At 51.8% G+C, this 138,392-nt stretch overlaps 6 protein-coding genes across 9 annotated transcripts in view; 2 read left to right on the top strand and 4 right to left on the bottom strand.

Annotated features, from left to right (window-relative positions):
* Positions 1-1,136, top strand: part of RPS25 (ribosomal protein S25) — a 2,704-nt gene extending 1,568 nt beyond the window's left edge. Inside the window, exons 4-5 of the mRNA XM_003820028.7 lie at positions 909-1,007; positions 1,090-1,136. Of these exons, the coding sequence (XP_003820076.1) occupies positions 909-1,003 (95 nt within the window). The 3' untranslated portion in view covers positions 1,004-1,007; positions 1,090-1,136. The remainder of the gene's footprint in view (positions 1-908; positions 1,008-1,089) is intronic.
* On the bottom strand, positions 1,103-18,658 carry CENATAC (centrosomal AT-AC splicing factor). The gene is made up of 11 exons (XM_003820026.7): positions 18,396-18,658; positions 18,120-18,283; positions 17,601-17,699; positions 5,862-5,928; positions 5,409-5,471; positions 4,685-4,749; positions 4,434-4,539; positions 3,426-3,456; positions 1,768-1,857; positions 1,412-1,544; positions 1,103-1,313 (listed from the first exon to the last, which is right to left on the bottom strand). The coding sequence occupies exons 1-11, from the start codon at positions 18,513-18,515 to the stop codon at positions 1,253-1,255; spliced, it is 999 nt and encodes a 332-aa protein (XP_003820074.1). The 5' UTR covers positions 18,516-18,658; the 3' UTR covers positions 1,103-1,252.
* A 16,783-nt stretch (positions 18,659-35,441) lies between these two features.
* FOXR1 (forkhead box R1) lies at positions 35,442-45,160 on the bottom strand. Its single transcript, XM_034933847.4, has 6 exons — positions 44,730-45,160; positions 37,879-37,953; positions 37,528-37,775; positions 37,064-37,290; positions 36,001-36,239; positions 35,442-35,521 (listed from the first exon to the last, which is right to left on the bottom strand). Exons 1-6 carry the CDS (start codon positions 44,788-44,790, stop codon positions 35,493-35,495), a joined length of 879 nt encoding a protein of 292 aa, XP_034789738.2. The 5' UTR covers positions 44,791-45,160; the 3' UTR covers positions 35,442-35,492.
* A 12,088-nt stretch (positions 45,161-57,248) lies between these two features.
* On the bottom strand, positions 57,249-84,826 carry UPK2 (uroplakin 2). The gene is made up of 5 exons (XM_063608329.1): positions 84,682-84,826; positions 60,036-60,167; positions 59,704-59,842; positions 59,381-59,451; positions 57,249-58,924 (listed from the first exon to the last, which is right to left on the bottom strand). The coding sequence occupies exons 1-5, from the start codon at positions 84,824-84,826 to the stop codon at positions 58,788-58,790; spliced, it is 624 nt and encodes a 207-aa protein (XP_063464399.1). The 3' UTR covers positions 57,249-58,787.
* A 4,416-nt stretch (positions 84,827-89,242) lies between these two features.
* On the top strand, positions 89,243-119,217 carry BCL9L (BCL9 like). 4 transcript variants are annotated; one of them, XM_003820030.6, is made up of 10 exons: positions 89,249-90,074; positions 96,474-96,527; positions 105,358-105,459; positions 106,719-107,104; positions 107,772-107,891; positions 111,921-112,137; positions 112,299-112,383; positions 112,465-114,754; positions 115,155-115,436; positions 115,845-119,217. In XM_003820030.6, the coding sequence occupies exons 3-10, from the start codon at positions 105,434-105,436 to the stop codon at positions 116,936-116,938; spliced, it is 4,500 nt and encodes a 1,499-aa protein (XP_003820078.4). In that variant the 5' UTR covers positions 89,249-90,074; positions 96,474-96,527; positions 105,358-105,433; the 3' UTR covers positions 116,939-119,217. The 4 variants fall into 4 exon arrangements, with proteins under 4 accessions (XP_054950933.1, XP_003820078.4, XP_034789734.1 ...); XM_055094958.2 differs by lacking the exon at positions 115,155-115,436 and having other exon boundaries at positions 89,243-90,074; XM_034933842.4 differs by lacking the exon at positions 105,358-105,459 and having other exon boundaries at positions 89,928-90,074.
* Positions 119,082-132,746, bottom strand: CXCR5 (C-X-C motif chemokine receptor 5). The gene is made up of 2 exons (XM_055094959.3): positions 131,346-132,746; positions 119,082-121,757 (listed from the first exon to the last, which is right to left on the bottom strand). The coding sequence occupies exons 1-2, from the start codon at positions 131,394-131,396 to the stop codon at positions 120,690-120,692; spliced, it is 1,119 nt and encodes a 372-aa protein (XP_054950934.2). The 5' UTR covers positions 131,397-132,746; the 3' UTR covers positions 119,082-120,689.
* Positions 132,747-138,392: the final 5,646 nt, after the last annotated feature.

Genomic DNA, 138,392 nt, shown 5'->3' with positions numbered 1-138,392 from the left:
CAGGAGTTAAAGACCAGCCTGGCCAATATGGTGAAAACCTGCTCTACTGAAAGTTAGCTGGACGTGGGGGCACACGTCTGTAATCCCAGCTACTCAGGATGCTGAGGCATGAGGATCCCTTGAACCCAGGAGATGGAGGTGGCAGTGAGCCGAGATGACACCACTGCACTCCAGCCTTAGTGACAGCAAAAGACTGTCTCAGAAAGGGGGGGGTGTGTGGAAGATAATGGGCCCCTAATTTAAAGGAAAAGTAAGGATAGATGATTGTTAAAAACTAGGATTCTCTGTTACCGAACGTCAGATTAAGCAATTCTGGAGCCAGGTGCAGTGGTACCCTTGTATTTCTAGCTACTTGGGAGGCCAAAGCAGGAGGATCATTTGAGCCAAGGAGTTTTAAGACCATTCTGGGCACCTCTGAGAGAACTCTTTTTGTTTTCCTTTTCTTTAAATAGAGATGCGGTTTTGCCATGTTGCCCAGGCTGGTCTCCTGGGCTCAAGAGATCCACTTGTCCAAAGTGCTGGGATTACAAGCATGAGCCACTGCACCCGGCCAAAACAAACCTTACTAGAGTCTCACTCTGTTGCCCAGGTTGGAGTGCGGAGGGGCAGTCTTGGCTCAATGCAACCACCAATTCCTGGGTTCAGGTGGTCCTCACCTCAGCTTCCCAAGTAGCTGGGATTACAAGCATGTGCCACCATGCCCAGCTAATTTTTGTATTTTTGGTAGAGATGAGGTTTCACCATGTTGGCCAGGCTGGTGTGCAACTCCTTACCTCAAGCTATCTGCCCGCCTCCACCTCCCAAAGCAGTGGGATTATAAGCATGAGCCACCGCGCCCAGCCAAAAACCTTACTAGTTTCTATTGTAGCATCTATTAAGCATCTCATCGTGCTATTCTCTCTCCCTAGGACTTATCAAACTGGTTTCAAAGCACAGAGCTCAAGTAATTTACACCAGAAATACCAAGGGTGGAGATGCTCCAGCTGCTGGTGAAGATGCATGAATAGGTGAGTAGGAATGCGTGGGCTCATGGTGTAGGAGGTAGATACAAAGCTTTATGGTTCTGATTCTTTTAATTTTTTTTTACAGGTCCAACCAGCTGTACATTTGGAAAAATAAAACTTTATTAAATCAAATGAATGAGTATGTCTGTTTCCTAAGAAAGACAATGATAAAGAATTTGGTGGAAGGTATAATAGTAGGGGTTTGTTGACTTTGCTTTTAGCCTCATGGTAGTTGGTAGAGAGCATGATTAGCTTTTTTCTGTATGTGACTGCTTCTTCATTGCTGCAGCTTCAGTTTTGAATTGATGTCTGAAAGGAAATAAAGGGTTAACACGATGATGAAGGGTGACATCTCCAAAAAGGAGGTTGGATGGGTAGGTTGGAGACCCGGCACTGAACACACATACCTGGACTGCCAGCGGCGTCCATTATTCCAGACGCGGCCAAAAGAGGGCAGCCAGCCTGCACTGGTCCTGGAGCTGTGATCAAAGTTGGCCCCAACTCGGTCTGGGGGGAGTTTTTTCAACTTCTGTTTTTCCTCTGTGCAATGATAGGGAAACTTTTATTTTTCTTTACTGAAGAATATAGAGATGGGGTCTCACTATGTTGTCCAGGCTGTTTTCAAACTTCTGGGCTCAAGTGACCCTCCCACCTCAGCCTCCCAAAATGCTAGGATTACAGCCATGAGCCACCACACACAGGCAAGGAAACCATTTTTGAGTGTGAAGATTTAGACGATCCTCTCTTGAATTAGTTTACTTACTTTCTTTAAGAAATTCTTCATAGGATGGTCCTATTTCTTGGTTCCCAGCAATGTATTCTTCATCTTGGATCATCCAGGGAGGTGTGGCACCTGAAAAAAAAAATTAAGGCCTTTTTTTTTTTTTTTTTAAGTCTTCAGGCTATTGTGAAACATGTCCTAGCTGTTAGCTTACCTCTCCTCATTAAGAGCTAGAAATGTCTAAAAGCAAAGCCCAGGAATTCTGGAGCTTTAGAAGGCCCTAGGCTAATTTAAAGCGACATACCCCATATGTGATAGTCATTTTAAAATGGCTTTGAGGCACAACTGACATAAATGATACACACTTAAATTTGGTGACTTTTGAGCGAAGCCATTACAATCTAGACCCCAAACATCCCCCTGTAAGTATCACTGCCCCCATTAAAATACTTTCCTGTCCAGGCAATCGGTGATCTTTCAGTTGCTTTATTGGTTTGTATTTTTTAGGATTTTCTGTGTGTGGACATTGAGGTGGGGTCTGGCCTTTTGTTTTTTTGAGAGGAGGCTCGCTCTAGCCCAGGCTGGACACAATCTCAGCTCACTGCAACCTCCGCCTCCCAGGTCTCGGTTCAAACAATTCTGCCTCAGCCTCCCAAGTAGCTGGGATTACAGGCGCGCGCTGCGATGCCCAGCTAATTTTTGAGTTTTTAGTAGAGATGGGGTTTCACCATGTTGGCCAGACTGGTCTTGAACTCCTGACCTCATGATCCGCCTGCCTTGGCCTCCCAAAGTGCCGGGATTACAGGCATGAGCCACCACGCCGGCCAGGTCTGGACTTCTGAGATTCATCTGTGTCGTACGTATCAATAATTCTCTCTTCATCCTGGAATACTATTCCATTGTTAATCCATTTGCCTGTTGATAGACATCTGAATTGTTTCCAATTTGGAGCTGCTACAAGTGAAGCTGCTCTGAAGATTTGTGTACAAGTCTATGTAGACAGGCTTTCTTTTCTCTAGTTAGGGGTGGAACGGTTGGATAATATGGTAGGTGTATCCCGAAATGTTTTCCAAAGTGACTGTACCAGTTTACATTCTAAGAGCAGTGTATGAGGGTTTGGTTTTTCTACATTGCCAAACACTTGGCATGATCAGTCTTTAATTTCTGCCATTCCAATACATATATAGTGGTATTTCACTGTGGTTTTAATTTGCATTTCTCTAATGACTGTTGAACATTATTCATATGCTTTTATTGGGTTGTTTCCTTATCAAGTTGACAGTTCTTCATATATTCTGGATATAAGGCTTTTACCAGATACATATGCTTTATCTTGGCCAACTTTATTTAAAAAAAAAAAAAAAAAAAAAGTCCGGGCACGGTGGCTCACGCCTGTAATCCCAGCACTTTGGGAGGCCCAAATGGGCGGATCATGAGGTCAGGAGATCGAGGCCAACATGGTGAAACCCCATCTCTACTAAAAATATAAAAATTAGCTGGGTGTGGTGGTGCACACCTGTAACCCCAGCTACTTGGGAGGCTGAGGCAGAAGAATCACTTGAACCTGAGAGGCAGAGGTTGCAGCGAGCTGAGATTGCGCCACTGCACTCCAGCCTGGCGACAGAACAAGACTCCATCTCAAAAAAAAAAAAAAAAAAAAAAATCTCCCAGGGTTTTAAAAACACTGCCCTGGACCTTACCTGAGTGGATGTTACCAACTCCTGGTATATCCTGTAGTTGGAAATGGGAAAAAAAGTGCTAGTTAAAGTCTAGGCATGATTAAAAAAAAAAATCCTAGAAACGATAGACAAAGCACACTTTAAAAGAGGTGGGTGTGACTGCTGCCACAATGCTAATTCTGCACCCCAGCTGATGTTAAACTTTGAAAGCACAGTAAGTCACTCTAAGACAGCCCTGTCCTCAGGAAGCTCACAGTCATAACAGTGGAGATGTCTGTAAGTAGAGTGGCTATTACATGCCAGGGGAGCAAAACCTTGCCCTCACAGCATACATATAATTGGGGAAGAGCATTAAGCACAAGTTACGTAAATTACATTTGCAACTTTACATGGTGCTACATCCACTTGAAATAGAGATAACCTGTTCAGATAAGCCTTTTATGAAAAAGTGACATTTGAGCTAACAGTTGAAGGTAAACTAGGTGATGAGGGAAGGAAAGCATGTTTTAGACAATGGCAACTGTAAAAGCCCGAAGCAACACAATACAGCTGAAGTGTAGAGTAAAATCGTAAGTGGTACAATGATTTTCTGTTTGTGAGGCAGGATTGAAGGGGGAGTAGAAATTGCCCAAAGGCTGAATGGAGGCAGACAGGTTAAAACTGACCGCTTGTTGACAGGATATGGGAGATGGAAAAGGAAAGGATCTGCATCTAGTGATTGGAAATACAGGAGTGGTGGGGGTTAGTTTCAGATGCCTGTGGGATATTTAATGTCCTGTGTTGAGTTGGAACTATGAGTTCTACAGAGGGCAAGATTTAGGAGTTGGCACTCCTAAGTGTCAATACATGTGAATAGGATCGCTTTGGAGGGTGAGAAGAGGTCTGAGAACACTACTAGGGAACAGTGAAGGAAGAAGGAAAAGCCTGCAGTGGAGGCAGCAGTGGCTTGAATAGGTAGAAAATCAGGAGAAAGGGGTCCTGAGACCTGAGGGACCATTGGCCCTCTTCTGGCTTGCTTATCCTTTGTACCTGATGGCCAATGAATGTCAGAGATGGTCCTGTCTCCATCCAGTCAAGCTCTGGAGCTGGTGGCAGGTCCAAATTTGAGGGCTGCTGTAAGCTGGAAGCTACTTGGCTGAAAAACATGAGCCAGGCTGCCAGATGAGGTCCTTGAGCCATGAGGGTGGTAAAGATTAGATCTGTTTCCATTTCCCAGCCAAAAGGTTGCAGAATGTTCTAAGATGTCAAATTCCCAACAAGAGATTCCCTAATAGTCTTACCTGTTCATCCCTTTCCAGCTTCTAGGTGCTGAAGAGCCCTCTTCTGGGTCTGGCACTGCCTGAGGCTGAGTTTGATTCAGGAAAAATAAATGTGTCTGGGATGCTTAAGAGCCTGCCTAGGCCATGCCTCCACCCTCCAGACCCCAGTATCACAGGAAGGAAACAAATTAGCATATGGAAGGTACTGCCCATCTTTTACAGACTCTTCCCTCCCTCCCTCCCAGTCCTGTCCACATATTCACTGACTAGGCCTGCCCCCTGGCACACAGGTAAGGGAATTCAAGCCAAGCAGATGAGACTATGCAGTCAAGAGTTCTCTTAGAAGCACTGGTTCATGGCCGGGCACAGTGGCTCATGCCTGTAATCCCAGCAGGCTGAGGCGGGTGGATCACCTGAGGTCAGGAGTTCAAGACCAGCCTGGCCAACATGGTGAAACACCATCTCTATTAAAAATATAAAAATTAGCCAGGCGTGGTGGCGGCACCTGTAATCCCAGCTACTCGGGAGCCTGAGGCAGGAGAATCGCTTGAACCTGAACCTGGGAGGTGGAGGTTGCAGTGAGCCGAGATCGTGCCACTGCACTCCAGCCTGGGTGACACAGCGAAACTCTGTCTCCAAAAAAAAAAAGAAGAAGAAGAAGCACTAGTCCACGGAATGCTGGACCTGGGAATGCCAGGGATCAGTGGATTTGGATACTGGTCTGGATCCTCCGAGGGAAACCAACCTCTAAGACAGACCGAACCACCTCCTGTCGGCTCTGCTCCACCTCACGGATCTGAGCTGCCATCTGTGGGAGAGAGGCTGCTTAGACAGGTACAGGATCATGGGGGCCAGTTTCTTCAGAGGCCTTTCCTTTAACTTGGGCCCTCCACCCCCAGGCGTGGACCAGTACTGGTCTGTGGCCTGTCAGGAAGCAGGCTGCAACAGCACTGCCGCCTGAGCTCCTGTCGGATCAGTGGTGGTGTTACATTCTCATAGGAGCACAAACACTACTGTGAACTGGGCATGCAAGGTATCTAGGTTGCGTGCTCCTTATGAGAATCTGATGCCTGATGATCTGAGGTGGAGCAGTCTCATTCTGAAACCATCCCCTGCCTGGATCCATCTGTGGAAAAACCGTCTTCCACGAAACCAGCCCCTGGTGCAAAAAGGGTGAGGGACTGCTACTTTAACTCACCTCCTTGATCACTTCATCCTCCTTTTCTTCATAGGAATCCAAACCTTTCACCATGGATTTCTTGAATCTAAAAAGAAAAGGGGCAAAACCGCCCAGAACCCATTCCCCACCAGTTAAAACGAAAAGCTCCTCAGTAGATATTTTTTTAATTTTGAAAAATTTCAAATTCAGAAACAAAACAGTATAGTAAGCATCTATGTACCTCTCACCCAGAGTCCTTGTAAACATTTTGCCATACTGGCTCCACTTCTTTTGTACAGACACATGTCCTTTTTGCCAAAACAAATATAGGTTTAGACGTCAAACCCTATTTTCAACACACATCTCCCAAGAGGAGGAGCATTCTATACAACCATGATACCATTACCACATTAAAAAAATTCTTCCTTTTAGTGTTCAAATATTTGGCTGGTTAGTATAGACATGGTTTATATGTCTTCAGACTTGAGTGTAGGCATACAGGCTATATTCACATTTCCCTCGTCTCAAAAACGTGCATTATGCCTTCTCTACTCTCACCTCCAATCCCAAAGTCCAACAAAAGATCACATGGAATCCAGCTATTAGGTCTCTAGTCTTCCCCTAGTCTGGAACAGTCTTACTGTTTCCATTACTTCACATCCTCAGAAGAATCCAGGCCAAATCTTGCATACTGTCCTAAATTTCTTTGTCTTTTTTTTTGAGACGGGCTCGCTCTGTTGCCTAGGCTGGAGTGCAGTGGCACAACCTCAGCTCGCTGCAACCTCTGCTCAAGAGGCTCCCAGGCTCAAGAGATCCTCCTGCCTTAGCTTCCTGAGTAGGTGGGACTACAGGACTGCACCACTATGCCTGGCTAATTTTTGTGTTTTTTGTAGAAACAGGGTTTTGCCATGTCACCCATGCTGGTCTCGAACTCCTGGGCTCAAGCAATTCTCCTGCCTTGGCCTCCCAAAGAATTGGGATTACAGGCATCAGCCACTATGCCTGGCCTTAAATCAGTAATTTGTACTGTCACCTCCCTATTCAAATGCCTCCATTCCTTACTTGTATCTTCCTTTTGCCATAGTGAAAACCCTGGTTCTCAAAACCCTGGTTCTCAACACAAAGTTTCAGTATAATACCAATACCACTATCAACAGTGTTCCCTGAGAGCCTTGAATATATCCAAGGAGACAATGGCTTGAGCCACACCTTACCAAAGTGTGGCTGAAAGGCTTGTTTAATCCTCCTGGAACACGAGGATAGGAGGTCTGCCAGAAGCTGCTATGAGGCCATCTCGCACTTCCCTCCCCATCTCCCCTAGGAGGTTGTCATCAAATGGTTTCTCATCAACTCCCAGGTTCTGATGAGGTATGGGGCTTTCTGTTCCACCCCTCTCAGATTAAAATTGCAGAATATTAAGCCACTTAGTTTTAAAACATCATTTAAGCCAGGCGCAGTGTGGCCCATGCCTGTAATCCCAGCACTTTGGGAGGCCGAGACGGGTGGATCAAGAGGCCAGGAGTTCAAGACCAGCCTGGCCAACATAGTGAAACCCTGTCTCTACAAAAATACAAAAAATTAGCCAGATGTGGTGGCAGGTGCCTGTAATCCCAGCTACTTGGGAGGCTGAGACAGGAGAATTGCTTGAACCTCGGAGGTGGAGGTTGCAGTGAGCCGAGATCGGGCCACTGCACTCCAGGCCAGTGACAGAGCAAGACTCTGTCTCAAAAATAATAATAAGTTGTAGGGAAAAGAAAGAGAGATCAGACTGTCACTGTGTCTATGTAGGAAAGAAAGACATAAGAGACTCCATTTTGAAAAAGACCTGTACTTTAAACAGTTGCTTTGCTGAGATGTTGTTGATTTGTAGCTTTGTCCCAGCCACTTTGACCCAGCCACTTTGACCCAACTTGGAGCTCACAAAAACATGTGTTGTATAAAATCAAGGTTTAAGGGACCTAGGGCTGTGTAGGACGTGCCTTGTTAACAAAATACTTACAAGCAGTACATCTGGTAAAGGTCATTGCCATTCTCTAGTCTCAATAAACCAGGGGCACAATGCACTGTGGAAAGCCGCAGGGACCCCTGCCCTTGAAAGCGGGGTATTGTCCAAGGTTTCTCCCCATGTGATAGTCTGAAATATGGCCTCGTGGGATGAGAAAGACCTGACTGTCTCCCAGCCCAACCCCCGTAAAGGGTCTGTGCTGAGGTGGATTAGTAAAAGAGGAAAGCCTCTTGCAGGTGAGATGGAGGAAGGCCACTGTCTCCTGCTTGCCCCTGGGAACTGAATGTCTCGGTGTAAAACCCGATTGTACATTTGTTCAACTCTGAGATGGGAGAAAAGCTGCCCTGTGGCGGGAGGCGAGACATGTTTACAGTAATACTGCCTTGTAGTCTTTACTCCACTGAGATGTCGGGGTGGAGAGACATAAGTCTGGCCTACGTGCACGTCCAGGCATAGTACTTTCCCTTGAACTTAATCATGATATAGATTCTTTTGCTCACATGTAATTTGTTGACCTTCTCCTTATTATCACCCTGCTGTCCTACTACATTCCTTTTTGCTGAAATAATGAAAAATAATAATCAATAAAAACTGAGGGAACTCAGAGGCCGGTGCCAGTGCAGGTCCTTGGTGTGCTGAGCGCCAGTCCCCTGGACCCACTGTTGTTTCTTTATACTTTGTCTCTGTGTCTTATTTCTTTTCTCCGTCTCTCATCCCACCCGACTAGAAATACCCACAGGTGTGGAGGGGCAGGCCACCCCTTCAATAAGTAAAATTTAAAAACAACAAAAAAGCCACTTAGCTACTACAGTCTAGATTTGATTCCCCAGCAACAGAATATCCCACAACTCACACTGGGGTCATCCAGTCCTTTTTGTTTCAGTGTTGTCCTTTTTGGTGTATGAAACAAGGACCTGAGAAGCTGGCTCTTTGGTCTTCCTTTTCTTTTCACTGTCTATGTAAGAAACCATCTAAATCTAAAAGTGCCTCCTCCTATCTTTACCAGTCAAATCAACCAAACCTTGGAATTGCCTTCTGTGTGTATGTTTGACAATTTACAAGGTTCAAAAGTAAAAATTAGGCTGGGCACAGTGGCTCATGCCTGTAATCTCAACACTTTGGGATGCCAAAGTGGAAGGACTGCTTGAGCCCAGGAGTTTGAGACCAGCTCAGGCAACATAGCGACCCTGTCTCTACAAAAAATACAGAAATAGCCAGGTGTGATGGTGCACACTTATAGCCCTAGATACTTGGAAGGCTGGGGTAGGAGGATTGCTTGAGCCTGGGAGGTTGAGGCTGTAGTGAGCTGTCATTGTATCATGGCACTCCAGCTTGGACAACAAAGCAAGACTCCATCTCAAAATAAATAAATAAATAAATGAATAAAAAGGCCAGATTAGGTGGTTCACATCTGTAATCCCAGCACTTTGGGAGGCCGAGGTGGGCGGATCATGAGGTCAGGAGTTTGAGACCAGCCTGACCAACATGCTGAAATCCCATCTCTATTGAAAGTACAAAAATGAGCCGGGCGTGGTGGCGCGTGCCTGTAATCCCAGCTACTTAGCAGGCTGAGGCAGGAGAATCACTTGAACCTGGGAGGCGGAGGTTGCAGTGAGCCAAGATCATGTCATTGCACTCCAGCCTGGGTGACAGAGCGAGACTCTGTCTCCAAAAAAAAGAAACGAAAAGAAAACTATATTTAGGTTGCCGGTATCTCCTGGCCACTGGCTGCCACTACAGTTCATTTATCTGGAACCTGGGCTCCTGAAGATGCAGCTCTGGAGCAGAGAGATGATGTTGTCAGGGTGTATTACTCCATTTTCACACTGTTGATAAAGACATACCCAAGACTGGGTAATTTACAAAGAAAAAGAGGTTTAACAGACACAGTTCCATGTGGCCGGGGAGGCCTTACAATCACAGCAGAAGGTGAAAGGCATGTCTCATGGTGGCAGGCGAGAGAGAATGAAAACCAAGTGAAAGGGGAAACCCCTTATAAAATCATCAGATCATGTGAGACTTATTACCATGAGAACAGCATGGGGGAAAACGCCCCCATGATTCAGTTATCTCCCACTGGGTCCCTCCCACAACGTGGGAATTATGGGAGCTACAGTCAAAAAAATTTGGGTGGGGACACAGCTAAACCATATCACAGAGGTTGATGACTGACCCAGTCACATTAGAAATAGGTGGACTAAGCCAGGCGCAGTGGCTCACGCCTGTAATCCCAGCACTTTGGGAGGCCGAGGCGGGTGGATCACGAGGTCAAGAGATCGAGACCATCCGGGCCAACACGGTGAAACCCCATCTCTACTAAAAATACAAAAATTAGGCCGGGCACGGTGGCTTACGCCTGTAATCCCAGACTTTGGGAGGCCGAGGCAGGCGGATCACGAGGTCAGGAGATCAAGACCATCCTGGCTAACAAGGTGAAACCCCGTCTCTACTAAAAATACAAAAAATTAGCCAGGCATGGTGGCGGGCGCCTGTAGTCCCAGCTACTCAGGAGGCTGAGGCAGGAGAATGGCGTGAACCCGGGAGGCGGAGCTTGCAGTGAGCCGAGATCGTACCACTGCACTCCAGCTTGGGTGACAGAACAAGACTCCGTCTCAAAGAAAAAAAAATAAAAGGTTGGGCGTGGTGGCCTGTGCCTATAGTCCCAGCTACTCAAGAGAATTGCTTGAACCTGGGAGGCAGAGGTTGCAGTCAACTGAGATCACGCCACTGCACTCCAGCCTGGCGACAGAGCAAGATTCCATCTCAAAAAATATATATATATATATATCCTGCCTACTCTGAAGGCCAAGGCAGGAGGATTGCTTGAGCCCTCAGGAGTTTGAGGCTGCAGTGAGCCATGATTGTACCGCTGCACTCCAGTCTGGGTGACAGAGCAAGACCCCATCTCAAAAAAAAAAAAAAAAAAAAAAGCATCTCAAATTATTTAACCAAATGGACTATGCACATAATAATAATGGACTGTACAGACTGCCAGGTTTCTTTCCTATACTTTGTGCGATTATCACCAGGAAGTTTCTCTCTGGGTCTCATAATCCACAACACCTGAGTGTATCACATGAGTGTGCAGGACAATGAAGACACAGTGGAACACAACTAGACTTTCTGTAGACTAACCTGGAAGGCAGGTCTCTAATTTCCAAACCAGAAGTTCCTGGAAACTGAGTTCAAGGAAATAGAAGAAACTGATTTAAAAAAAAAAATTACAGTGTGGTTGAAGTCCAGAAATTTCTAGGCAGCTGGCTGGGCACAGTGGCTCGTCTGTAGTCCCAGCACTTTGGGAGGCTGGGGTGGGAGGATTGCCTGAGACCAGGAGTTTGAGACCAGAGGAAAAGAAAATGACAATGTGGAATTGTAAAAAAAAAAATTTTTTTTTTTTTTTTTGAGACGGGGTCTCACTCTATGTCGCCAGGCTGGAGTGCAGTGGCACGATCTCAGCTCACTGCAAGCTCCACCTCCTGGGTTCATGCCATTCTCCTGCCTCAGCCTCCCAAGTAGCTGGGACTACACACACCCACCACCTCGTCTGGCTAATTTTTTGTATATTTAGTAGAGATGGGGTTTCACCGTGTTAGCCAGGATGGTCTCGATCTCCTGACCTCGTGATCTGCTGGCCTTGGCCTCCCAAAGTGCTGGGATTACAGGCATGAGCCATCGTGCCCGGCCAAAAATTTTTATTTATTTGAGGACCAGAGAGAAGTTTTGTGCTTTAGCAGACTCCTCCATGTTTTCTTCTTTTCACCCTGTTCAAAGTCTCCAGGTACTGGCTTTTTTTTTTCTTGCTGTTTTTGAGACAGGGTCTTTTGCTCCGTTGCCCAGGCTAGAGTGCAAGTGGCGTGATCACAGCTCACTCCTGCCTCAACCTTGTGAGCTTAAGCAATCCTCCTGCCTCAGCCTCCCCAGTAGCTAGCACTATAGGCAAATGTCACCATGCTTGGCTAATATAATTTTTTTTTTTTAGAGATGGGGTTTCACTATGTTGTTCAGGCTGGTCTTAAACTCCTGGGCTCAAATGATCCTCTGTCTCAGCCTCCAAAAGTGCTGGAATTACAGTCATGAGCCACTGCAACTGAATTGCCTTTTTTTTTTTTTTTTTTTTAAGAGACATTCTTGCTATGCTGCCCAGCTGGAGTGTAGTGGTGGGATCACAGCTCACTGCAGGTTCAACCTCCTGGGCTCAAGTGATCCCTCAGGCTCAGGTGATCCCCCTGCCTTAGCCTCCAGAGTAAGCAGGACTATAGGCTAGCCTCCAGAGTAGGTAGGACTATATGCCCAGCTAATCCAGATACCCTTTTTATTAAAAATCTGAAAATCAGGCCGGGACCAGTGGCTCACACCTGTAATTGCAGCACTTTGGGAGGACAAGGTGGGTGGATCATGAGGTCAGGAGTTCGAGACCAGCATGGCCAATATGGTGAAACCCCATCTCTACTAAAAATACAAAAATTAGCTGGGCATAGTGGCGCATGCCTATAGTCCCAGCTACTCGGGAGGCTGAGGCAGAAGAATCACTTGAACCCAGGAGGCGGAGGTTGCAGTAAGCTGAGATCGTGCCACTGCACTCCAGCCTGGGCAACAGAGCAAGACTCTGTCTCAAAAAAAAAAAAAATCTGAAAATCATTATGGTATGTCATCTACCCTTATTATAGTGCTAAAATGATTTTTGATAAAATAGTTCCTAACTCAACTAGAAAACTATAAAGAATGAAAGAATGAGCAGAGTACTCATGATGCCTTTGAGTAAAATCGAAACATCATAGAGCGTGATCTAATTTCCAAATCAATAGGCAGTATTGTAACATTAAAGGAAAACTATTCCAATCACTTAGAAATACTTGCTAAGTACTGCTTTTTACAGTTATGACAACTGTTTGTATGCATATGAACCAAGCAACCAAATATCTATAACCATGGAAATATCTGATTAGAAATATTTCTAATTTGGGCCGGGCTCGGTGGCTCACACCTATAATCCCAGCACTTTGGGAGGCCAAGGCAGGCAGATCACCTGAGGTCGGGAGTTCGAGACCAGCCTGACCAATATGGTAAAACCCCGTCTCTACTACAATTACAAAAATTAGCCAGGTGTGGTGGCATGCACCTGTAGTTCCAGCTACTCGGAAGGCTGAGGCAGGAGAATCGCTTGAACTCAGGAGGTGGAGGTTGCAGTGAGCCAAGATCATGCCACTCCAGCCTGGGCAACAGAACAAGACTCTGTCTCCCAAAAAAAAAAAAAAAAGAGAAATATTTCTAATTATTGGCCAGGTGCAGTGGCGCACGCCTGTAATCCCAGCACTTTGGGAAGCCAAGGTGGGTGGATCACTTGAGGTCAGGAGTTCGAGACCAGTTTGGCCAACATGGTGAGACCCTGTCTCTACGAAAAATACAAAAATCAGCCCCTTTTCACAAGATGGCACCAAAAGCTAAGAAGGAAGCTCCTGCCCCTCCTAAAGCCAAAGCAAGGCTCTGAAAGCCAAGAAGGCAGTGTTGAAAGGTGTCCACAGCCACAAAAAAAAGAAGATCCGCATATCACTAGCCTTCTGGCGGTCCAAGACATTGCGACTCCAGAGGCAGTGCAAATATCTTCGGAAGAGCACCCCCAGGAGAAACAAGCTTGACCACTATGCATCATCAAGTTTCCTCTGACCACTGAGTCTCCCATGAAGAAGACAGAAGACAACAACACACTTGTGTTCACTGTGAATGTTAAAGCCAACAAGCACCAGAAGAAGCTCTATGACACTGATGTGGCCAAGGTCAACACCCTGATTCAGCCTGATGGAGAGAAGGAGGAACATGTTCGACTGGCTCCTGATTACAATGCTTTGGATGTTGCCAACAAAATAGGGATCATCTCAACTGAGTCCAGTTGGCTAATTCTAAATATATGTATATCTTTTCACCATTAAAAAAAAAAATTATCAAGGCATGGTGGCGCATGCCTGTAATACCAGCTACTCAGGAGGCTGAGGCAGGAGAATTGCTTGAACCCCTGAGGCGGAGGTTGCAGTGAGCTGAGATCGCGCAGCTGCCCTCCAGCCTGGACAACAGAGCGAGACTCCATCTCAAAAAAAACCCGCAATATTTCTATTGGATTCTGAATACAAAATTTCGCTATGGGAGAAATCTTACTTCTTATGCCTGTTACAGTATAATTCCCAAATGTACCATCAGAAAAAAAAAAAAAAGCCAACAACTTATTTTTAAAAGTATACATAGAAATCTTGTTTCTAGGCCTGGTGTGGTGGCTCATGCCTGTTATCCTAGCACTTTGGGAAGCCGAGTCAGGTGGATCACTTGAGGTCAGGAGTTCAAGACCAGCCTGGCCAACATGGTGAAACCCATCTCTACTAAAATACAAAAATTAGCCAGGCGTAGTGGCGCAAGCCTGTAATTCCACCTACTCTGGAAGCTGAGATGGGAGAACTGCTTGAACCTGGGAGGTGGAGGTTGCAGTGAGCTGAGATTGTGCCACTGCACTCCAGCCTGGGCAACAGAGTGAGACTGTCCAAAAAAAAAAAAAAAAATCTTTTTTCTATTCCTATCAACTGTAAACATTTTTACTGACCCACAAACTGGGTCACACCAACTGGTTACACTAACTGATATGTGATCAGTTTCTTTTTTTTTTTTTTTTTTGAGACAGAGTTTTGCTCTTGTTGCCCAGGCTGCAGTACAATGGCATGATCTTGGCTCAGTGCAATCTCTGCCTCCTGGGCTCAAGCGATTTTCCTGCCTCACCCTCCCGAGTAGCTGGGATTACAGGCACAAACCAACACGCCCAGCTATTTTTTGTATTTTTAGTAGGGATGGGGTTTCACCATGTTGACCAGGCTGGTCTCGAACTCCTGACCTCAAATGATCCTCCCACCTCGGCCTCCCAAAGTGCTGGGATTACAGGTGTCAGCCACTGAGCATGGCCATGTGATCAATTTCATTAACTTCTCTAAAAAAAAAATTCATATTTCTTTTTAGAGATGGGGTCTTGATACATTGCCCAGGATGGCCTCAAACTCCTGGGCTCAAGCTATCCTCTTACCTCAGCCTCCTGAGTAGCTAGGACTACAGGTATGCACCACCACATCTGGCAGTTTCATTAGTTTCTTGATTATCCTTTAGGCATTCCTTTTTGAGAAAATAAGCAAATACAGTTGACTCTTGCACAGCACAGGTTTGAACTGCATGAGTTCACTTGAAAATTTTTTTGGAGATTTGCAACAATTTGAAAAAACTTGCCGATGAACCACATAGCCTAGAAATATGGAAAAAATTAAAAAGGTATGTCATGAATGCATAAAATATATGTAGATACTAGTCTTTTATGATTTACTACCATAAAATACACAAATCCAGGCTGAAACGGGAGAATCGCTTGAACCTGGGAGGCAGAGGTTGCAGTGAGCCGAGATCGCACCACTGTACTCCACCCTGGGTGACAAAGCAAAACTCCCTCTCCAAACAAAAAAAAGTTAAAATTTATCAAAACTTACACACAGAAACACAGACTGTACATGGTGACATTCGCGGTCAAGAGAAATGAAAATAAATGTAAAGATGCAATATTACATAACTGCATAAAATTATAATCCAAACTACAACTGTCACAATTTTGTAGCCACCTACTGCAGTGAACTCAAGTGTTGTATCTGCTTAAAACACAGTAATGCTGATCATCTTGTAAGCAGTTGTCTCACCAGTAAATTGCATATTACAGTAAAAGTGATCACTTATGGTTCCTGCATATTTTTCAGTAATGTCATACCATTAACCTCAAATAGTAACGTGGGACCTATAGGAGGTGCCACTAGTGATGCCTGAAGCACTCCAAAGAAGCAGAGAAAAGTCATGACATTACAAGAAAAAGCTGAATTGTTTGATATGTACTGTAGATTAGGATCTACAGCTGCAGTTGCCCAGCATTTCAAGATAAATGAATCCATGCACATTGACAAAATCCATGTGGAAAAAAAAGGGTGAGGGGTAAGCATGGTGGCTCACTTTGGAAGGCTGAGGCAGGCGGATTGCTTGAGCCCGAAGTTCGAGACCAGCCTGGGCAACATAGCAAAACCCCATCTCAATTTAAAAAAAAGAATTTTTTTTTTTCCTTTTGAGACAGAGTTTCGATCTTTTGCCCAGGCTGGAGTGAAGTGGTGCGATCTCGGCTCACTGCAACCTCTGCCTCGCCAGGTTCAAGCGATTCTCCTGTCTCAACCTCCTGAGTAGCTGGGATTATAGGCACCCACCACCACACCCAGCTAATTTTTGTATTTTTAGTAGAGACAGGGTTTTGCCGTGTTGGCCAGGCTGGTCTCAAACTCCTGACTTCACATGAGCCACCATGCCTGGACAAAAAAAATTTTTTTTTAAAGGCAAAGAAAAAAATAACTAAATCCAGCCTAAGGAACACTGTAAAAAAAAAAAAAAAAAAAAAGGAAATTCATGAAGCTATCACTGCACCTATGCCAGGAGGCATGAAAACCCTGCATGCTTTGCACAATACCTTTTTATCTTCATATTGAAAACACAGCTTTTATGTGGGTACAGGGTTGCTATTAGAAAGGCCTACCTACAGCTTCTAATAGGATTCAAGAAAAAGCAAAATCATTACATGACAACTTAAAGCGAAAGGAAGGTGAAGGATCTAAAGCTGGATAATTTAATGCCGGCAAAGGATGGTTTGATAATTTTAGAAAGAAGGTTGGCTTAAAATATGTCAAAATAGCAGAAGGGGTAGCTTCTGCCAACCAAGAGGCAGCAGATGAATTCCCAGATACCATTAAGAAAATCATTGAGACCAGGCATGGTGGCTCACGTCTGTAATCCCAGCACTTTGGGAGGCCAAGGCGGGCGAGTCACCTCAAGTCAGGAGTTAGTGACCAACTTGGCCAACATGGTGAAATCCCATCTCTACTAAAAATACAAAAATTGGCCGGGCGCGGTGGCTCACGCCTGTAATCCCAGCACTTTAGGAGGCCAAGGCGGGCGGATCAGGAGGTCAGGAGATCGAGACCATCCTGGCTAACACGGTGAAACCCCGTCTCTACTAAAAATACAAAAAATTAGCCGGGCGTGGTGGCAGGCGCCTGTAGTCCCAGCTACTCAGGAGTCTGAGGCAGGAGAATGGCGCGAACCCAGGAGGCAGAGCTTGCAGTGAGCGGAGATCGCGCCACTGCACTCCAGCCTGGGCAACAGAGCGAAAAAGAAAAAGAAAAAAAGAAAAAAACGTAAAAATACAAAAATTAGCCAGGTGTGGTGGTTTGCGCCTGTAATCCCAGCTACTTGGGAGGCTGAGGCAGGAGAATCATTTGAATCCAGGAGGCTGAAGTTGCAGTGGGCTGAGATTGTGCCATTGCACTCCAGCCTGGGCGAAAAGAGCAAAACTCTGTCTCAAAAGAAAAGATAAAATAAAATAGAGTCCAAAACTATTAAAAGTAGGTACTGGCTGAGCAGCAGTTTCTTACAAACTATAAACAGCCTCTTCTAACGTTAGTATTCTCGGTGCCTCATATTTAAGTAGTTGATAACAGTCAACTTTTAGTATTGTTCTCTATTTGCTAAATCCTATCCCCCAACTAAACCTCAAGAACTGTCACATTTTTGTGTCCAATATAGTACCTAGAATAAGAAGTGCTATGAAGACAGCAGATACTTCGGAAGTCCCTCCTGAACTTTCCAGTTAATAGAGTAAGCTCCCATACCTGACAAAGATCCAGAGAATTCACTCTGCTACTTCACGTTCCATACCAGTGACTCACCGCGCATAATCCTGGGGAGTGACCAGAAACTTCTCTTTCATCTGGACTTCAGCTTTGTTCTCCCACCAGAATTTGTTGGTTGCTTTCTTGTGCTCTGGGCTGAAAATGGAGAGGATAAGTAATCTCAGCTATAGATTATAAAATATTACTCAGATATTAAGCATTAGGTTTGTAATGCAAACTGACATCTGGGTTTCTGCCTGGGGCACGGCTGAGAGAGGAACACTGTTACCACCATCTCTTCAAGATCTCGTGTCTCTTCTTCCCATAAAATTGTGAGAATCTGAGGGGAGGTTAGGGGCGGTAACCAAGCGGGCTCTCGCAGCCAGACCACCAGCACCACTTGGGACCGTGGCAGCATACGACCCCTACCCTAACAAGGCTGGCAAAACCTGTGAAGTGACTCAATCCATCCTTCTTGATCAAATCACAAAAGCGTCCTTTTTCTCACCCACCCCAAACCCTCCTCCCGTATATGTATGCGTCTGTCCTGGAGCAGGCTCCTAGCTCGGCTCTCACCTGGCCAGATGCTCCAGCAGCCCCCCGTACAGCACCGTCAGGTTTCCATGGCTCAGGTGTTCCCGCACCTCACAGCCGCAGCACAGGCACCAGCAGCATCGCTCGTGTTCGGGCACATAGCGCTCCACCTGAGCGGCGCGGATGGCCTTGCGGGCCGCCTCCACCTGCGGCAGAGAGGCCAAGTAGAACCCCAAGGGGGACCCCCAAATCACACCCGCTCTGGCCTTCACTGACCTGCCCCGCACTCCCATCCCATCTCTAGCCTTGCCTCCGCACCTGGGGCAGGAGCCTCTCCAAAGCCTCCTTCAGCTGCCGCTGGTGCTTGCGGCTGTAAACGTGCCCGCGACCACAGAAGAAGGTCTGGCGGCACAGAGGGCAGCGCTGCGCCGGCGCCATAGCCCGGGTACCCGGTATCACCACCACCAGCGGCCGATCCTACGCCATCCGGCGGCCTCTGACCCCTGACCCCTCGGGGTGGGGCTAACCCGGCGGCTCCCACGGCCCTCAGCGCCCGGCAGGCGCCACTGCAAGCCCTTCTGCGGCTGCGCAGACTCCGCCCAGGCCTCTAGTCCCGCCCAGGCACCAACATCCCAGAGCTGGGCGGGTTAAGGAGGAGGATGGCGCCGTCCCGCAGATGTGCGGGGACGCGCGCCCGCCGCAACGTGAGGCTCATAGGCCACACGCAACTCTGAGCATTGGCCAGGACCTGTAGTAGCCAATAGGACACTTAATAACTGATGTATAGGTGCGCACTGTGTGTCCAGAGCTTTACGTTAACCACCTCACTGTGTCATCTCGCTGAGGTTGTGTGGTTTACTATTACTGTTATTAGCGCATTTTTAAGCGGGAAACCTGAGGCATGAGGAGGTAAGGAGCTTTGAGGAGGGTTGCACGGGTGTTAAGTAGCGCGGTCAGCACCTGATCCCCGTCACTCATCAGTACGGCGGTTGGAGGGGAATGCCTGCTGGAGGGGACCACGAACTAAACTCAATCGCCCCCACAGGGTGTGCTCGCCGTGGTTCCTATAAAGCTGTAAGGGAGGCTACACAGCGTGCAGCGTTGTTGCTGAGGGATCGCACACTTCCCGTAGATTTTCTTGCTAATTCTGGTGCACTAACGTGGATGGGCTGCTGTCTGTAGGGCCTGCACAGGGTCAGCGCTATAGAATTCAGGCCCGGCGTAGCTACTTCCAACCCTTCAGATCTTCACTTCCTGTTGGAACTGTCCTCTAGACTGTAGCCTCTGCCAGAAATAATTCATTTTGAATACCCTTGTAACACCCAATTCCTTGATCTCCTATCATTCCCCTGGCAGGGTCAGTCCTCGACCTTGTCCCCCCAGATTGCTTCGTCTCTGAATCCAGACTCTGAAGTTCGGCTCTGCCTACCACCTTAAGTTATCCGATGTGGCCTTACCGTCAGCCTAGTCTTTGACTACAGGAAGACCTCTCTTCCTGAAGAAGACGCCTCTTTTCATCCATTCACTCTGGAAATGATTCAACATCTGCCTGCTGCTGATGCTTTACTCTCCACCAGGGGTTTTCGAAGTGTGCTTCCCCATTCCCCCTGGGCCTATAGCATCAGCATCAGGGAACTTGTCAGTAACGCACATTCTTGGGCCCCAACCCAGAACTACTGAATCAGAAACTTGGGGTGAGGGCCTGTCGTGGTGGCTCACGCCTGTAATCCCAACACTTTGGGAAGCAGAGGAGGGTGGATCACCTGAGGTCAGGAGTTGAGGACCAGCCTGGCTAACATGGTGAAACCCTGTCTCTACTAAAAATAGAAAAATTAGCCAGATGTGGTGGCGTGTGCCCATAATCCTAGCTACTCGGGAGACTGAGGCAGGAGACTCGCTTGAACCCAAGAGGCGGAGGTTGCAGTGAGCCAAGATTGCACCACTGCACTCTAGCCTGGGCGACAGAGTGAGACTCCGTCTCAAAAAAAAAAAGAACTCAGGGTGAGGCCCAGCCGGCTGTGGTTTTATGAGCTTTTCAGGGGATACTGATGCGGGATCAAATTTGAGAAGCACTGGTCTAGGTCTTAGATCCTCTTGCTTCAGTTTCGTCATTGGATCTCAGGAATGTTCAGCTACACTCTCAAGGCAACTTCTTACTTCACTTGACCTTCCAAGACCTCTCGTTCTGTCAAACCCCAATTTTGGATCAACCCAGGCATGCTTCCCTCATGTGTTCCAAAGCTGGTCAGAGTAGTCTACACCACTATCTGCTTCAACTTCTAGTAACGTCTAAGCCTTCAGCAGTTTTGCTTATGAAACTGCTTCACTGAAGTTCTCCACCACCAAGTAGTCAGCTGGCATCGGAATTCGGCTTGTGTCAAATGGAACTCAACATCTTCCTCTTCAGGACATCCCCTATTTTCATCCTCCCAGTGAATGACACCACCAAGTTAAAGCCTGGAGGCTGAGTGTAGTGGTTCATGCCTGTAATCCCAGCAGTCTAGGAAACCGAGGTGGGCAGATGGCTTGCGCCCAGGTGTTTGAGAGCAGCCTGGCCAACATGGCGAAACCCTGTCTCTACAAAAAAGTACTGCCGGGCGCGGTGGCTCACGCCTGTAATCCCAGCACTTTGGGAGGCTAAGCAGGCAGATCACCTCAGGTCAGGAGTTCAAGACCAGGCTGGGCCAACATGGCAAAACCCCATCTCTACTAAAAATACAAAAATTAGCCTGGTGTGGTGGCACGTGTCTGTAGTCCCAGCTACTCGAGAGTCTGAGGCAGGGGAACTGCTTGAACCCAGGAGGCGGGGGTTGCACTGAGCCTGTTGCGCCACTGCACTCCAGCCTGGGTGGCAGAGCAAGACTCTTATCTCAGAAACAACCAAACACAAAACAAAAATTAGCTGGGCCTGGTGACATGTGCCTATAGTCCCAGCTACTTGGGGGGCTGAGGCAGGAGGATTGCTTGAGCCTGGGAGGTTGAGGCTGCAGCAATGAGCTGTGTTTGTGCCACTGCACTCTAGCCTGGACAACAAAATGAGACCTCGTCTCAAAAAGAAAAAAAAAAAGCCGGGTGCAGTGGCTGACGCCTGTAATCCCAGCACTTTGGGAGGCCGAGGCGGGCGGATCAGAAGGTCAGGAGATCGAGACCATCCTGGCTAACACGGTGAAACCCTATCTTTACTAAAAATACAAAAACTTAGTCGGGTGTGGTGGCACGCACCTGTAGTACCAACTACTCAGGAGGCTTAGGCTGGAGAATCGCTTGAACCCAGGAGGTGGAGGTTGCAGTGAGCCGAGATTGCGCCACTGCACTCCAGCCTGCCAGCCTGGGCAACAGAGCGAGATTCTATCTCAAAAAACAAAAACAAAAAAACCCAGAATAACTCACCCCAAACTTCCAGGTTTTTTTTTTTTTTTTTGAGACGGAGTCTTGCTGTCGCCCAGGCTGGAGTGCAGTGGTTAGATCTCGGCTCACTGCCACCTCCGCTTCCTGGGTTCAAGTGATTCTTCTGTCTCAGCCTCCTGAGTAGCTGGGATTACAGGTGTGTGCCACCATGCCTGGCTAAATTTTGTATTTTTAGTAGAGATAGGGTTTCACCATGTTGGTCAGGCTGGTCTCAAACTCCTGACCTCAGGTGATCCACCCGCCTCGGCCTCCCAAAGTGCCAGGATTACAGGCGTAAAACTCCCATGCTGGGCTGGTCAAAGTGCTGGGATTACAGGCATAAGACAATGCACCTGGAACTTGGCTTGTGTCAAATGGAACTCAACATCTTCCCTTTTACTAAACCCCACCCAACACCCACTGCGCACAAGTTGTCTTATTCACTGGACTTCTAATATGTTTAAGGGGTCTGTCCCCATTTATTTTTTGAAACAGGGTCTTTCTGTGTTGCCCAGGCTGGAGTGCAGTGGTTGTTCACAGGTGCCAACCTACTATTGATCAGCATGGGAGCTTTGGGGTTTTAAAAAAATTTTTTAAGCCAGTCATATTTAGCAGTGGGGGGTTGTATACCAACTTTAGTGACACTAATGTTATTAAATTCTAATAACCCACTACCATCAGACCAGCCCAGCTTGGGAGTTTTGACCTGCTCCATTTCCGACCTGGGCTGTTTCACCCCTCCATAGACAACCTGGATAGTCCCCTGTCCTGGGAGGTCACCATATTGAAGCTGAACTTAGTGTGGACACCCAAACTGCATAATGCATTACAGTCTAGAACTCCTGGGCTCAAGGGATCCTCCCACCTCAGCCTCCTGAGTAGCTAGGACCACAGGGTGCACCACCGCGCCCAGCTGTCTTCCTTTTTTTTTCTGAGACCGAGCCTCACTCAGCTGTCCAAGCTAGAGTGCAGTGGTGTGATCTCCATTCACTGCAACCACTGTCTCCTGGGTTCAAGCGATTCTCCCGTCTCAGCCTCCTGAGTAGCTGGGATTATAGGAACCCACCATCATGCCCGGCTAATTTTTGTATTTTAGTAGAGATGAGGTTTTACTATGTTGGCCAAGCTAGTCTTGAACTCCCGACCTCAGGTGATCTGCCCACCTTGGCCTCCCAAAGTGCTAGGATTACAGGCATGAGCCACCACCCCCAGCCCCCTACCCTTAAAAAAAATTATATATATATATATATATAATAGAGAGGGTTGCGCTATGTTGCCCAGGCTGGTCTTGAACTCCTGGGCTCAAGGGATCCTCCTGCCTTGGCCTCCAAAAGTGCTGGGATTACAGGCATGGGCCACCGCACCCTCTTACATTTTTTTAAAACTCAGAGCATACCTCATTTCAATTTTCCTCCTCTCTTGCTTGGGTTCATGTAAAATCTTTCTAACTGGTTTCCAAGTGTCTGCTCTATTATGCTCCGTATATCCTCCATACTCTAGTCTGCTCCTACGAACTTCAGCATCTTCGGCCCCTCTGCCTGGAATTTACATCTTTCCAATCCTGCCTCACAAATTTTCTATTATATAAGGCTCTGAAATATGAACTAGAAGTAATTTCCATGAAGCTGATGACTTTATCTGGCATATGGTAAGCTCTGAATCAATGTTTATTGAAAGAATGAAATGTCACCCCTTTGTGAAGCCTTCCAGAGTTGTCCCTGAAGAATTAATTTCTCAACTCCAAGGTCCTTTGCTCATCCTGTCATCATTTTTGTCTAGTAGTCAGTTGAAAACCAATAATTGAAAAGCTCCTTGGCCAGGCACGGTGGCTCACGCCTGTAATCCCAGCACTCTGGGAGGCTGAGGCAGGCGGATCACAAGGTCAGGAGATCGAGACCATCCTGGCTAACACGGTGAAACCCCGTCTCTACTAAAAATGCAAAAAATTAGCCAGGCATGGTGGTGGACACCTGTAGTCCCAGCTACTCAGGAGGTGAGGCAAGAGAATGGGGTGAACCCGGGAGGCAGAGTTTGCAGTGAGCCAAGATCGCGCCACTGCATTCCAGCCTGGATGACAGAGCGAGACTCTGTCTCAAAAAAAAAAAAAAAAAAAGGCTCCTCAAGTGCAGGGATTGTGTTCTATTCATGCCTGACTCTTAATTAACAGATGGCGGCTCTCTATGTACACTTGTCCAATTAAGTAGAAAACATCAAAACCCAGGCACCCTGAGGTTAAGATGCCCTTTAGTGGTGGGAGTTAGTGCATGGAAGGAGCCCAGGAAGCATGCAGCTAACAGCCTGCTAATTAGTAGTATCAAGCTACCAAATGGACTCATGGGTAGCTTTCCTTAAAAATTGTAAAAAAATGGGGCCGGGCATGGTGGCTCACGCCTGTAATCCCAGCACTTTGGGAGGCCAAGGTAGGTGAATCACTTGAGATCAGGAGTTCGAAACCAGCCTAGCCAACATGTGGCCAACATAGCGAAACCTGGTCTCTACTAAAAATACAAAAAGCCAGGTGTGTTGGTGCTCACCTGTAGTCTCAGCTACTCAGGAGGTTGAGGCAAGAGAATCGCTTGAACCCAGAGGCAGAGGTTGCAATGAGCTGAGATTGCACCATTGCACTCCAGCCTGAGTGACAGAGTGGGACTTCATCTCAAAAAAAAAAAAAAAATTGTACAAAATTTCCTTTATTAAAAATTGTAGCTCCCTCTCCCTCTCCCCCTCCCCCTCCCTCTCCCTCTCCACGGTCTCCCTCTGATGCCACCAAAGTTGTGAAAGCCGAGGCTGGACTGTACTGCCGCCATCTCGGCTCACTGCAACCTCCCTGCCTGATTCTCCTGCCTCAGCCTGCAGAGTGCCTGGGATTGCAGGCGCCTGCTGCCACGCCTGACTGGTGTTTGCATTTTTTGGTGGAGACGGGGTTTCGCCGTGTTGGCCGGGCTGGTCTCCAGCTCCTGACCGCGAGTGATCTGCCTGCCTCCGCCTCCTGAGATGCCGGGATTGCAGACGGAGTCTCGCTCACTCAGTGCTCAATGTTGCCCAGGCTGGAGTGCAGTGACGTGATCTTGGCTCGCTACAACCTCCACCTCCCAGCCGCCTGCCTTGGCCTCCCAAAGTGCCGAGATTGCAGCCTCTGCCCGGCCGCCACCCCGTCTGGGAAGTGAGGAGCGTCTCTGCCTGGCCGCCCATCATCTGGGATGTGAGGAGCCCCTCTGCCCGGCTGCCCAGTCTGGGAAGTGAGGAGCGCCTCTTCCCGGCTGCCATCCCGTCTAGGAAGTGAGGAGCGTCTCTGCCCGGCCGCCCATCGTCTGAGATGTGGGGAGTGCCTCTGCCCCGCCGCCCCGTCTGGGATGTGAGGAGCGCCTCTGCCCGGCCGCGACCCCATCTGGGAACTGAGGAGTGTCTCTGCCCGACCGCCACCCAGTCTGGGAGGTGAGGAGCGTCTCTGCCCAGCCGCCCCGTCTGAGAAGTGAGGAGCCCCTCCGCCTGGCAGCCACCCCGTCTGGGAAGTGAGGAGCCCCTCCGCCCGGCAGCCGCCCCGTCCGGGAAGTGAGGAGCGTCTCCGCCCGGCAGCCGCCCCGTCCAGGAGGTGGGGGGCAGCCCCCGCCCGGCCAGCCGCCCCGTCCGGGAGGGAGGTGGGGGGCACCTCTGCCCGGCCACCACCCCGTCTGGGAGGTGGGGGGCGCCTCTGCCCGGCCACCCCGTCTGGGAAGTGAGGAGCCCCTCTGCCCGGCCGCCACCCCGTCTGGGAGGTGTACCCGACAGCTCATTGGGAACGGGCCATGATGATGATGGCGGTTTTGTTGAATAGAAAAGGGGGAAATGTGGGGAAAAGAGAGAGATCAGATTGTTACTGTGTCTGTGTAGAAAGAAGTAGACATGGGAGACTCCATTTTGTTCTGTACTAAGAAAAATTCTTCTGCCTTGGGATGCTGTTAATCTATAACCTTACCCCCAACCCCGTGCTCTCTGAAACATGTGCTGTATCCACTCAGGGTTAAATGGATTAAGGGCGGTGCAAGATGTGCTTTGTTAAACAGATGCTTGAAGGCAGCATGCTCGTTAAGAGTCATCACCACTCCCTAATCTCAAGTACCCAGGGACACAAACACGGTGGAAGGCCGCAGGGTCCTCTGCCTAGGAAAACCAGAGACGCTTGTTCACATGTTTATCTGCTGACCTTCCCTCCACTATTGTCCTATGACCCTGCCAAATCCCCCTCTCCGAGAAACACCCAAGAATGATCAATAAATACTAAAAGAACAAAAAAAAAAAACAAACACAAAACAAACAAAACCAACAACAACAACAACAACAAAAATTGTAGCCCAGGTGCGGTAGTTCATGCCTGTAATCCCAGCACTTTGGGAGGCCAAGGTAGGTGAATCACTTGAGATCAGGAGTTCGAAACCAGCCTAGCCAACATGTGGCCAACATAGCGAAACCTGGTCTCTACTAAAAATACAAAAAGCCAGGTGTGTTGGTGCTCACCTGTAGTCCCAGCTACTCAGGAGGTTGAGGCACGAGAATCACTTGAAACCAGGAGGCTGAGGTTGCAGTGAGCTGAGATCATGCCACCGCACCCAAGCCTGGGTGACAGAGCTAGACTGTCTCAAAAAACAGACAAACAAAAACTATAGGCTGGACACGGTGGCTCATGCCTGTAATCCCAACAGGCAGATTGCTTGAGCTCAGGAGTTTGAGACCAGCCTGGGCAACATGGCAAAACCTCTTCTCTACTAAAAATATAAAAAATTAGCCAGGCAGGATTGTGTGTGTCTGTGGTCCCAGCTACCAGGGAGGCTGAGATAGGACGATTACTTGAGCCCAGGAGGCAGAGGTTGCAGTGAGCTGAGATCTTACCACTGCATTCCAGCCTAGGTAATAGAGCAAGACTCAGTGTCAAAAAAAAAAGAAAAATTGTAAAAAGCAATTTCTTGTAAAAAACAAAAACTGTACAGAGGCTACAAACAATTGCCCCATTTATGTTGCCTACCCAGTCCTCAAAGATGGCCATTGCTCTTTGACACCTATATTGATCAAGATGTTTTCTCTGTTTAGACTTCGTATATATGTGAACATAATTTCTGCCATATTTGGAGTAATTTTGAACACACTGTTCTCCTACTCTTTTTTAATTCCTCAAAGTGTATTTTGGTTATCTTTTTTTTTTCTTTTGAGATGGAGTTTCACTCTTGTTGCCCAGGCTGGAGTGCAATGGTGCCATCTCAGCTCACAACAACCTCCGCCTCCCGGGTTTGAGCGATTCTCCTGCCTCAGCCTCCCGAGTAGCTGGGATTACAGGCATGCACCACCACGCCTGGCTAATTTTGTATTTTTAGTAGAAGCAGGGTTTCTCCATGTTGGTCAGGCTGGTCTTGAACTCTCGAACTCAAGTGATCCACCTGCCTCGGCCTCCCAAAGTGCTGGGATTGCAGGCGTGAGTCACCGTGCCTGGCCTTGTGGATATCTTTCTATGTCAGTACATAGAACTTGATATTAAGTGCTATCTATATACTGATGACTCTCAGTGTATTTACATTTTCAGCTCAGACTTCTCTTCTGAACTCCAGACTTATAACTATCTACTTGACATTGACATAACCACCCTGATGTCTCACAGATTCCTTTTTTTTTTTTTTTGAGATGGAGTTTTGCTCTTGTTGCCTAGGCTGGAGTGCAATGGCGTGAGCTCAGCTCACCACAACCTCCGCCTCCTGGGTTCAAGCTCAAGCAATTCTCCTGCCTCAGCCTCCCAAGTAGCTGGGATTACAGGCATGTGCCACCACACCCAGCTAATTTTGTATTTTTTTTTTTTTTTAGTAGAGACGGGGTTTCTCCATGTTGGTCAGGCTGGTCTCGAACTCCCCACCTCAGGTGATCCACCCACCTCGGCCTCCCAAAGTGCTAGAATTACAGGCGTGAGCCACTGTGCCCGGCCCCACGCCCCCCCCCTTTTTTTTTTTTGAGATGGAGTCTTGCTCTGTCACCCAGGCTGGAGTGCAGCGGTGTGATCTCAGCTCAGGGCAACTTCTGCCTCCTGGGTTCACGCAATTCTCTTGTCTCAGTCTCCTGTGTAGCTGGGATTACAGGCGCGTGCCACCACGTCTGGCTAATTTTTTTTTTCTTTTTCTTTTTTTGAGACAGTGTCTAGCTCTGTCACCCAGGCTGGAGTGCAGTGGCGCGATCTCGGCTCACTGCAACCTCTGCCTCCTGGGTTCAAACGATTCTCCTGCCTCAGCCTCCCAAGTATCTGGGATTACAGGCGCCCGCCACCACGCCCAGCTAATTTTTGTATTTTTAGTAGAGACAGGGTTTCACCCTGTTGGCCAGTCTGGTCTCAAACTCCTGACCTCATGATCCGCCCGCCTTAGCCTCCCAAAGTGCTGGGATTACAAGCGTGAGCCACCGTACCTGGCTAATTTTTGCATTTTTAGTAGAGACGGGGTTTCACCATGTTGGCCAGGCTGGTCTCAAACTCCTGAACTCGAGTGATCCTCCCACCTCAGCCTCCCAAAGTGCTGGGATTATAGGTGTGAGCCACCGCCCCTGGCCTCACAGATTCCTTTTTTTTTTTTTTTTTAACTGGAGACAGGATCTTGCTCTGTCACTACTCAGGCTGGAGTGCAGTGGCACAATTATGACTCACTGCAGGCTTGATCCCCCTGGGCTCAAGCAATCCTCCCACCTCAACCTCCCAAGTAGCTGGGACCACAGGCACACGCCACCACGCCCAGCTTATTTATTTTTTGTAGAGAGGAGGTCTCACCAGGTTGCCCAGGCTGGTTTCCAACTCCTGGGCTCAAGTGATCCACCCACCTCTGCCTCCCCAAGTACTGGGATTACAGGTGTGAGCCATCGTGCCCGGACTTGTCTCACAGATACTAAACACAGAACACTCAAACCTGCTACTCCTGCAGGCTTCCTCTCCTCACCATTCACCTACTTGCTCAAACCAAAAACCTCAGAGTCATTCTTGCCTTTTCCTTCTTTTTTTTTTTTTTTTTTTGAGACAGAGTCCCGCTCTGTCACCCAGGCTGGAGTGCAGTGGCGCGATCTTGGCTCACTGCAGGCTCCACCTCCCAGGTTCACGCCATTCTCCTGCCTCAGCCTCCAGAGTAGCTGGGAATACAGGTGTCTGCCACCACACCGGCTAATTTTTTGTACTTTTAGTAGAGATGGGGTTTCACTGTGTTAGCCAGGATGGTCTCGATCTCCTGACCTCGTGATCCGGCTGCCTCAGCCTCCCAAAGTGCTAGGATTACAGGCGTGAGCCACCACGCCCGGCCATTCTTGCCTTTTCTTCTCCTGCAGTCACTACTATTGACTTGTTTTTTCAACCTCCACGATGCATCATCAAATTGTTCTTCTCCCCGTCTCCATCTCTACTGTCACTACTACTCCAACCGGCCTGATTTACCGCAGTCACCTCCTAATGGGTGTTCCTGCTTCCATGTTGGCTTCTCCCCACAACAAGCCACTTTCAATGAATGGCTAATTGTGATTAACAACGACAACAACAAACAGTTATGTAAGTTACTTCAATTACTTTCCACCATACTGGAAAAAAATCCAAATGCCCTGTCATAGCCTAGGAAAGCCTACCCTGCCCCTCTCCCAGTTTTACCTTGGATCTTTCTGCCCTTGTTTAGTGTATTCTCTCTTCCATGGTCTTATCCCCGTTTGCTCAAAAGGCCAAGGTATGTCTCTACCTCCAGGGCTTTGTCCATTCTAATGCCTCTATTAGAATGCTTTTCCTCTGGCCTGGGGCAGTGGCTTACGCTTGTAATCCCAACACTTTGGGAAGCCATGGCAGGGAGATCACGAGGTCAGGAGTTCGAGACCAGCCTGGCCAACATGGTAAAACCCTGTCTCTACTAAAGGTACAAAAAGTTAGCCGGGTGTGGTGGTGTGTCCCTGTAATCCCAGCTACTCGGGAGGCTGAGGCAGGAGAAGCTTGAACCCGGGAGGCAGAGGTTGCAGTGGGCCAAGATTGTGCCATTGCACTCCAGCCTGGGTGACGGCACGAGACTCTGTCTCAAAAAAAAAAAAAAAAAAAAGAATGCTTTTCCTTTCTGTTCTTCAGCCTGGCTAACTTCTCCTCATGCTACAGGTCTCAGTTAAAATGTCACTTTCTTAGAAAGGTCCTCTCTGATCTCCCCTCCAATCTAAATTAGATGCCAATATTGCTTTCTCTCAAAATAACTCCATCTTTTTTTTTTTTTTTTTTTTGAGAAGGAGTCTCACTCTGTTGCCCAGGCTGGAGTGCAATGGCACGATCTCTTCTCACTGCAACCTCCGCCTCTCAGGTTCAAGTGATTCTCCCGCCTCAGCCTCCCGAGTAGCTGGGATTATAAGCACCCACCATCATGTCCAGCTAATTTTTGTATTTTTGTAGAGACAGGGTTTCACCATGTTGGCCAGGCTTGGTCTTGAACTCCTGACCTCATGTGATCTTGCTTTGGCCTCCCAAAGTGCTGGGATTACAGGCATGAGCCACCGTGCTTGGCCAATAACCCAATCTTTACTCAATATTACCATTGTGCATTATTGCACATAATTAGTGTATTGGTTTAGTATCTTTACATCTAGACTGAAAACTGTGAGGAACCATTTGGGTTTCTTTGCTGTATCCCTAACACCTGGCAAGGGCCTGGTATAGTGAAAATGCTTAACAAATAATTGTTGAAGTCTAGGCACGGTGGCTCACACCTGTAATCCCAACACTTTGAGAGGCTGACGTGGGTGGATCACTTGACCTCAGGGAGGGTACAAGACCAGCCTGGGCAACATGGTGAAACCCCATCTCTACTAAAAATACAAAAATTAGCAGGACGTGATGGCATGTGCCTGTGGTCCCAGCTACTCAGGAGACTGAGGCAGCAGAATTGCTTGAACCTGGGAGGTGGAGGTTGCAGTGAGCCGGGATTGCGATCCTGCCTAAAAAAAGAAAAATAACAAAATAATTGATAAGTGAAAACTAGGTGCAAGTATAGGAGTTGAGAGCAAAGTGGGCAAAGGCAGATTTTTTCTTAGTAAACGCTGTATTGTTTTGTACTTTCTTTCTGATCTGCTGCATTTTGGGATCCACTTGCAACTTAAACCTGATGTTGGCCAGGTGTGGTGGCTCACACCTGTAATCTAGTACTGTGGGAGGCCGAGGCGAGTGGATTGCCAGAGCTCAGGAGTTTGAGACCAGCCTGGGCCACATGATGAAACTTCGTCTTTAGTAAAATACAAAAATTAGCCAGATATGGTGGTGCACGCCTGCAGTCCCAGCTGCTTGGGAGGCTGAGGCAGGAGAATCGCTTGAACCTGGGAGGCGGAAGTTGCAATGGGATGAGATTGCTCCATTGCACTCCAGCCTGGGCAACAGGGTGAGACTCCATCTCAAAAAACAAAAACAAAGCAAAAAAACCCCTGATGTTAACAAGAATGTGCACAGCGATAAGGCTGTATACGAAGTGCAGATGACGTGGACAAATTGAGGCCAAATCAGATGAAAGCAGAGCTCAGGACTCAGGACCCCTCCTTCCTGGGAGCTGAATAGACTCGGGTGGCAGGAAAGAGGCTCTGGCTGCCGGATAGCTCTGGGTGGGCCCAGAGCAAATGACCTGACCTGGTCCCCCTCACCCACTCCTGCAGTGGCTATCACTTAGAAATCAGCATCCAGGCTGGGTGCGGTGGCCACGCCTGCAATCCCAGCGCTTTAGGAGGCCGAGGCAGGTGGATCACCTGAGGTCAGGAGTTTGAGACCAGCCTGAACAATACGGTGAAACCCCATCTCTACTAAAAATACAAAAAATTAGCCGATGTGGTGGCGGGCGTCTGTAATCCCAGCTACTCGGGAGGCTGAGGCAGGAGAACTGCTTGAACCCAGGAGGTGGAGGATTGCTTGAGCCCAGGAGTTCAAGGCTGCACATGAACTGTGATTGTGCCACTGAAGGGCCCTATCTCAAAGACAAAACGAAAAATAAATAAAAATTTAAATGAGGAGGCGGGAGCTACATCAGATTGGAGTTACCAGCAAGGAAAGCAGGGAGGAAAAATGAAAAAGTGAGACTACCTCAACCCTGGTCAGTTGCAGAGACCTGGGAGCCCTCTGGACAAGGGAGCCACTCTCTCAAGAGTGAAGCACCACCCACTGCCACTTCAAGACAGGAGTGATGCCCAGCCCAGGTGGGCAGTGGTGGCCTTGAAGGCAGAGCTTTGTTTCTGTGCAGGCCTGTTGGGCAGGAGGGAAGAGTGGAGAGGGAGTGAGATCTGGCATCGCCTCTAAGCACTGAGTGTCTGTGGGATCCCTAAACAGCCCTGAACCTCACTCATTCCTTCCTTGTCCTCAGGCTTCTCCCTATTCCCCACAGATCTAAGGCTGCCAGCTGTCCCTGCCCTGAGGCTGTCCCCTGCAACCAGGGAGGCCACAGCCCCCCAGCTGGGACCTGCAGCCTCAAGGACTCTTATTCCACAAGTGGCTTTTCCTGAGGGTGTGCTGGAGACAAACAGCATGGCGAAGGGTAATGAAACTCAGGCCCTATTTTTCTTTTGAGACGAAGTCTCCCTCTGTCACTCAGGCTGGAGTGCAGTGGCGTGATCTCTGCTCACTGCAACCTCCACCTCCTGGGTTCAAGTGATCTTCCTGCCTCAGTCCCCGAGTAGCTGGGATTACAGGCTTGTGCCCCACGCCTGGCTAATGTATTTTTAGTAGAGACGGGGTTTCGCCATGTTGACCAGGCTGGTCTCCAACTCCTGACCTCAGGTGATCCGCCTGCCTTGGCATCCCAAAGTGCCAGGATGACAGGCATGAACCACTGTGCCCGGCCTGAGAGAGGAAGATTTTTCTACAGAAGTATTTCAGCTAATAAGCTAAGAAAATAGAAAATTAGGGCCAGGGACAGTGGCTTACACCTGTCATCCCAGCACTTTGGGAGCCCAGGAGTTTAAGACCAGCCTTGGCAACATAGGGAGACCTCATCTCTAAAAGAAATAAAAATTTTAAAAAGTTAGAAAATTAGGAATATGATTCCTAATACATTTTTGAAAATTTTGGATGTGATTTTTTTTTTTTTTTTGAGACGGAGTCTTGCTCTGTCGCCCAGGCTGGAGTGCAGTGGCACGATCTCAGCTCACTGTAAGCTCCGCCTCCCAGGTTCATGCCATTCTCCTGCCTCAGCCTCCCGAGCAGCTGGGACTACAGGCGCCCGCCACCACGCCCAGCTAATTTTTTATATTTTTAGTAGAGACAGGGTTTCACCGTGTTAGCCAGGATGGTCTCGATCTCCTGACCTTGTGATCCGCTCGCCTCGGCCTCCCAAAGTGCTGGGATTACAGGCTTGAGCCACCGCACCCGGCCTGGATATGATGATTGTATCATGTTCAGTCTTTTTAGAGAAAAGAAATGATGTCTAGAAATTGATTCAAAATAATCCAGGGAGGCCAAGGCAGGTGGATCACTTGAGGTCAGGAGTTCAAGACCAGCTTGGGCAACATGGTGAACCCCTCTATTAAAAATACAGAAATTAGCTGGGTGTGGTGGCGCTCAGCTGTAATTCCAACTACATGGTAGGCTGAGGCAGGAGAATTGCTTGAACCCGGGAGGCAGAGGTTGCAGTGAGCCGAGATCGTGCCACTGCATTCCAGTCTGGGTGACAGAGTGAGACTCCGTCTCAAAAACACACACACACACACACACACACACACACACACACACACACACACACACACACAAACACACACACAATAATCCAGGAAAGGGGAATGAATGTGTTAATAACATTGCCTGTGGGGAGATGAAGCTGGATGACAGACAGGTGGGGTTCATTAGACTGACTTTGTATGTGTTTGAAATCTTCAGTCAACAAAATATCAGTTGGCTAGTGCCTGTAATCCCAGCACTTTGGGAGGCTGAGGCAGGCAGATCACAACGTCAGGGGATCGAGACCAACCTGGCCAACATGGTGAAACCCCGTATCTACTAAAAATAGAAAAATTAGCAGGGCCTGGTGGCATGTGCCTGTAATCCGAGCTACTTGGGAGGCTGAGACAGGAGAATCACTTGAACCCGGGAGGCGGAGGTTGCAGTGAACCGAGATCGTGCCACTGCACTCCAGCCTGGGCAACAGAGCAAGACTCCATCTCAAAAAAAAAAAAAAATCAAACCAAACCAGGTGGATTGCTTGAGCCCAGCAGTTCAAGACCAACCTGGGAAACAGAGTGAGACTCCATCTCTACAAAAAATTTAAAAAATTAGCCGGGTGTGGCCGGGTGAGGTGGCTCACACCTGTAATGCCAGCACTTTGGGAGGTAGAGGCACGTGGATCACCTGAGGTCGGAAGTTTGAGACCAGCTTGACCAACATGGAGAAACCCCATCTCTACTAAAAATACAAAATTAGGTGGGTGTGGTGGTGCATGCCTGTAATCCCAGCTACCTGGGAGGCTGCAGCAGGAGAATGGCTTGAACCCAGGAGGTGGAGGTTGCAGTGAGCAGAGATCGCGCCATTGCATTCCAGCCCGGGCAACAAGAGCAAAACTCTGTCTCAAAAAAAAAAAAAAAAAAAAAAAATTAGCCTGGTGTGGTGGTACACACCTGTAGTCCCAGCTCCTTGGGAGGCTGAGGTGGGAGAATTGCCTGAGCCCAAGGAGTTCGAGGCTATAGTCAGCTCACACCTTTAATCCAGCACTTTGGGAGGCTGAGCAATTGGACATCTACAAGCCAGAAATGAACCTTGACCATACAGAAATTAACTCAAGAGGCCAGGTGTGGTGGCTTACGCCTGTAATCCCAGCACTTTGGGAGGCCAAGGCGGGTGGATCACCTGAGGTCAGGAGTTGGAAACCAGCCTGGCCAAGATGGCAAAACCCTGTCTCTACTAAAAATACAAAAATTAGCTGGGCCTGGTGGTGCATGCCTGTAATCCCAGCTACTAGGGAAGCTGAGGCAGGAAGATCGCTTGAACCTGGGAGGCGGAGGTTGCAGTGAGCCAAGATTGTGCCACTGCACTCCAGCCTGGGCAACAGGGCGAGACTCTGTCTCAAAAAAAAAAAAGTCACCTGCCGGGTGTGGTGGCTCACACCTGTAATCCCAGCACTTTGGGAGGCCAAGGCGGGTGGATCACCTGAGGTCGAAAATTCGAGATCAGCCTGACCAACATGGAGAAACCCCATCTCTACTAAAAAATACACAAAATTAGCCGGGCTTTGTGGTGCATGCCTGTAATCCCAGCCACTTGGGAGGCTGAGGCAGGAGAATCGCTTAAACCCAGGAGGTGGAGGTTGCGGTAGGCCGAGATTGCACCATTGCATTCCAGCCTGGGCAGCAAGAGTGAAACTGTCACACACACACACACAAGTCATCTGTAAGCTTTAAAAACAAAACAAAACATGGCACCTCCCCAAAGCACCTTTCTATGCTCCCTTAGCACATGCCCTCACCGCTATTGCAGCTAACACAATGCAGCGCAGTTCTCCCTGGCACCTGTATTCTATCCTGAGCTTGGTACACAGTAGCCACTTAAGGAGTATCAATTGAATGAATGTGTGGTGCTTACAGAATTGGCTGCTACAAACGGGCATCTCCCAGAATAATTTTTACAGATGGAGTCTTGCTGTTGCCCAGGCTAAAGTGCAGTGGTGTGATCATGGCCGACTGCAGCCTTGACCTCCTGTGCTCAAGGGATCCTCCTGCCTCAGCCTCCCAAAGTGCTGGATTACAGGTGTGAGCCACTGCATCCAGCCAAGATTATCTTCATAATCCAGAAAAATGGAAATTGCTCCAAGATGCTTTAGAAGGCTATGCATTTTCCTCCTTTGAGGAAAGAAAATTACGGACTCCCTTTGCTGCACGGCAGGCACCTGCCCCATTGCCTCAGGAGCATCTGTAAGCTGAAGGCATCCCATCTCCAACCTTGGAGTTGATCTCCACCTCCACCCTTAACCCCATCCTTAGAGACCCCACCTCCACAGACACACACAGAAGGCTACTGAGGGTAATTTTAATAAAGCATTAGCTGGCTGTTGCTTCTTGGGGTTAAAGATCAAAGAGGAAGGGCATCACATCTGTAAGAAAAGGAGAGAGTTCAGGAGTTTATACTTCACAATTGCTGTTTCCTAGGCCTGGGATGCTCTCTCATAGCAGGTGATCTGCTTCTTTCACTCAAGGCTCAAATGCTGCCTCTTCTATGAAGCCTCCCTGCACTGCTCCAGGGAAAGTAGAAGTACTCTTTGTACATAACCTCTATTAACTGTGCTTCTCATGTTGTGTGCTCACTATTGCCTAGGCTGCTGGGCTTGGTAAGGCCAGTTGCCCCTTAGTTGTTTGCCCATGGATTCCTGGCACATCACGCCCCACACTGGTGGGGGAGGCCTCACCTCAGGCAGGCATCACCTGAGGGTCTCAGATCACTGTTAATCTCCCTGTTTCCTATAGAAGATGCATTCCCCCACCCCCACGGTGTGACCCAGGCTTCCACACTTGGCCTTGGGTCAGGATTCTCAGGTCTCTTCCCCTTGGGCCCACGCACAACAAGTCTTCACACCTGGCTGGCTCATGCACTGTTGGATACTTTCTAGCCGAGTGGAAGCCAAGGCGCGGGCCTCCTCCGCAAAGCGGCGGTGTCCCTCCTCGGTCAACTTCCAGAGGCAAGATCGAGGCCGTGTGCTGGCCCCGCCCTGCATGCTGACAGGCACTTTCTCAAAGCTGTCTCGAAAACAGAGATTGTGACGGACAGTATTCTTCCAGCCTTCCGGGGCCGTCCGGAAAAAGGGGAAGTGCTTTCTATGGACAGGGAGGAGAGGTAAGGAAAGGCATGTTATGTCTGGGGAATGCCCTTCTCTGGAGCATGTTCTACCCAGGGGCCAGGGGCTTTAGCCCTTCTCTCCAGGGGGATAGTAGCAAGTTGGCCTGGAGTTGCTCTTTGCTAACTGAGCACGTGGCAAAGCATCCACGTGGTGCGTGGCTCACCTGAACCCTCCCTCCCTCTGAGGGCCCAGGGCTTGGACCACAGCATGAACAAAGCAGAATCAGGCCAAGCAGCTCCCGTAGGAGGAATCTTGGTTGAGGACGGACACCACTTGAAAATTCCTGTCCGGAGACATTAGGCACTTCTCCTAACACTGGGAAAGGGCCCGAGAAACTCCCTTCCTCACCCTCCTGTGAGCAGGACTATCTGAGCTAAATGGAAAATCCTTCTCAACTGGGTTCCCTGCACCCCTGGGGGTGCAGGGAGCTGTGCCAGGCAGTCCAGTCCTAGCAGAAGCAGGTGGGAACTGTTGGGGGAACCTGACTTTAGACTGGCTGATCTTCAGAGGATGGTGGGGAAACTGTTACCTGACCCAAGTGAATGTATGTTTTAAAGGAGAACTATACCCAAAGAACACTGAAAACTAGTTAAAAAGAAAAAAAAAAAAACTAAAGCCATAAAATGTGGGCACAATGTGGGCACAAATGCACCTGGGAAAAGGGAACTGGGAACATACTCGTCCTCTCAGACCCAGATAGGGAAACCAGGTCAGCAACCCAGGGCCTGGGATGGATTGGAAGGTATCAGCCCGGGGCCCTGGCCCCCACTTCCCCCTCCTCGCAGGGCCCCCGGCACATACCGAGTGAAACTGTAGATCTGTTGCACGTTGAGGCCACAGGGGGAACTGTTTCTTAATGCCAGGGCAATTAGGTGGAAGTAATTGAGAGGGGGCCGGGACCAGAGCCTCCCCGCCTGGCTGCTGGCTTGCCGAAGCCTCCGACTCTGGAGGGGGGCCCTTTTGTGAGGGGATGGGAGAGCCACAGAGGAGCTGTCTTCCTGGTCCTCAGCCTCCTCCTCTTCTGTGAGCTAGAGGAGCACAGAGTAGGAACTGGTCCTGACTCCTCAGCCTCTACTCCAGGGTGCAGTGGCAGGAAGGGGGGGTGGTCTAAGGCCACCATTTGGGCTTCTCCCCAACCCAAGCATGTAGGTAATTTCTGAACCCATTCACCTTTTGCTATGGCTAAGAGAGCAGAACTGTAATGGCTCTTCCCCATGCCCCTCGCCTACTGCCCAAGTCCCACTCCCATCCCCAAAAATGCATACCTCCCAGGTGCTGGGGGAAAAGGCAAACCGCTTCCGAGGGGGAGACCGCTTGCTGGAGGACTGGGACAGTGATTCCACCCCTGCGGCCTCTGAGCAGCTGGCATCTTCCTCCTTCTGGGGTGGCTGAGAGGAGGGGAGTGTGCTTGTCAGGTCCTCCCTCTTCCTACGTCCTGAGACCTCCAGCTTTCCAGGGGGATACACGATGTTGGGGTTTACCCACATCCAGAGGTTGGGCTCATAATCTGGACCTGTGCAGAACAAAAGGAGATTGTGTGCCACAGCCCACTGGCTTTGGGTGCCCCTGGTCTCCAGCCCAGGCCACAGAAACAGGTCAGAGAACTCAATACGTACCATCCTTATCAGGGTTGGGTTTTTTCTCTAGGGGTAATTTTGGTGGCTTAACAATTCGGAGTTTATATCTGGCAACTGGCAAAAAGAAAGACAGAGAGAGTCAAAACATCCTAGAATATCCCTTTGCGACCCTAGGATCCTAGGCCTTAAGGCTTCTCTGGGAGAAGGTTGTGGGCCCTGCCTTGGGAGTTAACATCACATTCTACTTCTACTGGTTTTCCCTTTACCTCTCTGACCTTCTCATTCCCCTCTGCATTCTTTTCTTCTCACTCTACTTATACTATCCCTGAATGATCTCATGCATGCCTGTGGCTTCAGTTAACATCTATAAAAAATGTAGAGCTCTCAAATCTTCACCTCTGGCCTAGCATTCTGTGCTAGCCCTTAAGGAGAACTGCCTACTGGATGTCTTTACTTGGGTAGCCCACAGGCACTTCAAACGCGCTTCTAAAACTGAATTCCATCTTCTTGCTCTTCCTCCTGTATTCTTGTGTTTTTTTTGAGACAGGGTCTTGCTCTGTTGCACAGGCTGGAGTGCAGTGGTGTGCTCAAGAGATTCTCCCACCTCAGTCTCCCAGGTAGCTGGAACTACAGGTACACGCCACTGCGCCCCACTAATTTTTGTAATTTTTTTTTTCAGATGGAGTCTCGCTCTGTCGCCCAGGCTGGAGTGTAGTGGCGCGATCTTGGCTCACTGCAACCTCTGCCTCCCAGGTTCAAGTGATTCTCCTGCCTCAGCCTCCCAAGAAGCTGGGACTACAAGCGCACGCCACCACACCCGGCTAATTTTTGTATTTTTTAGTAGAGACGTGGTTTCACCATATTGGCCAGGCTGGTGTCGAACTCCTGACTCGTGATCTGCCTGCCTCAGCCTCCCAAAGTGCTGGGATTACAGGCTTGAGCCACCGCGCCCAGCCCAATTTTTGTATTTTTTGTATAGATGAGGGTCTATGTTGCCTGGGCTGGTCTCGAACCCCTGGATTCAAGCAATCCTCCTGCTTCGGGCTCCCAAAATGTTGGGATTACAGGCGTGAGCTACCATGCCTGGCCTTCCTGTATTCTTTGTCTTATCAAGTGGCACCACCATTAACTGGTTGTTCAGGACAAAAACTATTTTTGCCCCCTCACTGTCCCTATGAGTGTCATTATATTACAGATGAATCTAGGCTTTTGTTTGAGAAATTATATACTTATCGGAGAGCTCAGTAATTAGAGAGGATGCCTATTATGTTGCTAATATTCAACATAGTATTCAAAAAAGGAAAAAGTAGCAAAAGATAGAAAAATTGGGTTTTTTTGGAGACAGGGTCTTGCTTGGTTGACCATGCTGGAGTGCAGTGGTGTGACACCGGCTCACTGCAATCTCCACCTCCCAACTCAAGCAATCTTCCCATCTCAGCTCTTAAATAAAGAACTTAAAAGACTTGAACAAAGACTTATAATACATACTATTAAGATGCCAGTTACCCTCAAAATGAATCTGTAAGTTTTATGCACATATTATAGCACAAAAATTAAAGTTTGGCCAGGTGTGGTGGCCCACACCTGTAATCCCAGCACTTTGGGAGGCCGAGGCAGGTGGATCACTTGAGGTCAGGAGTTCGAGACCATCCTGGCCAACAAGGCGAAACCCCATCTCTACTAAAAGTACAAAAAATTAGCCGGGCATGGTGGTGTGTACCTGTAGTCCCAGCTACTTGGGAGGCTGAGGCAGGAGAATCACTTGAACCTGGGAGGCAGAAGTTGCAGTGAGCTGAGATCGTGCCACTACACTCCAGCCTAGGTGACACAGCAAGACTCTGTCTCAAAAAAAGTTCTAACATAGTAAAAATCACCATAAGCAAAAAACAAATAGACAAACAAACAAAATAGACAGCAAAACTTCAATCCAAATTTCTCAGTTCTCTGATACATAGCTCCTACAAATCAATATGTAAAAGGTCAACACAAACTTAGAAATGGACAAATGATATGAATCAGCATTCACAAGGAGGGGATAACTGAATGGCTAACGAGATGATCAGCATTATTAATAATAAGAAAAACACTGTAAGATAATGAGATAATCAAATTGACTGGAATTATAAAGATAATACCAAGTGTTGAGAAACATGCAAAGAGACAGAATCTCTTATTATACTGCAGTTCTGTGTATCAACTGGAGCAGCCCTTGTTAAGAGCAATCAGGCAGGACCACAATTTACTCTACCTTACTGTCTGCTCCTGGATGTATATATTCAAGTTAATACAGGAACTTATATACTAATCAATCTCCATTGTTACTATCATCTACTGACCTCCTGGTTTAGCTGTCACTCTCCAACACTACTCCTGCCTTAAATCTTGGCTGCTGGCCAGGTGCAGCGGCTCACGCCTGTAATCCCAGTACTTTAAGAGGCTTAGGCAGGCGGATTGCTTGGGCCCAGGAGTTTGAAATCAGCCTGGGCAACAGGGTGAAACCCCATCTCTATAAAAAATACAAAGATAATAATCTAGCCGAGTGTGGTGGTGTGAGCCTGTAGTCCCAGCTACTCAGGAGGCTGAAGTGGGAGGATGGCTTGAGCAGGAAAAGGGAGGTTGCAGTGAGCCAAGCTTACGCTATTGCACTCCAGCTTGGGCAACAAAGCCAGACCTTGTTTCAAAAAACAAAAACATGATCTTTGCTATTTATTGAACTCTTCTCCAGCGAGTTTGACTTCTACTCTACTGTGGACACTCCCTCAGGCATAACCTAAACCAACAACTGCAACCTCTCCGTAACCTCATTTATGCACCACATAAAAACGCACCACCTCGTGTCTTTCTGGCTAACTCCCTCAACCCCAACTATGATCCCACTGAGGTCACCAGTCCACTGAATTATGGTTTTGGCGCACTCGTTTGGCAGAGGTGGATTTAGTCAGGGTTGTGGTTTGGCCAACAAAGTGCTCCAAAGCCACAGATGATCCAGGGAACCTGCGTAATATCTGACCATGGGATTCAAGTTAGTTGAATAAGGGTGGACATATCAAGTGATTGAAACAGTGAAAAGGTGATAGGATCAATGGACTGGTGATCTCATTGCGACCCAAGGATAGCACCTCTGTATGTCTGTGTCTCGCTTTGGCACAGATCCCCCATGCTTTTTCAAGGACGTTGTTCCACAAATCTTCCCCTCTCTTTCCTGTGTCACTAATTTTTTGTCTTTGTTGGGTCATTCTCATCAGCATGCAAACATGCTGTTAATTCTCCCATTTTAGGGACCAGGTGCAGTGGCTCATGCTTGTAATCCCAGCCTGCTTTGGAAAGCTGAGGCAGGAGGATCACTTGAGCCGAGGAGTTCAAGGCTGTTCAAGGCTGCTCAAGGCTGCAGTGAGCTGTGCTGGTGCCACTGCAGTCCAGCCTGGGCACCAGATAGATACCCTGTCTCTAAAAAAAAAAAAAAAAGAAGAAAGAAAAAGAAAAAGATTATCCCATCTTATTTCCTGTTGAGGCATAACACATTGCCTCTACTTCCCCTCCTTCCACTCTTAAACCCCCTTCAGTCAGGTTTTTCGTTCTACCACTTACTAAAACCACTAACCAGGGACCTCCGCTTTGTTAAGTCCAATCATCACTTACATTCCACTCATCCAACCCCTCCCTCCTTGAAAGGCTTTTTCCACTTGGTTTCCAGGACACCACAGACGCCCTAGTTTTGATTCTCAATAGTCTTTTTTGCTAGTTATCTCTCTTCTCTCCAATCTCTTTACAATGGACTGCCCCCAGGGCTCATTCTTGTTCCTCCTCTATTCTTACTCCTTAAGTTCCACCCATATACCAAAAGACCCAAAATTTACATCTGCAGTCCCCACTTCTCTCCAGAACTCCAGGCTCATGTATCCAACTGCAGACTCAATGCTTCTACTTGGATGTCTAAGGATCTCCAGCTCAGCATATCCAGAACAGAATTCCTGATCTTCCTTCCTAAACCTGTCTCCCACTCAGTACAAGGCAACTCTATCCTTCCACTAGGTCAAAACACTTTGAAGGCTCATACTCAATTGTCTGTCTTATACTCCATATCCAATCCATCAGCATAGCCAGCTGGTTCTCCCTGCTACTACCCTGGCCCAATCTACCATCATCTCTTGTCTGGATTACTACTTCAGCCTCCTAGTCTCTGTACATCCACAGTCTACTCTCAACACAACAGCCAGAGTGATCTTTTCAAATATAGATCATGCAGGACTAGCCACATAATTTGTAGGGTCCAGTAAAGAAAACATGAGGCTCCTCGTTGAAAAATTATTAAAAATTTCAAGACAGTGACAGCAGTGTATTAAACCAAACACAGGCACCTAGGCAACTGCACGGGTCACACACTCATGAAGCAGACCCTGAGAGCATGTCACTCCTCTGCTCAATTTGGGAGGTAGGAGGATTGCTCGAGTCCAGGAGTTCAAGACCAGCCTGGGCAACATAGGGAGATCCCCATCTCTACAAATAGTAAAAAAGTTAGCCAGTGTGGTGGCCTGTGCCTGTGGTTGCAGCTTTGGGGACTGAGGTGGGAGCATTGCTTGAGCCTGGAGGTAATTGTGCCACTGCACTCTAGCCTGAGCAAGAGCAAGAGCCCATCTCAAACAAAACCTTACAATCAATCCTCTGACTCAAAGTCAACCCTAAAGTCCTTAGAGGACAGGCATTCCTGCTCTCAACCACACCCTTCGGAGCTCTTTATTTACTGTCATCCAGCCTTACTGACCTTACCACTTTCCCTTCAAGTATCCTCTGGGCTCACTCCACCCCTCCTATCAACTATTTGCTCAAATATTATGTTCCTAATTGAGTTCAACCCCACAATCTTATTTAAAACTGTAGCTGTGGCCTGGCGCGGTGGCTCACACCTGTAATCCCAGCACTTTAGGAGGCTGAGGGAAGCGGATCACTTGAGGCCAGGAGTTTGAGACCAGCCTGGCTGGCCAACATGGTGAAACCCTGTCTCTACTAAAAATATAAAAATTAGCTGGGTGTGGTGATGCATGCCTGTAATCCCAGCTACTGGTGAGGCTGAAGCACAAGAATCGCTTGAACCTGGGTGGCAGAGGGTGCAGTGAGCTGAGATTGCGCTACTGTACTCCAGCCTGGGCGACAGAGTGAGACTCCATGACCAAAAAAAAAAAAAAAAGAAGGCCGGGTGCGGTGGCTCACACCTGTAATTCTAGCACTTTGGGAGGCTGAGACGGCGGATCATGGTCAGGAATTCAAGACTAGCCTGGCCAACACAGGGAAACCCCATCTTTACTAAAAATACAAAAATTAGCTGGGCATGGTAGCGCGTGCCTGTAGTCCCAGCTACTCGGGAGGCTGAGGCAGGAGAATCACTTGAACCTGGGGGGCAGAGGAGATCGCACCACTGCAGCGTGGGCAACAGAGCCAGACTCCATCTCAAAAAACAACAAAAACAAAAAAAACTGTAGCTGCCACCACACCCTTCCCCTATTCCTGAGTCTCCTTCTCCTGTTCTTTCCCCATTGCAGATTATCACTTTATAGCATACTATATGATCTACCCATTTATTATACTTCTGTGGATTATCTGTCTGCCCCCAGTAGAAAGTAAGGTTCCTTGTCTGTTCTATTCACTGTGTATCATGAGTGTCTAAAACAGTGCCAGGTCAGTTGGAGGTGCTCAATACATATTTCTTGAATGAAGAAACAAGAAAGAATGTTCATTAGCATTAATTATGGTGGCAAAGAGTTGGAAGCAATCTAGGGGTAAAGAAAATTAAAATGTAAAAGGTGGGACACCCAGCTGATAGAATACTAACAACAATCAGAAATAATGAACCAGGTCTGAATTTAGCAACCTAAAACAACAGCTCTCAAAAACAATGAGTGGAGAAAACAGACGTTAAATGGATTAGGGTTGGTAATGGGAGCAGCAGAGGTAATGGAAGGAGGGGTGGAGACTTAAGGGGCAAAAGGAAGAGTTAAGGTCGGGGGCGGTGGCTCAGGCCTGTAATCCCAGCACTTTTGGGAGGCCGACATGGACAACATGGTGAAACTCTGCCTCTACTAAAAATAAAAAAAATTCACAGGACGTGGTGGCGCACCCCTGCAATCCAGGCTACTCAGGAGGCTGAGGCGGGAGAATCGTTTGAACCCGGGAGGCGGAGGTTGCAGTGAGCCGAGATCGTGCCACTGCACTCCAGCCTGGGCGACAGAGCAAGACTCCGTCTCAAAAAAAAAAAAATTTAGAAAAAAAAAAAAAAAAAGAGTTAATCCAAGGGCCTTGCAGGCGAAAAGGTACCATGAATGTGGGGAGTAATTATGTCAACTCTCCACACTTGACGTCCAAAGAAGAAAAAGAAAACCTAAAAGATCGCGATGGTCAACTAAGCATTTGGCAAGTACGGAGCACTTCTAGGTGTCAGGCAATATGTTAAGAGGTGAGAATACAGCCATGGATAAAACGATGAGGCCTGTTTTTTTAAGAGACGGAAAAGTAACTGAAATATACAGTGTAGCAAATGGCGACCAGCGCCAAGGAGAAGACCCAGAAGAGGCCTTGGAATGTTCTGGGAGCCTGGCGGGTGACGTAGAGTGGAAAGCCTCCGTTTTTAGGTGAGACCAGCTGTCCTCCAGGAGCTTCCAATTGAGTCAGGCGCGAACCCCCCCAGCCCCCAAACCACTCCCGAGTAGAGTTCGCGAGTGGGGGTGGAGCGGGGGCGATGGAGCTAAGCCGCGGAGTGGGGGGGGGGCTCGGCCCCCCAAGCCTCCCCGGGAGGTGGGGGCGAAGGCTGGGGAGCCGCTCTGCCCCGGGGTCCCGCGAGCCCCTAGGCCACCCCTCCGCCACGCCCAGCCCCCCACCTCACCCCACCCGCTACTCACGTTTCTGCTCCGCTAAGGAGAGGTGAGATGTGGTGAAGGCCAGAAAGAGCTCGTTCCCCATGTCCCAGTCCAGCAGTCCCGGGACCTGGCCATGGAGGCTGGCCCAGAAGTCGAGGTGTTGGAGCTTCACGTCCACCTTCGGGGCTGGCAGAGGCGCGGCGGCGCGGAGTGGGGACGCGGAGTGGGAGCGCGGCGGCTGAGGAGCGACCCTCACAGGCGCCTTCTCAAATGCGCCGGCTCCGATTGAGTTAGCTTGGCGGCAGCTCAGGTGTGGAGCGGTGCATTTGACGCCTTTAATCTCTTCAGGACCGCGCCGAGGAACGCTTAAGAAGACCCTCCTTGACTCTACCCTTACATGCCGGGGGTCGAGGACCTGGGGATCCGGAAGGGACCCCAGATCATCTTACGCATCCTCGTTTGCCGAAGCCCCTTGCCCCTTATTTCATTGAAAAGGCGCCATGGTCACGTGATCGTATTTATTTATTTTTATAGTTTTGCTGTAACATTGATCCTTTCTACCATAATAGTATTAGTAGTTACTTTCTAGAAGTTATGAAAGGTTTATGGTTTATCCACGATCACATCTGTAGTAGATGGCGGAGATGGAATTACATTGGATGGTGATTTGATTAAAAAAATTTTTTTTTGTCTTTTGGCCGGATGCGGTGGTTCACGCATGTAATCCCAGCACTCTGGGAGGCCTAGGTGGACGGATCACCTGAGGTCAGAAGTTTGAGACCAGCCTGACCGATGATGAGACCCCGTTTCTACTAAAAATACAAAAAAATTAGCAGTGCGTGGTGGCTCACGCCTGTAATCCCAGCTACTAGGAAGGCTGAGGCAGGAGAATCGCTTAAACCCGGGAGGTGGAGGTTGCAGTGAGCCGAGATGGTGCCACTGCACTCCAGCCTGGGGGACAATAAAATTAAAATAAAAATTTTGTTTTTAATAATTTCAGATTTGCAGAAAAATCCCAAGAATGCTACAAAAAATTGCTGTATACTTTTTCACCCAGACTGACCAATTACACCAATTATTAACATTTTATCACATTTATATTTTTATTTCCATATATACTTCATATACATTATGTTTTGCTTAACAATTTGAGAGTAATTTGCAGACATCGTGTCCCTTTACCCAAAAATATTTCTGTAGTTCCTAAAAACAAGGATATTGTTTTATGTATCCAGAAAATCAGAAATCAGAAAATTTAAGATTGATTCAATGTTATATTTAATATACAGTTCTTATTCAGATTTTACCAATTGTCCCAACAATGTCATTTATGTAAATTTTTTTTTCTGGCCGTTATCCCTTTTAGCACTATGCAATACATTTAATATCCATGTCTGTTTACTCTCCATTAATCTGGAACAATTTCTTTCTCTTTTTTTTTAAAGCCAAATTTAGCAATAGGGGGTTGTATACCAACTTTAGTGACACTAATGTTATTAATAATAAGTTCTGATAACCCACTACCATCAGACAAGCCATCTTTACTTTTTTGTTTTTTTGAGACAGGGTTTCACTTTGTCACCCAGGCTGGAGTGCAGTGGTACAATCGGCTCACTGAAGCCTCAACTTCCCAGACTCCAGCAATCCTCCCACCTCAGCCTCCCGGGTAGCTAGGACCACAGTTGTGCAACACCATGCCCAGCTAATTTTTGGTAGAGTCAGGGTTTGCCATGTTGCCCAGGCTGGGTCTCAAACTCCTGACCTCAAGTGATCCAACTGCCTCAGCCTCTCAACATGCTGTGATTACAGGCATGAGCCACGGCACCCAGGCTCTCTGTCTTTATAATCTTTCATAATATTGACATTTTTGAAGAGCACTGGCCATTTATTTTGTAGAATGGCCCTCAGTTTGGATTTGACTAATGTTTCCTCTTAATTAGAGTATGCATTTTTGGCAAGAATACTACAGTAGTGATGTTTCTTCTTTTTTTAACTTTTAGGTTCAAGTGTACATGTGCAGGTTTGCTACATATGACTCATGTCACGGGGGTTTGTTGTACAGATTATTTCATCACCTAGGTACTAAACCTAGTACGCAAGAGTTATTTTTTTCTGCTCCTCTCCCTCCTCCCATCCTCCACCCTCAAGTAGGCCCCAGTGTCTGTGTGGTTCCCCTGTTTGAGTTCATGAGTTCTTATCTTTTAGCTTCCACTTACAAGTGAGAACATGTGGCATTTGGTTTTCTGTTCTTGCATTAGTTTGCTAAGGATAATGGCCTCCAGCTTCATCCAGGTTCCCACAGAAGACATGATCTCATTCTTTTTTATGGCTGCATAGTATTCCATGATGTATATGTACCGTGCTGTATATGTACCCCTTCTCTCTTTCTTTTTCTTCCTTTCTTTTTCTTTCTTTCTTTCCTTCCTTCCTTCCTTCCCTCCCTCCTTCCTTCCCTCTTCCCTTCCCTCCTCCCTTCTCTTCCCTCCCCTCCCTTCCCCTCCCCTCCCCTCCCTTCCCCTCCCCTCCCCTTCCCTTCCCTTCCTTTGCTCTTGTTGCCCAGGCTGGAGTACAATGGCGCGACCTCAGCTCCCGGGTTCAAGCGATTCTCTTGCCTCCACCTCCCTAGTAGCTGGGATTACAGGCAGCCCCAACAATGCCCAGCTAATTTTTGTATTTTTAGTAGAGACGAAGTTTCACCATGTTGGCCAGGCTGGTATCGAACTCCTGACCTCAACTGGTCCACCTGCCTTGGCCTTCCAAAGTGCTGGGATTACAGGCGTGAGCCACCGCGCCTGGCTATGCATATGTCTTTATGGTAGAATGATTTATATTCCTTTGGGTATACACCCGAAAATGGGATTACTGGGTTGAATGGTAATCACCAAACTGCATTCCACAATGGCTGAACTAATTTACATTCCCACCAGTGGTGTATAAGGCTTTCCTTTTGTCCACAACTTTGCCAGCATGTGTTATTTTCTGACTTTGAATAATAGCCATTCTGACTGGGCGCAGTGGCTCATGCCTGTAATCCCAACACTTTGGGAGGCCGAGGCGGGTGGATCACCTGAGGTCGGGAGTTCGAGACCAGCATGGCCAACATGGTGAAACCCCGTCTTTACTAAAAGTACAAAAATTAGCTGGGCATGGTGATGCACGTCTGTAATCGCAGCTAATCAGGAGGCTGAGGCAGGAGAACCTCTTGAACCCCGGAAGCATAGGTTGCAGTGAGCCGAGATCGTGCCACTGCACTCTAGCCTGGGCAACAGAGAGAGACTCCGTCTCAAAAAAAAAAAAAAAAAAGCCATTCTGACTGGTGTGAGATGGTATCTCATTGTGGTTTTGATCTGCATTTCTCTAATGATTGGTGGTGATGAGCATTTTTTCATGTACATGTATATCTTCTTTTGAAAAACATCTGTTGGCTGGTCACAGTGGCTCGTGCCTGTAATCCCAGCACTTTGGGAGGCTGAGGCGGGTGGATCGCTTGAGCTCAGGAATTCAAGACCAACCTGAGCAACATGGCAAAACCCCATCTCTGCAAAAGCTACAAAAATTAGCTGGGCATGGTGGCGTGTACCTGTTGTCCCAGCTACTGGGGAGGCTGAGGTGGGAGGATTACTTGAGCCTGGGAGGCGGAGGCTGCACTAAGCTGAGATTACACCACTGCACTCCAGCCTGGGTGACAGAGTGAGACCCTCATCTAAGAAAAAAAGAGAAAGAAAGAAAAGAAAAGTGTTTCATCCTTTGTCCACTTTTTAATGGGCTTGTTTTTTTCATTGTGAATTTGTTTAAGGTCCTTGTAGATTCTGGATATCAGACCTGTGTCAGATGTGTATTTTCTCCCATTCTTTAGGTTGACTGTTTATTCTGTTGATAGTTTATTTTGCTGTGCAGAAGCTCTTAAATTGAATTAGATCCCATTTGTCAAATTTTGCCTTTGTTGCAATTGCTTTTGATGTCTTTGTTAGGAAAGCTCAATGTTAGATTATTTGAATGCTAGTCAATAATGTTCATTGGCAATTTTTATTTTATTTTGTATTTTATTTTATTTTATTTTTTTTGAGACGGATCTCGCTATGTCGCCCAGGCTGGAGTGCAGTGGTGCGATCTCGGCTTACTGCAAGCTCCGCCTCCCGGGTTCACGCCATTCTCCTGCCTCAGCCTCCTGAGTAGCTAGGACTGCAGGCGCCCGCCACCACGCCCGGCTAATTTTTTGTATTTTTAGTAGAGATGGGGTTTCACCGCGTTAGCCAGGATGGTCTTGATCTCCTGACCTCGTGATCTGCCTGCCTCGGCCTCCCAAAGTGCTGGGATTACAGGCGTGAGCCACCGCGCCCGGCCTAGTGATTTTTGTAAATTGATTTTGTATCCTGAAACTTTGCTGAAGTTGTTTACCAGCTGAGGGAGCTTTTGGGCCAAAGAAGTGATGTTTCTTTCTTAGTGCATGGCATCAAGAAGCAGATGGTGTCAGTTTGTCTCGTTATTAGTGATGTTTAACTTCAATCACTTGATTTAGTGGTATCTATCAGATTTCTCTACTGTAAAGTTATCTTTCTTCCCTTTTGTAATTACTAAGTAATTTGTGGGGAGATATTCTGAAATTATCTAAAATCCTGTTCCTTATTAAACTTGGACTCAATAACTTTCATTTATGATTCTTGACTGAATCAATCATTAGTATGATGGTTATAAAATGATAATTTTTCTAAATCTATCATTCCTTCTCCATTTATTTAGTCAGCATTCTATTGTAAAGAAGAGCTTTTTCTCCTCCCGTATTTGTTAGAATGTACTCGACAGGCACGGTGGGTCACTCCTGTAATCTCAGCATTTTGGAAGGCTGAGTTGGGAGGATGGCTTAAGCACATGAGTTTTGGACCAGCCTGGGCAACATGACAAGACACTGTCTTGACAAAAAATTTAGAAATTAGCTGGTCATCAAGGCTGCAGTGGGCTGTGATCATGCTACTGCACTCCATCCTGGGCAACAGAACGAGACTCTGTGTCAAAAAGTAAAAAATAAGAATAGACTCAATGGATTTTTTTTTTTTTTTGAGACGGAATCTCGCTCTTTCGCCAGGCTGGAGGGCAGGGGGCAATCTCGGCTCACTGCAAGCTCCGTCTCCCGGGTTCAATGCCATTCTCCTGCCTCAGCCTCCCGAGTAGCTGGGACTACAGGCGCCCGCCATCGTGCCTAGCTAATTTTTTGTATTTTTAGTAGAGACGGGGTTTCACTGTGTTAACCAGGATGGTCTTGATCTCCTGACCTCGTGATCCGCCCACCTCACCTTCCCAAAGTGCTGGGATTACAGGCGTGAGCTACTGCACCAGGCCTTTTTTTTGTTTTGTTTTGTTTTGTTTTTTGAGAAGGAGTTTTCGCCCTTGTTGCCCAGGCTGGAGTGCAATGGAGCAATCTTGGCTTACTGCAACCTCCACCTCCCAGGTTTAAGTGATTCTCCTGCTTCAGCCTTCCACGTAGCTGGGATTACAGGCATGTGCCACCACGCCCAGCTAATTTTTTTTTTTCTCATAGAGACGGAGTTTCACCATGTTGGGCAGGCTGGTCTCGAACTCCTGACCTCAAGTGATCCACCTGGCTCAGCCTCCCAAAGTGCTGGGATTACAGACGTGAGCCATCGCGCCTGGCCCAACTCAATGGATTCTTATTTTGTTGAGTAGATTATAATTCATTACTGTTATTCTTTTAGTCCTAAAACTGTCCCAGACTTGCCCAGGGGGTGAGGCATCCTCCTCTGGTTCCTTGGTGTGGCATCTTGGGTTCCCCTAGCAGAGACCATCCACCCTGTACTGTGTTGCTTGTTGCCTGTGTCCTAGACCAGAAACTTTGCATAGTATTTTAGGATTTGGTACATAGGAGACCCTCAATAGATGTTGATTTAACTAAAGTGAAATCAGCAGTTTCCTCTCCCACTCTGCAGATGCTTGTGATTGGAAACAGCTTCTTTTTTATTTTTTAAAATTTGCTTTATTTTGAGACAGTCATCTCCTTTCTTGCCTAGGCTGGTTTCAAACTCAAACTTGAGCCCAAGTGTTAGAGACCAGCCTGAGCAACATAGCAAGACCTCATCTCTAATGATCATAAAAAAAAAAAAAAGTTTGGCTAGGCATGGTGGCTCACACCTGTAATCCTAGCACTTTGGGAAGCAGGGGTGGGCAGATCACCTGAGGCCAGGAGTTCAAGACCAGCCTGGCCAACATGGTGAAACCCCGTCTCTACTAAAAATATAAAAATTAATTGGCTGGGAGCGGTGGCTCACGCCTGTAATCCCAACACTTTGGGAGGCTGAGGTGGGTGGATCATGAGGTCAGGAGTTCGAGACCAGCCTGGCCAAGATGGTGAAACCCTGACTCTACTAAAAATACAAAAATTAGCCAGGCATGGTGGCACGTGCCTGTAATCCCAGCTACTCGGGAGGCTTAGGCAGGAGAATTGCTTGAACCTGGGAGGCGGAGATTGCAGTGAGCTGATATTGCACGACTGCACTCTAGCCTGGGCGACAGAGCAAGACTCCATCTCAAAAAAGAAAAAAAAATTAGCTAGGTGTGGTGGCACGCATCTGTAGTCCGAACTACTTGGAAGGCTGATGCAGGAGAATCCCTTGAATTCAGGAGGTATAGGTTGCAGTGAGCTGAGATCGCATCATTGCACTCCAGCCTGCACAACAGAGCGAGACTCTGTCTCAACAACAAAAAAGTTTGCTGGGAGTCTACCTTTAATTGCAATAACAATAATTTTTTTTTTTTTGAGGTAGAGTTCCACTCTGTCGCCCAGGTTGGAATGCAGTGATATGATCTTGGCTCACCGCAATCTCTACCTCCTGTATTCAAGCGATTCTCCTGCCTCAGCCTCCTGAGTAGCTGGGATCACAGGCACCCGCCACCATGCCTGGCTAATTTTTTGTGTGTCTATATATATATTTTTTTGAGATGGAGTCTCGCTCTGTCGCCCAGGCTGGAGTGCAGTGGTGTGATCTCGGCTCACTGCAACCTCCACCTCCTGGGTTTAAGCGATTCTTCTGCCTCAGACTCCCGAGTAGCTTGGATTACGGGTGCCCGCCACTGCCACACCCAGCTAATTTTTGTATTTTTATATTTTATTTATTTTTTATTGTTTTAGATGGAGTTTCGCTCTTGTTGCCCAGGCTGGAGTGCGGTGGCACAATCTCAGCTTACTGCAACCTCTGCCTTGTGGGTTGAAGCGATTCTCCTGCCTCAGCCTCCCGAGTAGCTGAGATTGCAGGCGTGTGCTACCACACCCAGCTAATTTTTGTATTTTGGGTAGAGATGGGGTTTCACCACACTGGCCAGGCTGGTCTTGAACTCCTGACCTCAGGTGATCTGCCTGCCTCAGCCTCCCAAAGTGCTGGGATTACAGGCTTGAGCCACCGTGCCCGGCCTATTATTTATTTATTTATTTATTTATTTATTTATTATTATTTTTTGAGTTGGAGCCTCGCTCCGTTGCCCAGGTTGGAGTGCAATGCCGTGCTCTTCGGCTTATTGCAACCTCTGCCTCCGGAGTTCAAGCGATTCTCCTGCCTCAGTCTCCCGAGTAGCTGGGATTACAGGGGCCTGCCACCACGCCTGGCTAATTTTTGTATTTTTAGTAGAGACGGGGTTTCATCATGTTGGCCAGGCTGGTCTTGAACTCCTGACCTCAAATTATCTGCCCGCCTCGGACTCCCAGAGTGCTAGGATTACAGGTGTGAGCCACTGCGCCTGGCTGGTACTATACTTTTTTTTTTCCCCTTCTGCCATCGAAGTTGTTGTATTTTTAGTAGAGACGGAGTTTTACCATGTTGGCCAGGCTGGTCTTGAACTCCTGACCTCAGGTGATCCACCTGCTTCAGCCTCCCAAAGTGCTAGGATTACAGGTGTGAGCTACCACACCTGGCCAACAATAATAAGTTTAATGATAATTTTTCTACCCTAATTATACAAATATATGTTTGGTATGGGTACCAAGGCTCAAGCCTGTAATCCCAGCACTTTGGGAGGCAAAGGTAGGAAGATCTCCAGAGCAAGACCTTCTCTCTATTGTTTTATTTTATTTTTTTTGAGACAGTCTTACTCTGTCACCCAGGCTAGAGTGCAGTGGCGTGATCATGGCTCACTGCAGCCTCAACCTCCAGGGCTTAAGCAATCCTCCCACCTCAGCCTCCTGAGTAGCCGGGACTACCTGAGCACCACCATGCCTGGCTAAATTTTGATTTATTTATTTTTTTAATTTTTATTTTTTGAGACAGAGTGTCACTCTTGTTGCTCAGGCTGGAGCGCAATGGTGCGATCTCGGCTCACCGCAACCTCTGCCTCCCAGGTTCAAGCAATTCTCCTGCCTCAGCCTCCCAAGTAGCTGGGATTACGGGCATGCACCACCATGCCTGGCTAATTTTGTATTTTTAGTAGAGACAGGGTTTCTCCATGTTGAGGCTGGTCTTGAACTCCTGACCTCAGGTGATCCGCCCGCCTTGGCCTCCCAAAGTGCTGGGATGACAGGCGTGAGCCACCGTGCCCAGCCAATTTTGATTTATTTTTGTAGAGATGAGCTCTTACTATGTTGCCTAGGCTGGTCTCAAACTCCTGGACTCCTGCAATCCTCCTGCCTCTGCCTCCCAAAGTGCTGGGATTACATGCATGAGCCACTGTGCATGAATCCTGTCTCTAAAGAAAAAAAAATAATGTGCACAGAACTTGAATTGACATTTATCCAAAGAAAAAATATACAAATAATCAATAAGCACATGAAGAGATGTATACATCGTTAGAGAAATGCAAATCAAAACCACAGTGAGATACCACTTCATACTTCATAGGATGGCTTCATAGGATGGCTGTTAGAAAAAACAAACAGGCTGGGTATGGCGGCTCACACCTGTAATCCCAGCACTTTGGGAGGCCAAGGCGGGTGGATCCCTTGAGGTTAGGAGTTCCAGACCAACCTGGCCAACATAGCAAAACCCAGTCTCTGCTAAAAGTACAAAAATTAGCTGGGAGTTGTGGTGGACACCTGTGATCCCAGCTGAGGCAGGAGAATCACTTGAACCCAAGAGGCAGAGGTTGTAGTGAGCTGAGATCATGCCACTGCACTCCAGCCTGGGTGACAAGAGTGAAACTCTGTCTCAAAAAAAAAAAAAGAAAAAAATTAAAAACAAAAAAAAAGAAAAGTTTGGCAGTCCCTCAAAAAAATTACGCATAGGATTACCATATAATTCAGCAATTCTATTTCTGATTATATACCTAAAAGGACTGAAAGCAGAGACTTGAACCAATATTTGCATCCCATGTTCACAGCAACATTATTCACAATAGCCAATAGCCAAAGAGTGGAAATAACGCAAGTGTTCATCAACAGATGAACAGATAAACCAAATACAGGATATCCATATGATGGAATATTATTCAGCCATAAAAAGGAATAATGCTGCTAGGTGCAGTGGCTCACACCTGTAATCCCAGCACTTTGGGAGGCCAAGGTGGACAGATCACTTGAGGCCAGGAGTTTAGACCAGCTTAGCCAACATGGTGAAACCCCGTCTGTACTAAAAATACAAAAATTAACCGGGCATGGTGGTGCACACCTGTAATCCCAGCTATTCTGGAATCAGCCTTTTTTTGAGGCTCGGTCTCAAAAAATCAAAAACAAAAACAAAAACGAATGAAATTCTGATACATGCTAGGACATGGATGAACCTTGAAGACATTATCCTTAGTGAAATAAGCCAGACACAACAGGATAAATTTTGTATAATTCCTCTTATATGAGGTACCTACAGTGACCCAAATTCATAGTAAAATGGTAGTTTCCAGGGGCTGAAGGGATTAGTAGTAGAGGGTTATTGTTTAATGGGTATAGAGTTTCTATTTGGGATGATGAAAAATTTGGGAATGGACACTGGTGATAGTTGTGCAATGTCAATATACTTAATGCCACTGAAATGTCCATTTAAAACCGGTTAAATTAATAGTACTTTTTTTTTTTTTTTTTTTTTGAGACAGAGTCTTGCTCTGTCTCCTAGGCTGGAGTGCAATGGCATGATCTCGGCTCAGCTCACTGCAACCTCCACCTCCCAGGCTTAAGCAATTATCATGCCTCAGCCTCGCAAGTAGCTGGGACTACAGGCGCGCACCACCACGCCCAGCTAATTTTTTGTATTTTAGTAGAGATGGAGTTTCACCATGTTGCCCAGGGTGTTCTCGAACTCCTGAGGTGAGGCAATCTGCCCGCCTCACAAAGTGCTAAGATTACAGCTGTGAGCCACTGCATCTGGCCAAAGTAGTACATTTTATGTTATGTATATTTTGTCACAATTTTAAATAATGTGTAGGTGGGTGTGGTGGCTCATATCTGTAATCCCAGTGATGGCCGTGGCTGCTGGCATCATGCCAGCTGCAGCAGGTAACCGTGGCTGGGTCTGCATACTCCGCGGAGCCAGTGGGAGCCCTGCCCCTTCTGAGTTGGGAAGGGAGCTCCCCGAGCCGCTGCAGCCACCCAAACGCAGCTGCAGACCTAGGCCTCCTGCTCTATGGAGCAGGCAGGAGCCCTGCCCAGGAGGCTACAGCTGCCCAAACCGCAGCTGTGGATCCTTGCCTTCCTGTGCTTTTGGGGGAGCCCGGAACAGGCAGGATCTGCCTTCCTGGGTGCGGCCGCAGACCTCGGCCTCCTGCTCCAGGAAGCAGGCAGGAGCCAGGGAAAAGCAGGAGCCCTGCCCCTTCTGAGTTGGCAGGGTGGGAGGTCCTGGGTGCAGTTGCGGCCCCCCTCCCAGACACAGGACCCTGGTGTCTCTGCACCCTCAGGGGCCCCAGGAAGAACCCCCCACCCTGACCCCCCATCCCTGCAGGCTTATGGGTGTCTGCTCCCATTGCCTGGCCTCTCTCTGCTCCCAGCACCTGCTCTGATCTCAGAAAGGAGCGGGGTTGGGGCCAAGCCCAGGGGTCATGAATGGCAGTGGGAGGCAGACAGAGTCCTGGGTGGGAAGGGGTGGGGCCCTCAGTAAGTCCCCACCCTCAGGCCAGGGAGGGCCTGAAAGCTGGGGGCTGGGCTGCCAGTCCCACTGACCGGAGTGGGGACTTGTGATGCCTCTTATGGGCTTGCCCACGGCTGCCTATGGACTTTTCTCCCCTCTGATGTCCATAAAAGCCCTGGGCTCAGCCAGAGCAGGGCAGAGGATGGCCAGAGGATGAAGAGGGCAGAGAGACAATGGGACTTGACGACCAGCTGCAGAAAGGAGTACCCTTTCTGCTAATAGCAGGTGACAATGGGACAACCAGCTGCGGAGGGTGTACCCTCTCTGCTGAGAGCCGTAGAGACGACCTGCTGGTGGAGAGGAGCTACCCTCTCTTCTGAGAGCTTCAGAGACCTGCAGAGACATCAGAATGACTTGTCTGCAGAGAGGAGCCACCCTCTCCAGGGCCTCCTCTCTGCTAGGAGCTGAGCACTCCTCCAAGCTGTTCTAACTCTAAATAAAACTCTTTGGCCTGGCGCGGTGGCTCACAACTGAATCCCAGCACTTTGGGAGGCCAAGGTGGTTGGAGCACCTGAGATCGGGAGTTTGAGACCAGCCTGACCAACATGGAGAAACCCCGTTTCTACTAAAAATACAAAATTAGCCGGGCATGATGGCACATGCCTGTAATCCCACCTACTCAGGAGGCTGAGGCAGGAGAATTGCTTGAACCTGGGAGGCAGAGGTTGTGGTGAGCTGAGATGGCACCACTGCATTCCAGCCTGGGCAAGAAGAGCGAAACTCCGTCTCAAAACAAACAAACAAACAAAAAAACCCTTTTCTTCACCCTTCACTTGTCTGCATACTTCATTCTTCCTGGATGCATGACAAGAACTCAGGCAAAGATGTCATGGCCACAGAGGTTTCCAGCCAGAAAAGTTGACACCCCAGAGATCCCGTAACACCAGCACTTTGAGAGGCTAAGGCAAGAGTGTCACTTGAGCCCAGGAGTTTGAGACCAGCCTAGGCAACATAGTGAGATGCCAACTCTACAAAAACATTTAAACGTTAGCTGGGTATGGTGGTACACACGTGTATTTCTAGCTATGCAGAGACCTGAGGCGGAAGGATTGTTTGAGCCCAGGATTTTGAGGCTGCAGTGAGCTAAAATTGAGACACTGCACTCCAGCCTGGGTGTCAGAGCGACAGAGCGATGGGGTTTTGCCTTGTTGTCCAGGCTGGTCTCCTGGGCTCAAACAACCCTCCTGCCTCGGCCTCCCAAAGTACTAGGATTACAGGTATGAGCCACTGTGCCCGGCTTGCTTGCTTGCTTGCTTTCTCTCTCTCTTTTTCTTTCTCTCTCTCTTTATCTCTCTCTTTCTTCCTTTCTTCCTTCCTTTCCTTCCTCTTTCTTTTGGGCACTTTCCTAGCTCTGTCCTTCTCTTTAGAGGCTGGTTCATTCATTTGTGCATTTGTTTGTTCACTTATTCAGCAAGCATTTATTGAGTATCTGCTGTGTCCCAGGCACTGTGGAGCAAAGATACCATATGCCCTTGGGAGCAAAGCAACTGCTTACAGTCTGATGGGAGAGACAACCAAATAATCACACAAACCCATGGTTATAAACCATGGTAATGCTATGAAAGACAGGAGAGTGGAACCCAACCAAATAGGAGAAAATGGAGGTCAGAGAAGGCTTCCCTGGAGAAGGGACAGTAAGCTAACTATGAAAACTGGAATGGAGGTGTTGGGGGGTAGTGCCAAGATCAGTGTGGCTATATGGAATAGTTGTGCAAAGGCCCTGAGGCAAGAGGGAGCCTGGGAAATTGGAGGGAATCTGGTAAGAGCTGAGGAACAGTTACGGGATCAGGCCTGGCCTTGAAGGTCTTTACCCTAAGTACAATGCAAAGATCACTGATCCTTAAAAAGAATATGTTATATACTGCAGAGGACAAAAGTGAAGGAAGGTGGCCACTCCTGCCTTTTTCCCTCAGTACTAGGCTGTTCCACTCTTGGCCCACTCCAACCAGGGTTCTTCTGCTTTCGTTCTCACCTCCTAGAATACTTTTAGCCTGTTCTTCTCTCCTCCTGACCCCAATGCCCCATTCTTGGGTCTCAGCCTGGTGGCCTCGTCTTTGTCTTTTTTTTTTGAGACAGGGTCTCACTCCATCACCCAGGCTGGAGTGCAGTGGTGTGATCTTGGCTCACTGCAACCTCCACCTCCTGGGTTCAAGCGATTCTCATGCGTCAGCCACTGGGATGAGAGCTGGGATGTAGCTGGGGTTATAGGCACCTGCCCGAACACCTGGCTTTTTTTTTTTTTTTTTTTTTTTTTAGTAGAGATGGGGTTTCATCATGTTGGCCAGGCTGGTCTCAAACTCCTGACCTCAAGCCAACTGACTGCCTTGGCCTCCCAAAGTGGTGGGATTACAGGCATGAGCCACTGCACCTGGCCTGTCTTTTCCCAGACAGATCCTCTCCTCTTTTCCCTAGCACTTCCCTTGCTCTGCCTGCCCCCCACCCCCACCCCCAGGCCTCCAGGCCTCCACATGGGGCACCAGCCCCAGCTTCTGCCCTGACCTGCACCCCTGGTTGAGTGGCCCACTGTGTACTGTGGATGCTGCCAAACCCACAGCCCTGGTGTGTCTCTGAGAACTCTGACTGCTGAGCTCTTACTGGCCCCTGCCTGCCTCATGGGAAAAGCAACTCTGGGCTGTGGGGCAGGGAGGGGACCAGGAGCACCTGCAGCTTGGACATAGATTCCACAGGTTTGAGCCAAGGTAGAGCCCACTAAAGGGAAACACATGTGGCAGATGCAGCCTCAGCCTTTATTATAGGGACTTAGTTCACTGAAGGATGGGGGAATTGTTATGGGGGTGTTTAAAGTGGTAAAATGGGAGGAAAGTCAACTCTGACAGGAGTGGGGTGAGAGGAATAACGGAGTGTTGGAAGGTGAGGCACTGGGGGCAAGGAGAGGGACAGAGGGAGGAGAGGGCTCTAGGGGAGAGGAGGGCAGGAGGAGGAGGCGAGGGCACCAAGGGAGCCATAGGCCTGGGGCCTGGGAGCAGGTGGGCTGGGGAGCTGGACGGTGCCCTGGGCTTCCTGGAGAAGCTGCTGCTCCGGGCAGACCTCCTCACTTGCGGGAGCCCAGTGCCAGGGCAATGATGAAGCCCAGCACCAGCAGGAACATGGCGACAGAGAGCAGCACTGTGATGACCACCATGCCCCCTGTGCGGGCCATACCCAGCCCAATGGATTCCACCTTCCTTCCTGTCAAAAGAGAGAGAGGGGAGACCACTGTGGGCGGGAGAGACCCCCAGCCTGCCTGAGGCTCACGGCCTCACACTCATCCAGCCAACAGACTGCCCAACCAGCCAGCCAGCCAGCCAGCCAGCCAGCCAGCCAACCAGCCAACCAACCAACCAACCAACCAACCAACCAACCAACCAGCTGATGGATCCAAACACCCATCACATAGACATTTATGAAGCATCTCCTATGTCAGCCGCTGAGGAAAAGTTAAGAGGACACAGTCCCTGCCCACGAGGAACCTTTAGCTGAGTGTGCAGTAGCCATGCCGAAGGTTCCGTGCTAGGATAGAGGTAAGCAGGGGCCCCGAGGGCGCACGAGGAGGCACAGGCAACCCAGACTGGGGATGAGGCAGGAATGGTCAGGGAAGCGTTTGTGGCCGCTGAGATGGGAAAGGGAGGCGGGAGTGTTACTTACGAGGGAGTGTGGACATTGGGATCTCTCTGCTGGACTCAGTGGCTGTCCCCTTCTTCACTAGGTAGGAAATGCTTTTGTGGTTTGGGAGAGAGTAGAGAACCCTCAGTGAGTATCTGGGACTTACAGGAAGAGGGGCTCCAGCCTGGGCCACCTACCCTCACAGCTGTGTCTCCCCTATGTGCACTCCTCCAAGAGGCCCAGCTTTCACCCCCTTTTGCTGTGCCCTCACCCTCTCCTCATGCCCACCAGATCTCCCCCACACTAGCTTCTCTCTCTTCCTGCACCCCCTTCCCTAGGTGCCTCAGGCTGGACCCAGTACCTACTAGAATTTGGTTCCTGGCACGAGGTTTGTCACCTGGTATGCACTGAGCCGAGTGACTGTGAAGCCAGCACCACTGTCCACCACACTCACCAGTTCCCTGCGCCCACGGCACGGAGGCACCACAAAGCTGGACGTCACCACTGGGCAGAAGTTGGGGGAGGGGAAGACTGGGTCAAGTTTCTGGAGGCCCCAAGGAGAAGGGGCAGCTTTTAGAGTGTGGGTACCCCAGGAGACGGGTGGACAGGAAGGCATGAATGGGGAAAGGGGTGCAGAGGGTGTCGCAGGAAGGGGTCTTTGGGGACTAGAGGGATGCCTTGGGAGAAGGTAGCAGACCTTTGCTGTCATTGGCTCTCCGGACCATCAGTGTGGCATTGCCTCCTGTGAGGTGACAGGGGGGCAAGGCAACCAGCAGGCTCTCCGTTAGCGCCGGGGACAGCAGACCAGAGAGGCTGGAGATGTTGAAGTCTGATGGGAGGCAGGAGGGAGCTCCGATGGGGACTGACCCCTCCTGGCCAACAGATCTGGCCCGGTCCCACTGGAGCCATCTCCCTTTCCACTCTGTGAACCCTGGGCAGAACAGCCAGGCCTGTGCCGGTATGACCACCAGGTGGCAGGCTTGGGCTGCAGAAGCTGCACCCTCCACCAAGCGGTCCCCAGAGCCAGATCCTGGATGCCAGGAGTCAGGCAGCGCCCAACCTCACCCCTCCCCGCAGCCTCGGATCCTTGCCCACACCTCTCTGCCTCCTAGGTCTGGAGGAGGATCAGGAGTGTGCCCTGAGCCCAGTGTCTGATACCCAGTCACTGCCATCACCAGCCCTGACTCCCAACTGTCCAGACCTTTCTTTGAGAGCCCTGGAAGGTGCAGTGCTCCCTGTCCAGGCCCCCAGCCCCCTTCCCACCCCTGCAGAGATGGAAGAGACCTGCAGCCCCTGGGGACAGCACAGCCAGCAGAATCAGGATCAAGGGCAAGGTCCAGATGGGCAGAAGGGGTGCCATGCTGGGCTGGGAGGTGGAATAGGTGCTGGCAGGCTGGGGTTCCTGAGGCGAGTGAGGCCCTGCCCCTGGGGTGGCTGATTTTGTCCTGGGGGTGGGAGGGGCTGGAGGGGAATCCAGTCCAACCTGCCCCTTGGGCCCTATAGCCTCAAAGGGGTGGGGAGAGCAGACAGGTTTTTCAGGATGGGGAGCTGGCCCTCAGGCCAGGAGGGGGGATGCCCTGGCTGGGTCTTGATGGTGTAACTAAGGTGGGGAAAGAAATCACCCCTTCTTCTGGGACTCCCGTGCATAAGGCAGTGTTCCTGTGTGCACGGGCATCTGGAGACTGGCCAGTCCTTGGAGGACTGCTCCCCCGATGTGGTGGGGGTCTTTCCCCCACCCCTCAGAAGGGTGATGAGTTTGGAAGTTGCCCTGATATGTAGGAAGAGAATACTCCAAGGGGCTACTGAAAGGGCCTTGAGTGGGTAAGAATGGGAGAGAAACATTCTGGTGGGGAGGGGCAGCAGACCGAGGGTTTCAATTCTTGGAGTGCACTGAGGCTTAGGTACTGCTGCTCTGGGAGAGGCAGGGGCTGTGGGGGCCAGGGAGCACATGTGGTTTCAGATTCCTCTGGAGGGTGGGGATGAAGGTGGCCATGGAAGACTTCTGGAGAGACCAGAGAGACAGACATTGACCCTGGCCAGCAGGGGTTGGGGGTGGGCACAGTCAGCCTTGGGCAGCAACCATTTGTTGAACTGAGAATGAAGAAAAGAGACCTCGTAAGATAACATGAAAAAGAGACAGAACTTCCCTGACTGCCTCCTCCAGCCCTGGGCTACATCAGAAAGAAGCAGAGGAGTTCTGAGCAGAGGGAGAGGAGAGGAGGCAGGACTTCTGGGCCCTGGGCAGGGGTTCTGTGTGCTCCATTGTAGCCCTACAGCCATCCTGGGTGGTAGATGGTACTGGCTTCCTTTTGTAGTAGAACTGAGGCCAGGCACAGTGGCTCATGCCTGTAATCTCAACACTTTGGGAGGCCAAGGTGGGAGGATCACTCGAGGCCAGGAGTTCAAGACCAGCCTAGGCAACACAGAGAGACTGATCTCTATTAAAATAGAAAAGAGATCAGCCGGGCGTGGTGGCTCATGCCTGTAATCCCAGCACTTTGGGAGGCCGAGGTGGGCGGATCACCTGAGGTCAGGAGTTCAAGATCAGCCTGGCCAATATGGCGAAACACCGTCTCTACTAAAAATACAAAAACTAACACGGTGGTGTGTGCCTGTAATCCCAGCTACTCGGGAGGCTGAGACAGGAGAAACACTTGAACCCAGGAGGTGGAGGTTGCAGTGAGCCGAGATTGTGCCACTGCACTCCAGCCTGGGCAGCTGAGTGAAACTCTGTCTCAGAAAATTGAGAGAGAGAGAGAGAGAAGTGGAAACTGAGACTCAGACACATAGAGTTACTTGTGGAAAGTGGAATACTTTGTCGGGAGAGGCTGTAGAACTTCCAGAAGCCTGAGAGCTGTACAGAGACTGTTGCTGTATATCTGTTTGCTCCACGAACTATTCTATCTTCCTCAGTCCCAGGGAAGCTTAGGGTCCTGGTAGGAATGTGAGGGAGGTTGTGTCCTTACCGCCAAGGTGGGAAGGGTAGGCTCAAAGTTTGGGGTGAGTGGAGAATGACAGTAAAGGAAGAACTCATGGGCCTAAGCAGAGAGTAGGAGGGTCTTACGCCAGTGCATCTCCAAATTTAATATGCGTATGAATTACCAGGGATCTTGTTAAGATGCAGCTTCTCATGCAGTCATGCAGTGGGTCTGGGGTGAAGCCTGAAATTCTGCATTTTTTTTTTTTTTTTGAGACAGAGTCTCGCTGTGTCACCCAGGCTGGAGTGCAGTGGCGTGATCTCGGCTCACTGCAACCTCTGCCTCCCAGGTTCAAACGATTCTCCTGCCTCAGCCTCCTGAGTAACTGGGATTATAGGCATGTGCCACCACTCCCAGCTAATTTTTGTATTTTTAGTAGAGATGAGGTTTCACCATGTTGGCCAGGCTGGTCTCAAACTCCTGACCACAAGTGATCCACCCGCCTTGGCCTCCCAGAGTGTTGGGATTACAGGTGTGAGCCACCGTGCCCAATCAATTCTGCATTTCTAGTGACTTCCCCGTAACACCGATGATGCCGGTCTGAAAGGCCCACACTTGGAGTTGCCAGCTGCTCTGTATTGGTAAACAGCATCCCCACCCCCAGCTGGATCCTCTTCCACGGACATCAGGGATCAGGGCAGGTGTTCCTTCCCAATCTGCCCGAACAGGCTGCTTTTGGGTGAAGAATTTGGTTCTGTTTTTCCTGCACCTTGGCTTTTGATTCCACCACCACTGCACAAACGGAAAGAGGATCTCTTGCACATTAAGGACAACTTGGGAGAGAGGGGACAGATTAAATGATGGAATGCCAGGGTGAGGGGATCTTCCTGGTACTCCTCAAAACCTGTCACCCACCAGTAAGTTGTTTACACTTGAACTTGGGAGGTCTTTCTGCTCATTCACAACCCAGAAGCAGAAAGAAGAGGTTGGGTTTATTGCAGGGTGGGTTGAGTTGGGTCCACTCTTAAGCCCCCATCCCCATCTAAAATTATGAGTGGGACAGAGTGGAGTAGGGGAGGGCAGATCTCTGATCAGATTTTAAAGGGATAAGAGGGCCCTGTGCCTTTAAGCTCTCCCTTCTCCCTCCAATCCCCCCACCACCTTCCCCACCCCAGCCCTCCCCAGGTTTCTGGAGGAGCGGGGAGTTGCGTCTTCTCCCTGCCCTGCCGAGCTGCTCACTGGCTGCTCTGGAGGCTGTGCTTTGCGGTCTCCATGGAAACCATTAGTTGCTAAGCAACTGGAGCATCATCTGTGCTGAGCTCTCGCATCTAATTATCCCATCACAGCGGCCGAGAAGGGTTTGGGGAGCTGAGAGGAGGGGGAGGCCAAGCACAGGAGCAAGAGGATAACTCTTTTAGCAGAGCAGATTCATTGACAATGCTGAAGTCAGTTAAAGCCACAGCACCATGTTCCTCTGGAGGATTTCGCAATGGCTTGGAGTAAGGGAACCAGGGCCACATGCCTGAAGTCTCTGTCTTGGACCCACTCTTTCTAGGCTGTCTCCTCCTTGGATTCTTGATTCTAAACTCTCTTGAGTTCCCTCCCCTGCCTCCTTTCTTCCAAATCTCCTATTCAAGCGCTCCTATTGCGTACCAACTATGTCCTTGGAACTGCACTAGCCACCAGGGATATAAAGGTAAGATAAGTTTCTGGCCTCAGGGAGCTCTTAACAGTTCTAGTCTGCTCAGCCTAGAAGACTATCTCCTAAAACAAACTTCTTTCTGGACTGTGGCACCTTTTTTTTTTTTTTTTTTCCACTTGAACTATGGCAGTTCTTCAACCAGGAGAGCTGGGATCAGAACCCAGGTCTGTCTGACATGCCCAGGGTTCTCCTTCCAGAGTGCCACTCTCTGCCTCCCAGTCAATTAGAAAAACATGTCTACTTGGCTGCATGGCCATGTCCGCCTCTGATGGCAGCTACTGTCCTCTTGTTGATGAGATACCATGTAACTTTAGGTGGACTTCAATGTTCTCACATTTAAAATGGAAGACTTGGCCAGGCGCGGTGGCTCACGCCTGTAATCCCAGCAGTTTGGGTGGATTACCTGAGATCAGGAGTTTGAGACCAGCCTGGCCGACATGGTGAAACCCTGTCTCTACTAAAAATACAAAAATCAGCCAGGTGTGGTGATGCATGCCTGTAATCCCAGCTACTTGGGAGGCTGAGGCAGGAGAATCGCTTGAATCCAGGAGGTGGAACTTGCAGTGAGCTGAAATCATGCCACTGCACTCCAGCCTAGGCAACAGAGCGAGACTCCATCTCAATAAAATAAAGTAAAAAATGGAAGACTCACCAGGCACAGTGACACATGCCTGTCATCTCAGCACTTTGGGAGGCTGAAGTAGGAGGATCGCTTGGGACCTGGAGTTTGAGACCAGCCTTGCGACGCAGCAAGGCTCCATCTCTACAAAATTGAAAAAAAAATTATGGCCAGGCGCTGTGGCTCACAGCCTGTAATCCCAGCACTTTGGGAAGCCAAGGTGGGAAGATTGCTTGAGCCCAGGAGTTCAAGACCAGCCTGGGTGATATAGTGACATCTCTTCTCTATTAAAAAAAAAAAAGCCTGGGCATGGTGGCTCACACCTGTAATCCCAGCACTTTGGGAGGCTGAGGCGGGCAGATCATAAAGTCAGGAGTTCGAGACCAGTCTGGCCAACATAGTGAAACCCCGTCTCTACTAAAAATACAAAAAATTAGCAGGTATGGTGGTGTGCGCCTGTAATCCCAGCTACTTGGGAGGCTGAGGCAGGGGAATTGTGTGAACCCGGGAGGCGGAGGTTGCAGTGAGCCGAGGTCCCACCATTGCACTTCAGCCTGGGTGACAGTGCGAGACTCCGTCTCAAAAACAAAAACAAAACAGGCCAGGGTGGTGGCTTACACCTGTAATCCTAGCACTTTCGGAGGCCGTGTTGGGTGGATCACCTGAGGTCAGGAGTTCAAGACCAGCCTGACCAACATGGTGAAATCCCCTCTTTACTAAATACAAAAAAGAATCACTTGAACCCGGGAGATGGAGGTTGCAGTGAACTGAGATCATGCCATTACACTCCAGCACGGGCAGCAAGAGCGAAACTCCATCTCAAAAAACAAACAAACAAACAACAACAACAAAAAAACAATGAGCTGGGCATGGTGGCACATGCCTCCAGTCCCAGCTACTTGGGAGGCTATGGTGGGAGGATGGCTTGAGCCCAGGAGTCTGAGGCTTTGGTGAGCCATGATTGCACCACTGCACTCCAGCCTGGGTGACAGAGCTGGAAATAAAGTATATAAAGAGAAGACTCACTCCTTCCTTACTCAGGAGGTCAAACTATGTGACAGGTGTAAAAATGGTTTAAAATAAAGGTGTGGAAGAAATGCTGGAGATCATTGTCATAATCCTAGGAACAGCCAGGGATGGGGGAGTCCTGGAGGATTGGATTTGGAGGTAAGATGCGGTGCTCACCAAATGTTGGTCCATTGGGAAGTGGTGGCACCTCTATCCTTGAGACCTGAGGCTGGAAAATGCTGTGAGGATGAGAAAATACCAGTCATTCAGGGTTGGAGGAGACCTGAATGCTCCATTTTAAAATATGTAGCCGCCCTGCATGGTGGCTCACGCCTGTAACCCCAACACTCTGGGAGACCGAGGAGGGTGGATCACCTGAGATTGGGAGTTCGAGACCAGCCTGACCAACATGGAGAAACCCTGTCTCTACTAAAAATACAAAATTAGCCAGGCGTGGTGGCTCATGCCTGTAATCCCAGCTACTTGGAAGGCTGAAGCAGGAGAATCGCTTGAACCCGGGAGGCGGAGATTGCGCCATTGCACTCCAATCTGGGCAACAAGAGTGAAACTCTGTCTCAAAAAAAAAAAAAAAAAAAAGTAGCCTCTGATACAACCACTTACCCCAAATCTTCTTCCAGCTTTGTGACTTTTGCCAAGTTACATACCTCACTAACTGCTCTGAGCTCCAGCTTCCTCTGCTGTAAAAAGGGTAAAAAACCAGGCCAGGCATGGTAGCTCATGCCTGTAACCCCAGCACTTTGGGAGGCTGAGATGGGCAGATCACGAGGTCAGGAGTTCGAGATCAGCCTGGCCAACATGGTGAAATGCCGTCTCTACTAAAAATACAAAAAATTAGCTGGGCATGGTGGCAGGTGCCTGTAATCCCAGCTACTCGGGAGGCTGAAGCAGGAGAATTGCTTGAACCTGGGAGGCAGTGGTTGCAGTGAGCCGAGACCACACCACTGCACTCCAGCCTGGGCAACAGAGCCAGACTCCGTCTCAAAAAAAAAAAAAAAAAAAAATTAAAGGGTATAAAACCTGTCTCACAACCATCTGATCTTTGACAAACCTGACAAAAACAAGAAATGGGGAAAGGATTCCCTATTTGATAAATGGTGCTGGGAAAACTGGCTAGCCATATGTAGAAAGCTGAAACTGGATCCCTTCCTTACACCTTATACAAAAATTAATTCAAGATGGATTAAAGACTTAAATGTTAGATCTAAAACTATAAAAACCCTAGAAGAAAACCTAGACAATACCATTCAGGACATAGGCATGGGCAAGGACTTCATGACTAAAACACCAAAAGCAATGGCAACAAAAGTCAAAATAGACAAATGGGATCTAATTAAACTAAAGAGCTTCTGCACAGCAAAGAAGCTACCATCAGAGTGAACAGGCAACCTACAGAATGGGAGAAAATTTTTGCAATCTACCCATCTGACAAAGGGCTAATATCCAGAATCTAAAAAGAACTTAAACAAATTTACAAGAAAAAAACCCCATCAAAAAGTGGGCAAAGGATATGAACAGACACTTGTCAAAAGAAGACATTTATGTAGCCAACAGACACATGAAAAAATGCTCATCATCACTGGTCATCAGAAACATGCAAATCAAAACCACAACGAGATACCATCTCACACCAGTTAGAATGGCGGTCATTAAAAAGTCAGGAAACAACAGGTGCTGGAGAGGATGTGGAGAAATAGGAACACTTTTACATTGTTGGTGGGACTGTAAACTAGTTCAACCATTGTGGAGGTCAGTGTGGCGATTCCTCAAGGATCTAGAACTAGAAATACCATTTGACCCAGCCATCCCATTACTGGGTATATACCCAAAGGATTATAAATCATGCTACTATAAAGACACATGCACACATATGTTTATTGCGGCACTATTCACAATAGCAAAGACTTGGAACCAACCCAAATGTCCATCAATTATAGACTGGATTAAGAAAATGTGGCACATATACACTATGGAATACTATGCAGCCATAAAAAGGATGAGTTCACATCCTTTGCAGGGACATGGGTGAAGCTGGAAACCATCATTCTGAGCAAACTATCACAAGGACAGAAAACCAAACACCACATGTTCTCACTTATAGGTGGGAATTGAACAATGAGAACACTTGGACACAGGGCAGGGAACATCACATATAGGGGCCTGTCATGGGGTGGGGGGCAGGGGGAGGGATAGCATTAGGAGAAATACCTAATGTAAATGAACCTAATGAGTTAATGGGCGCAGCAAACCAACATGGCACATGTATACGTATGTAATAAACCTGCACGTTGTGCACAACTACCCTAGAACTTAAAGTATAATAATAAAATTAAATAAATAAAATTTAAAAACCTGTCTCGTTTGGATATTGTGACTCTCCCTAAGGCAATTTTTTTTTTTTTTTTTTTTTTTTTGAGATGGAGTTTTGCTCTGACGCCCAGGCTGGAATGCACTGGCATGACTTGGCTCACTGCAGCCTCTGCCTCCCAGGTTCAAGCAATTCTCCCACCTCAGCCTCTTGAGTATCTGGGATTACAGGCACATGCCACCACGCCCAGCTAGTTTTTTGTATTTTTAGTAGAGACAGGGTTTCGCCACGTTGGCCAGGCTGGTTTTGAACTCCTGGCCTCAAGTGATCTGCCTGCCTCAGCCTCCCAAAGTACTGGGATTACAGGCATGAGCCAATGTGCCCGCCCCTCAAACGAATTTATTTATGAGTGCCTAGCACAGTATCTGGCTCAATAAATATTAATGTAAGTAATTCACTTTATCTTTTTATTAACCTTCATTACAGAAGAAGACTAGAGACAATAAATGACTTTCCCAAGGTCACAGGGAATGAAGTTGGATATGATTCACAATTTGTTTTTCCAGCTGTGTTACTGATGCAGAGGGAGCTATCTGGACAGGGAAAGGTAGTCCGAGGGGAAAAGTGACTGAGCTGTGGACCTGCTGTTCCTGTGTGCCAAGCATGCCACAGGGGTACCAGGCACACAAGGACTGCCCGGTCATTTGTTCACTCATCACACATTTGTTGAGCAATTCCTCTATGGTGGGTACTGTATTAGGGTCTGAGATACAGAGAGGACAAGACACAGTTTCTGCTCTCAAAACTTGCTGGGCTTTGAAGAATGAATCAGAGTTAGCCTGGTTGAGATAAGTGGAAGGGCATATTCCAAAAAGAGGGAGCAGCCTATGAAAAGGCTCAGGGATGTGAATTATGCTGACACCCTCTGGGAACTGCAAACGATACATCTTGGCTGGAGAGAAGTATTCAAAGATGGGCATGGTGGGAGCTACAGCCACTGGCTTTGTATCCCACGCTAAGGAGCGTGTTTCTTAGCAAGCCTTAGAGGAGTTTAAAATGTGTAAAGATCATTCTGGCAACAGTGTGGAGAATGGATTGGCAGCAGGTAAGACATAAAGCAGGGAAACTAAGTGAGAAACAAAATGATCCAGGTGAAAAAGTTCATGGCCAAGCAATGAACATGGGAGTGGCGAGAAGCAGACAGACTGCAGTGATTTTAGGGAAAGATTGACTGGAATCAGTGACTGACTGCAGAGTAATTTTAGGATGGAAGAATCAAGAACAATTTCCAGATGTATGGCTTGGAGCAGATTTGAAGGGAGGACTGGGGAGAAGAAAGTTCACTTGTGGGCTGGGCACAGTGGCTCACACCTGTAATCCCAGCACTTTGGGAGGCAGAGGCGGGTGGATCACTTGAGGTCAGGAGTTCCAGACCAGCCTGACCAACATGGTGAAACCTCGTCTCTACTAAAAATACAAAAATTAGCCAGGCATGCTGGCACGTGCCTGTAATCCCAGCTACTTGAGAGGCTGAGGCAGGAGAATTGCTTGAACCTGGGAGGCGGAGGTTGCAGTGAGCAGAGATCGCGCCACTGCACTCCAGCCTGGGCAAAGAAGCGAGACTCCATCTCAAAATAATAATAATAATGATAATAATAATAATAAATAAATAAATAAATAAAAAGAAAAAGAAAAAAATAAAGTTCACTTGTGGATCTGATAAGTCTGAGGTATTGTGGCTGCCAGCTTCCCACATGGCTCTGAATGATCCCTGCTTCCTTGTATTTGTGTCCTCATATGGTCCCCTCCCACATCACATCAGGATTGGTTTGTGTGGCCAATAAATACAACAGAAGTGATGACACATCACTTCTGAGGCTAGGTAGGGTGCCTTCCTCCTCATCCTCTCTTGGGGTGCTCACTCTGGAGGATGTTGGAGCTCCTCTGTGGGGAGGTCTGTGTGGCAAGGGACTGAGACCTCCTGCCAAAGACCTATGAGGTTGTGAGACTTCCAGGCAGTAGGTATGGGAATGAGCAAGATTGGAGACAGATCCTCCAGCCCAGTCAAGCCTTCAGATGACTGTGGCCCACGTCGATATCTTCACTGCAGCTTCCCAAAACACTCTGAGCCCAAACCACCCAGGTAGGTCTCTCCCAAACTCCTGACTCTCAGGATAATTTTTTTTTTTTTTTTTGAGACAGAATCTCGCTCTGTTGCCCAGGCTGGAGTGCAGTGGTATAGTCTTGGCTCACTGCAACCTCCACCTCCTGGGTTCAAGTGATTCTCCTGCCTCAGCCTCCCAAGTAGCTGGGATTACAGGCACCCACCAACACACCTGGCTAATTTTTGTGTTTTTCATAGAGACAGGGTTTCACCATGTTGGTCAGGCTGGTCTCAAACTCCTGACCTCAAGTGATCTGCCTGCCTCAGCCTCCCAAAGTGCTGGGATTACAGGCGTGAGCCACCGCACCTGGCCAAATGTTTATTTTTATAAGCCACTAGATTTGGGGGATAATTTACTATACAGTAAAAAATAATGAATACAAATATCTTGGGCAACTCAACATTGAGCACAGGATTCTGGAACATGGAGGAGAGGTGTGGGATGCAGACAGGGGAGGTGGCACTGGTTAAAATCATGCCTGTGGAAGAGAGTCCTTGAGGGGAGCAGTGGAAGGAGAGTGGGAGAAGGCAGCCAAGGACAGAATTCTGGGAAATAAAGCATTTAAAGGACAGATACAGCAAGACGAGCTGATGAAGGAGGAATGAAAATTATGAGGTAGCCAGATGTAGTGGCACAGGTCTGTACTCCCAGCTTCTCAGGAGACTGAGGCAGGAGGAGCACTTGAGCCCAGGAGTTCAAGGCTGCGGTGAGCTCTGATCATGCCATCACGCTCCAACCTGGATGACAGAAAGAGACCCTGTCTCCAAAAAAGAAAAAGAAAAAGATAAGAGGAAAACCAGGAGGGAGTGGATGGAGAGTTTCAAAAAAGAGGTGTCAAATAGTATGAAGATCAGGATTGAAGGTAAGAACTATTAAAATGTCCACTGGGCCTAGTATCTTGGGGGTTATGCATATAGAGCAGCTGCTTACGGGTGAGGAAGCAGAAGCTGCCTGTAAGAGTGCAGAGGTAGCTGGGAGTTGAGGCACTAGAGTTAGTGTAGACAGCTCTTTGAAGAAGCTTGCCTAGGAAAGGAAAGAGACGGATAACTTGAGGGGAAATTGGAATACAGGAAAGGCTTATCTTTTTAAAAATATATATATTTTATAACTCTTTTCCAGATTTTATTTTCATTGATTTTCTCTATTGATTTCCTGGGTTTTGTTCTGTTTTTTAGAGATGGGAGTCTCACTGTGTTGCCCAGGCTGGACTCAAACTCCTAGGCTCAAGTGATCCTCCTGCCCTAGCCGTCCAAATGTCTGGGACTACTGGCACACCACTGCGTGTTTTATTTTTAAAGTTAAAGATGCAGGAGAGAGATGAGTAAAATTGATTGAGAGACTTCGGAAAGAGGAAGAAATTGGGGTTCAGGTTAGCCTTTGGCCAAAACAGTGACATTTCCAAGCAGAGAGAAGAATGGGGGCAATGATGCAATCATGCAGAAAAATGCTATGCTTTTTGGGGGGTTGGGGTGGAAAAGTCAGGAAGATGGGAGAAATAAAGGAGCTCCCTTCCGGAGGCCTCTGCTTTTTCTGAGAAATAGGAAACTCAGTGGGGAGAAGGGTTTGGAGGCCAGAGAGGAGCAAGAGCTTGAAATAGTTGTTGTTAGGAGGGGATGCAGCTACAAATAGCCTTGAGGAAGCCTGTATTTGATGGTGATGGCCCAGCTGAGCTTGGGGACTACTGGGGCACCAACTGTATTAGGGTTCCCCAGAGAAACAGAGCAAACAGGATGTGTGTGTGTGTGTGTGTGTGTGTTTGTGTGTGTGTATACATATATATGGAGAGAGAGAGAGAAACAGAGAGAGAGAGATTTTAAGGAATTAGCTCACGTGATTGTGGAGGCTTGGCAAGTCCAAAAATGTGATGGGGAGGGCAGCAGGCTAGAGACTCAGGAAAGAGTTGCAGTTCAAGTCCAAAGGCAGTCTGCTGGCAAAATTCCTTGTTTCAGACAGGTGCAGTGGCTTACGCATGTAATCCCAGCACTTTGGGTGGCCGAGGCAGGCGGATCACCTGAGATCAGGAGTTCAAGACCAGCCATGGCCAACATGGTGAAAACCTGTCTCTACTAAAAATACAAAAATTAGCCGGGTGTAGTGGCATGCACCTGTAATCCCAGCTACTCGGGAGACTGAGGCAGGAGAATTGCTTGAACCTGGGAGACAGAGGTTGCAGTGAGTGGAGATTGCGCCATTGCACTACGGCCTGGGCGACAGAGCGAGACTCCATCTCAAAAAAAAAAAAAAATCAGATTCTAGGCTGGCGTGGTGGCTCGTGCCTGTAATCCCAGCACTTTGGGTGGATCCCTTGAGGTCAAGAGTTTGAGACCAGCCTGGCCAATATGGCAAAACCACCTCTACTAAAAATAACGAACGTTAGCCAGGCGTGGTGGCACCTGCCTGTAATCCCAGCTACTCGGGAAGCTGAGCCAGGAGAATTTCTTGAACCTGGGAGGCGGAGGCTGCAGTGAGCTGAGATCATGTCCCTGCAGCCAGGGTGACAGAGTGAGACTTCGTCTCCAAAAAAACCAACCAACCAACCAACCAACAAACAAACAAAAAGAAATCAGATCCTAGGCAAAAGATGATAGAAGAGGAGATTTGGGGAGAGGGCTTTTTTTTTTTTTTTTTTGAGAAAGGGTCTTCTACTGTTGCCCACAATGGAGTTTAGTGACATGATCATAGCTCACTGCAGCTCAAGCTTGGGCTCAAGTGACCCTCCTGTGTCAGCCTCCCAAGTTAGCTGGGACTATAGATGTGCACCATCATGCCTGGCTAATTTTTTAAACTTTTTTTTTTGAGACAGAGTCTTGCTTTGTCGCCCAGGCTAGAGTGCAGTGGCATGATCTCAGCTCACTGCAACCTCCACCTCCCAGGTTCAAGCAATTCTCCTGCCTCAGCCTCCCAAGTAGCTGGGACTACAGGCACACACCACCACACCCAGCTAATTTTTAAAATTTTTTAGTAGAGACGGGGTTTCACCATGTTGGCCAGGCGGGTCTTGAACTCCTGACCTCGTGATCCACCCGCATTCGCCTCCCAAAGTGCTGGGATTACAGGCATGAGCCACCGCGCCCTGCTATTTTTTTTAAACTTTTTATTTGTACAGATGTGGTGTCAATGTGTTTCCCAGGCTGGTATTGAACTCCTGAGCTCAAGAGATCCTTCCGCCTCAGCCTTCCAAAGTGCTGAGATTATAGGCATAGGCTACTGCTCTAGGCAGAGGGCAAAATTGACAGGGTCTAGTGATGGTTTGACAGGGACAGTTGTGTGTGGTTTGGGGAGCAGAGTTAAGGAGGATGCTCCCAGGTCCTGGTTTGGGCAGCAGGGTGGATGACAGAACCGTCAGGGGCTAGAGAACACAGTGGGGGGTGGGAGGGGCAGGCTGTGGCGAGGGGCTGGGTGGAGATATTTGGGTCTTGAACTTGCCAATTTACGTGCCTGAAGGACACCCAGATGGAGGTATGTTGAAGGTGGTTGGATGTGTGGTCTGGAGCACAGGAAAGGTTGTCAGCACAGGCACAACAGCTGAAGCCTTGGAGAGGGGCAAGTGGATGCTGAGTGAGAAGACAAGGTCAAGGACAGAGCCTGGGGAGCCCCAACATTTATGGGCAAAGGAAAAGAGGAGACTGCAAAGGAAACCGAGAAACTTCCCTAAAAGGAAAAAGAATAGCCGGGAGGGAGCAGTATCCCAGGTGCCCAAGGAAGATACTCGTGGGAGGCACAGCGAGCAGCATCAGGACCACAGGGAACCGAAGAGATGTGCGGAAATGTGCTCCTTGGATTTGGCGAGTCGGAGGAGTCACTGGAAATCTCTTCAAACTGGAGGGCATGCGAATCAGAGGGACTAAGCTGGGCAAGAGGATGCTGAAGGACTAAATGGCTGTGTGGAGGGTCTAGGACTCAGTGAAAGGCTAAGAGACCAGAGGGCCTCGGGAGGGCAGGAGGAGGAAAGGGAAGGATCCAACCCCCCCACCCCGCCACCCCATGCACTTCCTTAGATCTTTTTGGCTCCTGCTGGGCCCCCTTCTTAGTTGTCTGAAAGAACCTCTGATGGACACAGGGAAATAGGGTTAGGAGGGCCTCCCTGGGATGCTGGTGGAGGGTGGAGGGTGGAGGGTGGAGGAGAAGATATGAATGAAGCACCAAAGCAAGCCGATTCTGGGACGCCCTTCCCTCCAGGCCTTCGGAGGAAGGAGCCCTATCCTCCTTTGGAGAGGTGGGGCAGAGACCTGGCCTCTCCAGCCCAGTGGCCAAGGGACCCAACAGAATTGTGACCTTTAACCCCTCTTGGAGTCCAGGCATTTCTGACCCCCCACCCACCCCAACAGGGACTTCCAAGTTGGGGTGTGGCTCAGGCTGGTCCCCTGAGAGAACGGTGGGGGATGTTTCATGGTCACCAGAAGGAACAGCCAGGTATGATGGGAAGGGGTGGGAATGCTTTGGAATCCTATCCCATCCTCCTGGGGTTGGGGGGTGGTCTTGGCACAGCTGCCCAGGCCGCAGCCCTGAGCTTGGCCTTCTCCCGCCTCCCCAGGCCCTGTTTGATATGCACATCAGATACTGGTGCCCTTTGCAAAACTCTTATTTGTACAGAAACCTGAGGGAAGATGAAGGAGGGAAACTGCTTCCCTCTCTTTCCTCCCTCCAGCCACTTCCACTTGCAGGGACCTGCAGGGAAATGCCCACCCCCAGCGCTCTCCCTCACCACTCCGAGACTTGCAGCTTCCCCAGCTCCCCACGTGGCCCATGCTGGGAGTTTCTGCTCTGCCGGAAATGGCTGGGCCTTGGAGCTTCCCCGCCCCCCCCCCCCCCCCCCCCGGGGCCTCTCAACCTCAGCCCTTCCTCCCCATTTCCCCAGCCCTGAGCTCAGCGCTGCCCTGCACCTCCTCCCCAGCCTGGAGTCTCGCTGGCTGTGGCATATTTGCCTCAAGCCTCCCCAGTTCCCTTCATCTCCAAGAATGGAGTTAGAGCCTCACCCTAGTCTATCCGCTGAGCAGCTCCCAAGATGCCCACTGTGCCCTGAGGGTGCAGGAGATGGCAGCAGGGGATGGGAAGCAGGCCATGTGAGGCAGGCCAGGGCTAGGAGAAAAAGAATGGGCTTTGGAGCGGATGGGCCAGGATTACATGCCCTCTGCCTGCGGCCTTCCAGCTTGTGTCCTGGACCCGCTTCCTGTCTATGAATGGAGGTGGTAATACCACCCCACAGAGCCCTGGTGGGGACCAAATGAACAAGGAATGAAGTGCCCAACACGCTGCTTGCCACATAGCAAGTAGGTGCTTAAAACAACATCCTCCTCTCCTCCTCGGGGCGCTGATGAAGAGGGTCCATGCAGAGGACTCTCCAAGAGGCTAGGGGCACCCGGTGTGGGGGTGCAGGGCTCTTTTGTATCACTGAGGGGCCTTTGGGGGAGGAGGGGAGGGAATGCTGAGCCCTGGGTCACTCCAGTGCCTCTGCTCACTGCATTCCTTGGCCTGGCCTGGGGAGGACCTCTGGGAAAGGCTTCTCGCAGTGGAAGATCTCGTGGGGAGGGCCTGGTGTGGGGGGGACAGCATCTGGGTTTTGAACACCCCCGGCACATACAGACTCCCCCACCTCATAATCCGATTTATATTCCTACTCCCTCCTCTGGACCCATCACCATGGCAACAGTTTTCTCAGTTGCACTTCATCAGCTTCCCAGCAAATCTTTTCTCCTGCCCCCTCCTTAAGTCTCTTTTTCTCCTCCTCTGTCAGTCGGCCTTTTGAGGTACTCACAGCGCTCCCCTCCCCTTTGTCCCTCAGCTTCTGTTTCTCTCCTGCTCTTCACAAAGGTGTCCCTGCCTGCCTCTGTCCACATCTCTCTCTGTGGCATCCCTCCTGCCTCTCCCTTTTCAAGTGCACGATTGCAGCAACAAACTGGGGTCTGTTGATTAGACAAGAACTTGTGTCCTTTCTGATATCAGGACAGAAAAGCAGAGTCCTGGAGGGTTTCGATTCCAGTGGGCTCTGCACAGATTTCTGTCTGCAGTGATGCAGTGGGTGGGCAGGTGTCAGCTTGGGTTGATCTTTGCAATTCTGACCAGGAGGCAGAGAATGGTGGGGAGGGAAAGCAGTGTGGGGCAGTTTCTTCTCCAGCCCTAAGTCATGGCTCCGGATGTGTCCTACAGGGTCCTGTCCTTGGTTCGCTTCCCAGCTCACCCTCAGAAACCTCACCCAATGCCTGCAGCTACCACTGGCATGCGGTGCTTCCCAGGAACATAACTTTGGCTCTGACTTCTCTTTCTCTGAAGTTCTAATCGAATCGCTTCACCTCCTCACTGGTCATGTCCACTTGGTATCCTACTGCCATGCCTAATGCAGTGACTAACCATGAGCCATCTTCCCCAAGCCATCACCCTCTTCGTACTTCCCTGTCACTACCCAGAGTAAAAACCTTGGTGCTACGTGTGACTCCTCTCTCTGTCATCCTCCACACCTCACTCGAGTCCAAGGTGGATCAATTCTCCTTTGGAAATGTCATTCGGATCTGCTTCCTTCCCTTTGCCATTCCATACATATTATCCTAGACCAAGCCCCAGCCCCAGTGAGTCATCTCAGGCCCTCACAGTAGCCTCAGAGGTGGACTTCCCACTTGGGTTTACCACAAGTGTAGTCCCTCTTCAGAAACCAGACCTGGCCAGGTGCCATGGCTCATGCCTGTAATTCTAGCACTTTGGGAGGCCAAGGCGGGTGGATGACCTGAGGTCAGGACTTCAAGACCAGCCTGGCCAACATGGTGAAACCCCCACTAAAAACACAAAATTACCTGGACATGGTGGCACATGCCTGTAATCCCTGCTATTCAGGAGGCTGAGGCAGGAGAATCACTTGAACCCGGGAGGTGGAGGTTCCAGTGAGCCGAGATCGTGCCACTGCACTCTAGCCTGGGCAATAGAGTGAGACACTACTAGACCTGGGCCTGTCCTGAGCATGACTTTCTTCTCCTCCTCCTCACCCTCTCATTTTTCTTCTTCATTTATTGAGCACCTGTTATGTACTAGGCTTGTCATATATGCTATCTCTTTTAATCTTCACAATAAATCCTAAGGTAGTTGTTATCGCATTTTACAGGAGGAGAAACAGATGCTCAGAGCGGTTAATTTGCCCAAAATTCTACAGCTAATAAGCAATAGAGCTGGAATTGTAGATCAGATCCAGATCTGTTGAGTTCCAGGGTTAGTGTTTTGTTTTTTTTGCTATACCAGATTGTTCCTCGTATCACTCTTCACTCAAAAACCTTCTGAGCCTTTCTATTTTCTTCTTTTGAGGCTCATTTTGATCTGACTCCATCCCACCTACAAAACCATTTATTCTTGCTACTTCTCAGTGTGACATGGATTGGTACCAAGCGGAAGAACATTTGCATACTTTAGGGTTTTGTCTCCATCTCTTTCCTGTTAAATATTTTTATTAACAGCTTATACGAAAATATAGTATCACATTTCACAGATATAACCCTTGAGGGATAGTAAACATTGAAAGATAAGGATCCAAGAATCATCTCCATGTATAGAATGGTTAGGTAAACCTAACAGAATAAAGTGATCAGAGATCTATGTAAGACCTCAGCAATACACAGTGGGCCAGACATGGCTTAGAAGAAGTTCAGGTGAAAAAGAATCCGGGGTTTTAGTAAGTTCAGTCTAAGACATCCGCATTGGTGGGGGAGAGGGGAGAGGGAGAAAGAAAAAGGGACATCAAGCTGGGTGCAGTGGCTCACACCCGTAATCCCAACACTTTGGGAAGCTGAGGCGGGCGGATGACTTGAGGTCAGGAGTTCAAGACCAGCCTGGCCAACATAGTGAAACCCCGTCTCTACTAAAAATATAAAAATTAGCTGAGCGTGGTGGCAGGCGCCTGTAATCCCAGCTACTTGGGAGGCTGCGGCAGGAGAATCGCTTGAACCCGGGAGGCTGAGGTTGTGGTGAGCTGAGACCAACCGTGCCATTGCACTCCAGCCTGGGCAACAAGAGTGAAACTCTGTCTTAAAAAAAAAAAAAGAAAAAGGGACATCAGGCCGGGTGCGGTGTCTCACGCCTGTAATCCCAGCACTTTGGGAGGCTGAGGCGGGTGGATCACCTGAGATCGGGAGTTCGAGACCAGCCTGGCTAACATGGTGAAACCCTGTTTCCACTAAAAATACAAAAAATCAGCCGGGCGTGGTGGCGTGCACCTGCAATCCCAGCTACTTGGGAGGCTGAGGCAGGAGAATCACTTGAACCTGGGAGGTGGAGTTTGCAGTGGAGCCGAGGTCACGCCATTGCACTCCAGCTTGGGGAACAAGAGCAAAACTCTGTCTCAAAAAAAAAAAAAAAAGAAAAAAAGAAAGAAAAAAGAAAAAGGGAAATCAGCATAACATGACTGCCAGGAGCAAATCCAATGTTAAGTCATGTTACTGGAGATATGGTATTTGGAATAAAGGAGAAGACAGATAATCTTGCTTTATTGTAAGTTGGCCAGGTGTTATGATGGGAGCCATTGTTTTGTGACCTGGGAGTGTTTAGGCAAAAGTAAAGAGTGGATCGTGAGGTCAGGAGTTTGAGACCAACCTGGCCAACATGCCGAAACCCTGTCTCTACTATAAATATAAAAATTAGCTGGGCATGGTGGCGGGCGCCTGTAATCCCAGCTACTTGGGAGGGTGACGCAGGAGAATCCCTTGAACCCAGGAAGTGGAGATTGCAGTGAGCTGAGATTGTGCCACAGCACTCCAGCCTGGGCAACAAGAGCAAGACACTGTCTCAGAAAAAAAGAAAAAAAAAAAGAAAGAAAGAAAGAGTAGGGACCACTAAAGCTCAAATACCTGAAGGGCTATCACGGGGAGGAAGAATTAGATTTACAGTGTGCACCCCCAAAAGGTAGTGCACGGACCACCAGGAGATAAGAGATTATCTCAAAATGAAGTTTAGTTCCATGGAGACCACTGGGAGATGAAGTTCAGCTTTGAGGAAGGAAAAACAGATGTCCATAAACGGAGTGAGCTGTCTTGGGAGTAACAGTAAGCTCCCTGTTACTGAAGGTGTTCAAGAAGACGCTGATGGACAGGGGCCGTGGCTCACGCCTGTAATCTCAGCACTTTGGAAGCCCAGGCGGGTGGATCACGAGGTCAAGAGATCAAGACAATCCTGGCCAACATGGTGAAACCTTGTCTCTACTAAAAATACAAAAATTAGCTGGGCATGGTGGCGCACGCCTGTAGTCCCAGCTGCTAGGGAGGCTGAGGCAAGAGAATCGCTTGAACCTGGGAGGTCGAGGTTGCAGTGAGCTGAGACCACCCCACTCCAGCCTGATGACAGAGCAAAACTCCATCTCAAGAAAAAAAAAAAAAAAAAAAAGAAGAAGAAGATGCTAATACACTGCTGGCCAGAGATGTTGGCAGGGAGGTAACCATCAGAAAGAGTTTGAAGGCTGGGTACAGTGGCTCACACCTATAAGCCCAGCACTTTGGGAGGCTGAGGAGGGAGGGTTGCTTGAGCCCAGGAGTTAGAGACAAGCCTGGGCAACATGGCAAAACCCCAGCTCTACAAAAAATACAAAAACTGGCGGGTGTTGTGGTGCGTGCCTGTAGTCCCAGCTACGCAGGAGGCTGAGGTGAGCGGACCACCCAAGCCCAGGAAGGCTGAGGCTGCAGTGAGCCGTGGCGACTGCACTCAGCCTGGGCAACGAAGTGAGACCCTGTTTCAGAAAAAAAAAAAAAAAGAGAGAGAACTTGAACTAGGTAGTTGGTCTTTGAGATTCACTCCCTTCCCATTGACATTAATCCTGCTTTTGCTCTTTCCCTGCCCCTCACCGAGCCCTCTGTGTGCCTCTGTCCCTGGCCTGTCTTTCCAGCTCCAGGTCAGTTTTCTCTTTCTCCACCAGGTCTACCTGAGGATGCAATTTGCACTGACTGCATAAACTTCATATGATTTAATTACTCAGCATCTTTTTTTTTTTTTTTTTTTGAGATGGAGTCTTGCACTGTTTCCCAGGCCGGAGTGCAGTGGCGTGATTTCGGCTCACTGCAATCTTCGCCTCCCTGGTTCAAGCGATTCTCCTGCCTCAGCCTCGCAAGTAGCTGGGATTACAGACGTGCATCACCACGCCAGGCTAATTTTTTTGTATTTTAAGTAGAGATGGGGTTTCACCATGTTGGCCAGGCTGGCCTTGAACTCCTGACCTCAGGTGATTTGCCTGCCTAGGGCTCCCAGAGTGCTGGGATTACAGGTGTGAGCCACCGCGCCTGGCCTATTCAGCATCTTTTATTGTTCTCTCACTGTCCCCATCTTATAAGCCCCTTGAAGGCAGGTACCTGTATTATTTGTACAATGACTAGTAAGGATAAGAACTTGGGGCTGGGCAATATAGTGAGACAACCACCACTGGGGAAAAAAAAAAAAAAAAAAAGCAGCACCCTAGTCCCTGCAGATAAGGCCGATGTATTCCTGAGGTTGTGAGACCCTGCAGGAAGACAGAAGCATTGGGCTTATTCCCTTATCTCAGAGCTATGTCTTTTCTTTCTTTTTTATCTTGAGACAGAGTCTCGCTCTGTAACTCAGGCTGGAGTGCAATGGTGCAATCTTGGCTCACTGCAACCTCTGCCTCCCAGGTTCAGGCGATTCTCCTGCCTCAGCCTCCCAGGTGCATGCCACCATGCCTGGCTAATTTTTGTATTTTTAGTAGAGACAGGGTTTCATCATAATGGCCAGGCTGGTCTCAAACTCCTGACCTCATGATCTACCCGCCGAGGTCTCCCAAAGTGCTGGGATTACAGGCATGAGCCACCGTGCCCGGCAGAGCTATGTCTTTTAAAAACACTTCCTGGTTTGGGATTTCAGAGCTGAGATTACAAATGCCTTAGGAGTTAGAATAGGTTGGCCTGTTTTTGAGATGGAGTCTCATTCTGTAGCCCAGGTTGGAGGGCAGTGGCACGATCTTGGTTCACTGCAACCTCTGCCTCCTGGGTTCAAGTGATTCTCCTGCCTCAGCCTCCTGAGTAGCTGGGACTACAGGCGTGCACCACCACACCCAACTAATTTTTTTTTGGTATTTTTAGTAGAGACAGGGTTTCGCCATGTGGGCCAGAATGGTCTCAATCTCCTGACCTCATGATCTGCCTGCCTCGGCCTCCCAAAGTGCTGGGATTACAGGCATGAGCCACCGCGCCTGCCTAATGTTTGTATTTTTAGTAGAGACGGGGTTTCACCATGTTGGCCAGGCTGGTCTCAAACTCCTGACTTCAAGTGATCCACCCACCTCGGCCTCCCAAAGTGTTGGGATTACAGGCGTAAGCCACTGTGCCCCGCCAGGTTATAGGTCTTGACAGATGGAGAACACAAGGCCCAGGGAAGTGAATCAGTTTGTTTTAAGTCACAGAGCAGGTTTTAGATCTGGCTGGGATTGGGACTGTGCCTGGCCCAGGGCTTTGTCCACAATCCAGGGAAGGCTTTTTAGAATGAGTAAGAGAGCTACATAAATATAAACAGGGTCATGATGAGAGAGAAAAGGAGGGCCTGGGAGATGGCAGGTTCTGAGCACCCCTCCAGGCTCTGGGGGATGTCCAGATAAGGAGGCTGAGCCTGCTTTCCCAGATCGTATGGCCTCACAGGGAAATGAGCCAGACACAGGAAGAAGTCCAATGGAAAGTTGGATCAAGTGCTGCCGTGGTGTCGTGGAAAGAGTCTGGACACGGAATCAGGAGGCTCTTCCAGCTATCAGCACCAGCCCTATGCTTTTAGGCGAGTCCTTTCACCACTCTGGACCTTCACCAAGCAGTTTCCTCACCTGAGAACATTCCCTCTCTCAAAAATAACAGTCCTATAATGCTACATATTAGAGCAGATTAATGCAGTAACTAAATATATTGTGGGCATGCTCTCCCCTCCAGCACAATCTCGGAAAGCCTCTTGCCTTCCATTAGCAGCAAGAATGAAATGTTCCCAGGATGCAGAACTGCCAGACCAAGGGGGCAGTGGGCGAGACACAGGTGACTGACCAACTGGCTTTCTCTGAGGTCCTGCCTATGACAGCTTCTCCTGGGTTTATGAGCTCTGGTAGCCCCACGCAGATGAGAGCTAAGAGAGGGTTTTTCTCTCAACAAGCCAACTATTTAATCGCTATCTATAGGATAAAGAAGGGCATGAAGATAAAGGCACCTAAGCCTCTTGTTTTACACTTGAAGAAGCTGCAACTCAGAGACAGGAAGTGACTAGGCCAACGTCTTGTACTTTGGACTCTCAGAACAAAGTTCTTTTGGGACTTGGAGAATTAGAAATGGGTTGTTTGGGGCCGGGCGCGGTGGCTCACGCCTGTAATCCCAGCACTTTGGGAGGCCGAGGCGGGCGGATCACAAGGTCAGGAGTTCAAGACCATCCTGCCTAAAACGGTGAAACCTCGTCTCTACTAAAAATACAAAAAATATTAGTTAGCCGGGTGTGGTGGTGGGCGCTTGTAATCCCAGCTACTCGGGAGGCTGAGGCAGGTGAATGGCGTGAACCCAGGAGGTGGAGCTTGAAGTAAGCCGAGACCGCGCCACTGCACTCCAACCTGGGTGACAGAGCGAGACTCCATCTCAAAAAAAAAAACAAAAAACAAAAAACAAAAAACCAGAAATGGGTTGTTTGGGTCAGGCATGGTGGCTCATGCCTGTAATCCCAGCACTTTGGGAGGCTGAGGTGGGCGGATCACAAGGTCAAGAGTTTGAGACTAGCCTGGCCAACATGGTGAAACCCCATCACAACTAGTAATACAAAAATTAGCCAGGCGTAGTGGCACATGCCTGTAATCCCAGCCACCAGCTACCAGCTACTTGGGAGGCTGAGGCAGGAGAATTGCTTGAACCTGGGAGGCAGGGGTTGCAGTGAGCAGAGATCACGCCACCGCACTCCAGCCTGGACGATAGAGCAAGACTCTGTCTCGGAAAAAAACAACAAAAAAAGCGTTGTTTGGGAACGCCGCCTTAGAGGCCTCTCATAACAACTGGTGGAGAGCCTTTGGTGGGATGCTATTTTTTTTTTTTTTGAGACAGGGTCTAACTCCAATTGCCCAGGCTGGAGTGCAGTGGCACGATCTCGGCTCACTGCAGCCTCGACCACCCCTGACTCAGGTGATTCTCCCACCTCAGCCTCCCAAGTAGCTGGGACTACAGGAATGCGCCACCATGCCTGGCTAATTTTTTTTTTTTTTTTTTTGTACTTTCAGTAGAGACAGAGTTTTGCCATGTTGCCCAGGCTGATTTTGAACTCCCGGACTCAAGCAATCCACCCACCTCAGCCTCTCAAAGTGCTGGGATTACAGGCATGAGCCTCCACACCCAGCCTCCTATTCTATCTTTAGAGCTCTAGTGAGATGTACTGTTTGCCTGGACAGAACCATACCTGATGCTGGAAGTTCCAGCTCAGACAGTTGGTCCCTGCAGGAAGCTTCCCCAAACTCTCAAGTCTGGGATTGGTGTCCACTTCCCCTAAATGTGCCCACACTGAATTGAAATCACTCACTCACTTGTTGTCTGACCCCCACTAGGCTGCAGGCTGTGTGAGGAAAAGGACAAACATCTATGTCACCAACATGTACCAACCTAGTGTCTTGTCAAGTGCCAGGCACATAGCAGGTCCTCACTAAATATCTGTTGGATGAATAAGTAGGTGGGGTTGGTCAGAGAAGGATTCCTGAAGGAAAAGACTTTTTTTGTTTGTTTGTTTGTTTTAAGAGACAAGGTCTCATCTGGTTTGAGTTGGTGTTTGAAAAAATAAATAAAGAGACAGGGTGTCCTGGTGTTGTCAGGCTTGTGTGCCCAATCCCACCATGATCAGCACCAGAGTTTCAATCTGTTCCATTCTGACCTGGGCCAGCTCACCCTTCCTTAGTCAACCTGGCGGTCCCCCACTCCTAGGAGGTCACCATATCGATGCTGAACTTGGTGTGGACACCCATCAGCATAATGCATTGCAGCCCAGAACTCCTGGGGTCAAGTGATCCTCCTGCCTGCTAGCTGGGACTACAGGGCTTGCCACCGAGCTGAGAGAAAAGGCAACTATTGAGGTATCACAGGGTACAAGGAGGACAGAATTGTCCCCAATTGGGTGAACTGCCCATGCAAAAAGAAGTCTTGAAAGGAAAGTAGTGGGAAATAAGGACAGGGAGAAAAGTAAGGCAATTGAAGGGGAGGGGGGGAAGGAGCCCTTCAAGATGATTGGCTTTGCTAATCAGGGAGGGCTTTGGGTAGATGGGAGGAAGGGTCTCAGCCATGCTGGGGATAAGAACACCTGGAATCCCTCAAGTGGAGTCTTTTTACAGGGAGGGACCTAGAAAGCAGCTTGGCTGGAGGGGAGAGAAGCTGAAGGGGGTTGGGGTAGCTGGTAGGAGCTTTGAAGCCTGGCTGGTTTGTATTTGATGCTGGGGTCTGGAGGGAATGGGTGCTCTGGGAAGGCCTGAGGCACGGAAGGAAAAGGTAGGAGCAACTTCCTCCTACAGACCCTCTCTATTAGATGGAGACCCTGGGAGGACAGGGCCTGTATCTTCTGTTTTTTTCCTACCCTCCTCCAGGTGTTTGGGACCCACAAGTAGAGCCCCTAGGGCAAGGATCTGGAAGTGGCTGAGGCAGCCTACTGAGCGGGATGGTGTGGCAGGGACTGTGGGAGCTCCCTCCTTCCATCAGCCTTCCCAGAACGATCTCCTTCCCTAGGAAGGTGCTGTTCCCGCAAGAGGCACACTCTACCGTCGTCGCCAGTGTTCTTCTTCCGCGAATCCCCATGTGAGCGTATTTTTTCCAGCGGCTGCTAAGCCAGATTTAGCCACCAGGGGGCAAAAAAGCAGCCCTTAAGGTCAGTGTCCCTCCTCTTTCCCCACCCACACACCTGAAGGCCAAGATGGGTGGTGCCTCACCTGGCGCTCCATTCGAGCGCAGTAGCTGCGTTAACCCCTTCCTGCCTAGTCTGCGGTATTCCCTCGGCAGAGTCATCCACAGCAGAGTTGAGGGTCACAGAGGACGGGGGAGGGGCTGTTCGCTAGGGGAGGGGCTAGGGTAGAGGTGAAGTCAGATTTCCAGCTACTCAGGTCCTTAGTCCTCGCTGGAGCTAGGGGAGGCTAGCGTTCCCTGCCTCCGTTGGGTAGTTAGCCCCCCAGATGGGTGAAGCAGCCCCTCTGGGGGCAAGAGAGGCATGGGCTGCGGTCACCTGCGCTGGGCCTCAGAAGTGGGATGTAGAGGAGAGCGCTGAGGCAGCTACAAAACCCAGACTTCCGGGCTCCCCTGCTTCAATCTGGCAGGGACCTCGGCTGTCGGCTGCAACTTGGAGATGGGGGTGGGGTGGGGGAAGGGTAGCCAAAAAGTGGAGGGAGAATCCCTGAGGGCGGCGGTGGGGAGGGGAGGCAGGGAAGATTAGGCAAGAGAGCGGGCGATTCCGCAACTCTCAGGTGCCTTGTTTTGCGTGTGGCGACTCCAGAACCAAGCAGCCTTTCAGGGCACTGGAACCCAACCAGTTCCGGGATTGCGTTCCGGGGCACAAGGTGTTAAACTGTGGGTGGGAGTGGGGTCCGGAGTCCCTCCTCCTTCCCTCCCTCACAGCGTCACCACCACCGAGTCCACCAGGCTGGCACTCAAGGAGTTAAGTCTGCCCGCAATCTGCAAGACTGGAGCCGCGGAGGGGGAGGAGGGGGAAGCGGAGGGGGTAGAGGAGAAGGGGGAAGCAGACTGCAGGGAGACAGCGCCAGGAACCCCCTCCCCAGGGTCCTGGCCCCTGGGCCCCCAGCCCCAAAAGAGGCCCTGTCCTCCCCGGGGTCGTGCTCTCTCCCCCCGCCCTGCCCCCGCCCTCCAGCTTTGTGTCCCCAGGAGGGTGGGCTGCAGGATTTCCAGCCAAGCCTTGGCTGCCTGCTCAGTTTTTCCAAACCCTCCAGTCGGGGAAGGCGGGAGCCCTGTCAGGATAAGAGTCCCTCCCCCCTGCCCCAGCCGGCCCCCTCTCTCAGCCTCCCTTTCCTGCCCCCACACCTTTTCCAAACTCCTTCCCGTTCCCACCCTGGCCCCTGCTCCTCTATTGGCTCCCAAGTTGCAAGCTCAGGTTGGAAGGGGCCAGGCGGGTCCCACTATCCTGAGAGGCGCTTGTGAAGCCACACTCCTCAGGCCGACCCTGAGACCCGCGGGGCACCCGCCCTGCTTCTCTCCGCTTGGCGCCCGCCCCATCCCAGGACCTGGTCCTGGGGTCTCCCACCCCGAAATGGAGGCGTTGCTGGGGGGCGCCGGCAGAACCCGGCAGCAGGCTCTGTGTGGCAGGTGCCAGGCCCTGGGGCAGGCTTCGAGGTGGGGGGGCAAAGTGTTCCGAGCGCTGGCACGGTTCTGTCCAGCAAGTCTATTATATAATAATCACCATCTATCAGGAAGCCAGGCAGCTGGAGTGAGTGAGGAAGCCAGGATGCCCGGATCGGCTCTTCCTCCAGGGCCCAGGACGGTGTCGCCACCAAGATGGGGGTGCGGGCGCAGCCCAGCAGTGAGATGATGTGGGGGTCGAGGGGCAAGTGAGGGGCGCTGGGCAGTCAGATGGAGGCCCCACAAACCCCGCCCCCAGACCTCTGACTGACAGTGCCCTGAGCCAATGATTGAAGTCACTGTGGGGCTCTGCGTTAACTCTTTCTTGGGTCCCTATTTGCTTTAGGTGATAGAGTCCTTTCCAGGAACTGTTTGGTCTGGACTCCTCCCACCTTCTCGGGCTAGTGCTCCAGCCGGTGAGGAGTACCAGCTGGAGAATCCTTTTGTCCTAGTAACCCCGGCAACGGGATGCCTAATCTCAGACCCCCAGCAGCCCCAAAGTAAATTGTATTACAAGATACGGTTGTGTGTACACACTGTGCTTCCAGAAACAGCCCCTCGTGGCGCTGGCACACCCACACTGCGTCACGAACGGGCACCCTCACGCACCCATACCCATGCGGGCACTTCCACCGACGAACGCCAACGCTGACACACCTGTGACACCCCTCGTGACACAGTGACACACAGATACACGGAAAGACAGAGGTTCCCCGAGTTGGCCAGTAGAGGGAGCCGCTCGATTCCAGCAAGGGCCCCCTGCCTCTCTCCTTTCCTCCTGGCTCTCTCCAGGGTTCCACCCAGAACTTGTGGCTGCCCAGAGCTCAGCTCCGAATCCCAACCTGGAACCTCCGCTGGGGGAATGAGTCACAGCCCCACCCAGGGGAGCGCTCCGCATGGCTGCTCCATAGGACATGTATTGTGCACCATTTAAGAGACCCCTGGCAACACAGACTCACTTGCCCCTGCAAACACTGTTTTGGACCTACTGTGAACCAGGAATTGTGCCAAAGAGATCATAACAAGCCCCTTTGGCTTGTCATATATGTAAGGGGAGACTGATCCACATAAATGCAGTGGTCCCCTCTAAGAAGCACCCTGTTGGAGAAGTGGGGGCCCATATTATGTCTTTCTGGAGAGGACATAAGAAATTAAACCTTATTTCCATGGGTCAGGTACTAGCCTAGGTGCTGGGATCTTTCACATTAGAAGCCTCTCTGGGCTTTGGTTTTCTTTTCTTTCAAGTGGTGATAAAATCGACTTCTCAGGACTGTGGTGATTCAACCCCCTAACCCAGGACAGTGCTTGGCACAGCAGGCTGGCACTTGGAAAAGTTTTGGTGATTGGACCAAAGCATCATCATGAGACAACGTGCATGAAAATGCTTTGTAAGCAGTGATGGGACACATGGGGGGGGGGTTACTATGTTATCTTCTTTCAGGTTTTTGTCCCCTTCCACCTGTGCCTCCCTAAACCTTGTCCAGTGCCCAGCTGTTGGCACCATCAACCCCTCAAGGCCCTTAGGAATCTTTTGGGGGAAATCAGACATATATATGTGTGTGTGTGTGTGTGCATACACCTATACATATATAGGGGTGTGTGTGTGTATATATATGTGTGTGTGTGTGTGTGTGACAAATAAGATACAACACATCAGGAAGTACTCAGATGCTATGATGGGATAGGTGGTCAGAAGAGAGGGAGGTCAGTGAGGCTAGAACTATCTGGGGACCATCTGTGAGGAGGGGCAGGGGAGAGGGCCGAGGAAACAGCAGGAACAAGCAGGCTGGCTAGTGTTCTTCCTATCAGACACAGTCAATGCTTGTCACTTGCTATTAATTCTGGGTGGGTGGGGACAGTAGGAAACAGGGAAAGTGCCCTGGGATAAGGAGACCCAAATTCTAGTCCTGGGCTTACCACTTTCTAGCTGGGTAGCTCTGGATAAGTCCTTAGGTAATGCAAACCTCAATTTCCTCACCTCTGTAATGGGACCATAACCTCTTTCTTGCAGGTTTGTGGTGAACATTGAAACATGTGAAATGTTTTTAAAAAGCGCTTTGGGCCGGGTGCGGTGGCTCACGCCTGTAATCCCAGCACTTTGGGAGGCCAAGGCAGGCTGATCACCTGAGGTCAGTAGTTCGAGACCAGCCTGGCCGACATGGTGAAACGCTGTCTCTACTAAAAATACAACATTAGCCGGGCATGGTGGCAGGTGCCTGCAATCCCAGCTACTTGGGAGGCTCAGGCAGGAGAATCGCTTTAACCCAGGAGGCAGAGGTTACAGTGAGCCGAGACCGCGCCTTTGCACTCCAGCCTGGGCAACAAGAGCGAAACTCCATCTCAAAAAAAAAAAAGGGCTTTACATTTTCTTTTTCATTGCCTCGATCGTCCTATAGGGTGGTGAGAGTGTGTGTGTGTGTGAGAGAGAGAGAGAGAGAGAGAAGCACTTTGAGGTTAGGTTAGGAGAGTTCTTTCGAGAAGACAAAGGTTTCACTTCCACAAACATTTTCTTAGCATCCACTTTGTGCTGCTGAGGATTGAGATGAAAAAACTCAGTCTGTGTCCTCAAGGACCTCATGGTCTACTAGGAGAGACATGAATAAAGAGATGCTCAGTGCATTATGGATGTGGGTGGGTAAAACGAAGAGGGGACCCAGTGCTGTGTGTGTGTGTGTGTGCACGCGCGTGTGTCCAGGCAACTTCCACTCCTTCCAATCAGTGCAGATAGGAAGGTAGGTTTGTCAAACCTTTCCCTAGCCTGGAATGTTGTTGGCGCGTCTCCTCCCCAGTTCTCAGGAGTGAGGAGGAGAGCAGAAACCGCCCCCCCCGCCCCCGGGCCAACCTGCCTCCCGCTAGCCGGCCGGGCGCCTTACCGAGTCAGACCACTGGGAGGCTGGGGGAGCCGGGTTGGGCGAGGAGGCAAGCGAGATGGGGGAGCTCTTATTTTGACAGGGGCCTCTCCGGGCTCTGGTATGAAGGCAGAAGGAGGCAGCCAGAGAGCCCCGATGCTTATTCAGGCTGGGGAGTGGAGCCGAGTGGAGGGGCAAGCGAGGCTCCGGCAGCGCAGGGGAGCCCGGGGAGGCGGCGGCGCGCGGCGGAGCCAGTGGCTGGACATGCCCCGGACCCGGGGCCGCTGCACCACCGCCGCCGCCCGGAGCCAGCCGGCCGGACGCCCGCACGCCTGGGTCCCCCGGCGCCGCGCCGCCCGGGGGCTGCGACCCGGACCCTCGGCGTCCGACCAACAATAAGCGCCCAGACAGCCCCCTCCCCACCCAGCGCCCGCCATCCCCGCGGGCTTTGGGGAAAGTGAAAGGAGGAGGCGAAGGAAGGAAGGAAGCAAGCAAGCAAGCAAGCAAGGGAGGAGGAGCAGGAGCAGGAGCCGGAGCCCTGAGGTTCGGGGCCGAGACCCCGGCCCCGCGCCCCGGCCCCGGCGGGTGTGCGCGCTCTCCCGCCGCTGCCCGGCGCCCACGACCATGCTCCGCGGTTGGGAGGCAGGAACCCAGGCACCCAGCGATCCCCGGATAGCCTCTCCCGGGCCGGGCTGGTATTGAGATCAAGGCGTCCAGGATCAAAAGATCACCGCCTGCCCGCCCCCTCTGCATCTCCAACTGGCGAGCAGGAGGACCCCCATCCACACAACGACCCTGACCTGGTCATGGCGTCCAGCTCCGGCCTGGCGTGAGGACCCCCCAATCCGCCTGAGGTGAGGGGTGGGCTGGGGGCAAGGCGAAAGTCATGCCAGGCCAGCAGAGGCGCGAGGAGGGAGATCCAGTTTGAATCGGGGAGGGGAAACACAGTCTGATTGTCTCTTGCTCTCTGGCACGTACCCCCAGGCTGTTTAAGGTGTGGGGGACTCCCCCAGGGTCAGTGGAGGCTACTCTTAAGCCCCCAATCAGGTTGGCAGCTCCAGAACACCGTGGGGAGGGCTTAGGGACAGCCAGGGGACCCTGCCACCCTAGCGCAGAGAACAAGGCCGGCCTTGGGCCAGCTGGAGCAGCGAACCTTGCCCTGGGGGCTTCTGGGAGATGTAGTCCCCCTCCCAGGCTCACCAACCCCGTGGGTCTCAGCACCCCAGCCCTCCTCCTCTGGCTGATAGGAGCCTTCTGGAGAGCCTTCTCTCCTTCTGGAGAGAAGGAGGTGGGTTGGGACTGGGGAGAGCTGGGGGTCACCCTTTTCTCCCAGGCACTGCCTGTGAGTAGCGGGGGCTGTGACTGAGGAGTCTCTTCTTCCAAGGCTTCTGAGTGATGTGGGCTTGGCTGGGGGGTGGGGCAGTCATACAGTTCCTTGGAGGTGTCCCTGCGCTGCTAAGGGGAGGTGGCCCCTGTCTTGATCCAAAGGAACCCTCGGGGAAGAATGTAGGAAGAGAAGTGAGCTTAGGCTTCTTGTTGCGCTGGGGTAGGTCCTATTCCAGGGCTGCTGGAATTTGGTTTCAGAAGAGACAGAGGGCTGCTCTCTCCTTCTGAGAAGGATAGTGTCCCTTGAAGTCTAGGAGTCTGGAGGGTGTCTCTCTGGAGCAATGAAGCTAGGATCAGCTACTGTCTGTCTGTCCAGCTTCCTTCCTTCCGGGTTTTTCTGACACCCCCTCTCTCCCTTCTCTTTCTGTCTACTGCTTGGGGTGTGTGTTTGTGTCTGTGTCTGTGTCTGTGTCTGTGTCTGGGAGGACCTCTGCAGCGAGGAGAAAAAGTGTTGCTCTGAGAGAGGTGAACTGGGCGTGTGTTTGAGCCCTCAGAAAGGGGTTCCAAGCCTCCCTGGATCTTCTGCCCTCACTCCCAGCCTTGGTTTAGTGTGAAAGCTGACTGTGCCCTGTATCTGCTCCAACTCTGCTGCTGCCTCTGAGCAGCTCTCTGGATGAGACCGCCACAGTGAGTGGGCTTCCACTGTCTTCTCCTTCTCTTCTTGGTCTCTCCAGGGAGCAGCCACTTCCGGGCAGGGGCTGCCTTGCTCTTCTGCTGCCTCTCAGCATGGGCCGGGCTACCTTCTCCAGGTCAGGACCACAATTTCATGACCCCAGAGGAGGAGCATGCTCAGGCCCTGTCTTCCTGGTGTCAGCTCTGAGGCCCTGCTGATAGAGGCCTCAGGACAGGACAGGGAGAGAATGGGTGAGGAAGGTGAGGAGCAGGGAGAGAGACTGGGAGGCTGGTGCCAGGAAGGAAGGTGCCGCCTCCCGCAGGTGATTTGCCTCCTTGGCCTTGGAGAGCCAGGCCTGGAAGCAGCCTTCTGGCCACCTCCCTCTAGGGGTTCCCTGCTTACCCATGTTGCTCCTGAGTGGGGTGGGGTGATGGTTCACAGCAGGAAGGGTGCTGAGGGGCAGGTAGAATACCTAAAATCTTGGATCCAGAGTGACTCTTGTGCCTGGAGTAGAAGGGGTCCCATGACTGGTGATGGGTTCTGGAGGCCCATATGGAGGTTCAGAATGAGTCTCTACTAGGATTGGGAGTCATGGGACCGGAGAGATACTACAGGGTCCTAGAGAGGGATTGGCAGTCCACAGAAATCTAGCGCCTCAGTGGCAATTTGGGACCTATTGATCTTGCCTGTTGAATCTGTGTTGGGTACCCATGACCCTGCTTAGCTAGTTCCTGCCTTTGGAGCCCTGGTACCTGGGTTAAGCGGGAGCCCTAGGCTGGGGTCTCAACTTCCAGACCAGGCAGGACAGTAGCCTCTGGGCAGGGGCCTAGGGGGTGGCAGTGTCGGCTCAGCAAGGGCTGGAATGCCTGGCACCTGCTTTAGATTAAAGGAGATGCCGAGCAAAGGGGAGCTGCCTGCCTATCAGGGGAGTGACTGCAATGGAGCTCCATGGAGCCCAGGAGTGGAGTGGGAGGAAAGGACCAGGGTTGCAGCAGCAGCTGCCGGGGCAGGAGTGGAGGGAGCCACTGTCACCCAGCTCTGCAGCCCTCCTCCAGGGAGTCCGAGAGCCACTGTCACCCAGCTCTGCAGCCCCTTCTCCAGGGAGTCCAATAGGAGGAGCTGGGGGCAACCCCACACTGCCTCTGGTACCACACGCTGAAGTTCTGTCCCAGGACCCTGGGACAGCTCTGGAGAGCTGGGGTGTTCAAGTTTCCAGTCTTCCCAGGATCAGAAGAGGCCCACAAGGAGGTGCCTGGGAAGTCCTTTGGGGTTCTTGTGGTCCTGCTGCCATGCTGGCTGTTTCTGGGGCTCCTTGGGTGCTGAGAGTGAGGTAGCTCAAGAGCCTGGGCACCCAGGGGTGACAGGGGAATGGCATCCCTTCCTTCCTTGTGCCAGAGCCCTGGGCACTGCCCGGGTGCTGACCTCCGATGGGGGGAGGGGGCAGAAGGGGGATGGCACCGTGGGAAAGTGGGCAGCCATGGGAGCCAAGCGGGTACAGGCTGGGTGCCGCGGGCAGGGAGCCTCTGCCAGGCCCGCTCTCCCTGGGGTGGGGCCGGCTGTTCCATGGACTGGCTCAACCTGTTGAGCGCCTGGCTGCTCTAGCTCTGCATGTGTGCCCCTGCCTGCCAGCCCCGACAGCTGCCCACCCATAAACACACCGTGGGGGCTGCCCTCAGGGAATTGAGGAAGGGAAGCTCTAACTGGCCAGAGGAGCCGGGATGGGGCTGGTGGGAGCTCCTGCCAGGGCTGAGGAGCCTATCTGAGTCCCAGAGCTGGGGCTGGAGCCAGTCGGAGGGCTGGAAGGCCAGGGCTAGGAGGGGAAGGCCAGAGCACTGCAGCTCCTGAGCTGGTGCATGTCACTTGGCTCGGCGTCCCTGAAGGCTGCCTGGACTTACAGCCTGGAATTTCCTCTGCCTGGTGCCAGGGCCAGGCCTCTGAGCCCCACCCCCAGCCTGGCCTGACCTCCCCTCCCTCCCCTCCTGGGAGAACTCAGCCTGACTTTCCCTGGAGGCTGGGGGATGGGCAGTAAGGGCATTCTGGCTGCCGTGGGAGGGGCGACTTCCTGGGTGTGGGCATGTGTTACACTGCCTCAGTCTCCCCAAGGGTCCCGCATCCTTGTGGAGAGGAAGAAAGCCTTGGGTTCCCAGGGGGATGCCCACAGCCTGCTCTGAGTGTGGGGGGTCCTGGAACCTGTGGAAGACCCCTGACTCCTGCAGGCCCTTGCCATCTCCCCATCCCCTGTGACCCCTTAGCTTTCCACCCACCTTGGGGCTGTGCTAGCTGGTGGGGAAGGGGAGCCAGGGTGCCACTCTGGAGGGGAGAAGGTGGTCACCACTGCCCAGGAGTAGGGGAAAGGACACAGACAGGTTCCCTCTGATTCTCCATGCCAAGGGGGAGGGGCGGCTTCCCCTGCCTTCTCACTTTTCCTGTCAGTGGCAAAAGCAGAGGCCTCTCCTTTGCAGCCCAGGCCCTCCCTGCTTGGCCCTGGACTGGTCCCCCTCGTAACCTTGGTGTTTTATTCTAGGCCCCCTTCCACCAGGGCTGGGACTCCCTCTGTCCGTTCCCGTTCCTCCTCCAGTGGACTGGTAGCCCTGGGCTGGCCCGTCTTCCCCTCCTCCTCACTCTCCACTTCCCCACCCCCAGCCTCAACTCGGAATGGCCCTGAATCCAGCATTTCCAGCATTTCGAAACCAGGATTGTTTTGAAATCCCTGAGTGGTTCTCCACCCCCCGCAGGCTCCCCTCCTCCCCAGAGCATTGCCTTCTAATCCGACTTCACACACTCTGCGCTGCAAGTTTGTGTGTTTGAGTTTGTGTGCTAGCACATGGCTGCGTACTACTTTGTGTGTGTGTATAAGTTTGTGTGTGTGTGTGTGTGTGTCTCAGTGTGGGTGTATCTTCTGTCGGCGGTTCTGTTTGGCAGTTCTGTGTGATTGGCCGATGTCATGTGTGTTTCCTGAGCTCCCCTAGGCTGTCTCTATGAATACGGGAGCCTCTGTGGGTCTGAAGGGGCCACTCTTGGAGAATTTGGAGTGCTTTTTAGGAAACGTCTTTGGATGTGCATCTTTGGGAGTTGTGTCTCTGTTGTAAGTGTCCGGGGTACCTCTGGAGAGTGTGTGTGCTGGGGGCGTGTCTCGTCCACGTGTATGTGCGTGTGTGGGCACACACATGCGCTTCACTTCTCTTCCCTCCTCTCTCCTCCCTGGGAACATGTCTGGGGTATGTAGTCACCGGTCTCCCCACAGCTCCCTGGGACATGCAGTCCTCTGCCCTTTGATAGGGAAGTTTCCTGGAGTGGGGCCAAGGCTTCTGGCGGTTCCGTGGTCCTTGGAGAGAGAGTGGTGCAGTGGAGACTTTGTGATAAACTCTCCCTGGGGACTGGGTTCTCTCCCTCTACCCCTCACGGACACCTAGCACCTTGTAGGGTCCTCATACCACCTGTCCACCCTCTTCTTGTCCTGATTATACAGTGGTGGTTGTTACAGAGAGGCTCGGTGTTCTAAAGGAAAAGGGGTGGGGAAAGGGAGCTAACCCCCCACTCTGGGGTCACTTGTTCATTGAGGGCAAGGAACAGCCAATCACATTGGACTTGGGAGCTTGGTGGCAAATTTAAGCTTCAGAAAAGTTGACTTCTCCAGCTAGGGTCAAATAGCTAAACAAGAGAAGACACTCATATTTCCAGCCTGAGCAGAAGACGGAGGGGTCTGGAATCCAGGCATCTGGGGTGGGGCCAGCTGCCCTTGTAGCCTTGATCGATCGTGGGAAGTCCTTCTTGATGTTTAATCTCATTCCCTCCTACTGCACTTAGACAGTATTCTACATTGAGGAGGTTCCTAGGGTTTTTTGATTTGGGGCCAAAGCAAGGACGGTGATAGCAGAGTTAGTGCATGGGATGCAGGCACTAGAACCCCCATAACCTTGCTGCATCTCAGTTTCCCATCTTGGGATCTCAGGATGGGAATGGAATGCATTTCTCCAGAAGCACTTGTGACAAATCAGTGAGGAAGCAGAGTACTGGGGCCGGGGCTGATTGTGTGAGTCAGAGACCTATGGAGACAGCAGCAGGAGGTGGACATAAGGATAAGCTGTCCCTTTTACGTTCCCACCCCCAGTGGCCTCTGGTCCCAGAGCACAGTGGGAGGAAGGGAGGGGTACAGGTTGGTACAGTGCTCAGTGACCCAGCAGGGGGAGGGCCTGGGCAAGGAATTTTCAGCTTGTTTCTCAATCTCTGTCTCTGAGACATGCACACACGTCACTGCAGACACCTTTAGGAGATGAGCTCAGAAAAGTCACCTAGGTGGCAGCAGGGCAGGGCAGTGCCAGACGGGGCCATGTGGAACCAGCCTTATGCTGGTAGATGCCCTGCTCTGTATGAGCCTTAGAATGGAAAGTTGAGCCCAGCCGAAGGTCTCCTCCCCAGCAGACCCCATCTCAGGTCTGGGAGGAACACAGGCTGGAGAGGGTTAAGTCTGGTTGGCAGGGACACCCCCCGCCCAGTGCAGTGAGAGAGAGGGAGGGGTGGTTAGCAGCTTGCTCTAGTTGGCGTCTCTCCCAGAATTCTTCGGAAAAGAACTCCCCTTTGACCCCCCAGTACAAACTGAGCCCAGCCACCAGCCTCTCTCCCGCCTGCTGTGGGAGCTTCGCCCAGCCCCCTCCTACTGAATTGCTGAACCGACTCCCTCGCCCCAGGTCCTCCCAACCAGACCAGGTCCTCAGGACTTGGCCTCTTCAGGGAACCAGGGCTATAGCCAGGGAGACCACACAGGGACATAGAATACACAGCCATTCTTTTCCCTGACATAGGATAACCTGGAGGTGGCTGGTGCTAGAATCTGGGGTCCTCCAACCTCCCCATCCCTCTCCTCCCCCGGGTCCTCAGGCCAGGTCGTGGGAGTCCTCTGCCTCTCCTCCTCCCCGTGGGGCCAAGCTCTAAGGGAGCTCTAAGGTCTTCCAGTGCCTCCTCCTCTCCTGCTTCCAGGCTAGGGAGGGGATGGTGTGGTGGGCGGTGGGGGGGGGGTGCAGGGGGGGGGCAGCGGTGCAGCTGGGTCAGGCTTGGCTCCCAGCCAATCCACAGAAGTCCTGGTGGGGGTGGGGGGTGGCAAATGAGTAGCTCAGAGACTTCCTGGAGCTGCAGGCTGTGTGGACTGTGTGTACATGTTTCTGTGGTGTGTTCGTGGGGGGGTGCTGGGGTGATGGGAGGAGCGGGGACATAGATTGCTAGAAGGGGGCTTCTAGCTTTGACCCTCTCTCCACAGGGAGCCCCCAACCCAGACCACACCCTTGAGCCTGAGCCCGACATTATTCCTGAGGTGAGAGGTCTGTGTGCCCCTGTGTGTCCCTCTCAGCCTCCCTGATTTCTGTCTGCGGCGGCCGCGTCACCCTGGCTTAGCCTCCTGCTTGGCGTTTTGTCTTTTGGGCTCCCTTCTCTTGGCTTTCTGCCCCCATCTCTCCTTTCATTCCCCTCCCTCCAGAGGAGGGAGGTCTCCTCCGGCTCCTGGCGGGCAAACAGGCTGACCAGAACCCTAGACCCAGTCGGGTGGGGGGTGGGGAGTGGGGCCGGGCCGGGAGGGGTTAGAGCCAGGCTCCAGTGAGAGTCCAGCCCTTCTCTATCTCAGCGGATCTCACCCCCCACCCGCCCCACCCTGCGGGAGGCAAGGAGATTCCACCCAATCGCCCTGGAGGGCAAGGTACGACTTCCTGGTTATCCCAAGTCCTTGCTCCTCCTCGCTGGCTTGGCCTCTTCTGGCTCAGTCAAAGCCAGGGTGGCTACCAGCCACAGTAGTGTGGTTTCTGCCCTGGCCCCTGGTCCCCTAGCGTACACATGCATGCGTGTACACACACAGACACACAGACACAGACACACACACACACACAGCCTCTTTCCCTCCGCCAGCCCCCCTTCCTTACTTAGCAACAACTCCCTGAATTCACAACAAACACGCCTGAGGGCTCCCGGTCCCACTAGGGAAAGCTGGAGGAAGCTGGGGACTGGGAGGAGGCACTTCTCCTAGACCATCCCCAGGAGGGAGGGGCTTCTCATCCCCTCACCTCAGCCCCGAACCTCTCCACTGAAGCCACCCCCCAAGGGACACCAAGGAACTGGTCCTGCTCTCTACTGAGGAATGAAAGAGATGGGGAGCATTGGCCAGGTGTGGCTGAACAGGTGGGTGGGGGGCAGGGCTGGGACTCCACCCTCACCGGTGAGTCCCACTTGACCTTTGACCCCCCACCTGGGGCCTCTCACGAGCCCGTGGTAACTCTTGGCAGGGGCTCTGTGCTGTTGTCTCGGTGACTAGCCTTGTGCCCTCCTCTGACCGGCAGGGACAAGGATGGGTGAGGAAGTAACGGACTGGAGTTGGGCGGGGCTGGGGGAGGCTGGAGAACTTTGCTCTGTCCTGGCACCACAGGCCAGGCCAGGCGGGTACCTGGGTTGAGGGAGTGGGGAGCGGTGCTCTCTCTCTGATCTTCCCCAGGCAAGCCCCGGGCACATCAGGCATGGAGGGAGGATGTGAGGAGTGAGAGGGTGGGGCCTGGACACCCATGCTTTCTTTCGTCATCGTTCAGAGGACTGATACTGTGGTGCATCTGGAGTATTGTGAAATGGCCCAGAACCCAGATGCCAGGGTGTCTGAATTCAAATCCTGCTTCTTCTAAAATTGTGGGCCTTAGGCGAGTTATTTAACTTCTCGGCACCTCCCTTTTCTTAGTGGGAAAGTGAGGATAATAAGAATACTTTCTTACCAGATTGTTCTGAGGATTAAACTAGATGATGCACGTGAAGCATTTAGGACTGGTGAAGTTACAAAGTAAATGCTCAATAAATGTTGGTGATCCTCCCCTCATTTGATTAGTCAGAGCTCTTCACAGGAACTTTTGATCCTCCCAGGGGTTTTAGCAGGGAAAGGATTGATAGCGAGAGAGGGAGTGTGGGGGTGGGGAAGAGACAGCCTTTCCACACTCCAGATTCCTGGATTCTAATACCCCTCCAGATCCACTGTTTGCTGCCGCCGCTTCCCCATCGTTGGTGCCTGCTGACTTCTTGATTGCAAGTTTGCCAAATAGCCAGGGGCCTGGAGAAGGCCCAGAGAGCTTAGGACACGTCTCCCTCGCTATCTTCAGGCTTCTCAGGGCCAGCCCTCCTCCCTGAGGCTGTTTGCTCAGTTCAGCTCAGCACTCCTCCCACTGCCCCATCCCCTGCTGCTCTGCTCTCACCAGGCAAACAAGACATTCCGTCCTTAAATGGCTTAAATGGCCGCCTCCTCTCCTTCCTGGCCTAGGGGTCAGGGACCTGGCTTGGGGAGAGAAGTGTCAGTGTGGAGCTGTGACCTGGATGGCAGCTGTTAGGAACACCTCAGGGCCCTGGACCCCGGATTCCCTGTGCCGTGCCTGGGCATTTCTCTGAGGGGCAGTGCCCAGACCTATGATCATGTGGGGGAGCCCTGATGGGCCTGTCTGTCACCTGCTGGACACAGATGGTCAGGGAGGGGGCATCCTGAAGCCCAGAAGGGGAGTGGGGTAATATCAGCATCCACAGCGTCCAAGGGACACCTCCAGAGTCCTTCCCTGAGCTGCAAGGGGGAGTGTGGACAGTGCTAGGAAAAGTTCTGCCTTAACCCTGTGTGCTGGCAAGGGAGAATGCTGAGTGGGGCCAGGCGGCCAGGGCTCCTATAGGCCCTGGGGTGAGAGTGGGATGGTGGAGGGGCTGAGGCTTGGGAACTTCTGGATGAGGAGCCCAGGAGTGGGCGGCAGGGATGGGGTGCCCACAATGAGGTGGGGAAGCTATGCAGACAAGGTGGGTAAAATCTTCTGGGGACTAAGATGTGGTAGAAGTGCCTAGGATCCCAGGGCCCCCGGGTCTGAGGCCTGGACTTAGCTAGCAGGTGCTCTCTCTGGCTTGGTACCAAGAGGGGTGGGCTGGAGCCCCTGGCTCTGCTTATCATGTTCCTCTGGATCCAGAGAGGACACCTCCCATCCATGGGCCTGGGGGATGAGGGCTCAGGGTCTGCCTGGGCCATGCCTCGCTACTGGACTGGCCATGCCTCCTGTGGCCAGCCCCTGGGGCCTGTTCCTTGGGCAGGCTGGGGCTATTTTTGGGATCGGGCTGGGGCTCTGGGGCCGGTTTCAGATGTTCCAATGTGAACAGGAGAAAATGGGAACAGATGGCTGGAGGGTTCCGATCAGTGGGTCCTGCTGGGCGCAGGTTATTTTTAGGGCCTTGTTAACCCTTTGGGGGCTTCTGGGGCCACCCTGAGAGATACAGCCCTCTCTAGTTGAGAAGAGAACAGGTTTTCTCCCTGGGCCCCCTACTTTCCAGAACTGCTTGTCAGTTGTTCTTTCTCTCCCAGACCCTTCCTTTGAGATCCATGGCAAGAGAGTAGGCTTAAGCTTTCTCCCAGCCCAAGTACTACAGGGTGACTGCCAAGGGGCAGGCAGGGAGAAGGGGACCTGGCAGAGGGGAGGCTGGCTCTCTTGAAGGGAAATCCCCCTTCACTTGCCTCCTGGACTTTTGAGACGTCCTGAGGCTAAGAGAGTGGACAGCCACCCAGCCCCTCTGTGGGTTCATGCTCTGGATTTGAGTGTGTCGGTGAGCCCAGGATGCCCAGGAGTGTGCCAGTGGAGGGAGCTGACCTCTGAGAGGAGGGCAGGGGAGGAGCCGAGTCTTTTTACTTGGTACCACTGATATGATGCCCACGGGCCCTGTTCTCTTGGACACTCACAGGGAAAATATCTGGACAGTGCCTGCCTTTACCAAATGCCCACATATTTGGGTGCCATGGCAGGAGGTAGAGATAAGGAAATTGAGGCCAGAAGTGGTTTGTCAAGGGCTGGTGTGTCTTAGGCATTCTGTTAGTTTCACTACTGTTACCTCACTCTATAAAATTATTCTCCTTTTGCAGATGAGGAAGCTGAGGCTCAGAGGGATAAAGGGAAGGACAAGTCCCCATAGATGAGAAGGGGCAGGGTGTGATTGACACTGTCTGACTACAAACTCGGTTTTTTTTTTGAGACAGTCTCGCTCTGTTGCCCAGGCTGGAGTGCAGTGGTGCGTCTCAGCTCACTGCAACCTCCGCCTCCTGGGTTCAAGCAATTCTCTGCCTCAGCCTCCTGAGTAGCTAGGATTACAGGCGCCCACCACCATGTCTGGATAATTTTTGTGTTTGTAGTAGAGACAGGGTTTCACCATCATGGCCAGGCTGGTCTTGAACTCCTGACCTCGTGATCCACCTGCCTTGACCTCCTAAAGTGCTGGGATTACAGGCGTGTGCCACCGCGCCCGGCCCTCAAACTCAGTTCTTATTCCACTGCATCATTCTGCCTGCCAGGGCCCCAACCTCAGAGGGCGAGGCCACCAGGCACCAGACCTCCTCTGGGAGCAGCTTTACTGAATGGGTGTGGGAAAGGAGGCCTGGGGACAGGGGACCCTGCCTGTCACTGCTCTCACAATCCCCTAAGCCTTTCTTGCCTGAGGGTGCCAGGACTGACACCAGAAACCCCGTGTGGCCTTCCTGTCTCCCCTGCAGAGGATCACAGGCATACATCCTGTCTCATCACCCCCACCCCTCCCGGCCTGGCCCACGTGCCCCTGCATCCTGGAGGGTCATGACAGTCTGGATGTCAATGTGGGCAGAGCTCGTGGGGCCCCCAGGTGCTGCTGCTGCCAAGAGTGTGGGCCATCAGGCGAGGTGAGGGGCCAGGAGGATGCCTCTGCCTCTGGCTGTACCTGGGGAGAGAGCAGAGCAGGCAGGCAGGCAGGCGGGCGGGCGCTGGGTGAGGTCCCACCGTGGTGCGCTTGGCTGTGCCAGCAGTCTGCTGCACTCCATCCTCCCACAATGGCCCCATTGTTCCCAGCAGCCAGGCAGTTTGGAGGAGGTTCCTCGGCCACCCCTACCCCCCTAAATAGGGGCCAGATTAACCCCTTGGAGGACTGAGGCCAGGTGAGGGCCCACAGGGAGCTGCCTTGCCCATCTCTGCCTGTTCTGGGAACCCAGGCTTGGGAAGTTACCTTCTACCCATGTGAACCCAGCACCAGACCACCTCCTGAGATGGGAGTCTCCATAGGGTAGACAGTGGCACCTGGATCATCTCCTACCCCCACCCTGGTGCAGGTGCCAGGGGACAGGAAGTACCAGTGGGGCGGCGGGCAGATACCAGATATATTTGGGCCGGTGGGGCTAATTCCAGCCACCACTGCCTGCCCTACTGGCTCCTGAGCTCCTTTCCTTCCTGTGAAACCAGAGCTAGGTTGGGCCTAGCTCAGGATTTCGGTGGATTTAAAGAGGCAGCACCATCCCTGCCAGCCTGGCTCCCTCTACCCTCCCCAGGTAGGGTCTGGGGCAGAGAGAGGACTGGAGAGCTTCTTGCTCCTCCCTTGCCCTGGGCTAACCCCTGGCCCTTGCCTCTGTTGGGGTACCAAGCTTTTGGCACTCCTCTCTCCCAGAGCCTTGGGCGGGTGGGGTGGGCGGGGGTGGGCTGTGGTTTCCTGTGTTGGTTGTTTGTGCCTGGCCCAGAGTGCCCGCCGCCTGCCTGGGCTTCCTGCCCTGTCTTGTTTCCTTGTGCCCCCCACCCCCTCTCTAACCCTCCCCCTGTGGGAGGGAGCAGCTGGGGATTGGGTAGCTGTCTTTGGGGGCACCCCACTGCCAGGCCACGATTGCTTCCCAAGGCCCGGCCACACTGACAATGACTGTAGGAGCCAAGAGAAGTGAGGTGACCTCAGGCCTGTCCAAGCAATGCCACTTGTCCGTGCAGGCTCCAGAAGGGACAGTGGGCCAGAATGGGCAAAACCGCCGATCGCCCCCCAGTACCCTGTTCAACGATCCCAGACTAGAAAGGTCTGGGACCAGGAGTTTCCCTGGTCCTGTGGAGCTGGGGTTGTCTGACATTACCCTAGGGCTGCAGGTGGGGTGGGGCTGGAAACTCCCAGGGAAAACCTCCCAAGCAAAAATGGCTGATTTGCATGGTCTCCTTTGGCACAGAGTGGGGGGAAGTGGGGAGAGCTACTAGGAACCAGGGCCATGGGAAGGCCCCCTAAGCCTGGAAGTCCCCACATCGAGGGTCCCAGAGCAGCACCTTGGTCCTTGAGCAGATTTCCTGCTGGGCTACGAATCCTTGACCTCCCTGCCCGCTGAGTCACCACCTCAGGAAGAGGAAGTGACCTGAGTGGTGGAGAGAGCTTCTGAGGACTGAGGGGTCCTGACACCCAGGAGAAAGGGGATTTGGGACCCTGTCGTCTCGGGCGCTGTATCTGCCTGAGCCAGAGGCCAAGGATCTCGTTCGTCCTGTTGTGCCCAGCAGGGTCCTGGGCTTTCACGTCATCAGAGGGGGCCCTGGCAGCTCAGGAGCATGAACCCTCCAAAACATTTCCTCACTGCCTCTTTGGGGTGGTTTTGAGCTAGGCAGTGACACTGCTGGGCCAGCTGGTGAGCCAAGCAGAGGCTCCCAACGTGGGGGCAGCTAGGAGCAGGCAGGTTGCCACTGGATGTGTGAACGCCTGCCCTACCTGTGGTAGTTGTGTGTGGAGCAGAGCCGGTGTGTCATACCTGGAGGCTCTGGGCATCTGAGCCTTCCTCAGCTCCCTCCCCCAGCTAGAATCAAGTCCACTTTAACCCTTAGCAACCCTTAGGCTGCTAGCTCCTACCCTCGCGTCACTCGGGGTGGGGGTGGCGGGTGGGGGAGCGGATGGATATCTCAGGCCCTTTGTCAAGCCGCCTCCTCCGCTCCTCCGATTCATTCTCCTGGTATGCGCCTGGCCTTCCACTCAGGTGACTCGCACCTGCTCCCTGTTTGTGAGCTTGCTACCCCTCCCCACCTAACCCCCTAAGAGGGAGGCACGGTGACGTGTTCCCAGAGCCCCATCCCTTTGCTTTCTCGTACCTCAAGGGCCCCTGGCCTGGTACTAGCAAGCCCCCTTCACTGGGTACTTTAAAATTGCATTGGGCTGGGATCAGCCCTCTTGGCTTCCCATCACCAGGCCTTCCAGGTGTCTTCGGAGACTGTGAGTGTGTGGAGGAGGAGGGGTCTTTGGGAGCTGGGGCAGACTCTTGAGGGGCAAAGGGGGGAGGTGTGAGATGGGAAAGTCCTGACTCATCCACGCTTGACTCAGCTCGCCCTGCGGTGGGGTGGGAGAGAGGGGGTGGAGTCCCGGAGGGGAGGGTGACTGGAAGAGTCTTCTGGGGAGGAGCCTAGGCCTGAACGGCCACTGGAGAGGACTGATTTTCTAATAGCCCCTTCCCAAATTCTTACAGGTTCTCAATTTTTGAGGCTGTGAACATAGGTAGTGAGTGGCCCTTGCCCTGCCCCTCCCCCCTTATGGGGGACCTGGGCACTGTGGCTGGAATGTGGGAAGCCCAACTATCTGATGCAGGCTCAGAGGAGCAGTCATGGCTGGCGTGGCGAGGTGGGGTCACTGCAGTGTCTGGAATGAGGGTCCCCACACTGCCACATACTGGATATGTGACTCAAGGTCACGCCACTTCCTTTTCCCAGACCTCAGTTTCCTCGTTGAAATGGGGTCGATCCTTTTGAGAATCAGCGAGCTGGTGAAGGGAGAGCCTGAGATGCATGCCAGCCAGGAGCCTGCTCAGAGCCCTGGTATCTCAGTGACTCCAGCCTCTGCCTCTGCTCTTCCCTGGTTGTGATGGAGAAGCTGGGGGTGGCGGGCTGCTTCCCAGGCAGGTCCTGGACTTTGGAACCTTCCCCCAGGAGCCTTCCTCCCCAGAGACACGGCTGGAGTGGCGAAGGCCAATGTGCCCTAGGGTTAAGTTGGGGTTAGACTCCCGCAGGGTGGCAGGTGGGGCCCCCTCACCCCCAGGTCCCCGCCCAGCCTCCAGCAGCCCCGCAGGGAGCATCAGGAGTGTGCACCGGTGTCTGGCCGGGCCTGTCACCGGGACGAAACTCCTGGGCCCAAGACTCCTCCCCTTTGACCGGGATCGGCTGCTGGAGGGCTGCTGGAGGGCGGGTAGGGGAGGCGAGGGGGGAGCCAGGGCTGGGGGCGGTTGGGTGAGGCCTCTGTGTTTGTGTAAGTCTGTTGCTGTATCTATGGCCCTGTGCGTGTTTCTTTGTGACTACCAGGCTCAACTTTCTTCGGCTCTCTTGTGGCCGGCCTCAGTCTTTTCATCTGTTCAATGAGTCCGGCGCTCCCACTCAGCCCTCGGGCAGCCCCGGTGTCTGCGCGTGCCCCAGGCTGTCTCCGCGGCTCCCGCTCCGGCCGGCGCTTCCCTGGCCTCCGGCGCGCCTCTAGCTTCCTGGGCTCCGTGCGTGTCTTTGTCTCCCTGTCCACGTGTGAGCTGTGAGTGTGTGTGAGTCAGAGTTCGGGTGTCTGTGGGTCTCTGAGCCTCTGCTGGCAGCACCCGGGGCTCGCCAAGCTCTTGCCGGCTGGCGCGCGCCCAGCCCCTGGCGGGACTTGTCCGTGTGTCTGTCCGCGCGCGGGGCCTGGAGAAGCACGCTGCAGTCCTGTCCGCCTCCCGCTCGCTGCCTCGCTGGCTGTCGCTCGCTCGCTCTGCCTCTCCGCCCGGGCTCTGCCGAAGGGGGCGGGGTGGGGGTGCAGGGCGGGGGGAGGGGAGGCTCCTGCATTCTTGCGGTCGGGGAGGAATCCGAGCCAGCGTTACTGGTCTCCAGAAGAGCCCAGCTGCAGCCCCGGGGCCCCGCCAGGCCTCTCGCTGCCCGCCCGGGCCTGCTGGGATGGGCACGGGCTAGGCCTCGAGCTGGGGACGGGGCGGGGCGTGGCCCCAACCCCGGGCCCCCTCCACGGCTGGAGCGCTCTGGGGGTGGGGCACGAGGGGTACCCCACCCTGGGTGAGGGGCGCGTCTGGGAGCAGGAATTCCTCAGGGGGCCAGGGGAGACCTCACAGCCGCCCCACACGGCACCTTTGCTACCTAGCCTTTTAGTGAATTCTGTCTCTGCCGCCCGTCGGGGCGGAGGCTTGCTGGAGACTGCAAGCCCCCTGAGGGCAAGGTGCGGGAGGGATGGGGACAGGGCTGGCCTCCAGGATCGAGACCCCATCTCGTAATCCTCTTTTTCCAGTGCCACCCCACCCTATCCAGCTCCCTAGTCCCAGGGCTGTTGGGTCCTCCCTTCTCCCCTCCCCCTCTGACACCCCCTCCCCAAGTCACGAGTTTTCTCTTTGGGGCTTGTTGCTGCAGTCCGTGCTCCAGTACCGAGTACCTGGCTGGGCCCTGGGCACGCACAGGGGCCGTAGCCCCACTGTGTGTGGGAGCCATGAGGATCCTGGCTAACAAGACAAGGTGTGTGGGTGTCGTGGCGGGTGGGATGTGTGTGTGTGGAGTGCGGGAAGGGAAGGGCCCAGTGGTGATGGGGCCCAAGCTGTGCTGGCCAGGAGAGGAGCCGCCCTGGGCACCTGGCTCCCAGGCCACCAGTGGGCTAAAGGGGGGTTAGCATGGGAAGGCCTGGCCCGAGGCAGGAGGCGCAGCCAGCCTTAGTGCCTGGGCCTGGGTGGGGGGCAGAGGGGACTGGCAGCCAGCTATGCTTGCGGCTTCTGGTCCCTTCTAGTTCTTCCCTCCTTAAAATGGTTTGAGCAGACCCCCTCCCACCCTACTGTGGGGTCCGAAGGCCGCCTCTGGCCTCAGTCTAGCTGGAGGTGGGAGCTGGAGTAGGGGGCGGTGCCTGCCTCCCTCCTCCCTCCCCGGAGAAGCCGGCAGACAGGGCCAGGCGGCAGCAGCAGGACAGCAGAGCTGAAATAAATCTGAGCTGGTGTGGAATGAGGGGGGGATAAATATCCTCTCCCGTGATGTGATCTTTCCAGCGGCTATTAATAGGTCTCCGGGGAGGGGGAGGCGGCGGGGGGAGCGGGCTGGAGCTTAAAGGGCCCGCAGCCTAGGCTGCAGGAATCCTTGGCTTCAAGCTACACTCCCCATCTGCTTGACACACCGCTCCCCTCCCCCTTTCCTCCTGCTTCTGCCTGCCGGCCTGGCCTGCCAAGCCCCCCTCCTCAGGCCTTCCCCTCCAGCTGTCTGGACCAGTGGGTAGCACTCCCTGGTGTGCGTTTTCCCACTGTCCCTGGGGAATGAGACCCGGGCATGTGCAGTGACCCCAGGTCCTGTGGCCCTTCTCTGCTGGTGTTGGGACATATGGGAGTTGAGGTTTGAGACCTTGGAAGGAGTCTGAAGACAGCAGATCTTAGAAGAGAGGATGCTTAAGTCTGATACAGAGGACAGGGTTGCCACAGAAGCTTGCAGGCTGATGGGTGTTTTGGGGCTGAGGTGGGCGAATTCTGCCAACTCTAGGCCCTGGTTTCCATTCAAATTGTGGAGGCTAGGGGGTGGAGGGTTTCCCCATCTCCACTCCCCAAGGTGGATGAGGGCTTCAGCCCTTGTCTGAGGAAGCCATGGAGGGAGGTAGAGAATAGCTGGTGGTGGTCTTGAGATGCCACCCCTTCCCCCCACCCTCCCCCATTATTAGGGGAGGCAGGATAGGGTAATTAAGTTCCAGGCATGCCTAGCCCCTAGCAAGGTTAACTTTTCACATCTCTCCTACCTTCTCCCAGGTTACCCCACCCCAGGAGGAGAGAAGCTCCAGGGAGCCCGCCGCTGTCCCCCCGCGGTCATTGCCCCCCTGCCCCAGCCAAGCCAATGCACCCAGAAAATAAATTGACCAATCATGGCAAGACAGGGAATGGCGGGGCCCAATCTCAGCACCAGAATGTGAACCAAGGACCCACCTGCAACCTGGGCTCGAAGGGCGTGGGGGCGGGGAACCATGGGGCCAAGGCCAACCAGATCTCGCCTAGCAACTCAAGTCTGAAGAACCCCCAGGCAGGGGTGCCCCCTTTCAGCTCGCTCAAGGGCAAGGTGAAGAGGGAACGGAGTGTGTCTGTGGACTCTGGAGAGCAGCGAGAGGCTGGGACCCCATCCCTGGATTCAGAGGCCAAAGGTACCCCATTTCCTCATCCCTAAGACCCTAGCATCTCCCATAGTCCAAGGCTCAGATGTTCTGGGAGATCACCTCTCTGCTCCCTGCTTGTCCAGTCCTCATCCCATGTTCTTCTCCAGTATTTCTGCATGGGTACCTTTCAACACCCACCAACCAGATCATTCGGGATTGGGGTTGGCCATGATGCCACCCATGGAGGGGCCACACAGAGTGGTCGGACTTCTGGACTCCTTCCCCTCCTGCTTTCCCACCAGAGCTCCAGAAGGGGAGAGGGAGGTGCCATGGAGTGAGGAGCAGACCCCAGACCCACACACTTCCAGCAGCCTCCGTATCCCGGCTGGTGGGAGCCCTTTGGGAGCAGGCACTGGGGCCTGGAAGAGTAGCAGCAGCTCCCCCTCCCCTCCAGCCCTAATTAGAACCAGTTGTGGTTGGGGATTATGCTGTACTTGGTGTTGGGGGGGAGGGGAGACAGGCATGGGGCTATAGAGAGAAATCAGAAACAAATGGTGGCGTGGTGGGGGCCACGGGCTGGCGAAGTGCCCACCATGGCCTGGGCAGTGCCCTCTAGGGTGGGGCATCTTAGAGAATGGGTCTGGGAGGGACCCTGGGTGTGGGAGAATAATGGGGCCTCTAGGCACTCACTCTTTCCTCCGTCCTGCCTGGGCAGAGGTGGCGCCGCGGAGTAAGCGGCGCTGTGTGCTGGAGCGGAAGCAGCCGTACAGTGGGGACGAATGGTGCTCTGGACCGGACAGTGAGGAGGACGACAAGCCCATTGGGGCCACCCACAGTGAGTGCCTGTCGATGCCAGGGTGCTGTAGCCCGTGATGTTCCTGGGGGATGGACTTGAGAGGACTGAGCCTGGGAAAGAAGTGAGGACTGGGAGTCCTGGATTTTTCTCTCCCATCCTACCTCTCAGACTCTGTCCCTCCCTACACTGCAACTGCCTCGCCTCTGCCTTCCAGGTGCTCAGTGACCCCCTCTCCCTAGGGACCCTAGGTGGGGCAGAGTGGAGTGGCCTCCTTCCTGGTCACGTCACTTACACCTCTACCTGTGAATTCCTGGCGTATGCTGCCACCTACTGGTTAGTGGAGGGAGGGCGGTGAAGCGTCCAAGGACACTGGGAGCTGGGCAGTTGGCTCTGCTGTGCAAAGCCCTGCTAAGCCTGGATGTGAGCTGCCACTTGGCCGTGTCTCTAGTGCCCTTCCCTAACCTCTAATTGACTCCTGGCAAGTACCCAGGCTGTGTCACCAGGACAAGAAGTGGGTGTGGAGGGATGCCCACTCCTCTGATTCTTTTATGGATCCGCCTATATTTTGTCCTTCCATGAGTGATGGGGGAGAGCCAGATGTAACCCCTGCCCCTGGGAAGCTTGTACGTATTTTTTTTTCCCTCAAAGTTTACGTTTACATCTTTTTGAGGAGAGAGACATAAGAAACTAGCCAGAGAGGCTGGGTGTGGTGGCTGTCACCTGTAATCCCCAGAATTTGGGGAGCTGAAACCGGAGGATTGCTTGAGCCCAGGAGTTCAAGAACAGCCTGGCCAACATAGGGAGACCCCATCTCTAAAAAGAGAGAGAGAGAAAGAAAGGAAAGAAGTAAAGAAAGAAGAAAAAGAAACTAGCCAGAGACTATTAAATTGTGAACTCCTTGAAGGCAGGGACCATAGAAAGAAGAAAGAAAAGAGTACATTGGCTTCTTTGCTACTCTGTTTTATTTAATCCTTACAACAGCCCTGTGAGGTCAGTGTTATCATGATGCCAATTACAGAGGAGGAGAGAGAGTCAGCAAATGTTATGGAGTGAGCAGACTATGTCTGTGACAGGGGTGTAGAGGGTCAAATACCAAACCTCTACAGCTAGCTGGAACCTCACGGACCATCCTGTATCAGTTCTCTCTCCCCCGTGGGACTAACCTGGTGGTCGCCAAGCCTCTGGCTGAACCCTTTGATGATAGAACCCTTTACTGCTTCCCAGACCAGACACCTCCCCCCATAGCCACCACCTCCAGTTCACTTATGTCACATCAGACTGCACCATTGTAGAAACTTTGTGAGTTTTATTTATTTATTGTTTAGAGACAGGGTCTCTCTCTGACACCCAGGCTGGAGTGCAGTGGTGTGATCACAGCTCACTGCAACCTCAAACTCCTGAGCTCAAGTGATCCTCCCATCTCAGACTCCCAAGTAGTTGGGGCTCAGGCATGTATCACACCTGGCTAATTTTTGTAGAGACAGTCTTGCCATGTTGCCCAGGCTCATCTTGAACTCCTGGTCTCAAGCGATCCTCATGCCTTGGCCTCCCAAAGTGCTGGAATTACAGGAGTGAGCCACTGTGCCTGGCAAACATAGGGAAATACAAAGTAGAAATTGCTAACATCCCATACTCAAGGCGATCATTGTGACTATTTTAGTCGTACTACCCTTAGATTCTTTTATTTATTTATTTATTTATTTTTGAATCGGAGTTTCACTCTTGTTGCCCAGGCTGGAGTGCAATGGCATGAACTCGGCTTACTGCAACCTCTGCCTCCTGAGTTCAAGCGATTCTCCTGCCTCAGCCTCCCGAGTAGCTGGGATTACAGGCACCTGCCACCACGCCTGGCTAATTTTTGTATTTTTAGCAGAGGCGGCGTTTTAGCATGTTGGCCAGACCGGTCCTGAACTCCTGACCTCAGGTGATACACCTGCCTCAGTCCCCCAAAGTGCTGGGATTACAGGTGTGAGCCACCTGGCCTGATTCTTTTTCTTTTTTTTTGAGACAGAGTCTCACTCACTCTGTTGCCCAGGCTGGAGTGCAGTGGCACAATCTCGGCTCACTGCAACCTCCACCTCCTGGGTTCAAGTAATTCTCCTGCTTCAGCCTCCCAAGTAGCTGGGATTACAGGCATGCGTCACCACGCCTGGCTAATTTTTGTATTTTTAGTAGAGATGGAGTTTCACCATTATGGCCAGGCTGGTCTTGAACTCCTGCCCTCAAGTGATCCGCCCGCCTCGGCCTCCCAAAGTGTTAGGATTACAGGCATAAGCCACCGTGCCCGGCCTGCCCTTAGATTCTTGGAGAGTTCTTACTGGAGGGGCGATAGAACGTAGACATCGACAGGACTAGTTCTGCCATCAGGCTGCCTTCGTTTGCAACCCAGGTTATTTCTGTAAATTTGGGAAAGGGCCTCAGTTTCCTCATCTGTAAAAGTATTATTTATCTCATAGGGTTGGTATGAGGAGTAAATGAGGTTACACATGTGTAACATGTTAGCTTTTATCATTGTTATTGTACTAGAAAGTTCCTTGTTGGACTAAGCCCTGCCTGTCTCCCCATAGCTCGTACCCAAGAGCTCCTCACAGCCTTCACACATTGAGGTCAGCTCTCAAGCTCCCCCGCACATTTCTGGCTCTGCTCTTCTATGTAAAATTGGATAGATAGGGTCCAGAGCAGGGCCATTTTGGGGTGGGTCCATCAGAGGAGAAGGTGCAGAAGAAACTTTTTCCAAAGAGGGCAGCCTGACACTGGGCCCATGGGAAGGTGGTCACTGCCCTGGCTGGATGGAGACAACTTCAGGCAATCTGTCTCCCATTAACTGAGAATGCTGGTACTTACTGTCTGTGGGCCAGGCACTGTGACTTGCTTTTCTTGGCATGCGAATGGGTCTACCCACTCACCTAGACCCGTTGTAGATTTTTTTCTACGCTAAGACTTACAGTCAAGTGTCTAACCATGGAACAAAACTTCCCTTGGTGCTGAGGGCAGCTGGTCTGTCTTGAGAGTGTTTCCAATATGTCAGCTTTTTCTAACTGTTTTTTCTTTCTTATTTTTATTTATTTATTTATTTATTTGAGACAGTCTCGCTCTGTCGCCCTGGCTAGAGTGCAGTGGTGTGATCTCGGCTCATTGCAACTTCCACCTCCTAAGTTCAAGCAATTCTCATGTCTCAGCCTCCTGAGTAGCAGGATTACAGCCATGTGCCACCATGCCCAGTTAATTTTTGTATTTTTAGTAGAGACGGGGTTTCACCATGTTGGCCAGGCTGGTCTTGAGCTCATGACCTCAGGTGATCCGCCCGCCTCTACCGCCCAAAGTGCTGGGATTACAGGCATGAGACACCGCTCCCGGCTCTCTGTTTTTCAAATGGATTTTTTTAGTCTGTGACATTGATTTAAACTTACTGTTAAAAAATATATTTCTTTGGCCTGCCCCCTGTGCAAGGAGGAGGTTAGTATTTTACATTTTATAGATGAAGAAACCGAGGCTTAGAGGGATGTCTGGTTCATAAAATCACAAAGTCAGTTAGTGGTGGGGCTAGAGTGAAAAACCATCCATCATTTGAATCATCAGCTTGTGTACCCTCTCTGCCTTCTCCCTAACTGGGTCACTAGACTGTGTGCACATACACTTACCCAGTGTGAGGGGCAGCAGCTCAGAACGGAGCTTCAGAGTCCCGGCCCTGGGTTCAGTCCTGGCTCTGCACTAACTGGCTGTGTAACTGTGGGTGAGGAACTTATTTCCTCCTTTGTTAAGTGGAGTGTGTGACACGTTCCTCCCAGGGTGTGTTGATGAGATGAAATCACACCTGTTAAGTCCCCAGCAGAATGCCAGGCCCATGGGAGCCTGTGGAGAGGACACATTTTCTCTGTCCCTGCTCTCCACATGGTCACCACTCTTGCCATCGTGGAAACCAGCCTGGTGAGAACACCAGATACTGACATCAAATGTCCCTGTGGGCACGAGCTGTAAGGCTGTGAGCATCAGTGGGAGGGGGTATCAGCTGGTCCTTCTTGTGTCTAGACCACTTAGCTCCTTTCCCTGTCCTCTCTCCTCCTGCAGATTGTAATGTAGCAGACCCAGCCATGGCGGCCCCACAGCTGGGTCCCGGCCAAACCACCCAACTGCCCCTCAGCGAGAGCAGCGTGCCAGGCGCCCCGCACGGCCCTCCTCCTGGCCTTCGGCCTGATGCCCCTGGGGGCGGGGGCGGGGGCGGGGGCGTCCCCGGAAAGCCTCCCTCGCAGTTCGTATATGTCTTCACCACCCACCTGGCCAACACGTAAGTGCCTGGTGGGCAGGCCAAGTCTCTCTCTCTCTCTGCCCAGCACCTCTCAGCCTGGGGTTCCGAGGGAGCCCCGTGCAGGGGCAGGGTGGGGTGGGTGAGGGTGGGGCTCCCTCCTGCTCACCTCTCTGAGCTGTCGGTGCCCCCACTCTGTGCAGGGCTGCAGAGGCAGTGCTGCAGGGCCGGGCCGACTCCATCCTCGCCTACCACCAGCAGAACGTGCCCCGGGCCAAGCTTGACCAGGTGAGCGTGGCGCCTCTGTGAACAGCAGGACTGGGTGGAACGTCCCCTTACCTGTCTCATGCTCTCTTTGTCCTTCTGCAGGCCCCTAAAGTGCCCCCCACCCCAGAACCGCTACCCCTGAGCACGCCGTCAGCAGGCACCCCGCAGTCCCAGCCACCTCCACTGCCGCCGCCGCCACCCCCGGCCCCTGGCAGTGCCCCGCCTGCTCTGCCCCCAGAGGGGCCTCCTGAGGACAGCAGTCAGGACCTGGCCCCCAACTCGGTGGGAGCTGCCAGCACAGGTGGTGGGACTGGGGGCACCCACCCTAACACCCCGACGGCTACCACCGCTAACAACCCTCTGCCTCCTGGAGGAGACCCCAGCAGTGCCCCCGGCCCTGCCCTGCTGGGGGAGGCAGCCGCCCCTGGAAACGGGCAGCGCAGCCTGGTGGGCTCAGAGGGCTTGTCCAAAGAGCAGCTGGAGCATCGGGAACGGTCCCTCCAGACGCTGCGAGACATTGAGCGACTGCTGCTGCGCAGCGGAGAGACTGAGCCCTTCCTCAAGGGGCCCCCAGGAGGAGCGGGTGAGGGGGGGCCACCAGCACAAGCCCCCCCTGCCCCCCAGCAGCCACCCACGGCCCCTCCCAGCGGGCTGAAGAAGTATGAGGAACCCTTGCAGTCCATGATTTCACAGACACAGAGCCTAGGGGGCCCCCCGCTGGAGCATGAAGTGCCTGGGCACCCCCCGGGTGGGGACATGGGGCAGCAGATGAACATGATGATACAGAGGCTGGGCCAGGACAGCCTCACGCCCGAGCAGGTGGCCTGGCGCAAGCTGCAGGAGGAGTACTACGAAGAGAAACGGCGGAAAGAGGAACAGATTGGGCTGCATGGGGGCCGTCCTCTGCAGGACATGATGGGCATGGGGGGCATGATGGTGAGGGGGCCCCCGCCTCCTTACCACAGCAAGCCTGGGGATCAGTGGCCACCTGGAATGGGTGCGCAGCTGCGGGGGCCCATGGATGTTCAAGATCCCATGCAGCTCCGGGGCGGACCTCCCTTTCCTGGGCCCCGTTTCCCAGGCAACCAGATACAACGGGTGCCTGGGTTTGGGGGCATGCAGAGTATGCCCATGGAGGTGCCCATGAATGCCATGCAGAGGCCCGTGAGACCAGGCATGGGCTGGACCGAAGACTTGCCCCCTATGGGGGGACCCAGCAATTTTGCCCAGAACACCATGCCCTACCCAGGTGGGCAGGGTGAGGCGGAGCGATTCATGACTCCCCGGGTCCGTGAGGAGCTGCTGCGGCACCAGCTGCTGGAGAAGCGGTCGATGGGCATGCAGCGCCCCCTGGGCATGGCAGGCAGTGGCATGGGACAGAGCATGGAGATGGAGCGGATGATGCAGGCACACCGACAGATGGATCCTGCCATGTTTCCCGGGCAGATGGCTGGTGGTGAGGGCCTGGCGGGCACTCCCATGGGCATGGAGTTTGGTGGAGGCCGGGGCCTCCTGAGCCCTCCCATGGGACAGTCTGGGCTGAGGGAGGTGGACCCACCCATGGGGCCAGGCAACCTCAACATGAACATGAATGTCAACATGAACATGAACATGAACCTGAACGTGCAGATGACCCCGCAGCAGCAGATGCTGATGTCGCAGAAGATGCGGGGCCCTGGGGACATGATGGGGCCCCAGGGCCTCAGTCCTGAGGAGATGGCTCGGGTTCGGGCCCAGAACAGCAGTGGCGTGATGGGCGGCCCGCAGAAGATGCTGATGCCTTCACAGTTTCCCAACCAGGGCCAGCAGGGATTCTCTGGAGGCCAGGGGCCCTACCAAGCCATGTCCCAGGACATGGGCAATACCCAAGACATGTTCAGCCCTGATCAGAGCTCAATGCCTGTGAGCAACGTGGGCACCACGCGGCTCAGCCACATGCCTCTGCCCCCTGCGTCCAATCCTCCCGGGACCGTGCATTCAGCCCCAAACCGGGGGCTAGGCAGGCGGCCTTCGGACCTCACCATCAGTATTAATCAGATGGGCTCACCGGGCATGGGGCACTTGAAGTCGCCCACCCTTAGCCAGGTGCACTCACCCCTGGTCACCTCGCCCTCTGCCAACCTCAAGTCACCCCAGACTCCCTCACAGATGGTGCCCTTGCCTTCTGCCAACCCACCAGGACCTCTCAAGTCGCCCCAGGTCCTCGGCTCCTCCCTCAGTGTCCGTTCACCCACTGGCTCGCCCAGCAGGCTCAAGTCTCCTTCCATGGCGGTGCCTTCTCCAGGCTGGGTTGCCTCACCTAAGACGGCCATGCCCAGCCCTGGGGTCTCCCAGAACAAGCAGCCGCCTCTCAACATGAACTCTTCCACCACCCTGAGCAACATGGAACAGGGTGAGTCAATTGCGCAGGCAGGCAGGCGCTGAGCAGTGTGTCCATGCTGGGACTGGGCAGTGAGTGAGTAAGGGCCTGTGTACCACGGGCCCAGAGGTGGATGGCTCTGCTCATGGGGCAGATGATATTTGTGGGCTTTCTCGGGGTACCACGTGAGTCTCCCAGGCATTTCGAGTGATCGTACTTGGGGCCTGGGATCTTCCCCTTGCCTGGGGCCCTGAGGCTGCAGGAATTGCTTGAAGACTGGTGGGCTCTGGAGATAGTGGGGGCCTGTGGGTGTGTCTGAAGGACCAGGTGATTTGGGGAACTGACCTCTTCCTAAACCTCCCCAATATCCACAGCCAAACTCATCTGCCCCTCCCCAGTCACCCCTGCTCTCTTTGTCTCCCCGTTTCTGTAGGTACCCTCCCGCCTAGCGGCCCCCGGAGCAGCTCCTCAGCACCTCCCGCCAACCCTCCCAGCGGCCTCATGAACCCCAGCCTACCATTCACTTCCTCCCCAGACCCCACACCTTCCCAGAACCCCCTGTCACTGATGATGACCCAGATGTCCAAGTACGCCATGCCCAGCTCCACCCCGCTCTACCACAATGCCATCAAGACCATCGCCACCTCAGACGACGAGCTGCTGCCCGACCGGCCCCTGCTGCCCCCCCCACCACCACCGCAGGGCTCTGGGCCAGGTGCGAGGATAGGCCAGGGCCCCAGGGAGGCCAGCTGGTGTGGGCACTGGGAGCGGGGAGCACAGCTGTGGTTGTGCTGGCTTTTTTGTGCCTCTGAAGGCCCTGGGCGTGGGGGTGGAGGCTCTGGGATGCTGTTCCCACTCGCTGGGGTCATTAGCGAAACCCAGCCCAGAGCACTTGAGTGGTCTTTCCAACACCTGGTGGTGTGTCTGGCGAACTGGGCCAGAACTTGGTCTCTTGGCTTCTAGCATCAATGCCTCCAGTCCCTTCCCTCCCAGCCAGGGGAAGCCAGTGGTGAAGACTCCGACCCCTGGCACCCCCTGGCTTGGGAGTGGGGAAGGCCTGAGCCCTGCACCCTCCCCGAGCTGGGCACACTGTGCCTGACCCCCTGTCTTCTATTCCCTACAGGGATCAGCAACAGCCAGCCCAGCCAGATGCACCTGAACTCAGCCGCTGCCCAGAGCCCTATGGGCATGAACCTGCCAGGCCAGCAGCCCCTGTCCCATGAGCCCCCGCCCGCCATGCTGCCCTCCCCCACCCCTCTGGGCTCCAACATTCCACTGCATCCCAACGTACAGGGGACAGGGGGGCCCCCTCAAAACTCCATGATGATGGCCCCAGGGGGCCCCGACTCCCTGAATGCCCCCTGTGGCCCGGTGCCCAGCTCCTCCCAGATGATGCCCTTCCCCCCTCGGCTGCAGCAGCCCCATGGTGCCATGGCCCCCACTGGGGGTGGGGGCGGGGGGCCTGGCCTGCAGCAGCACTACCCGTCAGGCATGGCCCTGCCTCCCGAGGACCTGCCCAACCAGCCGCCAGGCCCCATGCCTCCCCAGCAGCACCTGATGGGCAAAGCCATGGCTGGGCGCATGGGCGACGCATACCCACCGGGTGTGCTCCCTGGGGTGGCATCAGTGCTGAACGACCCCGAGCTGAGCGAGGTGATCCGGCCCACCCCAACGGGGATCCCCGAGTTCGACTTGTCGAGGATCATCCCCTCTGAGAAGCCAAGCAGCACCCTCCAGTACTTCCCCAAGAGCGAGAACCAGCCCCCCAAGGCTCAGCCCCCCAATCTGCATCTCATGAACCTGCAGAACATGATGGCGGAGCAGACTCCCTCTCGGCCTCCCAACCTCCCAGGCCAGCAGGGCGTCCAGCGGGGGCTCAACATGTCCATGTGCCACCCCGGACAGATGTCCTTGCTGGGCAGGACAGGCGTGCCCCCACAGCAGGGGATGGTGCCCCATGGCCTGCACCAGGGGGTCATGTCCCCTCCACAAGGCCTCATGACCCAGCAGAATTTCATGCTGATGAAGCAGCGGGGCGTGGGGGGCGAGGTCTACAGCCAGCCGCCCCACATGCTCTCCCCGCAGGGCTCCCTCATGGGCCCCCCGCCCCAGCAGAACCTCATGGTGTCCCACCCCCTTCGGCAGCGCAGTGTGTCCCTGGACAGCCAGATGGGCTACCTCCCAGCACCAGGCGGCATGGCCAACCTGCCCTTCTAGAAGTCGCTGCCGGGGCTGGAGCCGGGGCAATGTTGCAAATATGATAACCTTAACAAAGTTCTTCCCCTCAATGTTGGGATGGCCTGGGTCGCGGGGTGGGGTGGAGGGGGTGGGAGGGGGCTTGTGTAGGGAGTGGCATTTGTGGAAACCAGATGTGCTGGCAGCTTAGGGGGAAGTGGCAGTGTGGGGTGGGGGATTTTGCATTGGGGTTGGTTCCATTTCGGCCACCAGGACTGCCCCTCCCCCACTCCTCCCAATTCCTATGGAGCCTCTCTATTTTACCTCTTTCCCTGCATCCCTGCACCCGCCACGCCCCCTTCAGCTATGCTTTTGGAGTCCTGGATGGGAATCTGGGGGGAGAGAGGAAGGACAGGTCAGGTCTCCCCCAGCCCCTTCTGCTCCTGTCTCCTCGTGTCCGCATTGCTGGAGCTCCACCTCCCTCTTGGTTTCTCCGCACCCGCCCATTTTCCTTCTGTCTTTACCTGCTTCGTATCCTTTCCCTGCTGATGTGGCTGACCCCTCTCCCACCCCTCCCTGCAGGCGGCTGGCCAGGTGGGCAGGTGCCAGCCGGAGCTGTAAATAGAGCGCTGCGCTTTTGTGCTGGTTTGTGCGTGTGCTGTATTTCTGTGTTTTGATAGAAGTCACACAAGAAAAAAAAGGATAAAAGAAACCCTTCCCCCCTCCTTCAAGTTATTGCTCCCTCCATTCCCCTAGACCCAGGGACATGCAGCCCTGCACGGCCACCCACTGTTTGCAGTGTCTCTGGGTCCCTAAGGGATACCATTCCCGTCCCGTCCCCAAATGGTAAGATGACGTAAATGACCCACTCCTAAACTGAGGTCAGACCACCTAGGCTTCCACCTGGTGAGCCCTAGCAGGGCTGAGACCCCCAGGGCGGCAGCCTGTCTGCTGCTGAGTGATTCAGGGAGAACATGTGTGCACGTGCATGTGTGTTTGCCCACACCGGTGACACGGGGCCCTGGCTTCCCACTTTGGATGCCCGGGCATCCGCTGCTGCTACATCTTAGCCAGAACTTGAAGTCTTTTGTCCCAGTTTGGGATGAAGGAAAGGAGGAAGAGGCGGTGGCTGTGTGGCCTCCTTGAGTGGAGCCATGGAAGGGGTGGCATGGTGCCACTGGGGCCTGTGGCTGTAGTAGCCCTGGGCCGGGTAATCTCCAGGGCCCTGACCTTTCCAGAGGCTGCTGCCACCTACTTCTTATCAAAGAAGGGGGAGAACAGTTCATCTGAGTCAGTGCACCTCCCCTCCAGTCTCCACTCCCTGCGGATGGAATCGGGGAAACAGCATCCTGCCGCCTCCTCTCTGCCTGCCCACTCACCGGCAAGGTTGTCCCTCTGCCCAGGGCTCAGGGCCATGTACCAGATCTGTCTGTGCCCACCCAGGCACAGCCACTGCCTCCCCCTTGGCTCCCTGCTCCTACCCAGGAGAGCTCCCTATCCGCCTTTGGTCAGAGCTGAAGCCATATACGACTGGGTGTTTGTCCCCTACATTGGCCCCAGGAGTAAAAAAACTTCTCCTTTTCTCACTTCCTTTCCTGCCTCGGGAGGTGGCAGGGCAGTTCCCTGGCTGAGGCCTTTTGCGCCCCACCTCCAGGACCAAGGGCCATTCTAGACAGGGTGTCTTCTACCAGGACCCGTCCCTAGCCTTCCTGGCCTGGAGGGCCTGGTCTCGCACTGGCAGCTGTAATACAAAGGGAACTCGCCCCACTTCTCCCAGCCTGGTGCTGTCCTCTCGGCCCACCATCGGCCAGGTCCAGCGCTTCCTCTGGGGCTGACAACAGGCCCCTGACTCACCCCGGTCACATCCCAGGGGCCATGGCCAGAGCCTCTGTGTTTGGGGGGCCACTTGCCCTTCATCCTGCCAGGCGCTTTGCCCGCCCTGCCTCAGCCTGGGCCCTGTGCCCTTGAGCCCTCCACCCCTGGCCCAAGACCCCCCCAAACTGTCTGACTCTGTGTTTCCTGCCCTGAGGGGAGAGGGGTCAGATTGCAGTGGGCCGAGTGCCCTCTCCGTCCCCTCTCCTCCCACCCGCGCCACAGGCCAGCCTACTCTTCCCTCCATCCATGGCCATACCCCCAGCCATTTTGTACCATTATATAAATATATATATAAATATAAATATATAAATACAATATGTGAAGACATCTTCTTGGTTTTTATTTTGAAACAATTTTTAGGCTTGTTCCGGGGGTCTCTGTGCTGCCTGTACTGTATTGACCTGTTTTATAGGTGCCTTTTTATTAAAAAGAAAATTCAAAATCCAGCCTCTTGCCTCTTTGCATCTGCTTCAGACTCCCCCATCGATTACCCAGCTTGCGAGGAGATACTCAGAGAAAAAAGGCACATCTTAGGGCTTCCTCGTTGTCCTGCCGTGAAGACACTCTCACGTGAGCCACAGCTGTTATTTCCCCAGTGGGGCCTCCCAAAGAGCTTGGCTGCTTGGCTTGAGTGGGACAAGGGCAGGGGTCCCTGACTCCCCACCCGATCAAAGGCTGGGGAGGTGGTAGGGAGCACCCAGAACTGCCGGACGGGCCTCCCACACCCCAGGTGAGCAAACAAGCACGGAGCAGCTTCCTGCGGTTCCATCTGAGTGACATCCTCACGGGGGCAGGGCACGGCTTCCTGGGGCCTGGGGACTTCCCTGCCTCAGTGTGTTTCTTACACTTCCCTGCCTAAGGTGATGCCACGGAGGGGATGGTTGAGATGACTCCCACGGGCCCCTTCCAGTCCACCTTTCTCCGTTCCGACTCTGAGTTTCCTCGGGTCTATAGCTTATGGGAAGGGAGTGAGGAGGGGACAAGCCAGCCTCCTTCCCCATCAATGCCCACAACCTCCCATCCCCTGGACCCAGCCACCCTAGGAGTTCTCCACCCCACCCCATCTCGCCTGGCGGAGGGGACCGCCGGGTTTGATTGATCCGTCTCCCTTCTTGGGGTTCGGGAAGAAAGCTCTTTTCTTTCCTCTGTCGGGTTTCTTTCTTGCTTCTCGGCCTTCACGCTTCCTCAGGTCACTGGCTGGCCTCCAAGGGCACCTAGAGTCGGCCCTGCCTGCAGACCACCCAGGATCCGGTGACATGGGGTGGACCCAGCGCTGTTTCGGTCAGAGCCAGGGGCAGCTACCTGAACTCAACCAGTCTGAGCTTCCTGCTTGGTCAAGATGACTGCAGGCTTGGGGGCCTGGCAGAATGTCTGTGTTTTTAGGGACTGAGTTGTCTGAAGGCCACACTCTGCTGCCAGCTGGCCTTTCCTCAGCCTTAACCTCCACTCATCCCCTGGTGCTCAGCTTCTGGCTTTGTTTGACAGGTGGGCAGGAGGAGAGAGGGGAAGCTGTGGAGGTCAGCAGCCCCTAAGCTGATGGAGTGTGTTCTGGGAGGGGCAGGCACTCTCCGTTGGCAAGGGCAGAAGTAGAAGTTGTTTCTTGAGCATTGGATGATTAGGATGGGAGGTGCGTGAGGTTCTCTCAGCCCAGGGGGGTGCAGATGGGTAAGGACAGCCTTCACTGTGCCTTCGAGCTGCTTTCCGCTCCCTGGGCTCCAGCCTAGCCCCAGGGCCGGCAGAAGAGCTGGCGGGGATGTTCTAGAAATGGGGGTTGGTTCCTCTAGCTACCCCAAATGAGGATACTCCTAGGACACTGTTAGCCATGGTGAGCCCTTAGGATCCCAGCTCCTGTTGGAAGGAGCATCCAGCATCACTGCGTGCCCCAAGGAAAAGCAGCAATAAAAGGGGACACTGGGACCTAGAACGTGGTGAGAGAGGTGGCATTCTCTGACTCAGAGAGACTGCTCCTGCGCCAGCTAGGGAAGAGCTGGCACAGGGAGGCAGGGCCGGTACAGCCCAGCTTGGTCAGGAGCCGCGACAGGTCACTGCGGAACTTCACGCCGGCGAAAGTGTAGAGCATGGGGTTGAGGCAGCAGTGGGCCAGGCCCAGGAACTCACACATGGTGATGGCCACGGGGAGAGAGCCATTCAGCTTGCAGGTATTGTCCACGGCCTTCAGCCTCGCCAGGGTGTCCAGGAAGATGACGATGTGGTAGGGTGACCAGCAGAGGAAGAAGATGCTTGTCACCAGGATGGCCACCCTGACTGCCTTCTGCCGCTGAGGGCGCCGCTGGGCCTGGCGCAACCTGTGCACTACCCCCACGTAGCACCAGCCCATCACCAGCATGGGCAGCAGGAATCCCGCCACATGGTAGAGGAATCGGGAGGTGAACCAGGCATGCGTTTCTGCTTGGTTCTCTTGGGAGAAGGTGCAACGTGGCAGGGAGTTGTTGTGATGGCCTTGGCTGACTTTGGCGAAGAGAATCTCTGGCAAGGCAAGGAGGAAGCCCACCAGCCAGATGGTCCCACAGGTGATGTGGATGGAGAGGAGGCGGCGGTGGCGGTAGGCATGGACGGCGTGGACAATGGCCAGGTAGCGGTCCACGGCGATGCAGGCCAGGAGCAGGCTGCTGCAGTAGAAGTTGACTTTGTGCAGGGCAATCACAGTTTTGCAGAGGAAGGTCCCCAGGACCCAGCCCACAGAGCCCTCAGCCACGGCAAAGGGCAAGATGAAGACCAGCAGGAGGTCGGCCACGGCCAGGTGGAACAGGAAGGTCTCCGTGGAACTGCGTGTCTGCCGGTGCCGCTCCAGGATCACCAGCACCAGGACGTTGCCGATCACGCCCAGGAGGAAGATGAGGCTGTAGGCCACGGGCACGAACACGGCCTTGAAGGAGGCCATGAGGGGCCCCTCTGTGGCAGGGCAGAGATGATTTTCCACCAGGGAGGTGTCGTTATAGTTGTCCAATCTGTCCAGTTCCCAGAACTGCAAGGGCAAGGAGACGGGAGGGTGAGGACCTAAGGACCTGTCTTTCCTCTCTGAGAGGAACCCTAGCTCTCTTGGAGGTTTTTCCTACATAGGGCCCACTGACCAAATGTCAAGTTTCAAATTTCAATTTTGAACAAATCACTTTGTCTTTTCCAACTTCAGTTTTTCGCCTGTCAAAGGGACCGCATTCCTTAGAGTGGTGGTGCAGATGAAGGGAGGCGTGCGGGTGGCTGAGCTTTGTAAGTGCTGAAGGGCTGGACCCCATAAGTCAGCTTGTGTTTTTGGGTCCTCATGTATGGAAGCCTGCAGCCTTGGGGGCTGGAGTCACAGGACTTCAATTTGGGGAATGGACCTGCTTGGTACAAGGACCCATCTGTTTCAGTTCTGAGCAGAACAGTCGGGCACTGCAACTTAGCATTGTGCTGGGGACTAGGGGCGGGCAGGTGCTGACTTGGCCTGTGGGCTCCCTCCTCATGGGTCTTCCTGTTCCTGACTGTCTCTGTTATCACTGAAATGGCAGTAATAGCCTCCCATCTGGTTCAATATGCACAACCCGCTCAAGGTATGTAATATTATTCCTATTTCACAGATGTGACTTGCTAAAGATCAGGTTTGTGTGAACCGACGTTTATCTACTTCCAAAGCCAGTACCTCCCACTGAACAACCCTGCCTGGGCTTCCTTCTAGGGGCAGCAGATGCAGGCTCCCTGCTACTTCCCATCACTGGCAACCTCCCTGCAGCTAGGAGCACTCAGAAGCAGAAAGCCCGGAGGCAGAGAGAGGCAGGAGAAAGTGAGGGCGACACGGGGAGACTGGCAGGAGAGAGCCTGCTCCAAGTGCAGGGGGTGTGCCCGTGATGTCTCCGGAAGTTCCCTCCTCCCCATCCTCCTCTTCCTCTCCCCATCACCCCCCCTCCATCACCCCAGCACTCAGGTTGTTTACCCAGCTAACCACAAAGGAAGGCATGTGCCTGTTTTCACACCTTTCACTCACAGCTGTCCCCTGCACCTGTTCCTCCTCACCTCCCAGCTCTGTTCTTCCCACCCTCCCTACCCAAGCCCCTCCCCAGGCAATTCAAAACCAATTATAACCAACCTATATGGATTCAAAATGGCAATACTATAAATGATGAGCCCAGGGAGGCAGAGGATGGGATGGGGTACTCTGTCCACCAGGCTCCGGGTGGCTTAATGGTGCCCCCATTTCAGGAGAGCAAGGCACCCCCACAAGGAGGGGATGGTCACACTGGGTGCCACAGGGCTTTCTTGCCTCTCAGGAGCCACAGCTGTGGGTCACACACTCACTCCTAATGCTGAGCAGACCCATTCTCCAACCTGGGTCTTTCCTTCTGGCTCTGGGGGAATGAGGGTCTGTGAGAAGGAGGTGTGGGAGATACATCAGTGCAAGGGTAGAGCCATCTGCCAACCCTTCCCGCAGCATCCCTCTGCCATTGCCTCAGTCTAGTCTTCCTTCTCTTTACTCTAATGCTCAGGAGACCATCTCTCCATGGGTCCCATCCCCACCAGCTTCTCTACTCCAGTCCACCTCCTGCACAGAGGACAGGGTAAGTTTTCTAAAACACAAATCCCATCGCATCAATGTTCTGTTTAAAGTCCTTTACTGGTTCCCCATCACCTATAAGCAGTGGTTTTCTTCTGCTTTTTGTCTTTATCTTATTTTTTCAACTTCACTTTTGTTTTTGAGGTGGAGTTTTGCTCTTGTTGCCCAGGCTGGAGTGCAGTGGCACGATCTCGGCTCACTGCAACCTCTGCCTCCTGGGTTCAAGCAATTCTCCTGCCTCAGGCTCCCAAGTAGTTGGGATTCCAGGCATCTGTCACCACACCTAGGTAATTTTTTTGTATTTTTAGTAGAGACAAGGTTTCACCATGTTGGCCAGGCTGGTCTCAAACTCCTGACCTCAAGTGATCCCCCCGCCTCGGCCTCCCAAAGTGGTGGGATTACAGGCATGAGCTACCATACCTGGCCTCAATTTCACATTTAATAGCAAAGTCAGCTATAAGAAAAAGTCATATTTGTGATAATGTTCATCAATAGAAGATTGATTGGAGTCTGGGCATGGTGGCTCAGGCCTGTAATCCCAGCACTTTGGGAAGACAAGGCGGGAGGATCACTTGAGCCAGGGAATTTGGGACTGCAGTGAACTATGATTATGCTGCTACGCTCCAGCCTGGGTAACAGACCAAGACCCAGTCTCAAAAAAAAAAAAAAAAAAAAGAAAATGATTGGAGTAAGCCAAACTTAGTGCCATTCACACATCGCTAAATTTCAGAACTCCTGGGCACAGTGGCTCCCAGCACTTTGGGAGGCTTAGGTGGGAGGATTGCTTGAAGCCAGGAGTTCAAGACCAGCCTGCATGACATAGCGAGACCCCACCTCTACAAAACATTTTTTTAAAAAATAAAGTTTAGAACTCATTGCAGAACATCCCATGCAGTAGGATTCCATGGAATTTCTCCCCCAAACACACGCCTTTGTTTTTGTTTTTTGATAGGTAGTGTCTTGCTATGTTGCCCAGGCTGGAGTGCAGTGCCTATTAATACGTGTGACCATAGCACACTACAGCCTTGACCTCCTGGGCCCAAGTGATCCTCCTCCTGCCCCAGCCTTCTGGGTAGCTAGGACTGCAGGTATGTGACAACAGTGCCCAGCTCCAAGGACCTTCTTTAGAATACCCATGACTGTGTGTGTGTCACAGGGTTCCCCTGGAGTGGGGAGTGGTGTTGGGGCTCCAGGCTCCCCTCCTTGACTTTAAACTAGAGCTCTCCACTTTTGACTTGTGCAGTGCTTCACACATAAGCTTTCATTGAAGAAAATGGTTCTACTTTCATTTGAAAACCACGGACCTGTGGGAAGACGTCTAACCTCCTAACACAGCCTTTATGTTCTTCCCAAATGTATATTCCTCTGACCTTTCAAACTTTGTCTTCTATTAATATATTATTGCTCTAGACCACCCCCCGGCCTTTCCCCAACACCCCAACACATTCCTGTCTCCAAACCTCTGCTTGGCCTTTTCCTTCTGTCTAGCAGGTCTCTCTTTCCAAATTTGCCTACCTAATTTCCACCCTTCCTCCAAAGCCGAATTCAATCCCATCTTCAGACATCCTTCCCGGCTCCCCTCTTGGAATTCTCTCTCTCCTTATGATGCGTGTGCATTTATTACAGCACCCAGGGTTGGGATGACCACTTTCTAACCAGATGGCAAGGTCTTAGAAGCAGGCCTTCTGTGTCCCCCTCCCAAGGCCATGTGTTTTACCTAGGACAGACGTGTGCTGACCTGCTCGGAAAGCAGTTTCCCAGAGAAGGCCAGGAGCCCTTATAACCTGAGACTTAGACAAGTGCCTCTGCAGGGACTGACTCCGTCATCTTCTGCATTCTGCCTTCTCCCAATAACCTTGACGGCCTTGATCCTATCTTGAGTGTTCTCCCTCTATTGGGAGCTATTTCCAATACCGTCATTGAGCACACCCACTTGACTAATACTGGAATTCAGCAGTCTTCACGCAGAGCCAAGCCGTTCAGACAGGGAGGAGAGAAGCAGGGCCTGGGGCGGTCAGCAGGGCTGGACTCCACCTACCTTGGCCATGCCTGGGTGAGGGCTTAGGTCCAGCCAGCCTATCTGACCCAGAAAGCCCTGGGTTTCTGGGCTTGTCCTCCACACAAGTTCTTGCCCTTCAAAGATTCCAGACTGACTGAGTTATTGCTCATCTAAAGTCAATGCAGTGGGACATCTCCCTAGGGCTCCCATCTCCTGAGAACCAGATTTAGAGGGGGCTTGGGAGGGGCCTGTGTCTTCCTCCTTGCCAAGAGGTATTTGTCTGGCAGCGTTCAGAGAGGGTAAGATGGGAGGAAGCTGGTTTGAGGGGTGCTGGGAATTGACAGCACATCTCAGCAGGAGGTGTCAAACAGACGTTTTGGGGGTTCGGGAGTGGCACATGTTAAAGCCACTTCCCACACATAGGAGTTCTAGCTCCCCCAATCTCCCCCAAACTATGGAGAGAGGCAATAAAGCAAGGTTGGCTCCGGCCTCATGGGAAATTGAGGAATCAGGAATCCTGAATACCATGGGGCATGTGCTGCTGAAGGAAGCCCTCCAATCCCATGCCCAGAGGGAGCACAGGGCAGACCATTTGCGTGAGCGGTGTGCCCATTCTTTGACATGAAAAGCTTCTGAAACCCGAGGCCCTCGTGCACACACACACTCTTGACAGCAACATGCACCTTGCATAGACACAGGTGCCAAGATGGGCCACACCAGCATGTGGCCTAGACAGGCACCCAGCAGACAACAGCCTGGTCATGGGCCAGGGCCGCATGCCCCAAAGAAGGCAAGAAACACAATGACCAGAATGAGGCTGACAGTGGAGCTAGAATCTAGTTAGAAAATTGCTGTGAGCACTGGGGAGGAGCAGGGGCTGTAACAGTGTCCAGTACTGAGGGGCTTAGGGGGAGGTGGGGGGTGTAAGGAGATGCAAAGTGCTTGGCCTGTGGTAGGGTCCAAAATGTTACTCTTCTCCTTCCCTCCACTGTAGGATGCAGGCTCCTCCCTGGATAATTAAGTCTCCAAGCCCCACCTGACTTCTCCAAATAATGAGGCTGCCCCACTGCCCAGCACTGGCCAGCATGGAGCTCAGCTCACATTTGCTAATGGGGATTCTATGTCAGCAGGTGCATTGGGCAGGGGTGCCTAGCATGCCTCAGGGATCTATCCTGGGTCCCCTCCTCTTCAGCACTCTCAGCCCAGCTTTGGGGGCACTCTCAGGCAACACAGAGTTCTTTACAAGCTGGAACCATGGGTCCAACCTAACCAGATGAAATTTGCATGGGGAAAAATATACAAGCCAGGACTCAGGTTTAAAACATTACCCGTCCAGGGATAAGTTAGGGAGGACCAGGTAACAACAGTTCGTGAGAAAGACTTGGGAGTTTGTCACCTACAAGCTTAAGATGAGTCATGGGAGTGACGTGGCCAGCAGAAGGGCCACTGTTACCTTCATCTAGGTGAACAGAGGCTTGTAAGTGGGCAGCTGACACCAGCCCAGTTTGGTTGGTCTGGACAAGGATGACCACTTTGTTGAGGGGCTTGGAAAACCCTGCCCATAGAGGAAATTTTCAGGTACTAGGGGTGTAGTGTCTGGGACAGAGAAGACTTGAGTCCCTGAGGGCTGATGTCAAGGCTTGGAAAGAAGCTCCATGGGCAAGAGGGCAGCAATGGACTCTTGCTATGAGCTTCCAGGGGGCAGTCTAGAAGGACTGGGCAGAAGCTGAGGGGGTAGCGTTTCAGTCAAAGGAGGGAGAACTTTCTAACAGACAGAACTGTCCAGCAATGAGATGGTACCTTTAGGAAGGAGAGGAATGTTTGAGCCCAAGTGTGTGGGAAGAGATTCCTGCCCTGGGAAGAAGGAGGCTGGACTCTGCCTTCAAATGCCCCTCGCTCCCACTCCCAGATTCTCTGTCTGTCCTGCCCTGCCTGGGGCTGAGCTGGTTCTCAGCATGATCTCCGTCTAGCTCAGTAGCTGGAGACTTGGTATTTCTAGTCCATTCTGCCGCCAGTGAATGCCCCAGCCTGACCTTGCTTCTCAGCCCCAAGGAGGGGGCAGGGCTGCCTGCATGCGTGGCTTACTCAGGCCGAACCCCAGGACTCCAAGGCCTGAGTCATGCTGGCCGCGGGAGGTGTCTGCACACAGACGCCAGTCATTGCTCTGGTCAGGGGGAGCACACAAGCTCCATATCCTTTTATGTCCCTGTGTGGATATTCCCAGCCGAGAGTCAAGAGCTGTGAGTGGGGCTGGCCAGGGTATCTGTCATTCCAGCCTTCAGTGGCTTAAGGGGTGCAGGGGTCTGGAGAAATGAGACTGGGCTGTGGGTGAGGGTGTAGGTCTGTACCCCTTACGCCGTCTTTCTTCAGGAGGCCCACAGCCCCTAAAGACCATCTGAGACTCTGGCTTGCCATTTGTCACATCTCCCTTGCCGCACCCACAGCCTTCAGGGACAAGTCTGTGAGACTCCTCTTTCATCTCTACCCACGGGTTTTGGCCATCAGAAGCAGGTACTGTGCTGGATGTGGTTTTAGGGGGAGAGTTTAAGCTACTCCAAGCCTCTGCAGCAAGTCTTTAGGCTTAAGGGAGCCCCACCTGGCACCCCAGCATCTCTTTGCCCTTTGGATACAGAGTCACACAATCCAAGATGCAGGCAGACAGGCCTCCCAGGTGTGTGTGGCAGCCTCTTGAAACCATCTCCTGGGTTGGAAATATTTTTCCCCACCACTCTTGAAAGAATGCTCATTCTTGTGTCCTGATTCTTAGGTCCACATATGCGGCCACTGTTTCTGCCATTCTGCTAGAGGAGTGGGATCAGCTGCAGCCTGCGTCCCTGGGGAAAGCAAGAGTTCCTGACGGAGACTCTGCAGTTTGTATGCTCGAACCCATATTCACTTTGACCCTGACCCATCCTCAGCTTGGCCTTGGGGCTCTCCCTCATCTCTGACCCTTCCAACTACACCCCAGTTGGGCCTCCTCTGCTGGGGTTCCTCTGGGACTTTCGACCTGGTTGCGGGGGGCGGGTGGAGAACCTCCCTTTCCCCTAGATGAAGCCCAGAAACAGCCTGAGCTGGTTTTGGTTCCTCTTCTTCACACCTCCATGATGAAATGAGATGGTCCACGTGGACGGGCTGTGTCGCCTGTGATGCGCTGGTCACACTGAAGTCATGATGTGTGGTAATTGTCTATGGAGAGGGGTCATAGAAAGCCAGGCTCTGGGGCTTGGACCAGCTTCACCGTGCGCTATAGCAGCTTCCCCTCCCGGCTGGTGTGCAGGGTGGGGCTGGAGGTATAGTTTATGACCAGCCTCTGTGGATGCCCCAGCCCAGGCCCTGGTTCTGTTGGAAGGAGGCTCTCAGATCAAGAGTCGCATAGACAGGGTCTGCTCTAGGTCTGCCAGGATTGGCTTTTCCAGCAGGATGGGTCCCTGGCATACCCACCCCAGGACCTGGAATCTTCCTGTTCCTGGTTCTTAGCCATCTAATTTTTTTTTCTATTTGGACCATTCATTCATGAGAATTAGCAGCCCTTCCCCACCCCCAGCCCCTGCCTTAAAGAAGTGGACATTTTAAGTGGCTCGAGCTGGTCTTCGAGTTCAAGAGGACAAATGGAATACAGAATGACGAACCTGGCTTATGGCCAGGAGCCCCCAGTTCCTTTTTTTTTTTTTTCTGACAAGTTTGTGTAACCAAAAGGCCCCAGTTCTTAGCTCAACATGAGAGTGTAAAACCCAGCGTTCAAGGAATGTGAACCAATACTCGGTATGGGCAAGGACAAGGAGGAGAATAGGAAGCAGAAGGAATAGAAGGACCCGGACTAACTCCAGAGGAAAATGGTGAGCTAAGACCTTTACTGCATCACAAGTCAATAAATACTTATTGAGAAGCTGCTACATGCAAGATTCTCCTGCCTGTACCACTCTGCCCGGGGTTTTTGTACTGTGACACTGAGGGACAGTCTGCCAAGCTGCTCACGGCCCTTCAGTGAGTGGGTGGGGGCGGAGGAGAGGGTCTGTGTTCTGAGGGGACATTGGCCCTGGAGACAGGGTATGTAGGAGATTCGTGAAGGGGGAACGAGGCACTGGTGGCTGGCTGAAGAGCTCCAGAGCCCAGATGGTCCTAGGACTCCTGGGCTCCTGGCTAGACCCTGAGTGAGGGATCCAGATATTGGAATGCCTGGCTGAGGATCACTCATTTGAGGTGTGACATGAAGCAAGTCACTGGGTCCCTTTCCCCCAGATGTAGGTTTTCTTGGGACATACCCTGCTGCCCCTGCCCCCTGCCCCCACCTGTCCCTAGTAGGTCACTCAGTGAGGTGAGGCGTGCAGTTAGGGGAAACTCTTAAGGTTTCTCAGAAGCTGGGACCCGCCGGGTCTCCAGTTGGTTACTAAGATATCCAACTGGGTCAGGGCTCGTGGTCAGTTTGAAGCTGCAGGCAGAGGAAGACGCCCAGTAACCTAATCAGGTGAGGCCAGCGGCTGTGACCGGGGGCCAGGGTGGGAGCACATTGCCCCTTTGGGGCCGCAGGTTTTTAGTCTGATTTGGGGTATTGCCCAGACTCTGTGATTAGACTCAGGGCAGCTTCATGGGCTTGCAACTGGGTCAGTCACACGGGGCCTGCACCCAGCAGGACCCCCCACGAGGTTTAGTGCTCTGCTGTTGCCTTCTTATTTATAATAATTTTTCAACAAGGGGCCCCATGTTTTCATTTTGCATTGGGTCCCACAAATTACGTAGCAGGTCCTGGTTAGATGAATGGTCCGGCTCTGATTCCACCTGCGGTTTGGATCCGAGGGGCCAGGCTTTGGGTAGTCAGCCCTTCTGCCCACTTTCTCCCCGTGTCCTACTTACACTTCCCAGCCTTGGGATCTGGGCAAGCGAGAGGCGGGCTTCTCCGAGCAAGTCTGGGAACACGGTTGGTGGAACTACAAAGTCCACTCCACAAAGTCCACTCCAGCCGGGGGAGCAGGAGGGAGTCAGACAATATCTCAGGGTAAGTTTGGGCCAGGAGAGTTGGTAGGAGCCAGGGTTTGGCTCCTTCATGATCTAACCCAGAGTGCAGCCCCGAAACAAGTCCTCTCCCCAGGGGGAGAAAAGACCGTGAAGAAGTTTCCAAGAAACCCTTACAACCAGCCTCTGCCGTCGGCTCACAAGGAACCCTGTGTTTCTCTGGTTGAGCTGCTCCACACACACACACATCTTCTGGGAGCCCAGTGACAACCAAGTCAACTGCACCACTACGCTTCACTGGAGAGACTTGAATGGTGGCAGCGTAGTGCTGGAGACCATTTTCTTAGCCCACCCAAGAAACCTTTCCAAGAATACCTTATCTCTAGAGATTCTACAACAGGTTCCAAGACATTTGTCAGATTAACAGTTTTCTCACCCTGCTCCCTGACTCCAGCCTGCTGGGATCCTCTTCCTTGCTACCATCTGGTCTCACATTTCCTCAGTTTAGCACATAATTGTTGTCTAATAGCCTCCAGTGAGTGATTTTTTTCTCTGGCCAGAGCAGAAGCTATTTGAGGGCAAAGACCAGGTCCTCAACTTCTCCACCCAACACAGAATGTAGTGCCCTGATGATATAATCATATGGCGAGAGACGAACAGCTACGCATTCATTGACTGATTAGCAATGCCAGCCTCCTTACGGTAAGAAAACCTCCAAAGTACTTTCCTGTCTAGTTCCATATTCCGACCCTAAGAGAAAAGGAGAGAAAGAATGGAGAGGTGAAGTATCCTGTTCCCAGTCACACAGCAACTCAGAGGAGGATGCGGGGCCTGAACCCGTGTCTTCCAGCTTCCTCTAAAGGATGTCTCCTAAGGACAGCAGCTCTCCTTATCTGCTTCTTCCACAGAATGGAAAATAAACTCTTAAAGGGCAGGAGCTGACTGACCTGTCTAGATTTTACAGATCCACAGTGGGAGAGGATTCCCACGCTGTCCCCTCTCCCTCGGACTCTGGCAAAGGATGTTAGAATTCCAGACAGGGCCTCGGCGACAGGAAGCTACCCGTGTCTACTCACCAGGTCCTCCAGGTTCTCGAGGTCCATTTCCAGCATTAGTGGGTAGTTCATGGCTGTGCCGGCTGTGAGTCACCAGACTGGTCACTGTCTTATGTTGAGAGGCTCCCCGCCAGGTGCCTCTAGAGAGGTGGCAGCCGTCAGCTGCAAATTTAAGCAAATGAGCTGCGCATCGTCTCCTGAGGCTGTAGGGCCGCGACCTGCCTCACAACTCATCACTTTTTTTTTTTTTCCACTGGGTCTTTTCTGTTTTTTTGAAGAAAGAGGGAAAATCCCCCACAGCATCAGTGCTAGTCAAGCATTTCAGCTTCTTTCCCGGCAATAATTGTCTCAACTGGGGCCTATGACTAGTTTAAAGGCTGCCCTCACTTCTCCTCCCTATACCCCCAATAAGGGGCTCACAACTTGTAATGAAACCACCACGCAAAGTCAGCAGGTTGATGAGGGAAACTCCTGATCAACAGAGAACAGGAGAAGAGCTCTCCCAGCAACCTCTCCTCCAAGCCACCTCCAAACCTTCATTTTCCTCACCACTAGGGTGATCAACCATTCCAGTCTGCCGAGGACTGAAAAGTCCCTTGACTTGGGAAACCCCTAAGTCCTGGCAAGTTAGGGCACTTGGTCACACTACTTGCCACCATCCTTTTGCCCAACAGAGGCAAAACCCCTTCCCTTCTCAGCTCAAGTTCAGAAAAGATAGGTTAGAATTTTTCAAAGGGAACAACAGTAAAACAATACTGGAAGACAAAAATGAAATCAACTTTGGAAGGCCGAGGCAGGAGGATCGCTTGAGGCCAGGAGTTGGATACCAGCCTGGGCAACATAGCAAGACCCTGTCTCTAAAAGAAAAAAAAAAAGTGAAATCACCAAGAAAAGCACATAGTTACAGACTCATTTTCTGACTCAAAAATAATGATGTTCTATCTATAAATTAACTTTGTTTGCTCATAAATTATTAACCTCATAGACTACCAAGCTAGAGATGGCTTCAGAGATCATCCAGTCTAACCCTCAATTTTTACTCAGGAGGTCCGTGAGGCCGAGAGGGAGAGCAACTTACCCAAGATCCCACAGCTAACCAGTGGCAGAGCTGGGACTTGAACTCAGGTCTTTTGACTCCACCTATAGTGTTTTCTCTACTCCAGGCTGCCACTCTTGCAGGCACTCATAACCTCTGTCCTTTCCCTCAACTCTGTCCTGTCTGAGGGCTGCTTCCTTTAAGAAGCCGTTTTGTAGATGTTGATCAATTTCCCTTCCAAGTCTCATTTTGTGGCTTTTTCTTCCAGAAGTGGGCATTTCCTCTCTTGATCCACAATGATGTGAGAAAGATGACTGCACGCACAGAGGCACCCACACATGGTGGCTGCTTCTTGGCCCCACCCCCACCCCTGTTATCACGCTCCCTTTCAGCCAAATTGCCCTTTGCTGGGATCCTACTACCCTTTCCAGTGCCCTCCTTCACCCTCTCCTCCATATTCACCTTCTCTCTTTCTCCTCTTCACACCTTGCTTACTGAAGATGCTTACCCCACTGCATCCCCAACAGATGCATCATTCTTTTTTTTTTTTTTTTTTTTTTGAGACAGAGTTTTGCACTTCTTGCCCAGGCTGGAGTGCAATGGCATGATCTTGGCTCACCACAACCTCCACCTCCCAGGTTCAAGCGATTCTCCTGCCTCAGCCTCTCGAGCATCTGGGATTACAGGCATGCACCACCACGCCCGGCTAATTTTGTATTTTTATTTATTTATTTTGAGACAGAATTTTGCTCTCGTTGCCCAGGCTGGAGTGCAATGGCGAGATCTCAGCTCACCACAAACTCCACCTCCCGGATTCAAGCAATTCTCCTGCTTCAGCCTCCCGAGTAGCTGGGATTACAGGCATGCGCTACCATGCCCGGCTAAATTTGTATTTTTAGTAGAAATGGGGTTTCTCCATGTTGGTCAGGCTGGTCTTGAATTCCTGACCTAAGGTGATCCGCCTGCCTCGGCCTCCCAAAGTGCTAGGATTACAGGTGTGAACCACCGTGCCCGGCCAACAGATGCATCATTCTTAGGATTAAACAGCCTGAGGAGTTTCCAGCCTCTGTTGGTGGTATTGGGGTCGTTTCCCCGCTCTTCTCCATTCACTGCCTTTAGAAGCTGCTTTCAAAGAAGACGGCTTTCAGGACAAGGCATCACACTTCTTCTCCAGCACGTACAGTCCTGAAACCTCCAGGAGGAAGCTGCCCCAAGGTTTCCTGTGTCCCAAGCTTGCTGGGAACTCCTCATCCTTCCATTCACCCTATTCTCAATATCCCTGCCCCTCCAATCCCTTAGCATACTTGACTTAGCCTTGGCCACCCTGGCTAGGGACATTGATCAGGAAGGAGTACAGCGTATAGAATCATAGAGGAATTGAAAGGAACTTTGGAATATAAACCAGACTATCCTCAACCACACCCCCACCCCCAGCAAATGCAAGATTCTCGTCACTGCATCCTTATCAGATGATCACCCAGAATCAATGAATACGAACATCAATGAAGGTGAGACATTTGCTCCTTTCAATAGATCATGTTTCAGTGGAGGATGGTTTCATGATTAGAAACTTATTCCTTATGATGAGTCAAAATATGTCTTCCTGTAACTCCTCTCCAGAGGTCCTGGCTGTGCCTTCTGTCTGGACTGTCTGACTCCTCTTCCAATAAGCATCCTCTGAAGACAGCCAGCACATCCTGAGAGTCTTGTTGTCTCCCAAACACACTTCCACAGTGTCTTCAGTTGTTATTTGCAGACTTGGTTTCTGGGTCCTTTGACGCCCTGTTTTTTGACCTCTGGGTGATTTCTGGTTAATGGTCTAGATATTATCTGACTAGGAAAAAATATAGGACGATATGCATTTCCTTGGTCAAGACTCTATACTTGGCAGGGCGTGGTTGCTCATGCCTGTAATCCCAGCACTTTGGGAGGTCAAGATGGGAGAATCCTTTGAGCCCAGGAATTTGAGACTAGCCTGGGCAACATGGTGAAACCCCGTCTCTACAAAAAATTGAAAAATTAGCTGGGCATGGTGGCACACACCTGTAGTCCCAGCTACTCAGGAGGCTGAGATAGGCGGATCGCTTGAGCCCAGGAGGTTGAGGCTGCAATGAGCCATGATCACACCACTGCCCTCTAGCCTTGGTGACACTCAAAAAAAAAAAAAAAAAAAAAAGATTCCATACTTCTATAACTATGTAACTACAATACAATTAGACTTTCCTGCAGGGTCCTACTCCTCTTAATAACATGCCTAATGGATTTCATTTTGAAGGTTCTGGGCCATTGTTGCAACCTATAAAGGGAAATTTTTCTGATCCCAATTCTGTCATCTGGTGATGTGATAACAACATAGATAAGTCATCCTTGGGTCTATCCAAGTCCTGATGGCAAATATTGACAGGATGAAGCCAAAACCAGAACCCTGCTTCATGCCATTAGAGACTTACTATACCCAAAGGTCAGGAAAGACTTCATGGAAGTCTTGGCCACTGGAGGCTTGGAGAGAGTGAAGGCTTGGTGTGCCTGGAGAGGGGGACAGGGTGGACAGTGTGGGACATGATGAGAACTGCTTGGAAAAAATGTGTAGAAAGAATTACCTGGCCAGGCGTGGTGGCTCACGCCTGTAATCCCAGCACTTTGGGAGGCTGAGGTGGGTGGATCACGAGGTCAGGAGATCAAGACCATCCTGGCTAACATGGTGAAACCCCGTCTCTACTAAATATACAAAAAATTAGCCAGGCGTGGTGGTGGGTGCCTGTAGTCCCAGCTACTTGGGAGGTTGAGGCAGGAGAATGGTGTGAACCCGGGAGGCGGAGCTTGCAGTGAGCAGAGATGGCACCACCGCACTCCAGTGCGGGCGACAGAATTACCCGGGCATGGCCGGGTGCAGTGGCTCACACCTGTAATCCTGGCACTTTGGGAGGCCGAGGTGGGCGGATCACAAGGTCAAGGGATTGAGACCATCCTGGCCAACATGGTGAAACCCCGTCTCTACTAAAAATACAAAAATTAGCTGGGTGTGGTGGTGGGCACCTGTAGTCCCAGCTACTCAGGAGGCTGAGGCAGAAGAATCACTTGAACCTGGGAGGCGGAGGTTGTAGTGAGCCGAGATGGCACCACTGCACTCCAGCCTGGTGACAGAGTGAGACTCCATCTCAAAAAAAAAAAAAAAAAGTATTACCTTGTGCCTGGCACATCATGGGCCTTCTGTGTATGGTGGTGTGGCTATGGCAATAATGATGATGAGATAGGGCAGGGGGAGGAGCAAGGAAGTGGTTGGAGCATGTACTGGACAAGGTAGGAGCTGCTCTTATGGCCTTCTCCTCTCCTACTCTTTCCACAGTTCTCTATATTTTCCACATGTGCTGTAGGCCTAGAAGAAGAGTTTTGGGGGAGGCTTAAGACTGCTTCTCAGGTGCTATAGCAGCAGGCTCTGGCCAGTAGTTTCAGCTATGATGGTTTGGGCAGCAGAGAGGTAGCCTACCAGCTTCTCTATGGCTGACTCAGGCGTCACACATTAGACACATCTGTGACTGTCACCTGAAGTCTTTGACTTTTTGGGCCTATTCAGAGATCCCATTCTTCTCTCCAGATGGTGAACACACTACAGCTTCCCAGGGTCTACTTGTGTTAGCCACTGACCTTTGATAGTCAACTCAGTTTGCCCCCAGTGGTAAATACCTTCTGACCTTGAGGCTTTTTCTTTTTCTTTCTTTTTTTTTTTTTTGAGACAGGATCTCATTTCATCACCCAGGCTGGAGTGCAGTGGTACGATCATGGCTCACTGCAGCCTTGACCTCCTGAGCTCAAGCCATCTTCCTGCCTCAGCCTCCCGAGTTGCTGGGACTACAGGCACATGCCACCTCACCTGGCTAATTTTATGTTTTTTGTCAAGACAGAGTTTCACCATGTTTCCCAGGCTGGCCTTGAACTCCTAGGCTCAACCGATCCGCCTGCCTCAGACTCCCAAAGTGCTGGGATTACAGGCGTGAGCCACCATGCCCAGCAACCGTGAGTTCTAATATTGTTTTGAGAAGGCTCAGAGAGTTACTGCCTCTACTAGAAACCATGATCTTACAATCTTCACACACATAAAGTCAGACTAGCTCCCTAGGATAGAGAGGGCAATGCTTAAGCTGCGATCCTTTGCCTTTGAAGAGGAGATGTCAGAGGTTCCATCTGTGTGTGACAATTGGATGGCAGAGGACCCTTCCAGGTCAGGCAGCCCAGGTTTTATTTCAGTGTGCAACTTGTTTGTATTTCACCTGTGCAGGATCCCAATCCCCACCCCATAGGCAGTCTAATTGAGGCTAAATTGTTTTCTAGCCTTCTCGTCAAAATGACCACTGCAGGCTGAACACGGTAGCTCACCTCTGTAATCCCAGCATTTTGGGAGGTCAAGGGGGGAGGATCACTTGAGCCCAGGAGTTCGAGACCAGCCTGGGCAACATAGGATACCCCATCTCTACAAAAAATAAAAATATTAGCTGGTGGTGCACACTAGTGCTTCCAGCTACTCAGGAGGTTGAGGTGAGAGGATTGCTTGGGCCTGGGAGGTCGAGGTTGTAGTGAGCTGAGATTGCACCACTGCACTCCAATCTGGATGACAAAGCAAGATCCTATCTCAGAAAAAAAAAAAAAAGACAGAAAGACTACTGATACTTCCGCCAAGACTGGGTTTGTGTCTGGTTTAGGCAAGGGTGGCTGCTTACATCAGCTCAGGTGTATTTTTCTCAGTAATTATACTTTACAGTCCATGGATTACATTAAATTTCTATTTGTTCCAGAGATTAGATACAATCACTTGTCTTGGAGTTCATTTTCCATATTCCACAGAAAAAGTAAGCTGTTCCTCACAGTTTTGGGGTGCTGCTACAGGGAACGGGCTGGGGTTTCCCCTTCTATTAACCTAGGACTCTCTCCCTCTCTGACATGGCCAGAGACTTTGTTCTCTTCTTTCTCTGGGTCTTTCCCAACAGCTGAGAACAGAGCTCCCAGGTCCCCACCTCATTAGCCTCAGGAAGAGTAGGGTGTACCTCTCAGCACTGAAGGAAACTCGCCATAGACTTGCATAGCAGTCACCGGTCTACACAGTTCCATGAAAGTTTAAATTTAATGTTACTTAATCTTTATATTTCACTTAATCTTCACATTTAATTATATGTAGTCCTTGAAGCGGCTTGTGCAGGAGGGATTGGCATCACTCCTGGCCGTATTTTGTGAGGACAAGGAAACAGAGTCTCATTTTCTTGCTCGTGATTGCAGGGAGGGTTCTTTGCAGAGTCAGAGCCTGAAGTCAGCCCTGTAGGCACCAAATCCAGGGCTCCCTCCACAAGACCACACGGCCCGTCTCTCAGAGGCGCCATTTTGCAAAGGACAGGCACTTACCTGGCTGGCTAAGGGGAAAACTATGGCTAAATCCTGCACAGGCTCCTCATCAGGTACTTTCTATGTGCCATGAACGATGATAGGTTTTTCACACATCATTTCTTTTCATTCCCTGAACAGTCTTTGAGTGTTGGGTTTTTTGTTTTGTTTTGTTTTTGAGACGGAGTCTCGCTCTGTCGCCAGGCTGGAATGTGGTGGCACCATCTCGGCTCACTGCAACCTCCGACTCCCTGGTTCAAGCAATTCTCCTTCCTCAGCCTCCTGAGTAGCTGGGATTATAGGCACGTGCCGCCACGCCCAGCTAATTTTTTGTATTTTTAGTAGAGACGGGGTTTCACCATGTTGGCCAGGATGGTCTCGATCTCCTGACCTCAGGTGATCCACCTGCCTTGGTCTCCCAAAGTGCTGGGATCACAGGCATGAGCCACCGCGTCCGGCAAAGTGTTGGGTATTTTTATTACCACACTGCAGATGCGGAAACCAAGCTTCAGACAGTAATGGGAAGTAGCATGAATGTTCACAGCTCACTCAGACAGCAGGGACCCAACACCCCATTACAAGTCAACACAGGAAGTGGGGTGGTAAAGGCTGTCATTGCCGGCAGCCTGCACCCACGCACAGCTCCCCTCTCGTTAGGAAAC

The sequence above is a fragment of the Pan paniscus genome, chromosome 9 (assembly GCF_029289425.2).
Source record: "Pan paniscus chromosome 9, NHGRI_mPanPan1-v2.0_pri, whole genome shotgun sequence".
Taxonomy (NCBI): Eukaryota; Metazoa; Chordata; class Mammalia; order Primates; family Hominidae; genus Pan; species Pan paniscus.
Note: the sequence above shows the minus strand (reverse complement) of the source record. Positions and strands in the feature narration are given on the sequence as shown.

What these genes read in the sequence shown, in the direction of transcription:
- FOXR1 (XM_034933847.4), bottom strand. Translation starts at nt 44,790, where the DNA reads ATGGGGAACGAGCTCTTTCTGGCCTTCACCACATCTCACCTCTCCTTA. An exon ending in TTTCCCCCAGCACCTGGGAG is followed by an intron (nt 37,291 to 37,527) that starts GTATGCATTTTT and finishes GTGCTCCTCTAG; the next exon opens with CTCACAGAAGAGGAGGAGGC. An exon ending in CAGATCTACAGTTTCACTCG is followed by an intron (nt 36,240 to 37,063) that starts GTATGTGCCGGG and finishes CCCTGTCCATAG; the next exon opens with AAAGCACTTCCCCTTTTTCC.
- UPK2 (XM_063608329.1), bottom strand. Translation starts at nt 84,826, where the DNA reads ATGGGGATTCGCGGAAGAAGAACACTGGCGACGACGGTAGAGTGTGCC. An exon ending in CTGCCACACCATCCCGCTCA is followed by an intron (nt 60,168 to 84,681) that starts GTAGGCTGCCTC and finishes GCCTCCCATCAG; the next exon opens with ACTTCAACATCTCCAGCCTC. An exon ending in GTGCCAGGAACCAAATTCTA is followed by an intron (nt 59,452 to 59,703) that starts GTAGGTACTGGG and finishes AAACCACAAAAG; the next exon opens with CATTTCCTACCTAGTGAAGA.
- CXCR5 (XM_055094959.3), bottom strand. Translation starts at nt 131,396, where the DNA reads ATGAACTACCCACTAATGCTGGAAATGGACCTCGAGAACCTGGAGGAC. An exon ending in TCGAGAACCTGGAGGACCTG is followed by an intron (nt 121,758 to 131,345) that starts GTGAGTAGACAC and finishes TTGCCCTTGCAG; the next exon opens with TTCTGGGAACTGGACAGATT.
- CENATAC (XM_003820026.7), bottom strand. Translation starts at nt 18,515, where the DNA reads ATGGCGCCGGCGCAGCGCTGCCCTCTGTGCCGCCAGACCTTCTTCTGT. An exon ending in AGGATGAAGTGATCAAGGAG is followed by an intron (nt 5,472 to 5,861) that starts GTGAGTTAAAGT and finishes TCTCTCCCACAG; the next exon opens with ATGGCAGCTCAGATCCGTGA. An exon ending in TGACATTCATTGGCCATCAG is followed by an intron (nt 3,457 to 4,433) that starts GTACAAAGGATA and finishes TTCCAACTACAG; the next exon opens with GATATACCAGGAGTTGGTAA.
- BCL9L (XM_003820030.6), top strand. Translation starts at nt 105,434, where the DNA reads ATGAGGATCCTGGCTAACAAGACAAG. An exon ending in ACCACCCACCTGGCCAACAC is followed by an intron (nt 112,138 to 112,298) that starts GTAAGTGCCTGG and finishes CACTCTGTGCAG; the next exon opens with GGCTGCAGAGGCAGTGCTGC. An exon ending in CCTGAGCAACATGGAACAGG is followed by an intron (nt 114,755 to 115,154) that starts GTGAGTCAATTG and finishes CCGTTTCTGTAG; the next exon opens with GTACCCTCCCGCCTAGCGGC.